Raw genomic sequence first — 144179 nt, 5'->3', positions numbered from 1 at the left:
TTTAGATAAACAAAGGATAAAAAAAAGAATTGCTTTACTAATTGAATTGAATGTTGGAGACCACAGTAGAAATATATGTGTAACATTTCAGCCAAATCGAATAAGAATTGGGCCTTGGCTCAGTTGGCAAAGTTGTTGGAAGTCATAACAAAACAACTCGTGCAAAATTTCAGCCAAATCGGATAGGAATTGCGCCCTCTAGTGGGTAAGGAAGACAAGATCCCTGATCGGTTTATATGACAGCTATATCAAAACATGGACCAATATGGCCCATTTACAATCCCAACCGACTAGCTTTACTACTTCGAAAGTTAGCGTACTTAGGACAGACAGACGGACGGAAGGACATGACTAGATCGACTTAAAATGTCACCAAAATTCACATTTACAGTAATTGGAATGTTCTCTATCAAATTGCATCTAAATTTACATTCCGAATATATTGACTTTGCCAAGGTCGTAACACTGTGTATCATTGCTTCGATTATGGTGCCCCCTATTCTCTCCTTCAATTCATAACAATCCGCTGTCATCGCCTTTATACCGATACCGATGCTCTTATCTGCAGTATGATGTCTGTTCAAGCCAGCGACAGCAAAGCGTTTGACTGCCTCAAGTCTAGATTGGGCCACATAATTTTGGAGTGTTCACAACCCGCACATTGTGATCATCGGTCATTCGAGACCCTTAGATGTTGCTAGGGACATACCCAAAAATTCCAAAATGTGTAAGGTAGTTCCTAGTCTCACAAGCTCGTAAACTGTATCTCTGTAACCCAGCACCCAGAACAGGTGAATTTTGATCTGTACTGCCAACTTTGCCCCTGTTCCTCAATGGAATGTTCATAGGCAAATATACATTACTGCCATCTCGTTGAGAGATCTGTGACAGTCGAGGGCGGTTTTTGAATTCAAAAACACGCTCCCTAGAGATGTAATAGCTGTCTTAGAAGATATTTATGTCAATCGTCTTTATGCCATTATATCTTTACCATATTTTGGATTCGGTTGAGTATTGAAGAGTAGGTAGAATTTTGAAGCGCCGTCTAACACAACACAACATCATATAGCATTATAGGTATGACAACTGCAGTATACAGCCAGTGCATGGCACGCGGTTTAAACCCCCAACTTTTGCCAATTATGTATAGGTCACGATTTGCCCTTTTTTGTCCTTTCCAAAACACCCAGGTATTTTGCGCATTTAGTAAATTGCCGCTATGGATAGCTTTTATCTCCTGCTGAAAAGAAAAACTTCTGTATTAGACCCGGTATGCAACTCAAGCGAAATTTTCGATAGGAAGCACATGGTCACAAAAAACTATGCATTCGTTTGGCCAATCTGCCATATGCTGATAAAGCACACAGTTATCAAAATCCCGGCGTGAACATCGCAAAATTTTTCAGCAAAGTGGTGTCGCTATGCGGCACGCCGTTCGGACTTGGCATAAAAAAGGAGGCCCTTTATCTTTGAGCTTAAACATTAATCGGACTTCTATTTAATACGAGAGAAATATACTCTGTTCCTAAATTCTAATGTTCATGGGAAATTTAGTAGTTAAGTAAATCCATTACGTGGTGCAAAAAATTATCAAAGCAATAGTTTTATTGCATTGAAACCAAAAGAATCCAAGGCTTCCAATATCACCCAATTGCACAAAGCAACGACAATTCCGTCTGAGGTGCATAGACGCGTTACGCTGTTGCACTTAAGCTGTCACTTTCTGTATTCATAAGACTTATCTTATGTACGTCAAATACAAATGAGCGTGCTCTTATCGGCATGTATTCTCATATGTATTGCACTTTTTGTTTGTAACTCCTCGAAATATTCGTCTAAGACCCCATAAAGTATATTTTCAGTCGATCTAGCCATGTCCGTTCCTCTGTCCCTCCGTCTGTCTGTCGAAAGCACGCTAACTTTCGAAGGAGTAATCCTAATATAACTGTAATATAAACCGATCTGGGGTCTTGACTTCTTTAGCCTCTACAGGGGGCAATTCCTATCCGATTTGGCTGAAATTTTGCATGATGTGTTTTTTATGATTTCCAACAACTGTGCTACGTATGATTCACATCGGTTCATATTCTGATATAGCTGCCATATAAACCGGATATAGCTGCCATATAAACCGTTCTCCCTATTTTACTTTTTGAAACCCTAAAGGGCGCAATTCTTATTCAAATCGGCTGAAATTTTGCACAATGACATCTACTCTAGTCTTCAACATTCAATTATGGTCCGAATCGGACCATACTTGGCATAGCTCCAATAGCAATTCTGTTTTTTTTTTCTTTCTAAAAAGAGATACTGGGAAAAGAACGTTACAAATGCGATCCATGGTGAAGGGTATATAAGATTCGGCCCGGCCGAACTTAGCACGCGTTTACTTGTTGAAAATTCATATGACATGTCTGATCGTGTAATATTAGTTTAAGGTCTTCCTGAAGTGTATATCTAAGAATGAGCGCGTTGAGCATTGTTTTTAAATTTTTTCAACACAACGCCCAAAATCAGTGCTCAACACTCAAAGAGTGCCGGAAAACTTTGCCTTAACCACAATAGAAACGTCATCTGCATAGGCGACCACTTTTACACATTTTTCTTCCAGAGATAATATTGTAATATGTTGTTAATGGCTATATATATTCCAAAGTAGAGGAGACAGTACACCTATTTGAGGTTTCCCTTTGCTGACCCATCTTTGTAGATCTACAGATACCAATCCTGCTGTAATGCAGCTTTTAGTAAGTAAGTTTATTTTAATCACCTCTAAGGGTGGTCTTGATGCCTGGAAGCTCCAATGGTTGAAACAAGAAGTGATTTCATTGTGTATTCCTTAACGGCGAGAGAACCCTCTATGCTATGACCTTCTTCATGGTCATAACTGTCTAGGCAGTGAAGGGCTGTTTCAGTGAACTTGGCCTTACTACATGCTGCTGTTCTTGTCCTTCTCTGAGGATGGCACAATCCGCATCGGTTGGATGCCTGGCCACAGCGTAGTAAGGGGGAATGAAAGGACAGATGATTTGGCAGTGAAGGCCAGACGACTGCCGTCAATAAATTTGGTTAACCCGAAGCCTTTCGGGTCGACGAAGTTCGAGTTAAGGGCATGGGCGACGAACGCGCATATAACGCTGTGGAACGGCAAAACAGTCGGTAGGACGGCGAAAATCCTATGGGATGATCCGCATCGTGAGAGGACTAGGCTATTACTGAAAGGAATCAAGCAGGTGGTCAGTAAAGCTTTCGGTATCATGACAGGGCACATAGAACTACGAGCTCACTTATGCAAAATCGGTAAACAATTAAGGAGTCTTTAAGTAGCACGAAATTCCTAACATTAAATTTTCTCTATCAAGGTTACTTTTTAGTATTTAGAGAGCACAACAAGTCGATTACGGGTTTAGATGTATGTCCGTAGTGGCATGGGGCGGATTAATATCCGCACCCTTTTTTCGACTTATCTGTTCATTTACTACCAGTGGAACTGCATGAAGTTCCTTTTAGTACCCTCATATACCTATAGCACGAATCTCCAAAAATCGGGCCTTATCTAACACCTTCGAACCAATAGTGATCCCTATGCGAAATCCAAGATCTTTACTTCAGCCGTTTTTCCTTGGCGTTGGTGACCAAATAGTCGATCAAATAGTGGGCTAATGCAGCCCAGAAATATTTGGCGTTTACACCGGAAGCTCGATTTTTACAATATAAAATATGGTCCCGACCTAAGGTATATATCAATCAGATGATGATTTGAAACTTCATATAGTAATCAGGAATCCGGAGCGGGTACTTTTTTCCGCTCCGCTTCTTTACATTTAAATTGACTTTTTTATTTTTAAATTTTCTTCTAATATTCACCGTGCCCTATGAAGTGATAAATTAGTTTTTTCATTACGTTTACAACATCAAGCAATCCTCACCTCCGATTATATGTATTCTTAATCACTGTCTATATCCGGCTATATGCTTATAAAGCCCACATATAAACCGATCTCCTAGATTGATTTCTTTAGCCTTCAAGAGAAATTCTTATTCGATTTGGCTGAAATTTTGCAAACAGGTTCTTTTATAACCTCCAACACTTTTGTAAAGTATAGTCTCAATTGGTCCATAACCGTTTATAGCCCCCATATAAATGGATTTCCCGATTGTACTTTTTGAGCCCCTAGAGGGCGCAAATCTTATCCGATTTGGGCGAAATTTTGTATAATTTCTCTTGCGACCTCCAACTCCCTATAATCCCCCCTCCGATTTTACTTCCTAAGCGTTTGAGGGGGCGAAATTATTATTTGATTTGACTGAAATGATGCATAATATTTTCTCCTATTACCTCCAACATCCAAGCCAAGTATGGTCATCCGACTTCACTTCAAAAGCATTTACCTCAAGCAATTCCTAACCAAATTTTAAAACACATGTAATAACGCATTAATTTCGGTTCATATCGCAGCTATATCCAAATATGGACCAACCGCGGTTCGGATTTCGGGTGGCATTGTGCAACTCCATGTTCCAAATGTATATCAATGTGCGGTCTGATAGGTCTGGACCAAATTTGGTTCGGACAAAAGGAAATCTAGTCCAACTCACTGTTTTAAATTTCAGCGAAATAGGAAAATACGGTCTTTTATGGGCTTAAGAATCTTAATCGGTTGGTCGGTCTATATGGTAGCTATATCTAATTATGGCCCAATATGGTTCGAATATCCGGGGCCTTAGTACAACTAGCGGTTTAAGATTTCAACGAAATCGGAAACTAAATGTGGCTTTTATGGGCTTAAGGCCCTAAACATGGATATTGGCCTATATGACAGCTATACGACAAAATATATACGACAAAATACGAATCTGTGCCAAACTTTAGCTCAATATCTCAATTTTTGAAGTCTGTAGCGTGATTACAACAGAAGGACAGACATACATCGTTAAATCATTTTAGAATTTAACGACGATTCAGGACAAATGTATTTCGATTTTTTGCAAACGGAATCACTAAATTTATATACATCCTTTCCTATGGTGGTGTGTATAAAAACCCATGGAGTTTGTTGGCTGATCCGTTTTACTTTCTGCCTTTAAAAAGAACTTGACAAATGCCACCAATGCCAATGGTATATGGTATTCAAGATTGGGCCCTACTCAGCTCTTTCTTATTTATTTCGACTTGACGAAACATTTTAAAATTGGTACAAATCTGTTCTCAAATATGTTTTCGTTAACGATTTAACTAAAGTTAACCCTTAAGTTATGTCATGTTAATGTAATAATTTTAGATGTTTGTTTTAATTCGCCAAAATAACAAGTTCGTAAAACAAAAATGCACTTGTCGGGCGGAGTGCATTTTGAGATTAGAAACCACTCCGGTTCGGCAAAAATAGGCCTGTTTCGCTCCGAATACCGGATAGTAACTACTCTTTACAATTTCATAAATTGGTTTAAGTTATACCTCTTTGGTGAAGGACACCGAAAGTGGGCTTTGCCCAACTTTATCCAAACATACATACGGAGACCACCGTGGCGCAGAGGCCTAGGACGCTGAAATGCACATATTAATATGTGAGAAGTTTCTCCCCTGTTCCATAATGGAATCTTAGTGGACTAATTTGCAATTTTTTTTAATTGTGTTCAACTTTATTTTTTATTTATTAAAATTTATAAATACTTATCAATAATATTTTAGAATTTTCTTTTGAACAATACACTTTTCTTTTCTCACAACACACTTCACTTGCTATATTTGCACAAAACCTATTTTTATTCAAAAAAAAAAGAACTAAACCAAGTATATGTAATTAAAAAATCAATTATGATTTCTCTATGTTTTTAAAAAGAAACAAACAAAGCTTCATACAATTTCAACTTGTGATGTGAAAATTAGAGTTAACATAACACTATAAATGATTTATAATAATATACATGCATACATATTTAATATAACCCAGTTCAATGGGATTAAATAGAAAAATAACATTTAAGCATATAAAAACAGAACAATTAAACTTGACATTTAATGTACTCTCATTAAGTTTAAACCTAAAAATAAATAAACAACTTAAAAATTGCTAAAATAACTGGAAAGCTAAAACAAAGACGCAGGCAGTTAAAAAATATATATACAAAAACACTGAATAAAAATATTTACAATTTCGTATTTATTCTATGTGTAGAGCAGCTATTTATTAATATTCAGTAAAAGCAAAAACCAAATACATAGATTGGTGTGATTGTCATTAAGCCAACATTAATAAAAAAAAAAATAATAATAATACGCATACTATAAACAGAAATAAAAACGATTTATATCACCTGTATCGTTTTAAAAGTTCTAAAACAAAAAAAAAAGATTGAAAAATATTTTATGGAAATTAGGAAGAAATTTCATTTAAACTCTAGAAATGTATAATAAGGTAATTCGAACCAATCTTTGATCAATAGACTTATTATCAGTTGCCAAACAAATACAATACCCGATTGCCGCATGTCTTGACTTCAACTAACATAATGAGTGTACTCAAACTTTTACACACTTTTTACTTAAAGTCGTTCGCGAACTTTATATACCAGCGGAAGGGAACGTGAAAGTGAGTCAGAAGATACAAATTTAGTTTGGTAAATAATTGTCTTCAGGAGTTTTTTTTTCAGTAGCAACTTGCAGCTTTTAACAAATGTTTTCGTGAACCAGCTGTTTTACTCATATAAATTACGAAAGGTCAAATGTTAGCGTATGTAAATAAATGCAATAACTAACAAGTAAAGGCGTGCGGAGTTCGACCGGGCCGAATCTTGGGAACCCACCACCATGGATTCCGCAAAAAAAATATACAAAATAAATTTAGTTGAAGGGCATAATTTTATTCTACATACCAAACTTCTGTCAAACCAACAAAAATTAAAGCATCTAGGAATCGAACAAGGATGATCGAGAGACCGCTTTACATGAGAGCTTTATCATGTTATAGACTGATTTGGACCGTATTTAGCAAACATAACAAAAGAATTCGTGTTAAAATCCAGCCAAATCCGACAAAAATTGAGGCTTGTATGGGCTCAAGAAGTCAAATCGGAAGAGATCGGTTTATAAGGTAGCTATATCAGGTAATAGAGCGATTAGGACCGTACTTGGCAGAGTTGTTGCAAGTCATAACGAAACACCACGTGCAAAATTTCAGCCAAATTGGACATAAATTGCGCCTTCCAGGGATTCAAGAAGTCAAATCGGGAGATCGGTTTATATGGGAGCTGTATTTAAATCTGAACCGATATAGCCCATTTGCAATCCCCAAAGACCTACAATGATATTAAGTATCTGTGCAAAATTTCAAGCGGCTAGCTTTACGCGCTATCGTGATTTAGACAGACAGACGGACGGACATGGCTACATCGACTCAGAGCGTCGAGACAATTAAGAATATGTATACTTTGACCGAAATTCCGAGATGTTACAAACGGAATGACTAGATTAGTATACCCCATTCTATGGTGGTGGGTATAAAAAAAGGTGGTTAGAATTTTTATACCCTCCACCATAAGATGGGGGGTATACTAATTTCGTCATTCTGTTTGTAACTACTCGAAATATTCGTCTGAGACCCCATAAAGTATATATATTCTTGATCGTCGTGACATTTTATGTCGATCTAGCCATGTCCGTCCGTCTGTCCGTCCGTCCGTCCGTCCGTCCGTCCGTCTGTCTGTCGAAAGCACGCTAACTTCCGAAGGAGTAAAGCTAGCCGCTTGAAATTTTGCACAAATACTTCTTATTAGTGTAGGTCGGTTGGTATTGTAAATGGGCCATATCGGTCCATGTTTTGATATAGCTGCCATATAAACCGATCTTGGCTCTTGACTTCTTGAGCCTGTAGAGTGCGCAATTCTTATCCGATTGGAACGAAATTTTGCATGACGTGTTTTGCTATGATATCCAACAACTGTGCCAAGTATGGTTCAAATCGGACCATAACCTGATATAGCTGCCATATAAACCGATCTTGGGTCTTGACTTCTTGAGCCTCTAGCGTGCGCAATTCTTATCCGATCAGAATGAAATTTTGCACAACGTGTTTTGTTATGATATCCAACAACTGTGCCACATATGGTTCAAATCGGTCCATAACCTGATATAGCTGCCATATAAACCGGTCTTGGGTCTTGACTTCTTGAGCCTCTAGAGTGCGCAATTCTTATCCGATTGGAATGAAATTTTGCACCACGTGTTTTCTTATTATATCCAACAACAGTGCCAAGTATGGTTCAAATCGGTCCATAACCTGATATAGCTACCATATAAACCGATCTTGGGTCTTGATTTCTTGAGCCTCTAGAGTGCGCAATTCTTATCCGATTGGAATGGAATTTCGCACGACGTGTTTTGTTATGATACCTAACAACTGTGCCAAGTATGGTTTAAATCGGTCCATAACCTGATATAGCTGCCATATAAACCGATCTTGGGTCTTGACTTTTTGAACCTCTAGAGGGCACAATTCTTATCCGATTTGAATGAATTTTTGCACGAAGTATTTCGTTATGATATCCAACAACTGTGCCAAGTATGGTTCAAATCGATTCATAAACTGATATAGCTGTCATATAAACAGTTCTGGGGATTTGATTTCTTGAGCTTCTAGAGGGCGCAATTCCTATCCGATTTGGCTGAAATTTTGCATGACGTATTTTATTTTTACTTTCAACAACTGGGTCAAATAAGGTTCAAATCGGTTCATAACCTGATATAGCTGCCATATAAACCGATCTGGGATCTTGACTTCTTGACCCCTAGAGGTCGCAATTATTATCCGATATGCCTGAAATTTTGTACGATGGATCCTCTCATGACCATCAACAAACGTGTTTATTATGGTCTGAATCGGTCTATAGCCCGATACAGATCCCATATAAATCGTTCTCTCTATTTTACTTCGTGAGCCCCAATGGGCGCAATTCTTAAACGAATTGGCTGAAATTTTACACAGGCCTCCAATAATAATTTAATTGTGGTCCGAACCGGACCATATCTTGATATCGTTTTAATAGCAGAGTAACTCTTTTCTTATATACTTTTTTGCCTAAGAAGAGATGCCGGGAAAAGAACTTGACAAATGCGATCCATGGTGGAGGGTATATAAGATTCGGCCCGGCCGAACTTAGCACGCTTTTACTTGTTATACCTACCACCGTAGGATAGGGGGTATATCCATTAAGTCATTCCATTTGCAACACATCGAAAATATCAATTTCCGACCCTATAAAGTATATATATTTCCGATCGTCGTAAATCGTATTGAGCTAAAATTTGGCAAAGATACTTCTTTTTGATGCACGCTGGTTAAATCCTTGAACGGGCCAGATTGGACCATATTTGGATATAGCTGCTATATAGACCGATTTTCCGATAAAGGGTCTAATGCCCAGAAAAACTTATTTTTCATCGGATTTTGCTGAAATTTAAAACATTGGGTAGTTTAAGGCTTCCCAACAACTGACCCTTATATGGTTCAAATCGGACTATATTTAGATACAGCTGTCATATAGACCGATCTGCCGATGAAGGGTCTGAAGCCCATAAACGCTTTATTTTGTAACCGATTTCGCTAAAATTTGAAACAGTGAGTTTTTCTGGGTCTCACGATATCCGTGAGACCAATATTTTGTTCTACAAAATGGAAAATACATATATATTAGACCACTCAATGTCCGTGCCGAATTTGGGTGCTTAAGTTATCCAATTTTCACCGAACTTAATGCCTTTTTACTTGTTTCTATTAAACAAGGATTGTCTTTATTGGTGTTTGATATTTCAACACTTAGGCGATATTTACCTTAAAGACAAAGAGTGAGAGATGCGCGAAGATATCTGCTGTATGAGTCTTAGAAAACGACTGATCTTGGAATATGAACTGAAGTTGCTGCGAGGGTCGTTTTAATATTGGAAATCTCGCTCTACATCCGACCTAGGCGAACAAGTTCCTAATATGGGTGAAGAAAGAGAAAGTGCTCATGAGAAAGCTTCCTACAGTCCGGCTGAGCGAACAAGACCAAGGAGTGGTTGTAGGGGAATTTCAGCGAATGGAAAGAATCCTCCTACGATCCGAGCTAATGAACTGAAGTTGCTGTGAGGCGTTTTTTTGATATTGGAAGTCTCTCTCTACATCCGAGCTAGGCGAACAAACTCCTAAGAGGAGTGTAAAAAGAGAAAGTGCTCTTGAGAAATCTTCCTACAGTCCGTCTGAGCGAACAAGACCAAGGAGAGGAGAGAGAATCCCCCTACGATCCGAGCTAGCGAACAAGTTCCATGGCAAGTTGTAGGAAAACTAAAAGAGCTACTCTTTCTACGTTTAGCTGTGTGAACAAGCGCAAAGGAGTGGGTAGAGAAAGAAACAAGCCAATCATTTGAACTTAAACACACCTACATATATTCATCTGTGGGTTTGTGGAAACGAACGACTTTCGTTCGTTTGACTCATTTAAGCAGTAGTCTCCCCCAGTCTCAGCTTATTTTGATGTATAAGGCGAACGATAGCCGTTCGATCAAGTGACAAAAGTCCAAAACAGAATGAGTGCGTTGAGCTTTGCTTTTGGGCGTCGCGTTGCAAAAATGCACACAAATCCCACAAAAGCAACGCGGAAAAGTAAAAAAATGTTCAACTATGACGCTTGAAAGCCAGCGTCATTCTAAGTTGTCACATGTAAAGTAATGTTTTTGATCGTTAAATATAAAAATTGTTTAACTTTTGCGAGTTGCTTTTTTAACATTTGTACGAAGAGTTGCAATTTTCAACGCGTCACTCCTCAACGCGCTCATTCTGTTTAGGCCTTAAGTCTTAGTGGCTTTGGGTGCTAACTTTCAAAAGCTAGTTATTGTTTTCATTGCCTTCGTTGTTTTGCTTTAAAGTTACCATTTTAAACATCTGAAGGCCCTGCATTCTATCCCCAATTAATAAGAACAGCTGACATGAAGTCACATAAAATTTGACTCTATTATAAGAAACAGAAGTTTTTAATCTGACTACTCGTAAGTATTACTACTAAATTTCCCAGGAACGAACGCCTGATTCCATTAAGGAACAGGGGGGTTCTTCTCTCAGAACAATGAGTGCAGTTTTAAGCTCAATGATATGGTGCTTCCTTTTTAATGTCGAGTCCGAACGGCGTGCCACATAGCGACACCATTTGGTAGAGAAGTTCTAATATGGCAGGATACTTCACAAATGTAGCCAGCATTAGTAAGGGGATAACCAAATCCCGTCTTGATGTTCAAGACGGGATTTGAGTCCTTGGGTTCGGCGTCATTTGCACGCTACGTTGTCCTCGAATATTAATACATACCAAAACAAACATTCTGGGTGTCAGAAATGGGAAAAAGGATTGTGGCAAAGATTTCGAGTCAAAAAAGTTTAAATAACGACGCTATTTTTCTTCGATTATTGACTGATTCTCATTTTACTCTACACAAAGTTAAAGATCTATTAATTTACCCTAAAAATTCGTTAATATCAAGTAAACAATCTTTCTCCAAAGGAAATGTTTTCTTACAAATTGGGAAAATTTTCATCTTTAAATTGAATTCGTCCTCTTTGTCTCAAATCTTTCAAGTTAGGATACAAATTGTTTCAGTGTGAGTTCGGCTAATGGATTTAACGGTTTTTAATAGCCAAATAAGAAAGGAACAAAGTAAACCAAGGTGAGCATTTTGTAAATGAAATTGAATGATGAATAAATATGCCAATTCTCCCGATGACTCTTAAATATCCTTAATATCTTTATTTTTTGGTATTCATAAAAAAAAAAAATATAACACTGTACCTTACTGTTGTTTCCAAATCCAACAAGCGAGAAACTCTAACGATTTACGATTTTAAACAGATTTTCCTTTTTTGGGCACTATTGTTTTATAGTTCTTTTTTATATGTATTGGAAAAAGGTGTCGTGTACATGAACCACATTGGTTTTGCTATATATTGGGTTGCCCAAAAAGTAATTGTCGGTAATATAGTAGTAATATAGTCGGCGTTGACAATTTTTTTTCAACGGCTTGTGACTCTGTAATTGCATTCTTTCTTCTGTCAGCTATCAGCTGTTACTTTTAGCTTGCTTTAGAAAAAAAATTCGCGCGAAATTTTGTTTACATTTGTTTGTTTGGCGTCAATTTTAATATGGGTACCACATGTATTGAAAAAAAATTCATTTAACAAACCGAATCAACGCTTGTGATATGCACCTTAAACTCAATGAATTCGATCCGTTTTTAAAACGAATCATAACTGGAGATGAAAAATGGATTGTTTACAACAACGTTAGTCGAAAACGATCATGGTCCAAGCATGGTGAATTAGCTCAAACCACTTCAAAGGCTGATATCCACCCAGAAGTAAATCGGGTGATCGGTTTATATGAGAGCTATATCAGGTTATGGACAGGATTAGACCATATTAGCACGTATGTTGAAGGCCTAGTAGAAGTCTTTGTGCAAAACTTCAGCCAAATCAGACAAGAACTGCGCCCTCTAGGGGCTCAAGAAGTACATTTGGGAGATCGGTTTATATGGGAGCTATATCAGGTTTTAAAGCGGTACGGGCCATACTAATCAGGTATATTTAAGGTCTTAGAAGAAGTGGTTGTGCAAAGTTTCAGGAAAATAAAAAAAATTGTGCCCTCTAGAGGCACAATACGTATGATCGGGAGGTCGGTTTATTTGGGAGCTATATCAAGTTATAGACCGATTCGGACTGTACTTGGCACAATTTGTGGAGTTATAACAAAACACTCTCTGCAAAATTTCAGCCAAATTGGACAAAAATTGCGGCTTGTAAGGACTCAAGAAGTCAAATCGGGAGATCGGTTTATATGAGAGCTATATCAGGTTTAAGACCGATTTGAACCGTACTTGGCGCAGCTGTTGAAAGTTATAACAGAACACAACATGCAAAATTTCAGCCCAATCGGACAAACATTGCGGCAGGTAAGGGCTCAAGAAATCAAATCGGGAGATCGGTTTATATGGGAGCTATATCTAAATATAAACCGATATGGCCCATTTGCAATCCCCAACGACCTACATCAAGCGGCTTATTTTACGGATTAGACCGCTATCGTGATTTCGACAGACGGACGGACATGGCTAGATCGACTCAGAACGTCGAGCCGATCACGAATATATATACTTTATGGGGTCTTAGACGAACATTGCGAGGTGTAACAAGCGGAATGGCTAGATTAGTATACCCCCATCCTATGGCTGTTGGTATAAAAATGTCAGCCAAACCTAATATGAGACTCAAGAACTGTAATCGGGAGATCTGTTTATATGAGAGCTATGTCAGGTTTTGTACCGATTCGGACCACATCTGTCGAATGTTATCGAAAACGTCATAGTACAAAATTTAGCCAAATCGGATAGGAATTGCGCTCTCAAGAGGCTCAAGGAGTATTATCGGGAGATCGGTTTATATGAAAGCTATGTAAATCTAAACATGGACCGATATGGTCCATTTAGAATTCCAACAGACCTACACTATTAGGAAGTATTTGTGCAAGATTTCAAGCGACTAGCTTGAGCGTGCTTTTTACAGACAGACCGACGGACATGGCTAGATCGACTTAAAATATAATGACGATATTTCGAGGTGCCACAAACGGAATGACGATGTTAGTATATCCCCATCCTATGGTGGAGGGTATGAAAATATAAAAAATCTACGGATCAAAATGCGGTTTAGCAGCACAAGCCATGTATTCCTCATAATGTACGCCAGAAATAGGTGGTATGTCTACGGTTATGTTTCGCTATAAAAATAGATCCCATAATGTTCGTAGTATCCATGATTCTTCACTATAATAATTTGCGAATAATTTTTTGCCAACTATTTTACATGCAAAATGAGTGGTCAAGGTGTCGTATGATGCATGGTTATCTGGGAATAGTTATTGAAATTTAATCATACACACCCATGTCCATTAAACTTGATAGAGAAATCATATTAAATGGTTGGTACTGTGTTTGAGGCTTTCGCCTTAAACTCCGGTACGCGGCTGTAGCGAAATTTTCGGTACCAAACACATGGTGGCAAAAAACGAAACATATGTTTTTGCTGATAGAGAGCATATTTTTATCAAAATAAGCGTCATAATGTGCAAAACTTCCATTTATTAATTTGCAGTTAAATCGGATAAAAGTTGCGGCTACCAGGAGCTCTATATGTCAAAACGGAAGGTGGGTTTTTATGGGCCCTATATCTGATTATAGACCGATTTGGACCGTACTTGGCACGATTTTGGCAGTCGTAACAGAACACTACGTCCAAAATTACAGCCAAATCGGATAACAATTGCGGCTCTCAGGTGTTCAATACGTCAAATTGGGAGTTAGGGGTATATATGAGCTATATCAGATTTTAGACCGATTTGGACCGTACTTGGCACGGTAGTTGGCACGGTAGTTGGAAGTCATAACAGACCACTACAGGCAAAATTTCATTTCATGCCAAATCGGAAAACAATTACAGCTTCCAAGGGCTGAGACGTCAAATCGGGCGGCAGGTTTATATGGAAAGTCTTAACAGAATACTAAGTCCACAATTACAGCCAAAGCGGATAACAATTTCGGTTTCCAGGTGCTCAAGACGTCAAATTGGGAGGTAGGTTTATTTGGGAGCTACATCAGATTTTAGACCGATTTCGACCGTACTTGGCGCGGTATTAGAAAGTCGTAATAAATTACTACGTGCAAAATTTTATAAATCAGATAACAATTGTGCCTTCTGAACCGATATAGCACATATGCAATCCCCAACAAACTACATCAATAAGAAGTCTCAGTGCAAAATTCTCAACAGACGGAAGGATGGTTAGGTCGACTTAGACTGTGAAGACAATCATATATATACTTTTGGGGTCGCCGATCAATATTTCGAGGTGTTACAAACGGAATGGCTAGATTACTATACCCCCTGTCGTATAATTGTGGCCATAAAAAAATGTGTACAACGTTTACAAGGTAATGAGTAGAGCAGTGTAATAATTTTCGCCTTAACTTACTGCCTAAAACCGTTATCTTTTTATCACTCGATTCGTTGGCCAATTCCTCAAAATCTGCTGTTTTCCCTTTTTAAATCAGCTGATTTTGAACAATTGGCGAACGAATAAAGAGACAAAAATTTACTGGCTTAAGCAGTCTCTCGCGTATTTTATTTGCCAGCAGAAGTGAGCGGGAGATTGTGAGAGAGCACGCTTATTTTTTATAGTTTGGTAATTGAGAGCTTACAAATTCTTGAACATCTGTTTTATGAAAATCATTGAACATCTGCTTTATGAAAATCAAATAAATAGTAAAAGAGAGTAAAGGCCATAGACAAAACGATAATCTGTTTTGTCAAGCCTCAGCACATACCTCTCTCGAGTAGTAACCATTCCCTGATGAACCAGAACCTAGCAAAGGCTGACTGTGCTGCCCATGGTGCGGAAATTATCTGTGCATATCTCAAAAAGATCGCCTGAATGCCCACATAGACCGTGGCAGTCTGACAGAACTGCGAGCGGACATCATCCAATAGATCAATAAAAAACGTAGTCTGTTGCTCCGCCCACGAATTATTGCGAGCAAAGTCTACATGTGTGTGAACTCCATCCGCAATAATTCGTTTAGTGAGATCCTTCGATATTAACGCACAATTCCAAACACATGTCTTGGAGATATTAATTGCCTCGATATTACTCTCACCAAACTGGTAGTTTATGTTCAATGCAATGCAAAATTTGCCCAAGAACATTCCATTAGGGAATAGGGCAAACTTCTCACATTTCAATGAGTGCTTTTCGGTTTAAGTTTTAAGCTCGATCATCAATGAAGGTACCTCCTTTTTATAGCCGAGTCCGAACGGCGCGTTGTGGAGAAGTTTTTACATGGCTTCCATGCCAAATGGTATGGTGCCTCACAAATGTCGCCAGCATTAAGAGGAAATAACCTCCGCTGAAAAATTTTCTGATGTTCTCGCCAGGATTCGAACCCGGGCTTTCAGCGTCATAGGCGGACATGCCAGCCTCTGCACTACGGTGGCCTCCAGTTTATGTTGAATACGGAATGAAAAAGATAAAGTGGCGAAAGACATCTTCAAACTTGGTGTCAGAGATTTTAGAAGCAGCGCAGAAGATCGAAGCGCTTGGAACTCTGTTCTTAGTTTGGCTAATGGGACAAATGTTCTGTAATAACCAAGTAAAGGTAAAAGTAAAAGTGGTAGGTATAAAAATAAGGAAGTATTTAAGATCGTTTAACCAATATGTCAAAGATTCACATTTGTGTAACAGAAACGATCAAATTGAAGAACTTACTTTCATTAGCTAGGACATAACATTTGTTCCGCTAGGCGAACTCAGAATATATTTACCAGCTCCTCGATTTTTTCGCTCCATTCCCAAAAAACTTCTTCGCTGAAACTTCTTCATTAATTCTGATAACATGACCTAGCCGACGCAATCGTTGTATTTTGATATGTTTGAATATTACCATCATCATACAGGTCGTGGTTCATACGACGCCGATATTTTCCATCAATACAGACTGCTTCATTAATTTTACGAAGAATCTTTCTCTCAAATACTCCAAGCACTGCCTCGTCTGCTTTCGCAAGTACCATGCTTCGGAAAGATATGACAACACGGGTAGTATCAGTGTCTTGTATAGTGTAATTCTCGCCAATTGAGAGGTGTTTTTTTCCTGAATTGTTTGCTTAATCCAAAGTCAATATTCAAAAGAAATATTACTTTTCATTCAATTCAAAACTGGTGTCATTCGTTTTGTTCACGGCTAAGCCAAGGTACACAGAAAAAAATAAAAATCGGTTTCGATCACGAAATTAATTGATCTAATTAATTTATAAATCAAACTGCTTCAATCACGAAAATGAAAATATCAATCATATCAAAATTTTAAAAAGGTGATTGGAAAAAATTTCAATAAAAAAATTCCATATTCAATTAAGAAAATGATTGAAAATTTTTGAAATTTCCAATTATTTTTTAATTAGTCCAATTAAAAAAAAATTATTAAATTTTTTAAATTTTCAATTAATTTTTTAATTGATCCAATTAAAAAAAATACGTAAAACTCCTGAAACACAAATTTGAGGTTTATGTTTGGATCCATCCTTAGAAACAAAACACCTCCGAGGGGTTTTCTAAAAATGGAACGGAAAGTATTGTTTCCCGAATTATAAAAGAAAGAGTAACGGGCAGTTATTTTATGAATAACATGCAATGTGGAAGTAAACCCAACAGAAAAACATTTATCTGGAGTATGTTTTAATTAGATCGATGCTAAAGAAGCAGAAGATGATCATTAATAAGGAATTACGTCTAAAAATTGAAAAAGGTAGTCGAAGGACTGTTTTTTGGGGAGTTTTATCTTCTATATATAAAGAGTATTTATCAAAATTTTGAGTGGCTGGACTTTTTCAAAAACGGAAAATCATAACAGTGCCGTTGGATCTAAAAAGTTTCAAATTCCATTAATAAATGATTGAAAGAACTTACTGGCTTACTTACTCTATTTGTCCGCCAATTCAATGAAAACAGCTGTTTCCCCTCTATAAAATCAGCTGTTTTCAATGAATTGGCGAAGGAATTGAGTGACAAAAAGAAAAAAAAAGTGAGGGGTCTTGGTCGTTATTATTTAATTGCAAAAAGATTAAATTTTAATTCACATTATATATATAAAAGTTTTTAAGATTCAATTAAAAAAATTATTAAATCAATTAATGCTTTAATTGAAAATTTCAATCATGAACGTAATTGAAAAAAGTTAAAATTCAATTAACAAAATGATAGAATCAATTATTTTTTTTTATAGGTTAACTGGCTGACCCAGGCCCGCTCCGCTGCGCCTTCTTTTACTTTATATGGAACAAAATTTTCCTTTGAATATTTATTTTCGACAATTAAAAAGCTTTTAGTGAAATACAATGCTATGAAAATAGTATATCGCTTGGCTAACAGTTTAACAATAAAAGTACCTTTATCTGAATCCCATATGATCTTTATTGATCTACGAATTAAAGTTTGGATGCAAGGTGTACTCCATTCTTAAAATACTTTATATCAGCACGATATTCTCATGATATCTGATTTAGGGGTGTTTTCGGGGGTGAGGGGGTCCCCCAGATACTCTTCTTTCAAATACCATTTAATTAAACCCCATATTGCCATTGGTTTAGGGGAGTTTACACGATGAGACGTCCCCCAAACACCTGGCCCCAAAAAAGGTTATTAAATTCGTTTTCTAATCTCAAATACCTTTCATTTGAGCCACATATTGGCATGGTCGAAAAATTTTTACCCTTTGAGGGTGTTTTAGGAAAGAGGTGATGCCCTAAATACATGGTCCTACATTTGGATATCAAATTCGTATTCTACTCCCAAATACCTTTATTTGAGGCCCATATTGCGATGGTCAGTAAAAAATTGCTGTTTGTGGGGTATTTTGGGAAAGGGATTGACCCCCGAAAATTGGTCCCGAAAGTGGGTATCAATTCTTCTATATATCCTTTATTTGAACTCCATTTTGCCATTGTCTCAAAATTGGATATCAAATTCGTTTTCTAATCTCATTTAAACTCCTTATTGCAAAAGTCAGCAAATATGTCCAGTTTGGGGTATTAGCCTATATTTATAAATATTTAGTTCCTCTCTCTTTAAGACCCAAATTGACTTGGTGAGCAAATTCGTCTTATTTGGGGTTGTTATGGTGGTGGGAGGTCCCCTAGACAGTTGGTCCCTAATGTTGATATCAGATACGTGGTCTACTCCCAAATTTCCATTGTCGGCAAAGATGACCGGCTTGGGGGGTGTTTTGGGGCATGGCCCGCCTTTCAGTGAGTTGGCTTTGAAAATATATATCGGATTCGTGTTCTACTTAAAAACCCTCTTATTTGAGCCTCATATTGCAATAGTCAGCAAATACTTACTTTTTGGGTGGTGTTGTGGAGGTGGGGTGGCCCATAGACACTTTTCCCGAATATTGATATCAGATTCGTGCTTTTCTCCCAAAGACCTTTTACTTAAGCCCCATATTGCTATGGTCGTAAATTTGTCCCCTTTGGGGGATGTTTTTGGGGAGAGGCCGCCCCCCCAAAACACTTGATCCCATATTTGGATGTCAGATTCGAATTCTACACTCAAATACCTTTTATTTAAGCCCCATATTCCCATGGTCAGTAAATAAGTCATGTTTGGGGGGTGTTTTGGGGAAGGGTTGGACCTCAAGAAACGTGGTCCACATTTGAATATTTGATTCGTATTCTACTCGCAAATAACTTTCATTTGAGTCCCATATTGCCATGGTCGATAAATATGTCCGATTTAGGGGTGTTTTGGTGGTTGGGGTGGTCCCCCTAACACTTGGACCGACAATTGGATATCAGATACGTTTTCCTATCGTTATGACCATTGGTTATTAAAAGACGCCAATGATCGCCTTGTCATGTCGAGTAAAACAGGCACTCAGTATTTAAGCAAGATCCGTTGCCGCCCAGCCTCTTACGGAGACTCTCCCTTCCATACCGCGGATTGTCGGCGACTTCAATAGAAGCTACTCCGTATACAAAGCCTTTCACTAATCGCAACCTGTGGACATGCCCAGTAGCTCTCAGCTGAGCTTCTCGTAATGACGAACACCAAACAAATTGGAGCTCAAAGTTTCAACTGATGTGGTGCTTATAATTATCGCGTGACGGGTCCAAATCAGTTTGTGTATATGGCGGGCCTTAAGGCGGTGGGCACGAGTACAGTGAGGTCAAAACGCGTGGAGGAGTGTGTGGAATCCCTGAATAGACCTCAATTTCACGACATAGTGATTACATGGATTAGCGGATACGACAGCCGTATTGGCGCTTACTCCTACTCTCTTCTTGTAATTTCTTGTTATCACATATGTCTCACTTTTTTCACAATAGGTCAGGCAGACGAGCTACCCAATTCACCTTTATAATTAACAATAAATTGTAATAAATGGCACAGAGAAATAGAATAGGAAAATAGCCGTTTTCTAAACATTCATTTTTGGTTTTGAAATTTCTTCAAACTTTATCACCTGACACGAAAACAGAACGTAAAATTTTGTTTTTACTGAATTCTACTTTCCGTTTACTGTCGACAGACGTTCGGCAATGCGTTTTCATAAAGCAAAACAAAACAGCTGACACTTTTTCCTACATTTACGGTATGTTTACGAGAGCATTACTAGGCCATAAGAATCAATAAATCAAAATTTGATTAAATTTAAAGATAACATCTTTATTTTAAATTTTTGGTTCTTTGACTCGTTTTCATAAAATCCTACGAATAAGGAAAAATCTTATATTTTGGGCCAACTTTTTTTTCAGTGCAAGCTCAGTTAAAAATATCTTAAAGGTCACTAGATAAAGAAATTAACACGTGTGGATATGTTGTACGGCAGGCAGCATTTGTCGGTTTGTTGTGGTGTACTAAGATTCCAAAGGAAATTCTCTTTGTAAGCTTAAAAGCTGAAGGCTCAGTGAACCCGATGACGATGTGCCCATTCCGCCTGTATATCTGGCTATTTCTTTTCTGTAATCAATAAAACCCTTTCATTCAAGTGATTCTTCTTTCTTATGGTCAACAACCTGTTTTCCTAGCCTTTGAGTGATTAATGAAGAAAGAGTATGGTCAGCATGGCATTCGGTATTATTACGGGACACAGAGAGGCGGTTAGTGATAGCGTGTGTAGGTTATTTGGGAAAGACAACGATACTTAATGTTAATTACTAGCTTTCACAGGCAACAGATCCGACACTTGGGAGTAGATAATTTAATCCAGAGACGAGTCATGACTTAAAACATCAAGCTAAAGTTGTCGAGGGTGACAAATCGAAAATGTATGGAATCCATCATCATCCATTAATCGGACAATTTTAAAACCCAATCTTTTAGTGGGCTTCCTTCTTATAGGTGTGCAACACTTTGTAAATTGAGAGATAACCTAAAAGGGCGTGGAGATGGGAGTCATTTCCCCACTTCTTGGATATCCAACGGTTATATTATTACTATATATATATATATCATCGGCAACATTACTGACACTGCGAGGTATATTTCTATCCAACATTTCAACTCTCAAGCGATCCATTCAAGAAGGCTAGAGCCCACCAATACATTATTCCCCCTTCTCTTTTGAGGCAATTCCGAACTTTCGAGGTTCATGACAATCTCAATAGTTTTTATGCGAGAACACATGCGCCTCAACGAGAAACTTTTGGGATTGTTTAAAAAATTATGGTGATGCTGACATTTGGCATACATTAAAATAAGGTATAGATGATGTTTTGGTACTAATTTCCATACATTAAAACAAACATAAAATTAAGTTTGCATCAGACATAGACTTCCCAATTATCTTCAAATGTCTGATTACAATTAAAACTACAAATAAATATTAACCAAAATAAATATTGGCAAATACCATTCCACCACCACCTACTAACAAACAAATGTATGTAGTAAGTATTGCAATACTTACATAAATTGTTAACAACTATAAAAACAAACATGCAGATGCGTTTAAGCATTCCTTAAACAAAGAAAAAACAATTAAAATGCAATAGTAAAACTTTAGGTGGTCAATGAAACATACATACATTACAGGACAATCATCTTGAAAGCCATTACACCAACAAACCACACTAAAACAAAAAAAAAAAACAAAACACAGACCTCATTTTTGTGTAAAAACAAAAACTGAACAAAATTTGTTAAATATTTGTTGTAATAGAATTACATCAAACCCGAAGGGAAAGAACCTTAAGAAAACCCAAATTTAATATTATAATTAAAAATAAAAAAATTAATAATAGCCCATGAAAGTTTAACAAAATATCACTCATACACAGAACAAAGAAAGTAAGAAAAACAAAACCAAAAAACAACAACAAGAATGGATGATACAACCAAATTAACTCAAAATATCCCACTGAATAATTATTAACTAAAAATTAACTATACATAATATACATATAATTATTTATATAAATGTCCTTAATATTTAAAATAGACTTAATGGTGAAGCTAAAAATGTGAAATGTTAGTTAAACATTAAATGTTATAAAAAAAAGAATGTCAAATAATTTAAAAGCAACAAATGCAACAATTAGTTTATTTAATTGTGTTTTAGACGATATAAAAGCAACAAACAGCAAAACACAAATGACTTACTAAGAAATTTGAATGTATATTTTTATTTCATTAAAAATGGCCTATTATCTATTAGAAGGAATAAAATTATGATTATTTGCAAAAATTTAATCTTAATTTGAAGTGGTATGTTTTTGTAAAGAATCAAAGGTAATATAGGGCTAAAAACATCTACCCATAATGAGGTGCAAATACAATAGTATAAGCAGGCTAAAGAATAATAAGGCAGCAGGAGCTGATGAGTTGCCAGCCGAACTATGTAAGACCGGAGGTGACACGCTGATAAGGTATATTTATTTGCGCAACCTGTCTAGAAGAACATGTGTTCCAACATCCAACAATATGATTTTAGCCATAATGCATCCAGTGGCTCAATTCTCTTTCTATGAAACACAACATAAAAAGTTTTGTAGGTTTGCATAGCATTTCGGATTCTTATTTTGGATAAACACAAAAACCCAAACTATAGATCCCACCACCAAGTAATCATTCTATTTTATTATAACTATATCCATACTACTATATCCATAGTTGTATTTAAATATGGGCTGGTCTCAATCATATTTTATTCAGGTCTCAAGAATTCATATGCAACAAACAGTTTCAGCGAAATTAGACAAGAAATCTGCTTTTTATGGGATTAAGACCCAAAATTAGAAGTTCGGTCTATATGACAGCTATATCTGCATAGTCTTATCTAATTCATATTTGGGTCTGATGTCGGGAGGCTTACATAACTCACTGTTTCAAATTTCAACGAAATCGGGCAATAAATGCAGCTTTTATGGGCTTCAGACCCTTAATCGACATATCGATCCATATTGCAGCTATATCTAAATATGGCGGGAGGCCGATTTCACTGATTCCCATTTCAGTGAAATCGGGAAAAAATTAAAGCTTTTATGGCCGTCAGACCCTTAATCGGCATATCGGTTTAAATGACAGCTATAACTAAATATAATACTATCTAAACCATATTCTGGTCGGAAGTCGGGAGGCTTGAAAAAACTCACTATTTCAAATTTCAGCGAAATCGGGCAATAAATGCAGCTTTAATGGGCTCAGACCCTTAACTGGCAGATCGCTCTATATGGTAGCTATATCTAAATATAGTTCGATCTGAAACATATTTTACTCAGATGTCGCGAGGCTTAACATAACTCACTGTTTCAAATTTCAGCGAAATCGGATAATAAATAAAGCTTATATGGGCTTTAGACCCTTTATCGGCAGATCGGTCTATATATTAAGGTGGAATGTCGGGAAGCTCAAAGCAATTCACTGTTTCAAATTACAATGAAATCGATAAATAAATAATGCTTTTCAGTTTCAGACCCTTTATCGGCAGATCGGTCAATATTGCAGCTTTGTCTAAATATAATCCGATCTGAACCATATTTAATTCGGAATTCGGGAGGCTTAAAATAACTCACTGTTTCAAATTTCGAAATCGAAATCGGGTTATAAATAAAGCTTTTATGGCCCTTTATCGGAGATCGGTCTATATTGCCGCTATATCTAAATATAGTCCGATCTGAACCATATTTGAGTCAGATATCGGGAGGCTTTTATGGCCTTCAAACCCTTTATCGGGAGATCGGTCTATATGGCAGCTATATCCAAATATAGCCCGATCTGAATCATATTAGAATCGGATATCGAGAGGTTGAAGATAACTCACTGTTTCAAATTTCAGCGAAATCGGGTAATAAATAAAGCTTTCATGGGCTTCAGACCCTTTATCGGCAGATCGGTCTATATGACAGCTATATCTAAATATAGTCCGATCTGAACCATATTTGGGTCAGATATCGGGAGGCCTTAAACTACTCAGCGAAATCGGAAAAATAATAAAGCTTTTATGGACTTCAGACCTTTTATCCCCAGGTCGGTCTATATAGCAGCAATATCCAAATATGGTGTGATTTGGCCCGTTCAAGAACTTAACCTGCCTGCATCAAAAAGACGTATCTGTGCCAAATTTCAGCTCAATATCTCAGTTTTTGAAGGCTCCAGAGTGATTGCAACAGACGGAAAGACACACGGACATTTCTAATTCGTTTTAGAATTTTACGACGATCCGACTTTGTTGGGTCGGAAATTAATATTTCCTATGGTGGTGGGTATAAACAGACATGTCAGCATGTTTTCATATAAAAACAAAAATGAAAATATTTTTTCCATTTCATTGTTTTCATAGAAAGAGAATTGAGCCCCAGATCTCAGAAGAGAGAAACAATAATTGCCGTATTTTATTTAATTCCTATCCAAAGATATTTTCCATAGAATTGCAGTGCAAATTTGTGCTGGATTTTATCGATATCATGCGATAATAGATAATAGCAGTACATTTGTCGTCTTTGCCTTGTATAGTACTAAAACAAGTAAAAGTGTGCCAAGATCGTCCGGGCCGAATCTTATATACCCTCCACCATGGATCGCATTTGTCAAGTTCTTTGAATGACTTTTTCAAATACATATGAGCTAAAGGGTGATTTTTTAAGAGCTATAGGAAAGTTTTTCCAAAAAAACAACATAAAATTTAGAAAAATGAACGAACTCTTTATTTGAATCAATAGTACGGTCCATATAAATTAATATTTGAAGATTATTTTACGCAAATGTTAACGGCGACTGCGCCTTAAATGGTCCATCCGCTTAGTCCAATTTTGGCATACTCTTTCCGACATTCGGCCGGTATCTCACGAATAAATGCTTCAATGGTGTCTTCCAATGCGTCAATTGAAGCGAGCTTGTCTGTATAGCTCCACAAAAAATAATCTAAATGCGTTAAATCACACGATCTAGGCGGCAAATTGCCCGGTCCCAAACGTGAAATAAAATGTTCACCGAACTCGCCTCTCAACAAGTCCATTGTTACAGGTGCTGTGTGGCATGTGACACCACCTTGTAGAAACCACATATCATGCAAGTCAAGCTCTTGCATTTTGGACAAAAAAAAAAATTGGATATCACCTAAAGCAGCGCTCACCTCTCACAGTTACGTTACAATTCGCATCACCTTTGAAGAAGTACGGCCCAATGATGCCATCAGCCCATAAACCGCACCAAACTGTGACTTATTTTCTGGATGCATTGGTAGCTCTTGCAATGCTTCTGGCTGATCTTCACTCCAAAATCGACAATTTCGCTTATTTGCGTACCCATTAAGCCAAAAATGAGCTTCGTCGTAAAATAGAAGAAGAATCTCGGGATAAACTTCCTTAACAGAGTACGCGTTTTGATAATAAAATTCAATAATTTGCAAACGTTGTTCGTTTGTAAGACGATTCATGATTCAATTATAGACCAAACTGAGGATGTTTGACAGTGAAACAAAACACGAAACGTATGTAAGCTGTTTAAACCAGTGTTGCCAAAAAAAAATAATAGCTAAAAAGTCATCCTTTATATCAAGTTAATGACCAATATGGACCCTACTTGTCATTGCTGTAAGAAGTCATTAAAAAATACCACCTCCAAAATTTCAGGCAAATCGAGTCTCCAGAGGGTCAAAAAGTCAAATAAGAAGATCGGTTTATATGGCAGCTATATTAAGTTATTAACCGGTTTAGACTATACGTGACACAGTTTTTGGAAATCATACCAAAGTTGTTGGCGAAGTTGTTTGAAGTGATACCATACACCACGTGCAAAATTTCAACAAAATCGGATGAGATTTGCGCCCTCTGGGAGCTCAAGAAGGCAAGTCCCAAGATCGGTTTACATGGCAGCCATAAGCGTAGAAATCTGAACCGATATAGACCATGTATAATCCCCCAAAATTTACCTCAACAAGAAGTCTCTGTGCAAAATTTCATTTCGTCATTTCCACAAACGGGCGGACGAACATGGCTACATAGACTCAGATTGTCAAGAGTATATATACTTTATAGGGTTTCAGATTAATATTTCGAGGTATTACAAATGGAATGATTAGATAAGTATACCACTATCATCATATGTTGGTGGGGATAAAAATGACAGAATACCGGGTTCAGTTTTTAAAAATAGGGGTCACAAAAGATGGATTTTCGGTAGTTTGGTGGACGGCGATAGAGTAGAAGTGCATCCTAAGGACATGTAAGTATGAGGCACCTCCGGTGGATATGAGACATAAGGCGATGGGAGAGTAGATAGAAAATAACTGCAGGTGATAGCATATGCGACGATGGGAAACCTCAATGGTTTGAAAGAGGGGTCGCATAGCTAATACGACACTTGGGATCGAGTGCGAGACACTGAAATACAGTTTTGGATTGATGGAACTCGGATACTGCCATCTGGTAGTTCATTCAACGCGGATGGAGCATAGCTAGATGGATCACATAAGACTCCAGGCGTTAGAAGGAAGACGGTGATACCTTGAAGTATTTCACATGTCAAAACCCAGTTGTGCGGGTAATAGACTCCGGCACTTAGGTGGCGATACGATACCAGACTTGAACCAACTTAGTGACATAGACCGTAGAAAGGTTAGAGGTTTTGTGATTGGCACGAAATTCCTGACGTATATTGATTTACCTTTCAATATTCGGAGCATACAACAAGCATATTATTGGCTTAGGTGTATGTCCATAGTTCCAAGGTATTTCAAATCATGACTGAGTTTGGTATGGAGGATGACGCTTGTTGATATGCATTCCTCAGTATGAATAGGAAAGAAACACCTCTCCGAACCATTCAATACCAAGGATGTTTCAGCATAGGAGAGAGTTTATCGTGTGCTCTCTTTGTAAATAAAACAATGATACGGGATTGTTTTGAATTTGTTTTCATTATTTATCGTTTATTAATATAAATAAACCTATATCACTACAACCGGCTGCCAATCCCATGGCAGCTGGATGTACGCAACGGATTGACCCGACGGAATCCTTCATTGACAAGGGCTGCCGCCTCAGTGTACGTGTTCATCCTTTTTTTTGTCATGGGAGAGGCACATCCCGGTGCCTTTTCCGCACGCTTCTGGTCCGTGCCGGGATTGAAAAGAATCCCGGACCCTGGTTCTGTTCGTTTTTGCAGAACCGCCTTTATGGTCGGTCGTTGTCGGTGAGGTGTAACCGGTGCATGAAGTGGGTGCATTTCCGATCTTGCTCTGGCCTTACATCACTACTGGAGTACAGTTGCACTTAATACGTTGCAAGGTGCTGTGCGAACATAGACAGCAGTGGTACACAAGCGTCTTCGTCCTCGTCGTCGGACTATGTGACCCCCAGACCTTTCCAGTGCGGCAATATACCCAACAGCAGCATTCCAGCCCCAATATTGCCAGGCCAGTGCCGGGAAGTGTATCTTTTTTATACCCTCCACCATAGGATGGGGGGTATACTTATTTCGTCATTCCGTTTGTAACATATCGAAATATGCCTCTAAGACCCCATAAAGTATATATATTTTTGATCATCATGATATTTTAAGTCGATGTAGCCAAGTCCTTCCGTCTGTCCATGCGTCCATCTGTCTGTCGAAAGTACGCTAACTTACGAAGAAGTAAAGCTAGATCCTTGAAATTTTGCACAAATATATCTAATTTGTGTAGGTCGGTTGTGATTGTAAATAGGCCAGATCGGTCCATGTTTTGATATAGCTGTCATATAAACCGATCTTGGGTTTTGACTTCTTGAGGCTCTAGTAGGCGCAATTCTTATCCGATTCAGCTAAAATTTTGCACGTGTGTTATGGTATCACTTCCAACAACTGTGCAAAGTATGGTTCAAATCAGTTCATAACCTAATAAAGCTGCCATATAAACCGATCTTGCGTCTTAACTTCTTGAGCTTCAAGAGGGTACAATTTCTATCCGATTTGGCTAAAAATTGCACAGTTGTTGGAATGACTTCCAACGGTCTGTGAGGCAAGATCGACAAGATAGTTAATTTTATGAGTCGGAAGAACATATTGGTTGCAGTGAACCAGGAGACAAAGCTGACCAACACCTGCAGCCTGCACAGTTGTCACGGATACAATGTTCTACGTAAGGATCGCTTAAGGATTGGAGGTGGGAGATAGGCCTTCGTGATACACCATGCCGTGCAGTTGTTGTTGTTGTAACAGTGTGTTGTACACCGAGACGGCAGCCCTTGCCGATGGCAGCAACCGGCTGCCATGGGATTGATGCCGTGCAGTATTGACACATTTTGCCTGCGCCTGGCGCTAGTGACCCCTACATGGAGTGCATGTAGACAGCTGTCAGGTCCGGTACTGCCAAGATAGACTTATACAACGCGTACATACCGCCGATAGATGTCTGTGTCCCAATTAATGGCCAGGCTTTAAAGCCCTTTATGTAGCCATAATCGTCTGATTCAAGGAGACTTTAATGCGCATCACATTTCATGGCATTCTCCCCTAGGGCATAGCTTTGGTAAAGCAGATTGAAAGAGAGTGCTCCAGGTGAATGAGAGTGCCCCAAATAGGATTACGAGGAGGTACAGCAGTTCGTCAGACATTAACATTATATCCCCCGATCTCCTGAGTGACGTAAGCAGGCGAGCCTTCATTTCATTGGGATCAGACCCCCTCCCCATAATTTTCACCATCGACCGACCACCCAAATTCATAATCTCTGAGCGCCGGCCGTTTATCAATCAAAAGAAGTCCGATTGGGCCGACTTTGGAGAGTACACCATTCGCCGCTTCAGTGAGCTAACACCCCCTACAGGTCAAGTGCAGAGCTAAGGGATCGATCTAAAAGTTGTCATCTTACCGAACAATGAAATAACCAGGAATTCTCGTTGCTGTTGTTGTTGTAGCCACATTTGCGTCAAGCTCTCATAGGTTAGCAAGCTCGTTCCGGTCTTACGGACCGATGGCCACGAGAACAATATAGCCATTGGCTATTTAAAGGCGCCAATAACTCGCCTTGTCGTATCGAGCATCATAGGCACTCAGTATTTAAGCAAGAGCCTGTGCCGCCCGGCCTCTCACTTAGACTCTGCACTCGATACCGCTTATAATGCACGACAACAGTTGCAGCTACTCCGTATGGAGCATTCCAATATCCGCAACCTATGGACGCTCACAGCTAAGCTTCTCGTAATAACGAAGAACACCACACAGATTGGAGTTCAAAGTTCTAGCCTGTGTAATGCTCATAGTTATCCCGTGCTTGGTCATTAATTATTTAAAGGCGCCAATAACCAGCCTTGTCATATCGAGCGTCATAGGTATTTAGGCAAGATCCGTTACCGCCTGGTTCTCGCTGAGACTTTCCACTCGATACCGCTTATTGTCAGCGACTGCAGTTGCGGACAATTGCAGTTCCGCAGCCTGATCGCAATAACGAAGAACAGCACACAGATTGAAGCTCAAAGTTCTAGCCTGTGTGGTGGTCATAGTTTTTTATACATCCCAAGAGATCAGGTGAGATTTAAGCTTGTAGAGATAGAGTCCGGTGAGAGGCAACGACCATCGCTAGATAGTCATTACAGTTTAATATAAAGAATCTTCAGGTATCTATATTTGGATCGTACATAATCTTTTGTCTCCCGCTGTATATCCGTTACTTACACCTACTGTCTAAGATTTTTGTGTATTTAAGGAATACCCTGTTATATTACTAGCCTTCGTGCCGATATCGATCCAGGATCATTTCTGACCAAATACTGCTACACCTCTGCAAATCCATTGCTACAACAACTAGCTTACATTTACTATTTTCACCATTAAAAAACAGGCATTTATTTATTATAGTTATTTCTTGGAATACTTTGTTTTATTCATTATGCCACACATTGACATGTAGTTTTAATATGATTTTCTTTTTTTCAAATATCAATTCTGAAAAGAGGAAAAAAGAACAAGAGGCTGAAAGAAATAAATACAACTACAATCTAATTAGAAGAGGACACATTAATGTAATGTTATATACGCATATTAGTTTAATTTTTAAATATATCTTCGGGGAGCGAAGAAAATACTCCCAAATTGCCGCTTAAAAATGTATTCTCAAACGATGTATTGAACAGAGTATTTTGAGACGAATTTGTAATACTAGAGTTTGCTGTAACATTCGTTACGTTTCGTTCATCCTTGGGCGTTTTCTTGTCGTCATCATTGTCATCAGATATTTCATAAGCTCTGCCGTCCGCATCATCTTCGCCATGTTTTTCATTGGGTGGTGGATCAAAGTTAGTCGACAACAAAGCGCGACATCATTTATCCCACAAACCTAATTCACGCATTTTGGTCTGAAAGTAACGTTCGAGATTGTTAGCACAACGATAGTATTCCGTTTCTGGTGAATTGTAAAAGCGACAATTAGTAAATATGCGGGCCATATCTGCCATAAATAGACGTCGTGTGACATAGTATCCTTTCTTCAGACGTTCTCCCATGGTCTTGAGGTCCATAGGATATTTTATGTGGTCATAATAATCGGGGACTTCGGCAGCAGTTACAGGTTTTAAGAAGGGCCAGGCCGAAGCATGGTGACGAACCGATTGTAGGACAGCGGCAAATGAGGCAGCCAACTTTTCCGGGTCAGATGATTCCTCCAATGGACGCCCTGCTCTATGGGCGCGCATTTGAGGTTTCCAACCAATTTCCCGTAATCCGGGTATAGATTCCACAGGTATTGAAGGCAATCCCTCTTTAAAGCAGGTTAACCCGGGTCGTACTTTTTGAACATCATTGTGACGCTGAGCAATGAGCTCCTTCAAAATTTCACTTTGTCGTCTAATAACTGAAAATGCAAACGCAAAAAACGTAATTAAAAATGCATTCAATTTTTAATGGAGTCTTTTTGGTATTTACAGCCCACAACAAGCCGATGTGTGGGTATGTCCATAGAGACATGGGGCGAATTAATATCCGCCACCTATTTTCAACCTCGTCTAACCTACCTGATATAAATTGCGTGTTAACAATACTAGGATGTAATTCGCAATGCATCAAAGTGGCACCATCATATTCTTTAATGTATCCTGCATATACTGGCCGAGCCAATTTTATATCCTTGGAAAACCCTTGCTTTTTGAAGTATCCAATTGCATCACAATCGGCATAAGTCAGTAAATGCAGAATACCCTTTTGGATACTATAATCTTTCAGATGGTTCATCAAGTGTGTACCATAACCCTTGACTTGCTCCGACATAGTAACGGCACAAAACACAATTTCCGTAAAGCCTTGACTTGCAAATGGCCTGAAGCATATGCCACCGATAGGCATATTCTCTTTGATCAGTGCGAGGGTCTTGTGCTTTGTATCGAAAACAAGTTGTGATATGTATTCGCGTGGCATCTCTGGCAGTTGATGGGAAAAAACACTCTGTAAACCCAATAGCCATAAAATGGTCTGCTTGTCGACAGCTTTCGTCAAAGAATTGCCCACCACATGAAATTCAATTGCTCGCTTTTGTTCCTCAGCTTTAACGTTTTCATCGCGCGATACATTTACTGGGAAAAGTATTTCGTTTTTATTAATGGCCTTTGATTCGGAAACCGCTTTCATGGCCCTTATGACTGTTTCATCCGAGAGATCTTCGTAGCTCGTTTCTCTGCAAGAAGAATGTAATATGTAAAATCATCGCACTGCAGCAAAGCTATTTATATGCGTATAGTAATAAAATATAAATTAGTATAATAATCCCTTTATCTATTACTTGATGTTATGTTAAGCTAAAAATTGGGAAGCCACTTAAAACCTGAAACATTTGAGTAATTCAGACCATATATTGGGGAATTGTTTAAAGTCTTAATTTCGCTGAGGCTTGAAAGTCTCATAATGCGATGCAAATGCAAATTTGCCCATGAACATTTCATTAGGGAAAAGGGGCACATAATGTGATCTACTTACGCATTTCGCAGAAAAAGGGGAATTTGTAGTCCAAATTTTCAATTATTTCCATTGTTCGAAAGTAATCCTGACATGCAAATTGCAAATGTTGCCTATGAACATTCCACTAAGGAACAGTGGTAAACTTCTCACATATCAATGAGTGCAGTCCGATTCAAATTTAAGCTCAATGATAAGGGGCCTCCTTTTTATAGCCGAGTCCGAACGGCGTGCCGCAGTGCGACACCTGTTTGAAGGGAAGTTTTACATGGCATAGTACCTCACAAATGTTGCCAGCATTAGAAGGGGAAAACCACCGCTAAAAATTTTTTCTGATGGTCTCGCCAGGATTCGAACCCAGGCGTTCAGCGTCATAGGCGGACATGCTAACCTCTGCGCTACGGTGGCTTACGTATATCCTGACATCAGACTTTTGGTCTTCCCGGTTTGCGTGTACCACCGTGTTTGCCTTCAAAAGACTTCTTTGCTGGAGCTTCTTCATCCATTCTGACAACATGACCTAGCCAACGCAGCCGTTGTATTTTGATGCGTGTAACTATGCTATCGTCGTCATACAGCTCATACAGCTCGTGGTTCATACGTCGCCTATATTCTCCGTTAACGCAAACTGGTCCATATATTTTACGAAGAATCTTTCTCTCAATACTCCAAGCACTGCCTCATCTGCTTTCACAAGTACCCATGCTTCAGAACCATATAACAGCACGGGTAGTATCAGTGTCTTGTAAAGTGTAGTTTTCGTCCATCGAGAGGTGACCTTGTTTCTAAACTGCTTACTTAGTCCAAAGTAGCATCTGTTTGCCAGTATTATTCTTCGCTTAATCTCAAAACTGGTGTCATTCGTTTCGGTTACATATGGCATATGACTGGGCTAGACCTAGAAGTCTCAATTTAGCCCAGAGAAGACTGAAATATGTGTCGTGAATAGCCTCCCTAAGTTTTATTCTTTATTATTACTCCTTTTCTTATATTTGATCTCTTTGTATGCGTGTGTAATATTTCGGTTTTGTTCCATTCTTATTGAATTCCATTTGTTTTGACACATTGAAGATGACGGTTTTTAAGAGAGAGTCTTGCTTTATCATTCAACCTGTTCGGTCGTAAAATTTTATTATTAAAAGCTTCACTTTAAATTTACAAGTCGGAGTTTTAATTTCGAAAGGCCATTCTAGTGACAATTTCAGAAGTGGGATCAACTCGTTTTATAAGGGTAAATTTAAAAAGGGGCCCTCGTGCGTGAAGTGATAGATGTAGTTAAGTTGTGCAAACGTGGAAGCACGACGAAAAAATAATTGAAAGTATCCACGACGGTGCTGGTGGACAAAGAACGAGTTATTCGAGAGGTTACACAAAACTCGGTGCAGAATAGCACATTTCAAAGCATGACTGAACAGGAGAATAATTTGCCATTAAGTGCTTCTTCGTCAGATTTTCTTGGTTTTAGCAACGACTCATCAGTTCGAGTAACATCAACAAACGACGTTGCAGTCACAGGAACAGTTACGACGGCGTGTAATGTTCGCAGTACTTCGGTTTGTGATGTTCGACTCAACAATTCAGCTTCAGTAACGTCCAGCGGTATGGGACGAAGCGTATATTGGACTGACGCAATGGCAAATTCAGATTTCCAACGGCTAGCGAGTAACACAAATTCTGTGTACACGAATTGCAACCCCATAGCGACAACAGAACAACAAATACACAAATTTTATTCCTTCTTCTTTTGCAAACGTTTCGCAGCAGAATACACACAGACATACGATGCAACAAAATGTTTTAAATTCCATTCCGTTTCAGCAATTTGCACAGGCCGATGATCAATTTGTCAACGTATTTTTGACAGAGTTTCCGTCTTTTGTGAATGTTGCCGAAATTCACCTGAAACGTTTTATTATAAAGTATTGGGTTGCCCAAAAAGTAATTGCGGATTTTTTAAAAGAAAGTAAATGCATTTTTAATAAAACTTGGAATGAACTTTAATCAAATATACTTTTTTCCACTTTTTTTCTAAAGCAAGCTAAAAGTAACAGCTGATAACTGACAGAAGAAAGAATGCAATTACAGAGTCACAAGCTGTGAAAAATTTTTTCAACGCCGACTATATGAAAAATCCGCAATTACTTTTTGGGCAACCCAATATTATCGATTGCAAGAAACGGGACGACCAATCAATAATTAAATACGTGATAAACGGTGTAAACGATAACGACTTAAAACGAGTTCTATCGGTAATGAACTTTGCGAATTGTTCTGAACTTTTGAGAACAATAATGAATTACAGTTACAACGAAAGTTATAAACCGAGATCGAATGGCACTAATCGGAGAAATAATGATAAGCCAAAAGTGAGTGTTTCACCCAGCAAAGTGACGACACCTAGACAAGAAGTGATGTGCTACAATTGCCGTAAACCAGGTCATATATCACATGAGTGCCCTGAGCCTCAGAAGCGTCTTCGTTGTGGAATATGTTCGAGTGTTGGACATAGCACTTGGGAATGTAAGGACAAGGCGACACCACAAAATGTAGTGTGCAATCAGATTAATGACACATCTGAGGAACCGTTCCATAAAATTGTGAAAATCGGAGACATTTCATTAGATGCATTGATAGACAGTGGTAGTGCATAGTGCGTAGCCGTTAGAATGAATATAAAGTTATCGACGGAAGTGCCCATTTGTATGAAACCTTACCGATCACCTTTCGCAAGACGACCAATAGTGCGCGAGATAATAAATGACATGTTGGCTGCTGAGATAATACGACCATCAACATCACCATATTCCTCGCCGATCGTACTAAACGAGAAAAAGAATGGAGAATTTCGCATGTGCATCGACTATCGACGTTTGAATGAAGTTACGGTAAGACAACCTTTCAGGATGCCTATAATAGAGGACATTATGGCACAACTCGCAAGTAATAGATATTTTATAATATTAGACATGAAAATGAGTTACCACCAAATTGAAGTTGATGAAACCTCGAAGTCTCTCACCGCATTTATCACTCAGGATGGACATTATGAATTCAATCGTATGCCCTTCGGGTTAGTTAACGCCGCCTCCGTGTTCCAGGAGATGATAAATAAGGTGATTGAGATGGCGGAACCCGACACAATAATAGCGTACCTCGACGATATTATTATACCCAGTAAGACGGCTGATGATGGAATTCGAATCTTGGAAAACTTCTTGCGAATATTGGAACAATGTGATTTTACTCTGCGGTATGATAAGTGTAATTTCCTTGCGAATGAGATTGATTTCCTTGGTCATAAGATAGACGAACGTGGAATTACACCTGGAAAAACGAAATTGAAGGCAATCGAAGGATATAGACAACCAGAGAACGCGACGGAAGTGTGTCGATTCATGGGATTATGCGGATTTTTCCGCAAATTCGTTAAAGATTTCCAGATTATCGCCAAACCACTCACCCACTTAACGACGAAAACCGGTAGTACGAATGTCATTTGGGGACCCGAACAAGTGACCGCATTTTAAACCTTGAGGAAGTGACGAGCCAGTATTAGCGTTATGTGATTTTGAAGCCATGCTTGAGGTTCACACAGATGCTAGCTGTGTGGGATTGGCACGAATACTTCTTCAATCGGCGGAGGAGGGACGTTCGTGGAGGGTAGTAATGTATTTCAGTCGAGTTTGTACTGAAACAGAATCTCGATATCACAGTTACGAGCAGGAGGTATTGGCCGTAGTCGAGTCATTGGCCAGATTTCGAATATACTTGCTAGGAAAGGGATTCCGAGTAGTTACTGACTGCTCTGCTATTTCAACCATTAAAGCCAAAACGCAGATAATCCCCAGAATTGCACGGTGGTGGATGGCTCTAATGGAATACGACTTCGAGTGCATACATCGAGCGGGTAGCAGAATGGCTCACGTTGACGCCATGAGCCGAGCACCTATTGAGGAACCAATTGCCCATGTCTCTATTGCAACCGACGACTGGTTGCTAACCATGCAATTGCAGGATGAGAAATTGTCGACTATCGTAAAAGTTTTACAAGGAGAGCTTAAATCCGATCAAGAACAACAAATTCGAACAGATTACCAGTTGGAGAATCAAAGGCTCTATAGGAAAGGCGATGGAAAATTGTTGTCCCTGAAGCGATTAGATGTCGCATCGTTAAGTATTACCATGATGATATGGGTCATTTTGGAGTAGAGAAGACAATCCAGCGATTATCTCAAAACTTTTGGTTTCCCCGCATTAGAAAGTACGTAAAGGACTACATAGCCGCCTGTGTGGAATGTTGTTTCAACAAAGGGAAAACTGGAAAGTCAAAAGCAGAAATGTACATCAGCGATCGTGACCCTGTACCGTTCCAGACATTGCACGTTGATCACCTAGGCCCCTTTGTGCGCAGTAAGAAAGGCTATGCTTACATATTGGCTATCAGCGACGCACTCACCAAGTTTTTAATTGTCCGACCAGTACGGAATACATCAACAACCCCCGTTATTCAAATTTTGAATGAAGTTTCTGGGTATTTTGGTTTGCCGGAACGTGTGATTTCGGACAGAGGTACGGCGTTTACCTCTAAAAAATTCGAGAATTTCTGCGCTGAATATGAAATTTATCATATCAAGACAGCTGTGAGAACTCCAAGGGTGAATAGCCAAGTGGAAAGGGAAAATAGCACGATTTTGAATTATTTTAGGACATCTACAACGGATCCAAGGGATTCGGATACTTTTTTGCTTCGTGTGCAGTGGACGGTAAACTCCCAACCTAACAATACCACCGGATTTAGTCCGCACGAGTTGATCTTTAACTTAAAACTGTGAGACGTCATACAAAATAAACGTTTAGCAGCTATTATCGAAACGGAAGGTAAAGTTCCAGTTGAAAGTAATCAGATCGAGGCCCAACAAAATATACGCCAATGCCGTGAACAGTGGAAAGCCAGATTTAATGAGGCACATAGCAAACCACAGCAGTATGAAGTTGACGATATTGTAGTCATACAGAACGAACTACCATCAAAGGGCGAATCTCGCAAATTGGAACCACGATTCAGAGGGCCATATGTGGTGGCGAAAGTTCTTGGTAAGAACAGATACCTATTGGAAGAGATTAAGGGGATGCAAGTCAGTCAGAAGCCATTTAGTTCAGTCTACACTGCTGAGAAAATGAAGAGATTTTCCGAAAGATGACGAAGATGACATCGGGACGATGTCTTGTCAGGAGAGGCTGAGCTGTCGTGAATAGCCCCCCTAAGTTTTATTCTTTATTATTACTCCTTTTCTTATATTCCATTCTTATTGAATTCCTTTTGTTTTGACACATTGAAGATGACAGTTTTTAAGAGAGAGTCTTGCTTTATCATTCAACCTGTTCGGTCGTAAAATTTAATTATTAAAAGCTTCACTTTAAATACACAAGTCGGAGTTTTAATTTCGAAAGGCCATTCAAGTGACATATGCTTGTTCACAAGGAAGGCGAAGGTGGGCCAATTTAATGCACCACGTTGCCTAAATAGGACGATTTCGATATCCGACAAGTTCAAATAGTTAGATATCTGACAAGTTATACTTATGTACGCCTAAGTAGTTTGGTAGACTGCTATGGAGGTTCAGAGAACATGTTGGCTTAGCATAGGTGGAGCGATGAGGACCACGCCCACTAGGGCACTGGAGACTGTTCTAGATATCCGACCCATTGACATACAGATTAAGTGTGAGGCTGCCACTGCGGCTATGAGACTTAAGGCGATGGGAGAATCGATTGAGGATGGGAGCAGCTCATATGATTGCGGGATAATCGAGGCGACTATAGGAAACCTGGCAGCAAGGGCAGGTATCCGAGCGGAAACCTGAGATTAACCGTGAGCGGGACAGTTTTGGATTGACGAAACCCTAGTATTGCCATCTGCAAAATCATGTTACACGGATGGATCAAAGCTAGAGAACAGTGTGGGCCTGGGGGTCTACATTGAGAACCTAGAGACTGAGATCTGTTTTAGACTGTCTTGCAGTCTTGCAGTGTAAGAAGGAGATTAACGCCTTCTCTGAGGATGGCAAAATCCGCATCGTTTGGGTGCAGGGCCATAACGGAGTAAGGGGGAATGAAAGGGCCTGGGGTCTACATTGAGAACCTAGTGACTGAGATCTGTTTTAGACTGTCTTGCAGTCTGGCAGTGTAAGAAGGAGATTAACGCCTTCTCTGAGGATGGCAATATCCGCATCGTTTGGGTGCAGGGCCATAACGGAGTAAGGGGGAATGAAAGGGCAGACGATTTGGCGGTGAAGTCCAGAGGACTGCGGTCAATAAACTTGATTATCCCGAAGCCTTTCGGGTCGACGCAGTAAGTGTTCTGCCATAGCCAACTAAAATAAAAAATCATAACTGGACACACAGGACTACGAGCTCACGTATGTAAAATCGGTGCGGCAAGTGATAGCAGGTGTAGGGCATGCAGGGGAGATGTTGAGACGTTGGAGCATTTCCTTCGCCATTGCCCGGCTTCCGTGTCTAACAGATACCTGCGCTTAGGTGGAGACACAATACCAGACATGAACCATCTTAGGGGCGTGGGATGGAAAACAATTAAGGATTTTATAAGTAGCACGGAATTCCTAATTTAGATTTTCTTTTTCGTTTTTCGAAGTTACTTTTTTTTAGTATTTAAAACGTACAACAAGCCGATTTCTGGTTTAGGTATATGTCCATAGTGACATGGGGCGGATTAATATCCTCACCCTCTTTTCAACCTAACCTAACCTTGGACAGGTTAGGTTAGGTTGAAAATGTTGAAAATATGTGGAAGAACTTTTAATATCAAAATCCATTCACATTTGCTCGATATGACCGCTTTTTGCTTTGACTACTGCTCTGATTCGGTCTATTGCAAGCTCAACAAACGAGCTTCAACAAGTAAAAGCGTGATAAGTACGGCCGGGCCGAATCTTGGGAACCCACCACCATGGATTCTGCTAAAATTTTATACAAAATAAATTTAGTTGAATGGCATAATTTTTTGGATTTTTGGACCGTACTTGGCACAGTTGTTGGAAGTCATAACAGAACGAATGTGCAACATTTTAACGAAATCAACGAAAATTGCGGTTTTCAGGGGTTAAATGTGTCAAATCGGGAGACCGGTTTGTATGGCAACTATATCAGCTTATAGAGTGATTTGGGCCGTATTTGGTACAGTAGCTGAAAGTTGTAATAGAACGCCGCATGGAAAATTTCAGTCAAATCGGACAAAAATTGCGGCTTGTAAGGACTCAAGAAGTCAAATCGGGAGATCGGTTTATATGGAAGCTATATCAGGTTATAGACCGATTTTTATGTATGGTTTATATGGGAGCTATATCAGGTTATGGACCGATTTTGGCCATACTTAGCACAGCTGTTGGAAGTCACAATTTCAGCCAAATCGGACAAAATTTAGAATGGCTAGATTAGTATACCCCCATCCTATGGTGGTGGGTATGAAAATGAAAACTTCAGCAAGAAAGTCATTTAAAGAGGATTACTTTAAAGGAAATTTAATTTAAAAAAGTTCGGCCGGGCCGAATCTTATATACCCCTCCACCATAGATCGCATTTGTCGAGTTCTTTGCGCGGTATCTTTTTTAGGCAAACAGAGAATATTGAATTAGAACTGTTATGGTATTGAAGCTATATCAAGTTATAGTCCGATTCGGACCATAAATGAATGCTGAACATTGTAGAAGTCTTTGTGTAATATTTCAGTTCATTCGGATAAAAATTGCGCCTTGTAGGGGCTCAAGAAGCAAAATCGGGAGATTGGTTTATATGAGATCTGTATCAAGCTATTGATCGATCATCAGAGAAGCCGTTGTACAAAATTTCTTCCAAAACGGATGAGAATTGCGCCCACTAGAGGCTTAAGAAGTCAAGATCCCAGATCGGTTTATATGGCAGCTATATCAGGTTATGTACCGATTTGCGCCATACTAAACACAGTTATTGGAAGTCATTACAAAACACCTCATGTAAAATTTCAGACAAATCGGACGAGAATTGCGCGCTCTATTGGCTCAAGAAGTCAAGATCCAAGATCGGTTTATATGACAGCTATACTAGGTTATGAACCGATTGGAACCATACTTTGCACAGTTATTAAAAGTGATACCAAAACACCACATGCAAAATTTCATGACGATCAAGAACATATATACTTATGGGGTCTCAGACGCATATTTCGAGGTGTTACAAACAGAATGACGAAATTAGTATACCCCCATCCTATGGTGGAGGGTATAAAAATGGCTTCATGGCTGTTAATGACGAATAAGAGTACCATCAAACAAAACCATCAGTACTAAGGATAATTAAACTTGGCCCGGCACGGGATAACTTTGAGCTGCGGGCTGTCGGGCGCGTCAACAGGTTGCGGATAGTGGAATGCTCTATATGTAGTAGCTGCAATTGCAGTCGCCGACAATCAGTGGCATCGAGCGGAAAGTCTCTGTGAGAGTCCGGGCGGCACCGGCTCTTGCATAAATTGTGAGTGTGTATGATGCTCGATATGGCAAGGCGAGTTATTGGCGCCTTTAAATAGCCAATGGCCAATCTGTTCCCGCGGCGATCAGTCCTTTGTACCCGAAAGAGTTTGCTCACCTATAGGAGCCAGACGAGGATCGCCACCTCCACATATAGACATGTGGCTACAACAACTTAATTTAATTTGGATTAAACTCATAATCAGAATGAATTAAGAAGCTCCAGCCAAGAAGTCTTTTGAAAGCAAGCACTGCAGTAGACGCAGACGGATCAAGACTCCGATGCAAAGATCAAGCGGTAAAATTTCGCATCTTGTTCTTGAGCGGTCGTATTTGGTTTGTGTGGCCAGGTTATAGAACTTGTTGCCTAATTACCTCAAAAATTTCTGCGCAAACCCATCTACTATCAGGCGCAATTTGCTAAATTATTTCGTTTTTTGTAGCGTAATCCCTTAAAGTTTATAAATTTTCTTTTATTGTTGTTGGCAACTTTAAAATCCTTTAATATATTTTAATTGAAGTGTGTTTTTTAGCTCATAAGTTTATTTGATTTGTTATAGAGTGAATTGTTTATTATACCCTCCACCATAAGATGAAATTTTGCACAAATACTTCTTATTAGTGTAGGTCGGTTGGTATTGTAAATGGGCCATATCGGTCCATGTTTTGATATAGCTGCCATATAAACCGATCTTGGGTCTTGACTTCTTGAGCCTCTAGAGTGCGCAATTCTTATCCGATTGGAATGAAATTTTGCACGACGTGTTTTGTTATTATATCCAACAAGTTTGCTAAGTATGGTTCAAATCGGTCCATAACCTGATATAGCTGCCATATAAACCGATCTTGGATCTTGACTTCTTGAGCCTCTAGAAGGCGCAATTCTTATCCGACCAGAATGAAATTTTGCACGACGTATTTTGTTATGATATCCAACAACTGTGCCAAGTATGGTTCAAATCGGTCCATAACCTGATATAGCTGTCATATAAACAGATCTGGGGATTTGACTTCTTGAGCTTCTAGAGGGCGCAATTCCTATCCGATTTGGCTGAAATTTTGCATGACGAATCCTCTCATGACCATCAACAAACGTGTTTATTATGGTCTAAATCGGTCTATAGCCCGATACATATCCCATATAAATCGTTCTCTCTATTTTACTTCGTGAGCCCCAATGGGCGCAATTCTTATACGAATTGGCTGAAATTTTACACAGGTCTCCAACATATAATTTAATTGTGGTCCGAACCGGACCATATCTTGACATCGTTTTAAAAGCAGAACAACTCTTTTCTTATATCCTTTTTTGCCTAAGAAGAGATGCCGGGAAAAGAACTCCACAAATGCGATCCATGGTGGAGGGTATATAAGATTCGGCCCGGCCGAACTTAGCACGCTTTTACTTGTTCATATTTTTTTTTTAATTCTATCAACGTGTTGTCCAGTAGGACGTTGGTTGATTAATAAATAATTGAATTAAATAAAAGAAATCCCGAAACTTGGTGTCAGAGATTGGCGAAGTTCGCAGACGATCGAGGCGCACGGAAATCTATTCTAAATTTGGGTAATGAGACAAATGTTCTGTTATAGCCAATTAATGACAGTAAGATTTGAATAACCACATTTAAAAGTTCGATACATGTGATTCTAAAAAAAAACATTCTTGCATTCGCGCATAAAGATTACCGCAGAAACTATCTTAGTTAGGATGAGAAGTGAACTATGGAGCATTTGCTTTGTTCGTGCCTGGGTCTGCAGGGGTCAAGACTCTCCATTTCGGGCAGGATGCATTTTTCCGACCTGCCAAATGTATACCGAAATAGATCGACTAGACGGAATGGTTTCATCGGTGGTTTTGTCGAGAAATTACTTTGTTCGTGCCCAGGTCTGTAGGGCCCAAGACTCTCCATTTGGGGGAGGCTGCATTTGACCGATCTTGAACGTATCCCGAAATAGATGAATGGAATGGTTCCGACAGGGGACTCTATAGAATCATTCGAAATTTTTGTTTGAAGGCCACCGTAGCGCAGAGGTTAGCATATCCGCCTATGACGCTGAACGCCTGGGTTCGAATGCTGGCGAGACCATCAGAAAAAAAATTTCAGCGGTGGTTTTCCCCTCCTAATGCTGGCAACATTTGTGAGGTACTATGCCATGTAAAACTTCTCTCCAAAGAGGTGTCGCATTGCGGCACGCCGTTCGGACTTAGCGGAGTCCCGGAGGAGGCCCCTTATCATTGAGCTTAAACTTGAATCGGACTGCACTCATTGATACGTGAGAGGTTTGCCTCTGTTCCTTAGTGGAATGTTCATGGGCAAAATTTGCAATTTTGGCCACACTGATATTATCCTTGATGTTTTATGGATTGAAAGCATAGGTACTTGCGAAGATAGACGAGAATGTTCTTGGTGTGTTTGACATGAAATGTTTCTCCTCTGAGTTAGTGGAGAATATTGGCGCCGTATAAACAGCAATATCTATGACCTGTATAACATCGATGTCATAGCTAAGCGTATCCTTTTGACATTCATGCGGATTATTCTGCATATCGGACCATATTTTGATGTAGTTGCCATATAGATCAATCTCCTATTAAACTTTTCGATCTTTTAACTTGTCTGTTAATAAAAAATTGCAATATAAAGAGAACCAAACATCACGAGACTTTGTATCAGAAGTTGAATATATTTTCTTATTTCACCTTATAATCCAAACATTTCATTATTTGCCTACTAAAAAACTCTCTTTAGCATAACAGAAGGTCGGTTAATTGCCGTTTTTACTTGGTTTCTCACCAACATACAATTGACATATTTATTCCTATCAAAATGTCAGTAATAAAATATGACCGCACCAAATTTATTAGTTCATTTTTGACAAATGTATTGTAATCATAACCTGATTTATGCTTAAGCCTCATGTGGGTAAATCTTTTCGACTTAACTTTTAATTATTCCCGCTGTTGCATGTCACTTATGTGAACATGTAAGTCCAATTGTGACAACATGAATAAATAAAACAGAAGGAAACGAAATCTAACCAAGGCAGTTAAATGGCCAAATATGAAAAGACTCTAAAGACACCAATGCAAATACCAACAGAAATTAATAAAATAAAAACGATAGGCAAGCAGCAAAACTTACGCAAAAAGCTAAAACAAAAAAGGACAAATTAAAGATATAAAGTTCGGGCAGGCCGAAATTTGGACACCCACCACCCACCCGTAGCAACTATATTAAAATATGATCCAATCAGCCATACCTAGCACAGACGTCGAGGATCTAACGATGCTCACTTTTCAAAAATTCCGCGAAAATGGGTAGTAAATCAGCCTTGATGCGTGAAAGAGCGTTAATGGGGAGATCGGTGTACATGGCAGCTATATCCCAATATGGTCCGATCAGCACCATATTTTAGAAGAATGTGTAGGAGTCTAATACAACTCACTATACTAATGTTGGGTTATAAATACGCAATTTATGGAAGGAAGACCTTAAATCGGGAAATCGATAAAGCTACATCGAAATATGGTCCGATGTGAACCATGAACTCCACATGGACGACGAAGTGTTTAACACAGCTCACTGTGTCAGCGAAATGTTCCTTAGACCTGAAATCGGGAGATCGGTATATATGGCAGCTATATAAAGATATTGTTCGATCTAGTCCATATTCGATACGGATTTAGAAAATCATCACCCACTGTGCTAAAATTCAGCGAAATCGGGTAATAAATGCGGCTTCTATGAACCAAAGAGCTAAAATCAGGAGTTCGCTATGAATGACAGCTATATCCAATCATGGCGACCACCGTGGCGCGTTGTTTAGCATGTCCGCCAATGACGCCGAACGCCTTCTTCAAATCCCGGCGTGAACTTCCGAAAATTTTTCAGCGGTGGTTATCCCCTTACTAATGTTGGCTACATTTTGAGTTTGAGGTTGACCGAAAAATTTTCAAGGAGTTTAGAATCAGTTTCTTCCTTCTACTCTTAAGACATCTACAGGTGCACATTTAACTAAACTGATTGCCCTTCTAGAGTTTTTTGTTTAATGACAGACTTCAGTATCATTAAACAATCGCACCATATGACACCATGGAGATAAGCGATTTGCATATGTTAATTGCTGTGCCAATGAGTGGACCTTTCATTTTTGAACAAAATGAATTTCTTTAAGTAAATTTTGCTCAATTTAGACATAAACTTTCTCACGTGCTCATCCCACTGATGATTTTTCGTTAATATCAACACCAAATTTCTCGTATTATTTGATATAGATATATGCAATTAGTTTTGCACAAACGTTTACGCCAAACATGAAGATTTTCGCCATCCCAATAAAAAATAACTGCTCTCTTTTAGCTGGCCAACTGCTGTAAACAATTGTTGACTTCATTAAAATTATTTATAACTGACAAGCATTTTGATTTCCTAAAGATACAGCAAATGAATTATCAGCAAATGTACCTATGAAGTGTATACCTGACTCATGTTTCAACTCTCTCCACAGTGAATTTGAATAAATGTTTTATAGGAGCCCTGTGGGAATGCGTTGCCTAGTGGATACGTGTTGGAAAGGTGTCTATCAACATTAACAGTTGTTGTTGTTGTTGTAGCAGTGTATTGTACACCGATGTGGCAGCCCTTGCCAATGAAGGATTACATGGGGTCAATCCGGTACGTACCACCGGCTGCCATGGGATTGAACATTAACAGTAATTCCTAGATTCATAAGAAAACAAATAGTTTTAGTTAATATTTGGGTACCTTCCATTTATTAAGTTCAGTAGTAATTCCTCTCAAAACAACTCGATGTCTATTGCAAATCTTGTGAAATTACTGGGCTAAGTTTACCACCAGCCATATCATTAGATATTAATGAATTACCGAGCATTCTGAAACATACTAAAATTCCCAAAGCTGTCCAAAATCTCATCTATCGGAAGGTGTAGACAAGTTTAATACAGATCTACAAGTAAGAAAGCATTAACCCTAAAAAATCAAAATTCTAACTGATAAATAGCCGAACCAATACAATTAGGTGTGAAAAATTGGTAGGTTAGATTAGGTTTAAGTGGCAGTATGCCATCAGACTCACTTAGACGGTTTCGTCCATTGTGATACCACAGGAACAGAAGAAGGAAGATGCCTTCTGGTTCCTACCGTTGAACCATCCATATCGCTTCAAAAAGCCCAATAACTTCAGAATGTTCACATTCGCTAAACCAGACAGATTCTCAAAGAAATAAGAAGCTAAGGTTAGGTTAGAGTGGCAGTCCTTTACAGACTCACTTAGACATTTTTAAGTCCATTGAGATACCACCGTAGCGACAGCCAAGGCTACTGGTGAGAATCGAACCCTGCACTGGTAATCCAAGCACGCTACTAACTCGGCTACCGCGGCGCCCAATGAGAACCTAAAGTGGAACTCCTTCTGACTGCAAGAGCAGGACACACACAAAAGGTGTTCTATAGTCTCTTCTTCTTCGATGTACTCACAGCTTCTGCAAGTCTTTACTGGCAATCTTCAGTCTGTCAGCATGTTTTCCGCTTACACAGTGACCTGTCATGACGGACACAGTGACTGGGACGACTATTCTAGCCAATGACAGAAAAGCAGTAGAGGCCACATAGTTTTGGAATGCCCACAGCCCCCACTTTGTGACCATCTATCATTCGTTGCCCTTCGAGCCTGGTCCTGAGAACTTAGCTTACATGTCGCTAGAGGCATAGGTAGTTCCTAGTCTCGCTAGCTTGTCTGCTTTAGAATTCCCTGGGATATTTCCGTGGCCCGGCACCCAGAACAGATGAATTTTGAAATGTTCAGCCATCTCGTTGAGAGATCTGCGACAGTCGAGGGCGGGTTTTTGTTTTCAGAAATACGTTCTCCAGGGATTTAATGGCTACCTGGCTGCCTGAGAAGATATTTATGCCAATCGTCGTAATGACATTATATCTTAACCATTCCACCACTTCCTTAATTACAAGGAATTAATGATACACATTGCAGTGGTCGAGTAACCTCTTCGATATGACCAGTTCTAGATCTTTAGAGTGCACCCCAAAATCTACCTGGTCGTTTAGTTTGGAACCATCCGTATAGAAGTCTATGTAACTTCTGTTACCAGGGATATCGTAGTTCCAATCGTTTCTATCAGGAATAGTGGTACAGTAATTTTTATCAAGAAGCGGCTCAGGTAGGGTGTAATCCACACTGCCTGAAACATCGGATATTGTATCAAGTATAACACAGTGTCCGTAGCCGCCACATGACTAATGAGAAATCTCCCTTAACCTATCGGCAGTGGTAACTGCAATTTGGGTAGCCACAATGTCCAGAGGCATAAGATGTAGCATTCAATTCAGTGCATCAGATGGTGTCGTCCTCAGCTCTCTTGCAGGTATATAGGGCAAGAGTGGCCTTTCTTGCCCTTTCCAAAATGTTGGATTTGAAGTCTCTTAGGCAAAAAATTGGGGTGTTTTGTTTAATCAATCACTAACATGGTGTGCCAAAGTTATTGCTGCTGCGGGTAAAATCTTTGGCATGCTGAGGACGTTATACCAGACCCAACATTTTACACCCATTCACATTCGCAAAAATTGCTAGAGTAATCAAAGAGCTCTAACATTTTGTATACACAGAGGTATATTTGAGTGTAATCGTTCTATAAGCTGATATAGCTTCCATATAAACTATCTCCCGATTTAACATCTTGAGCCTCCAGTGGGTGCAATTATGTTGTTGTTGTTGTAGCAGTTTATTGTGTACTATCTTTCGTCTGCTTGATTCTGTTGAGTGTCAAGACCCAGGAACTCCGCGACTAAGATGGGGTGCGTCCACAGGGATCTGGGTCTGAGTCGAGTGGGTCTGGATGGGCAGTTAAACAGGTGACGTGTATCGTGCGGTCCCTGGTTACAATCGGGACATACATCTTGCACGTCGGCATCAATCCTAGCTCTGTGGGAATTGAGGCGGCTGCATCTGCCGGAACGTAATTGAGCCAGAACCACTCTGGTTTGCCGGGGGAGGTCGATTTCTTCGGGTGCAATGGGTGGCGGTCATTCTCCAAGGACTACATTTACCCGGTAGCCAATTAACGCGTCTGCTACCGTGTCTGCATGAATGTTGTTCAGACCCGCTTGATATGCCGCTTGATCTAGAGGTTCTCTCTTGTAGCGCTGGACCTCACGCTCTAGATCGCGTAGATCTACCTTAAGGCTTCTGGGCGGTGGGTATCTATCCACAAGATGATGATTTGGATGATTTCTGCGATAACAGCCCAAAAGGTATTGCTTAGACAGCATGTAGTTATGTCTTCGCACTGGTAGGATCTTTGTCTCCTGATGGAGGTGGTCCACATGAGAACTGAGGAGACAGCCCGTCGCAGTTCGGAGGGCGGCATTCTGAAAGATCTGAATATTATTCCACTGCGTGTCACAAAGTTGACGTGACCACACTGGCGCTGCATAACTTACCACAGACCGGCCAATTGCTTTGTACGTGGTCAACAAGGTTTCTTTGTCTGCACCCCAAGTGCTGCCAGCGAGTGACTTGAGGACCTTGTTTCTACTTTTGACTTTATTGCAGATTGCTGTGGCATGTGAGGAGAAAGTGTAGGAGCTGTCAAATGTGACGCCAAGTATTTTGGGACACTTGATGGTCGGAATCATTTCTCCATCGACCATCACAGTCAGCTCAGTATTCACCTCTCGCGTATTTGTAGTGAACAGTGTGGCTGAAGATTTGGTGGCGGATATCTTCAGATTTCTTGCAGCGAAATATGAGGCAAGCTCGTTGAGGTAGACGTTCAACCTATCGCAGATGTCATCAATGGGAGGGGGGCCTGATGCCATGATCGTACAATCGTCCGCATATGATACGATCTCTATGCCGTCTGGAGGAGGTGGGATGGAGGATAGGTAGAGGTTAAACAGAGCCGGAGATATCACCCCACCTTGGGGAACTCCCTGTTTCACTCTACGGTGTTTTGACTTCTTATCCCTAAATTCCACAAATGACTGGCGGCCACACAGATAATTCGCGACCCAACGTTTCAGGCCTGGCTGGAGGGACGTGTTGGTGATGTCCTCAAATAAGTTGGCATGGCTGACCGTGTCGAATGCCTTCGACAGGTCCAGTGCCACGAGGACCGTCCTATCACATGGCCTGGGTTGATTGAAGCCACGGCAAGTGTGTGTGGTGATGGCAAGCAAAGCTGTTGTTGTGCTGTGCACACTCCGAAATCCGTGTTGATGCTCGGCGAATGGAAATTCTCCTACGAGGCTCGGGAGGAGTAATGCCTCAAGCGTCTTAGCCACTGGTGAGAGAAGGGAGATCGGTCTGTACGACTCCCCCAAATTCGGGTCTTTACCAGGCTTCAGTAGCGGGATCACTCTGCCCATTTTCCAGACATCGGGAACTATAAGAGTGTTCAATGACAGGTTAAGGACAGTGGTAAGGTGGAGTTGAGTAACTCCAGGTAAATCCAGATTCTTCAGCATCAATGTAGAGATTCCGTCGGGGCCCAACGCCTTGGAAGATTTGGCGCCACGGATGACATTCGTAACTTCGCCCACGGTAAATTGTGATGGGTGTTCATCGGCTCGGAGACCACGAATACGGCGAACGGCTGTCCTCCTTGCCCTGTCTCTCTCGGGATGCACAATAAATTGATGGTTGAACAACCTGGCGCATCTCTTTGGATCAGTCACGGTTATCTCGCCAAAAGTCACTGAGGTCCTGTCGTCCCGTCTACCGGGGTTCGAGAGAGACTTAACAGTGGCCCACAGTTTGCCTGCACCGGTGCCTAAGTTACATTGCTCCAAGTGTTCCAGCCACAAATTCTGCTTATGTTCGTTGACTAAACTGTTTATTTCCAGATTCAGCTCGCTGATTCTGGGGTTAGCGGGGTCCATAGCACGAATCCCATCACGCTCGTCTGCGAGTACCACTGCTTGCGCCGGGAAATTGGGTCGCACTTGCGGTATTCGACCGGCTGGAATAAAGCGAGCGGCTGCTGCGTTGATGATGTCTCGGAATTTCCTCTCGGCCACAAGCACATCAGAGGAGGGTGGCAGTTCATTGAAGCGGCGATTGGTATACTCTCTGAAGCCAGTCCAATTGGCCTTCTTGTAGTTGATGAACGTCCGGCGCTCAGAGGTTATGAAGTCGGGTGGTCGGTCGATGGTGAGGATTATGGGGAGGTGGTCTGACCCCAAAGAGATGACGGCTTGCCAGGATACGTCACTCAGGAGATCAGGGGATGCGATTGAGATGTCTGGCGAGCTGCTGCACCTCCTCGTAATCCTAGTGGGGGCATCCTCATTCACCGTGCAAAACGTCGAGCTATCTATCTGCTCTGCCAAAGCTATGCCACGCTGGTCGTTGCCTAGGGGAGAATGCCATGACGAGTGATGTGCATTAAAATTCCCCAGAACCAGACGACTATGGCCAGATAGCAACCCACTTATGTCGGGGCTGTAGGCCTGGCCATTAATCAGGACACAGCTGCCAACCGGCGGTATATACACGTTGTATATCTCTATCTCGGCAGTACCAGACCTGACTGCTACTCCCATACATTCCATGTATGGGTCACTAGCGTCAAGCGCAGGCGAGATAGGTCTATACTGCACGGAATGGTGTATAACGAAGGCCAATCCCCCACCTCCATTCCTTGAGCGATCCTTACGTAGCACATTGTAGCCGTGACAACTGTGCAAGCTGCAGGTGTTAGTCAGCTTTGTCTCCTGGATCGCTGCGACCGATATGCTCTTCCGACTCATAAAATCTACAATCTCATCAATCTTGCCTCGCAGTCCATTGCAGTTTAACTGCAAGAACGATACATTTCCCGACACTGGCCTGGCAATAGTAGGGCTAGGGTGCTGTATTTGCATAAATTGCCGTACGGGAGAGGTCGGGGGGGTCACATAGTCCGACGACGAGGACGCCGAAGGCGACGACGGCGACGCTTTTGACCCACTGCTGGCTATGTTCGCACAGCACCTAGCGACATAGCCAGTATGACTATACTCCCGTAGCGAAGTTAGGCCAGAGCAAGAACGGAAATGTTCCCACTCCAAGCACCGGTTACACCTCACCGACACTGACCGATGATGAAGGCGGTTCTGGCAAACCGAACAGAACCAGGGTCCGGGGTTCATTTCAATCCCGGCACGGACCAGAAGCGTATGGAGAAGGCACTCCGGGATGTGCCCCTCCCATGACGAAAAAAGACGAACACGTACACTGAGGCGGCAGCCCTTGCCGATGAGGATTCCATCGGGTCAATCCGGTGCGTACAACCGGCTGCCATGGGATTGGGGTGCAATTATTATCAGGCTTTGCTGAAATTTTACATGTTAACATCTGTTAAGAGTCCCAACAACTACCACAAGTATGGTCAACATCGGGTAAGAGCTAATATAGCTCCCATATAAACCGATCTCCCGATTTAATATCTCGAGAGGGTGCAATTATTATCCGATTTGGCTGAAATATTGCACAATGACTTCTGCTGAGACTCTCAAAAACTTCGCCGAGTATGGTACAAATCGGTATATAACCTGATATAGCTCCTATGTAAACCAATCTCTTGATTTGATTTCTTAAGCCCATAGAAGGCGTTTACTTTAACTTACGACTTTATTCCAGAATTGTGTTTTCCATTTTACAGATTTCCGGGGACTATAGTAGAATTTTCCAGCGAACATTTTTCTAGAATATTTTGATATACTGAATCCCAATTTAAATGAGTATTTAGCCCTGTTTCCAAAAAGGGGCCGAAAAATATTTTTTTACAAAATAATCCAAAATATTGAACTGGTGAATATTGGAGTTTGTGATGCTGAAATTTAGCTTTTTTGACTCAGGAAATTTCACTGAAGAATACTGAAAAAGAACTAGGGCGGCCAAGTAAGCGCCTTTTTAGATACACTCTGCAATTAAGGCAGTTATTGCTTCATTATTGCCTCTTATTTAAAATTAACGGTACTAACCATATGTTCATGTCGGTGACACCTTTCGCTGACTAATGTGCTTTTTGTTATGTCCTCTTTAAGATCTTATTCTATTTTGGTACCCCAGTCAAACAAAAAGTTTAATTTTTGGGGAAAATATGTACCTAGCATTCATTTGTTATAAAAACCTTTGTACGAAAACATCGATAAATTGAAGTGGGACCTCAAATATAAACATTTTCATTTTTCAAAAGATAAGTAAAAAAATTCCATAACAATTTTCATTTTCGACATTTGCATTTTTGTCCACCGGGCAACACTGGGCGTCGGTATGACTAGTTTATGATAAATCTGGCATAGTTTGTCGGTTATTTCCGCTCTTATGTCAGACAGCGCAAAGATCATACTAATCTGATACTTTTAGCCCCTTCTGTGTTGCTTGTAATATACAAGTGGATATACATTTTCCTGTTGTGCTTACCTCACAAGAAAGAAGACAAGACGGAATGTGCAATCTACAGAGGAATAAGTCTCCTCCTTATCGCATACAAGATACTCTCGAGTGTACTGTGTGAAAGATTAAAACCTAAAGTAAATGAGATAATTGGGCCCTATCAATGCGGCTTTAGACCTGATACTCCTTTACGTTCAAAGGTATTTCAAGCCATGTCTGAGTTTGGTATACCTGCAAAATTAATAAGACTGCAGGATGACACTCGCTGATACGCGTTCCTCAGTAAGAATAGGAAAGAATCTCTCTGAACCATTTAATACCAAACGAGGTTTCAGACAAGGAGACAGCCTATCGTGTGATCCCTTTAATATCCTGTTGGAGAAGATTATACGAGATGCAGATGTGAATAGATATGGCACACTAATCACAAGAGAACACATGCTACTCGCCTACGCCGACGACATCGATATCATAGGTCGGTCACCGGAGCCTTTGGAATAAACAAAAGAGAGTCAGTAAAAATGGGTCTGGCAGTAAATGGAGATAAGATGAAATGGATGGTTTCAACTCCCAAAAAGCCTTGCACAACCGAGCAGATAAAGAAAATGGAGAAAGTTGGGAACCACAACTTTGAGACAGTCAGTAACTTCATCTACCTCGGCATCGCCGTAACCGAAACGAATGACACCAGTTTTGAGATTAAGCGAAGAATAATACTGGCAAACAGGTGCTACTTTGGACAAAATAAGCAGTTTAGAAACAAGGTCACCTTTTGACAGACGAAGATTACACTATAAAAGACACTGATACTACTCGTGCTGTTATATAGTTCCAAAGCATGGGTACTTGTGAAAGCAGATGAGGCAGTGCTTGGAGTATTTGCGAGAAAGATTCTTCGTAAAATATATGAACCCGTTTGCGATAATGGAGATTGGAGAAAGGCGACGTATGAACCACTAGCTGTATAACGACGATAGCATAGTTACACGCATCAAAATACAACGGCTGGGTTGGCTAGGTCATGTTTTCAGAATGGATGAAGAAGCTCCAGCAAAGAAGTCTTTTGAAGGCAAACACGGTGGTACACGCAAACCGGGAAGACCAAAAGCCCGATGGAAAGATCAAGTGATAGGAGATACCTCGAAACTTGGTGTCAGAGATTTTAGAATGAGCGCAGAAGATCGACGCCCTTGGAACGTTATTCTACTTTCGGCTAGTGGAACAAATATTCTGTCATAGCCAATTAAAGTAAAGTAAGTAAAGCTTACCTCAAATATCTTGAAATACCCTTTAGCAATTTTTCTTGCACATACATATGTCTTCAATTTGTAACTTTTTTTCAAACTTCTATACATAGCTTCAGTAAATTCCTTAGGCTACTTTGTTTTGAATTTTTTTTTAGTCAGCTGAATTATTGTCCGAAATATAGGCTGGTACTATGTTTACTTTTCGCAACATTTTTTCGCTACTTATTGTTCGGGTATGTTCAGGGATTCACTTTCCCTTTAAAAACAAATTGTTATAATTTCGTAAACAAAAAGCTAAAATTAATAGGTACATTATGGAAAAAAGTTTCTTATATGGTATATTAACACCTTATTTGCGTGATAAAAACAAGTTGTTTCAATGGGTGATCCTAGAATAATTTAAGAAATATCCATTCGCAGACAAATAAATATGTGTGCAAGCAGCTATATGGAACTCTGGTTTATAACCGTCAAAATTTGCTTTGAGTCTGTCAAAAATCTTACTAGCCCCTGGGCTACTCAAAAATTATTCACCACACTTAACGTCATAATTTTACTATCCCTACAACTTTGCTACCATTCGACACAAAGCCATAGTATCAATCCCATAGCTACAAACGTTTGATTGTATCACAAAACTTTTGAATTATTTAAACCCCAGCTAGGAGCACCTTAAAATACGCCACAAAAGTGAGAGCACGTCAAATGAATTTGTAGCATATTTATAAGCGCCACCGCTAATTACTTTTATAGCAATTTCGAAGAACGTGACGCAATTACACTCCGCGACCAGCCTTTAAGTTTGAACTTGGAGCTTATTTCATAATATGGCTGAAGCGAATAAAATGTCATAGACACCAAAAAAAAACATCATAATTTATTTCATGTTACATAAAAAAATTGTAAAATACAGTCTTAAGTGATTCGTTTGTATTTACTTCCCTTGTATAGTTTGTTTATGAAAAAGGACAACATTTTATTATCAAACATTAGAGAATTTACTGTATGGGAGTGTAAACTTACCCACAAGAACGCTCACTAATCTCTTTTTTAACCCTTTTGTGAGCAGGCTCCCCACTTCCTACTTTTTTGGGAGCGGTTACGCCAACAATGCCTGCTGCTGTCCCAGCAGTATCCTGTTGTCGTTTACGTTGTTGCAGAAGAAATGCTGTGGGCGGCCGATACGATTGGTCCCATATGGGGGAGTCATCTTTAAGGAGTTCGCCTTTAAGCGCTTCCAGAAATTTTGGCATTTGAGTAATTATAGATCTTTTGTCGGCTGGGAAACGATCTCTCTCCGATATACACTTCTTTTTGAGCTGTTGAGCCATATATTGGAAAACTGTCCTGAGCAAGGTTCTTCCGAATACCAAAGACGTTTCAAAATGGCGCAGGGAATTGCAAAAGGCGGGAACGTGGCAGAACACCAACCAACGGGTGTAATTAATTTTGTACGTTGAAGCATCATCGTTCTTCAAGTCAGCCCTTCTCATAGATGGTGGTTCAAAATTATAGTGATTAAGAAAGTTCAGAAATGTTTTGGCTACCTCCGTCATGGTCTGCAATTCATATGGACTCAAATGGTTATATTTATAAAAGACAAATGAATAAACGGCCTTTGCAATGCAGGGTGACTCGAATGGTGGATCTCCTAGGGGGCCTCGGATAACCGCTTGTTGTCTCGTTATAACACACTGGCGTAGTAAACGAAACAGATACAAATAGACCTTTTTGGTGTCCTCGTCATCTACGCGCTGCATGGACATGAATAGATTTTCCATATCAATTATAGCTCCCAACAGATTATTCATTTCCGCTCCGGAAATACCATCCAAATGAGCAATATGGCTTTGCAAAGAATGACGGCAACTCGTGTTGCGACATTCTTCATTGAATTCTGGGCAATACAAGGACTCTACATCCCGGTGGCGATTTTCTTGTGGTGTCTTCCAGCCAGTGCATCGACATCCTTCGCTCTGACAGGCAGAGTACATGGAAAGCTTTGCTAGCTTTTGTCCAACAGGCAAGTTGAAAACTTTTTGTTTACGTTGTTGTATGCGCTGTAAACTGTTTTGACGACTCCCTTCAGCTGGAGCCGATCCGGCACCACTGCTCGAACTGCTCGTCTGCCTTCCCTCTGTGGGAGCCGATGCTCCGTTGTTTGCACTAACATTCTGCTGCTGATGCGTATTTGATTGATGTTGCATGCTATTGTTGGCAGCTGCACCTCCATCTTCTTCCTTTAACGTTATTAATGAGCCACCGGACATAATATGCAATGTAGAACGCGTATGCGTGTACAGAGAGTTGTTTTGTTTATAAAACTGCTGCGTATTTCTTTGCACCAAGACGAATGCAATTTCACAATACTCGTCCAGAAAATCACGTATTTTCTTACAAAGAAGAACAAATAAAGCCCTAATTTCACAATTTTATATCAGCAAACAGCTGTTCAACCACACCACAATATACATAAATATGAACGTATAACTGAAACTGTTTGTCGAAATGGGCAGAAAACGGCATTGCCGACTTCACAATTTTAAAGAAATCTTCATAAAAATTGGACAAACATTTTTTTCACTATTTTATTGAAACTGTCAATAAAATATCAAAATATACATATTTTCTTCTGCAGCCGATAATCTTAAATTGAATTGCACAAGCTTGTGATAACTCTAAATCATACGAAATATGAACTTTGCTACGAAAGAGCTGCCACATTTGTCAAATAGCATTGAAGAAAAAATGCAGTTGGCAAATAACAGCTGAACAGCAAATAAATAAAAAGAGTTTCGAAGTGTATTTTTTTGTTTTGCAACGAAATCAAGGCATTTTCGTTAATAAACTATAAACATAATCTATTTCCGTAACTTGGAAGCAGATATAAGCATACAGATTGATTCACTCTACGATTATTCTGACGGGGCTACCGTCTTCAGAAATTTGACCGCTTCAATAGGAGGGCCTATAGTGATTCTGCAATCAGATATGTTGGTTTCTCCAATCATGTACTTGGTGTAATGGGATCCTGTGTTGCATGCAGGGCAGATATTGGGGTTGGTTTAATCCGGATATTAATTGGGCCAGAAAACATTTCAGATTCAGGGATGTCGATAGGGTCAAAAATATTACCATCCATGCAACTTGAACGCAGATGTAAGTACGTATACAGATTGATTGATTCGAAGCCTATTCTGACCCGGCTACAATCTCCATAATTAGCTCCAAGAATTTAGCCGCTTCAATTGAAGGATCCTGGTCTTTCCGTGTCGATGTGTGATCGTGGTCAATGTTTGTCATTTGTAGCCAGCCCGTGATGTTCCTTATGTCAGTTTTGGGCGGTCTGTAGGTTTCTCCACTGCGTATTGCTTATCCTGCAATCCAAGATGGAGCTGCACAATTTACTACTGGTCGGTTTCAGTTTCTTTCGCATACTGCAGTAGCAAAAACTTACGACGAGGAGAGGCACCGGCACTGGATAACTTTAAGCACCACTAGACCAGTACTTTGAACTCCGATCTGTGCGATGGTTATCGTGATCATGAGAGCTCAGCTGAGAGCTATAGGGTGTGTCCACAGGTTGCGGATAGTGGAATGCTTCTTTCTGATTGACTGGAATTGCAGTCTCAGACAATCGGCGGCATCGAGTGGAGAGTCTCAGTGGGAGGCCGGGGCACTTCTCTTGCTTAAATACTGAGTGCCTATCATGCTCGATATGACAAGACAAGTTATTGGTGCCTATTAATAAAAACGTTCCCCCATGCGATCGGCCCGAAACGAGACCGATCGCCGCGGGAACAGGGTGGGCATTGGTTATTTAAAGGCAATAAGTATTTGTTTAAATGCCGGTGCCTACCGGCCTCTCACTGAGACTCTCCGCTCTGGTTGTAGCAGTGTGTTGTACACTGAGGCGGCAGCCCTTGCCGATGAAGAACTCCATCGGGTAAATCCGTTAAGTACAACCGGCTGCCAAGAAATTAAGATCAATAGTAAAACACTCATCTGAAGTCTTGATTTTTAAAAAATAAAGTTTACTAAATTACTTTGGAGATAAGTCCTTTAGCAAAGAATAATTAAAATCAGCACTATATTTTTATTTTCAGATGATCGTCTATCGCTCTTAGAAAGTTCTATATAATAATTTGTATAAACCCCATGTTTAAATGGATTTTGACGATGAATTAGAAAGCCACTACATCAGAAAGGATGAATTTCTTCGGCATCCACAATATGATAAAACTGCTAAGTACAACAGAGACAACCCCTACAAAGATGCATCAATTGTCCATGACTATATACCCGCAATGGTTATGCACTTAACGTCCTTAAATGAAAGTTGCTGGCTTGAGAATTCTATAATCAGCATCCTTGAAGGGCGTTTACGATTTAAGAATTGTTTGCTATATGGCAACGTGCTGGATAAGGCTAGAGAACAAAACGCCAGACATGTTTATACGTTCGATGACGGAACTGAATGCATTGAAATTTCTTTATTCACAAATGACAAGAATATAAATGCCGTAATAAAACTTCAAGGAAACTTGTATGACATCATAGGTTGCAGTGAGAAGAAAATTGCCACTAGCTTGAGTAACATCTTATCGGCAAGCAAGAAACAAATTAACACACCCAATATAAAAGCAGGAACGAAAGTTTTGTTATATGGGAAACCCTCATTCTATTGCAACAAAGTATCCTTGGATGTCTACAATGTTCTGCAAGATAATAGCACAGACCGCAGCGTAGAAATTGCATTCAATGATGAATTATTAGCCTGGCATAAAAAATACACTTTATCATAAATACACTACTTTCAGTAAAACAAATGCTTCCAAATAGTTTTTTTTTTACGTTTTATAAATCGCTTTATTTTTTCCGTTTGATCTAAAAAATATAAAATGAACGTCAAAAAACGATCCCGTCGTGTTTCTTTTGCGTATCCCATGCTTAAACAAATCTTTACGTTGACCCGGTTCTGCTCTTTGCATTGTTGTTTTTAGTATATGGAGAGCAACACGAAACATTTTTTTAAATCTACTTTGATGTTTACGTAGTCTTTGCTCTGATGGCGGCACGCTTGCCGGTGACAGCCTGGAATCCCGATTTAATACTAGCAACCGAACACCTAGAACCGCAGGATTCACATTGCAGGAAGAAAATACGCGTATCTTTTTGTAATATTGTTTCGGGAGAACGGCATGTGTGGCAGGTGACATATTCTTTAATATAACGACGTAGCACATTTTCAATTTGTTTAGGTTGGAAACGTCCTTTAATGATCAACTGTTGGTTGCCATCGAGTGAACCACTAGTACCCAATTCTGCCAAGAGAAAATCCAATAAATGCTTTGGCAAACGATGAAGAGTTCTTGCAATATCGAGGAAATTAGCAAAGGAAGTCTTTTTAGTGCCCACACGCAAAACTTGTGGTGGCCTCATAACAAATTTAGGTTTGCGTCCAGCAGCCATCTCAGGATTTTTGTCCAAAATTATCTCGAATATACGTTTTAATAGTTCATCGTATGTATAATCACGATAAGGGGCGTCGGCCTCTGCACTATCCTCAGCATCCATAGATTCGCCAGTTTTCTCCTCTCTAGGCGCTTCATCGCCTTCTACTTTCGGCAATGCTCCCTCCAAATCATCCAAATTAAGGGCCTTCTTCTTCTTTTTCTTCTTTTTGCCAAAACTTTCTAAATCGAGATTGTCATCAATTTCGTTGGCTGCTGTTTCATCGTTGGTGACTTCTTTAGTCTCTTCTTTTTTGGAGCCATCGTCCAGGCCCAATGCAGCATCTAAATCAAAGGTCTTCTTCTTCTTTTTCTTCTTCAAAAAAGTGGGATCAAACTGAAAGATAAAAGACACAAAATCGCTGTAGTCATTCGTCTAATCTTAATGTATATAAATCAACCCTTTGCGAACAAAGACATAACCTCAACTGGGGCTTGTCCAAGTGGACACCTTGCTATTGCAATGAATTCTTGTATGGTACAAAAAATTCACATATACTTACATCTTCTTCTTCCATATTTTAAGGTAGATGTGTTTTCTATTCTATTGTTGATATATAACAACTTATTTCGTACAATTTAGCTGATAAATGTCGCGTATTGCATCAGAAAATTAGCAAGGAAAGAAAATCGTGGCAAATGTTTTAGTAGTGTTGCCAGACGATGAAATCATACAGACACAACATGCGGTGCGCTACATGAAATAAATGTATCGAAAACATTTACACAGCATGTAACTTTGATACTTAAGTCGGATTGTTATCAAATAACTATTTTTATACACCATAGGATGGGGGTGTACTAATTTCGACATTCTGTTTGTAAATCCTCGAAATTTTCCTCTGAGGCCCCATAAAGAATATATATTCTTGATCGTCATGTCTTTTAAGTCGATTGAGCCATGTCCGTCCGTCCGTCTGTCTGTGGAATGCACGCTAACTATTGAAGGAGTAAAGCTAGCCGCTTGAAATTTTGCACAAATACTGTTTATTAGTGTAGGTGGGTTGGTATTGTAAATGGGCCATATCGGTCCATGTTTTGATATAGCTGTCCTATAAACCGATCTTGGATCTTAATTTCTTAATCGTCTAGAGGGCGCAATTCTTATCTCATTTGGCTGAAATTTTGCACGTGATTATGATTTCAAAAAACTGTGTTAAGTGTGGTCCAAATCGGTCCAAAACCTGATATAGCTGTTATATAAACCGATCTGGGGTCTTGACTTCTTTAGCCTCTACAGGGCGCAATTCTTATCCTACTTGGCTGAAATTTTGCAAGAAGTGTTTTGTTATGACTTCCAACAACTGTGCCAAATATTATTTTAATTGGTTCATAACCCGACATAGCTGTCGTATAAACCGATCTGGGATCTTGACTACTTGAGCACCTTGAGGTCGCAACTATTATCCGATTTTTTGGAATTTTGTGCAACGACTTCTCCCATGAACTTCAACATACGTGTCAATTATGGTCAGTCTATACCCTGATACAGCTCCAATGTAAACCGATCTCCCTATTTTACTTCTTCAGCCCCTTAAGGGCGCAATTTTTATTCGTATTGGGTGAAGTTTTATACTATGGTCTCTCCATAACTTATATTATAGCTCCAATATCATAACAATTCTTTCTCTTTATCATATGTTCGCCTAAAAAGAGATCCCGGGAAAAGAACTCGACAAATGCGATCCATGGTGGAAGGTATATAAAATTCGCCCGGCCGAACTTAGCACGCTTTTACTTGTTCTATATACATAGGTAGGTACATATATAGATGATTATCTTATAGAAAATACATAGACCATATTTGCGGTAGAAAGATTTGACATAAATTTGCATATTTAACAGTTAACAACCCTTAAAGCGTTCCGATTCCAATAGAACGATTTTTGTGCTATCAAATTTTAAAGGGTGTCTCAAATCGACCTAAACCGTACTAATATGTTTTTTGCTTATTTCAACTTTGCATTGTTTTGTGATGCCAGACTTTGAACTTATGTGGCACCTATTAAAAATTCGTGTTTACTGGTGTAATGTGAAATTCAAGATAAAACCGTTCCATTTATACTTCTATGTGCCGAACTCACGTGATGGAATATCTGCTGTTTTATTTTGTTGTGGCTGTAGCAGTGTTTTGTGTTATATCTTTCGTCTTTTTAGTTATACTGAAAATCAAGATCCAGGAAATCTGCGACTAAAGGTTGGTAGTATATTCGGTTTTCGTGGTGAAACTCCATATAAAAAAATAAGCGGAAAATATTGATGAAGTTTTCGTTTCGCTATAACTTGTTTTTTCATCTGGTTAAAAATTTACATTGCACAACGCCCAAGCACAATCACAGTTGCTGCGCAACAAGTAGTTTTCTTATGTAAAATAAACGCGATCGCCAAACTTCCAATTGTAACTAAGTGTTTGTTAGTGTTAGTGATCTTGCTCACATGTACTTACTCGGGGTGGAAAAAGTATTGTTTGTGGATGCATAAATTAGAAACTATTTATATAAATACATAATTTAATATACTTCTTAAATAAATAAAAAATAAATGTTTCTTTCATAACAAACTATTGTACGAAGTAATAACGATTGTGAAAGTGTTGTGTTTTTGGTTTTGCTATTTTTGTGATAGCAAGACCAAAAGCACAAGATGCTGGCAAAGGCTTTTGGAAAGTTGTGTTTATTTATTTACTTATACCAACAAAAATACTACAAAATCTAATTATTTTTACAAATAAAAGCAGAATTCGTTTCTTTTTAAGCAGTATTGTGTTTCATTATTTTTTAATTTCGAAGGGATGGGTTTTGGTTGAAATTGCAATAATATATATGAATTTCAATGCGGGCCACACACTCGCATTTGTATGTAAACATCTACATAGCAGCTGATAAATTGGTTGGTGCCAAGATGTATTAATTTTCAGGTAGTGGCAGTTGCCCAACAACAAAATATTGAGTGCACTATCTGTCAAAATCAATAATTAGTGCAACTCTGATTTGTGTATGTAACTAGTTCGCGCCATTTTTCGCTGTTTGTGTACTATGGTTCTTAACTATAATACACACACAACCAAAACACGTTGACACATAGTCCACTTCAAAAGAAAAAATTATACTCAGCTGTTTACGGTACGCTACCTGGTAATTATGTCACTACCTTTAAATGAAAATATCTTGGCTGGTACACATTTTTCACGGTTATTTTTTTTTTTTGAAACACTACAAAAATAAAAAAGAAAACATAATACTTTTATGTACAATAGATTTTTTCATAATGAGAAAATGTCCTAGAAATGTCTTCTAAATCTATTATCTAAAAAAATAATTGTTTCTGAATAGACTAACAAAGGCTGTTTGCTGTTTTTCGTTATCCTATCCCGTGCCTGAGAAAGAAACACACACACGTATAATCCGTTTAAGCTATTTATTACGACAGTGGACTGTAATGCTGTCTCTTTGAATTCATACGAGCAAATGATTAAGTGAATGTTTATTTGAGTCTTTTTCTATTCCGATTACATGAGTATATGATGAAGTGTTCGTTGCTTTAAAAACATAAAGAACTATTATTGTCTATTTCTTAAAGGCCGGTACTGTATTTGGTTTTTGCGTTGAAACACCATATAAAAAAAATAAACGAAAATTTTGCCGAAATGTGTTTGTTTCGTCATAACTTGTTTTTTCAACTAGGGAAAATTTACATTTCGGGACGCCCGTTGAGAGCACAACCACAGTCGCTGTGCAACAAGTCATTTTCTTACGCAAAATAAACGCGATCGTCAAACTTCTAATTGTAATTGGGTGTTTGTTAGTGTTAGTGATGTTGCTCACATGTATTTACTCTGGTTGGGAAAAAATAAACTGTTTGTGGATGCATAAAAGAGAAAGTTTTTTTTTTAATATAAGTAAATATACTCGAAAGAAAAATAAATATTTCTTTCACAACATGCAACTCAATCAATCTGTACGAAATAATAAGGTTTGTGAAAGAATGTGTTGCACTTTTGGTCTTGCAATTACAACAACAATATTTGGATAAGAGTGGAAGATGCTGACAAAGGCTTTTGGAAAGTTGTGCTTATTTAACTTATAACAGTGAAAATACTATAAAATCTTATTATTTTTACAAACAAATTCTGCATTTGTCTCTTTTTAAATTGTTTTGTGTTTCATTATATATTAATTACGAAGGGTTGGGTTTTGGTTGAAATTACAAAAACATACATGCTCGTAAGCAGCTGAGAAATTGTTTGATGCCATATTATTTTTTTATGTAAATGGCAACATTTTGGCCAAAGAAACCCAAAAAAAATCAACCTCGTCAAACCACCGAAAGAACGACTTTCGGAAATTTTTCCGTAAAAGAGAACGTAGTACCAGCCTTTATACACGATGGGTATGTTATAGGCTATATGCTTGAAAATAAAACTGACAACAACAAAGGCTTGTTCACGGCCTTTACTGTTACTTACTAAATAATACTTATAATAATAAAACTTACTTAATAAATAGCTTAAAACTAAATAACAACTACAACGAAAAAACAATTGTCTGTAAATAACTATATCCAACAAGTGTAAATAACTATATCTATATATCTTCCATCTTGCTATAACCAAACAATGAATGAAAATGTGTAAATATCACAGATGAGTTTGATTGTATGTAAATATGTAAATATATGTAAAGAAATGTTGATAAACGAATGACAGACCACTTTGTTCTGATTGTAACCTAACCTAACCTAACATAAAAAATTAAATGTAAAATAAAACGATATGAGCTGTGCTCGTTGTAAGTATTTAAAATACATGTAATTTATAAATAGTTATTATCTTTTTTTTCTTTCTTCTAGTTCTTCATCCACGGTGTGTTCCAGTCGTTGATTTAATGAAAAAAGCAGGCATGGCAAATGGGGCTGATTCGTTGTCGATTGTTTCATTAATAATGGCAACTGGAGAAAGGTATGTAGAATCAGTCCATGATAAATGCTCCTGTAATCCATAAATCTCTCTTATTACTTAATTTTCATGTGTAGGTAATTTTTGGGCAAATGTTTATTTAAGCTTGAGCCCATATGCACATAAGGGTTCAATGCCATAAATGTACGCATTGGAATACTTTTTAGTGCGACTTTCGTAGTATTTGCGTACACATTTCCTGAGGAATTTTCTCTCTTGAATTTCCAGTTCTTTGGCCACTGTCGGGGAGATAGTGAACCAGATTGGAAAGGCGTATGTCAACACTAGTCTCACAGCCACTTTATACACTAATAAGTTAGTAGACTGAGCTAAGTATTTGCTGTTAGGGATAAAGGAGAATTAACCCAAAATTGTTTTTGTCCTCTGTAGCATCTTTCCTGCATGTGTATTGAATCTCAACATTTTGTCAAATGCTACTCCAAGGTATTTGACTCTGGATTCTACAGGATTGCTGACTACATTGAGGGTAATTTTCAGTGTCTTGCTCTGGGGTACCACATACCTTGGACATTTACCAGAGGCATTCCGTATGCAGATTGCCCGGGATTTAGCGGCATTAATTGTAATACCTCAAGTTTCATAATACTGGTTAATTCGCCTTAGATGAGCTGCTAATCTCTCAAGAGCAATTTCGGAAGATTTTTCATGTACATATATTAAGCAATCATCTGCATAGAGAGTGGCCTACGAATCAACCGCTGTGTGAGAAAAGTCATGTAAGAATAAATTTAACAGATACGGCGCCAATACACTTCCCTGCTGCACTCCGCTGTTAACAGAACCAAAGGTTGATAATGTGCCCTGAATATCCACACAAAATCTTTGGTTTTGAAAGTAACTACGCAGAATGTTTACAAGAAATGGATCCGTTTCCCAGGCAATAAGCTATGAAATTTGAGATGCATCCAACCCACTGGTTTTTTATATTTGATACGCTCTATAATACCTTTAACATTTTCAGGGTTGACAAAGTGGTAATTATTTTGATTATGAACAGCACCAAAATCATCATCAAATGCGACGAGGAATGGCATTTGTGAAATTCTAAATTCTGGATTACAAATCTTCACCTTAATAATAGTCTTTATCAGTTTAATTTATTTGGATATAACAACATATTCACCACTTATCCGGTTCCCCGTTAGATGAAAAATCTTATTCAATTCCTTTTGCCATGTGTGTTTAATTTGCCTTTTCAGAAAGAGGAAATTTATTGCCTTGGATAAGGTTTTGTTTGGTATGGGCGTTGTTTATGGAATTGAAAGAGAATTTGAAATCGTCTTTTAAGGAATCGATCTCGTGATCTTCAAGATTTGATGAAGAAAGGGGCATACTGCAATGAGATGCCCATGAGAGTCCATATCTTGTACAAAATTAGACCAATTTGTATCTTTATAGGAGGAATATGTTCGGGCTGATCTCATTAAAAGTTCCGGTTGATCAACACGAAGAGTTAGTTTAATAGGAAAATGATCAGAGAAAGACGATAATGTTGAGATTTGAATGTTTGGCACGGTTCCGTTCAATAGTTGTGGGCTTAACAAAACGTGATCTAAAAATTATGAACCATTTGGATATGAAGGCGATGCGTCACAATGGCGACTCACGTCGAGTCTATTAGCCTTACGCCATTTCCGTAGTCTTTCCATTCATATTCTCAAGTTGATCACCCCAAAAATGACTTTGAGAATTCAAATCCCCTTCAAAAATAAATTCGTCGAAATTGCCACAGAGCTGTAAGAGTTTTGACCAATTCACCCCAAATCTCTGAGGGTGATAATTGCATATACATATATTGATCCAATTAAACATTTTTTCCGTGTATCATTATTCAGGAATTCTATTTGCAGGAGTGCCGTATTAAAGCCAACGTCATTTAAAAAGACACTATTAAATTGAATTGAATCCCTTTTAACAACGGCAACGCCGACCGTTGTATTATCGTAGACAAAATTGTTACCATCGTATTTAACCCTTATTTTTCCTTCAGGTGGCATTGCTGAATAAAGCCAATGTCGATTCGATTGCGATGGAAAGTATCCTTTAGGTCTATTTGTCGACTGGTATCGACAAGAGATCTTACATTGTAAGTTAGAAATTTCATGATCCCATCGTCCATAATTAATCCTTACTTTGTTCAACTGGCGCAAAAATTCTTCTTTGGTCTCGGGTTTTGGCATGTCTGAATATTCAGAAAGAAAAATGTTGACCTCTTGCTCCAAGGTCCATTCTTCCAGATCCAGGAAAAGTCATCCCAATTTTAAAAATTGGTCAATCAGTGGTGGTTTATGTTGTGGCCCCTTTGTTGCGTGATACGAGGTTGGAATAAGTTGGAGAATTTCTGGCCTGGTATTACCAAGGACATATTTACAGCTCTATTTACATTGGCTTTGGCAAGCTCCTTCTCCTTAATGGTCATAGATATTCATTGCATGCGGCAGCAACGTATTTCCTGTAAGTTGGGCATCCCCGCCAGTTTGCCGGATGGCCCGTCTCACCACAATTGTTGCCGAAGGGATCACTTGAGTCATCCTTTGTACGCTGACATCCACTGGACCATGCTGTTTATCACATTTTACACAATTATAACTGAACTGCAATTCTTTGAGATGTTTCCCCACCGTTGGCCCTTCTACATTGAATTTCGGAATCTTTTTTTTTCTTGGTTTTTCCCACGAAACAATTTGGTATTATATAGCCCTTACATTACAGATATCAGAAAGCTTTTTCGCAGCAATAGCGAAACTAAAAACAGACCTGCATCTGTATTCCTTTGAGTTTTATAATTTATAACCTTTGCAATTGTATTCGGGACAACTTCATCTAACTCTGCCTTTATATCTTCCGTTTCAGTGCTGGAAGCCAGATCTCTCAGTATGAAAAATGGCTGTTTTAATTCCTTGGGTGTAAACGAGTAAGAGTGGATGCTTTTTTCTCGCAGAAGTGCCATCATTGAAGAATGGACAGATGGACCAAAAAAAAATAATTTACTTTTATTCTTATTAATATTTTTTACCTTAAAAGAAAATTTCGATATATTTTCCTTCAAGGTGTCAACAAGAGCCATGATGTTGACGTTGTAAATAAAAATTGGTCAGCACCATTTCGATTTTGTCTCACCATTGTTGTTTTTGCTGCTTTGTTACTATTGCTAGATTGGGTTCCTTGGGACGCTGCTGTGGAAGTTGAGGCAAAGTCAACTTGTATGAAAACACTCAGAATTCCAAATGCGTTGTCATCACTCTGTTTGTGTTTCTTCAGTCTTTCCCAAATGATGCTGCGAAGTTGAAGTATCCTCCTCAGCGACATCACAGTCCATGTAGTGGGGTATAGAGCCAGGCATTTTATTTGCAAATTAGCAAGTGAGATGCTTGATATACAGTTTATTTGCAAAGAAATTTATGGATTTGTTGAGTTTATTTTCGTGATATAAAAAAGTACGTCTGGTTGTTTTCAGAGTTACCGTGTTTTTCCCACTCAAGCAACTCACTTTGAAAATACAAACATAACAAAAAAAGGAATAATTTAGAGTTATAAATTAAAGTAAAAAAAGTGATGATAAAAAAGTAAAAAGGTTCGTTCCTCAACATCCCGGGCGACCCTGAAACATCGTTTCAGCATATAGGTAACTTCACAAGCTTCGTTACAAGTCTGGTCAATTCGCCCTTGGCTGTGCAAAGTTCAGCCGCTCTCACAAGACCATCTTTTCCAGGAAAAGCTTCGATCACTCGTCCCGTGACCCATACTGCCGATGGAGCGTTGTCCTCCTTAATAAGAACAATATCATTAATAGCTACGTTCTGATTTACATTGGTTCATTAAGGACGTTGTTGGAGGGAAGTCAAATACTTCCTACTCCATCATCGCCAAAAGCCCTGATACATGGCTGTGATGGGGACAGGTAATCCACCTCTGTGATGGGGACAGGTAATCCACCTCTGCGTCGGATGCTATTCCCAAGGGCCGTAAATTAATGACTGCCTCAATCTGCGCCAAGAGCGTGCGCATCTGCTCAATATCGTGTCACCAATCACCCGCTTCACTGTTCGAAAAGCCGACATACAAATGCCTCCCCAATGAGGCGAGTACGGTGGTATAAAAACCCATTTGATACGTTCCTTAGCTAGAGCTGTAACTACTGCCACGTTGTGTTCCTCGGATTGTAGATGTTCGTACAATTCTTCTAACTTGCGTTTGCCTCCAAGAAAATTTCGGCCGTTGTCACTAAAGATGACAGAGCACCTGCCTTTTCGAGCCATAAATATGCGTTGTGCTGCCAAAAATGAATCTGTGCTCATATCTGTGATCAGTTCCAGATGGATCGCCGATGTGACCATGCACACATAGAGGCAGATGTACCCTTTCGATGTCCTCGAATTTCTGCCCCTGTGCAACTTCAGTGTGAAAGGTCCTGTGTAGTCACAACCTGAGTTCTCGAAGGGAAATCCCTTCCTTATTGTTGCGGAAGATCTATCATTCGTTGTGCGCTACTATGACGTGAGTAATGAAAGCACTGCAAACATTCATGTGTAACCTTACGTATCAGCTCCTATGATCCAGTACTGTTGTCGGATAATCACAAACATAGCTGATACTCCAGGGTGTAAATTCGCCACCAGGATTCGAGTAACATGATGATTCTTATCCAGAATTATTGAACGTCTTGTCTCCTCAGAGAGTAGTTCGTTGTCTATGCGACCTCCAACATGAATCAGTCCTTTATCGCCAATAAAAGGTGCGAGTTTACATAGCTTTGATTTAGTGCTATTAGGCTCTCCTCGTTGCAAACACATCCTTTCCTCTGAAAAGACTTCTTGCGCCAAAAAAAGCTTTGCCGCTTAACGTCGCTAAGTTCTTCGAACTTCAAATGTGAATGCTCCGCCTTTCGACCTGTACATGCAACCTTGATGAAACGAAGTACGTATACCATATTTCGACCTAATATATAAATTTACAGGTAGTGGCAGTTGCCCAACAACAATATATTGTCAAGTTTTAAGAGATCATTCCTATACTTGTGCCATACTTCAGCCAATCGTTCAGGCAGGATTTCATCCCATCCCAGATTCTGAAGCCATAATTCTTGAAAAAGGTTTTTAAATTTAATCGTGATCGTGATTTTAAATTTGATCATGAAACCAATCCCAGGGGATCGAAGACTCACGCAATATCCGATAAAACGTCGGTTAAGTTGCCTGATTGGACCTTTCCAGTTGAACCTTATAGAGTATACAGTCTTTCGAGTTCCAATGAATTTCAAGAACCTTTTTCAAATCCAAATCGTGTCTTAAAAAATCGATGTTGTCATGATTGTCTTGTTCTGCAATTTCCAATGAGTTGGATTCCATTTGCCCAGCTTCAACTCGCATTTCGAGAATAAATCCATTAGCTCATCTCGATATTCTAGCAACGTAGCTTCTGATGATGCACCAGTGAGTACATCGCCGACGTAGAACTCTTTCATAAGAATTCTCAATGCGTTCGGATGTGTATCCTTGTAGTCTTCAACAATCTGTTGCAGAATCCGGACAGCCAAAAAAGGTGCGCCTGCCGTACCATATTCCGCGGTGCACAGCTGAAAATGCCGTATTTGCTCAGTTGAATCTTCTCGCCATAGAATCCTCTGGAAATTGCGATGTCTTTCTAACGCAAATTTTCGGAACATTTTGACTATATCCGCGGTAAAAACAAATCGATGGAACCGAAATCTTAAGCAGACTGCAAAAAGATTACTTTGTATCGGTGAACCAATATGCAACTTGCTGTTCAATGAATGACCTGCAGTGTCCTTAAAGGAGTCGTCAAATACCACTCTGAGCTTCTTTCCGATAATAGGATGGTGAGGTAGATAGAATATCCTTCCGTCTGTAACATCGATCTCATTAGATGATAATTCTCTCATGTTACCAAGATTCTCGTACTCTCGCATGAAATTCACATATTGATCTTTAACTCCTTATTCTTGTCGAGTCGTCTCTCGTTTGTCTTGAAGCGAGCCATAGCGCCAGTGTCTGAAAAGTTGGATTCACTTCGATAACTTAAAGCTCCATGGTTTACCTTCCATTTGAATCTCTGCTATGACTTTTCCTAAAATGTTCTTCCATGACGTGGAATGATTCATCCGCCGACGGCGAACTGAAATTCTCTCCAATTTCCCAAAAAGAGCGTAATAGTTCGTCAACATCTATCAATGAAAGCTATGTTGTAGCAGTTGTCTTTTGTTCCGCAGAAACCACGCCAGTCACAACCCAGCCAAATATTGAAGACACTGCCACTGTATTGTCGTACTGGTCACGAATTCTATCTATAGTGAAAATATCCCATACACAGCCGGGTCAAGTGCAAATCTAGGCATTATCGTCGTGTATCCATTGTCTTATCCATGACTCTTGACCGCATTTTAATAAAGGTATGCCCATTCGTCGTATCAGCTTTAATCGATGCACTGCCAGATAAAGATATTCTAGATGGCTCTCTGCCTATTCCAATTCGTTTCAAGTAGCTCTCAGTAATATACGAAAGTTCAGATCCTGTATCTAGTAGCACTCGACATGGTACATGATCACTCTTATGATTTCTAAAGTCAATTAATCCTGTTGGTAAAATATGAATCAATCCGTTGACTGTTCGTGCATCTTTGACTTAGACATTTCCGAAACTGAACTAAGTGACACTGGTCTCTCTGGAATAGCATTTTCCACGGCAGGTGAGGTTGAGGCTACTGCATCCTTATGAATCAAGGCAGTTCACCTCTCGAATGCGATGACACTTCAGCTACTCGTTCAAGTATCGAAGACTGTTGTTCAACAAAACGTGAGAATGCGTCAAACGCTGTAGATTCTCTAGGACCTAGAAGCCTCAAGCTTTCCTTTCGTCGAAAGGTATTTCGCTTTATATGAAATAAGGTCTTGTTATGGATCAACAAATCCCTCTTGGTCTTCGAATTCATAAAGTTTCGTAGTCCAATCTTCAAATTTTACTCACGAATTCTCCAATCGTGCGATCCGGACCTCTTGGGTTGTGTTGAGAACAATTTTATTTTTGAAATGACATCTTGATGACGAGATGGCGGATTGCACCACATGATTTGTAGTTTTTGTACAAATAAGACCACCTTTAATTGTATCGCCATGTATTGAAATCACCAAGTTTCTTTCCCTACAAATCTATAATCTGAAAATAAGTAAATCGCAAATTTTTCCCATGAACATTCTACAGGAACAGGGACAAACTTCTCACATATCAATGAGTGCAGTCAGTTTAAACTCAATGAAACATCTTTGGAGAGAAGTTTTTACTTGGCATAGTACCTCACAAATAATGCCAGCATGAAAATAAATAATCGCATAAAATATTGGGTTGCCCAAAAAGTAATTGCGGATTTTTTAAAAGAAAGTAAATGCATTTTTAATAAAACTTAGAATGAACTTTAATCAAATATACTTTTTTACACTTTTTTCAAAAGTAAGCTAAAAGTAACAGCTGATAACTGACAGAAGAAAGAATGCAATTACAGAGTCACAAGCTGTGAAAAAATTTGTCAACGCCGACTATATGAAAAATCCGCAATTACTTTTTGGGCAACCCAATAATTAGTTTTTGTTGTGAAAGCGAACATAGTACCAGACTTTATGAATGTATGAAATTGTATACAATACATATGCACACAGGATTCACTCAATAAGGTCAAGGCGGATTTAGAAAGGTGGTCTCACGCTACCAGCCGTTAACATCTGACCAGGTGTGAAGGTATCAAGATGACATGCCTTCTCTTTTTTATCTTATTTCTCGCATTTTCTCTGCTCATGTACATATACGCACACAAATTTCTTTGCGTGTGTTGGCAAAAGTACGAGCAGCTTGATGACAAGATGGCAGATTGCACCATATGATTTGTGGTTGTTATACAAATGAGTTTAATTGTTTCGCCATGGAATAAGGTTAGGCCAAGCGATCAGCAGCAAACAATTTTTTTTTTATTTTTGGCAGAACTTGGCATTGAGGATGTCAACTAGTTCTCTTTTTACACTAATCCTTTTTTTATGTTTTCTCCTATTTGATGACATTTGCAATCTGCGGATTTGACATCCTTAATGAGGTTCATGGGTCCTATCCACTTTTTTTTTCGCAAGTGACTTAACCTTCTATTAGTGAATCCTGATATGCACATAATCAATATCTTTGCAAAAAATTAAAATTCTTTTTGATGGGATTGAATTCTCCAAATCTTTGTTCGAATTACTTTTTTATATTCCTATAATTTTTACGCTTCGATAATTGTTATTGTGGTTAATTTAAATAGTTCCCACTTATTATTTTTAAGCAATACATCAAATAGTTTTGAGTACGAAATTGGAACTCTTTCTGATTTGTGATTCATGCATAAAAATTGCATAATTTGTATATTTCCCATGTCAAGAGAGCACAATCTCTGAATTAGCGGTTTGATATTGTAGATATGGTAACTCCTACTACAGTTATCTCGCTGTCTGGCATTATTGTTTTTTTCTTGTGTCTTGTTTATTCATCATTATTTATTGGGCGTGCCTTAAATATTTAGTTTTTCGATTTAATTTTGTTTATAAAAATATGTTTTAGTTTAGCAATTTTTAGAACTTAACGTAAATATGTTTGAAAAATTGACGTTTGTTGTTCTTGTGGGACTTTTAGGTTTCATAAAAGGTAAGAGCATATTATGAAGTTAATGAAATAAGGGCGTTGTATTACAATTAAGTACTTGGGGATTTGGCCTAAAATTGTGGCAATAGAATATCATATTTAAGTCTAAAAATTCGTTTCTCCAAAATCACAGCAATGCTAGATAGAGTTAATATAACATAATGGAATTTATTTTGTTTCCTTTAAGCTCAATACGATTTCAGCGAACAGAAAGTTAACCATGTCATCTGGTGCACAAAAAGTCAAGCGGAACAATACAAATGTCAAAATTTAACAGTTGCAATTGAACGAGATCGTGCCTTGTTTGATGACGCTTTACTCAATCTAACATGTTTTATGGCTTACAGCGCCGATGAGTGTATTCATCATATTGATCATGAAAATGCCCACATAACCACATTGGATGCTGGAGATGTTTTCACGGCCGGCCGTTACAATTCCCTGATACCGCTGATGCAAGAAAAATTCGAAGGTGGATTTACAAACTATCATTCGGTGGCCGTTGTTAAGGCTGGCACTTTGCCAGATGTAACAAGTTTAAGAGAACTGCGGAAAAAGCGAGCATGTTTTCCCTGGGTAGGAAGTATGGCTGGATGGATTGTCCCCATTTATACGGTATGATAATAGGAGTCCATATATTGTTGATCGTTCAAATAAGTTGTTGATCGTTTTTTTATTTTTAGCTACAACGAGAAGGTGGTATGGAAGTTGTGGATTGTAATAATCAGGTAAAAACCGCGGCGAACTACTTTAACGATTCCTGTGCTGTTTACTCTTTGAGAGATAAATACAATCCAATTGGTGACAACTCAGATAAGTAAGATTCTTGTGTAGATGTACTTGGGGTATCGTTTTGACTAGTGGTTCGATTTTTCAGATTGTGCACGTTGTGCACTGGGAAAGTTCCAATAGGACGCTGCTCTGCTTCAGATCCCTACTTTGGATACGATGGAGCCTTCCGTTGTTTACTCGAGGCTGGCGATATTGCATTTTTACGTGATTCAACGGTTTTTGAAATGTTACAGAGTCCTGAATTTAGTAATACTATACATTGGTTTGCTTAAAAATTTCTCTTATTCAAGAGACTTGTTTTATTTCAGAAACCTTGTCACCAGAACGATTTCAATTGCTATGTCGCGATGGACGCCGTGTACCTGTTTCTGAATTCCGGCAATGTAACTGGGGTCTTATACCCTCCGATGCAATTGTCACTTCTTCAGCCCGCAATGCTTTGGAACGAAAAAAATATCAGCAATTTCTGAAGAAAATTATGGAGCTTTATTCTGATGGCTTGAAGGAAGAGCCTCAAAACCAAGGGTTGACAGGAAATCGGGGCATCAACTACAACAACGATAATAACAATAATTATGGTCGCAACAATCCCTACGAGCCCTACGACAACAACTATAATTACAATTCGAATTCCTACGACCCCTATAACCGTAATCGAAATCCAAACAGTGGACGCAATGATCGTTTAGATAGCAGTTTCTCTACTGAACGCACGGAAGTTTTTAATGAATCCGTAACATATGAAAAGTTCCGTATTTTTGAATCTAAGCGTTATGGAAAAACGAACTTGTTGTTTCAAGTGAGTACAAATTTTAAAATTAAAGCATTGCATAAATGAGTCTATCCATCTCCTTACAGGATGTAGCTAAATCATTGGCCGTTATAAACGAAGATGATCAATCATTTAGTAAATATTTGCATAGTTCTATTGATTATATATACGGCCTACGCGAGTGTCCTGTGTCTGCTATGACATTATGTGTAACATCAGACCCGGAAATGGATAAATGCATTAAAATGAGGGTGAGTATGAAAATGTTGTAAACAATCTATACGAGTGGAGTAACATGGTTTTTTTCAGACTGCTTTGAGGGCACAAATTTTAAAGCCGGAGTTGATCTGCAAGAAAATGCATTCCCACATAAATTGCATGCAATGGATACAATCGGGCAAAGCCGATATAGCAGTTTTTGATGCCGGCGATGTATACACCGGAGGATTAAAATTTGATTTGATTCCTTTTATGTCTGAAGTCTATAATCTTGGGGAACCCGAATACTATGTGGTAGCTGTGGCCAAAGAGGAAGATCGTGATACCGAATTGACGTATTTAAAGGGTAAATATACTTGTCATACAGGTATAAATACTGCTGCTGGGTGGACCTACCCAATGGCATACATGATTTCCAATGGTTGGATTAGACCCTATGGTTGCGATTCGGTAAGAGCTGCAGCTGAATACTTTACCAAATCTTGTATTCCCGGTGCCATAAGTAATGAATATAATACTGGAGTTCCTTATGACAGTATGTGCGATCTCTGTCATGGGACCAGCTACCGATATTGCCGTCGAGATGCTTCCGAAGACTATTATGGGCACACTGGAGCATTCCGTTGCTTAGTAGAGGGTGGAGGTCAAGTGGCCTTCATGAAACATACAACAGTTATGGAAAGTACAGGTGGAAAACGTAAAGAGTGGTGGGCACGAAACACCTTAAATGACGATTTTGAACTGCTATGTACTGACGGCAAGCGTGCCGAACTACAAGACTATAAGAGATGTAATTTGGGCAAAGTTAAAGCAAATGCAATAGTAACACGTGGTGGCATGCAATATAATGAAACGCAAATTAATGCCTACATAAACCTTCTAACATATGCTCAGCAACTTTATGGTCGTAAGAATGTCGATGCATTTAGTTTTAGTATGTTCACCTCCCCAATCAATTACTACGACCTTATCTTCCAAGATGCAACTCGTCAATTGAAAATTATTCCCCCTAATCAACGGCGCTATGACATTTATTTAGGCAGCGATTTTATGAGAGCCAGACGTATAACCGATTGTAATGCTGGTTCCATGAAAATCTCGGCGTCTCTTTCGATATTATTGGTTTTGATAATACCGTTATTAACATTAAGAATCTCTTTTTAAATCGAAATTTTTTATCTTCTAGTTTGAAACGAAACATTCCAAAACAGTTTTAAAGATCTATGACGATAAGTTAAGCATATGCATACAAAATGCTGGGAAAAGCATGTATCATAGTTGAATAGCTTTAGGTACAAAGTCGTTCACTCTACACAGCACAAAATATTTTTTACCTTTTATTGAATAAGAGACAGTTTAATACAATTGACATATTTAAGAAAATTATTAGGAATGAAGTTTCAATAGCGATACGTCTACCTTGTATCAGTTCATTGTAGGACTTATTAACTACTATAGAATTGTCAATTATAAAAGTGCCTTTTAAAAATATTTTACACTATTTACAAATTCCGTCCCATAGATTATGTTTTATTGTTTTAGTATAATTGATAATCCGTCCAATAAATTGTATTTTACAGCACATTTGTATAATTGATATTTTTCAAAATATATAAATGAATATACATCATCAAAAAATACGCTGAATTTTTGATTGCAAATCGTGTCATCAATGGACAAAACTGCACTTTATAAGGCGCATCTTCGATTTCGTTGAAATTGGGTATGCAGACGTGGTATGTTTTGGAGCAAAGGCCCTGGGCCCCCTGGAGTCCAAAAACCCCATCTTGAGGATTTCGAACCTTGTTACCATAGGTAATATGGGTATCAAATAAAAGGTTTTAGTAAGTAAATTACCAATATGCAAAAAAAAATTTTTAAGAATTGGAACCAGGGTACCCCTAGGGTACTGAATACAAAGGTATGAAGGAGTAGGTAAAGATCTAATAAATTTTATTTGATACCATAATTGCCTATATTAACAGGTTTCAAAATTCCCAAGACCCCGAGTGTTTTTCCCGGGTCCAATTTTTAGACATATGTTTGCAGATTCATAAACTACTTGCTAAAAACTTCTCATTTGATACTCGTATTGCTTAAGGGGGAGCACTTCCCCCAAGAGGGGGTTTTGGTCCCTAGGTGAGTTGAGGGGCCTTTGCCGAAAAACGGACTTCAGATTCGTGTTCCTTAAACCTACAGTCAGTTTGCATAATTCATTGTCACTTTATATTTATTTTTATTTTAGACAGATATTTGAGTTAGTCGAGTAATCCAATCTAGTGACACAGAACTAGAAAAACTAAAGGCCGAAACAGAATGACCGCTTTGAGCTTTGTTTTGAGAGGCGTGTTGCAGAAATGCAACTCTGCACGCAAAAGCAGAGCGGAAAAGTTAGCAAATTTTCAACTTCAACGTGTGAAGTAGTATTTATAGTCGTCAAAATTGAAAATTGTTTGTTGTCGTTGTAGCCACATTTCAATGTGGAGGTGGCGATCCTCGTCAAGCTCCTGTAGGTGAGCAAGCTCGGTCTGGAACCGATCGCCGCGGAAACATGATGGCCATTGGTTATTTAAAGGCGCCAATAACTCGCCTAGGGCATCAAAGGCATGACATAATTACCAGGTAAAGTACCGTAAACAGCTGAGTACAATTTTTTCTCACGAAGTGCACTATCTGTCAACGAGTTTTGGTTGGATGTATATATTATAGTTAAGAAACATTACACAAACAAACTAAACGAAACGAAAAATGGCGCGAACTAGTAACGTATTCAAAATCAGAGTTGCACTTGTCACTGATTTTGACAGATAGTGCACTCAATATTTTGTTTTTGGACAACTGTCACTACCTGTAAATGAATATATCTTGATCATAGGCACTCAGTATTTGTGCGAGAGCCGGTGCCGCCCGGCCTCTCACTGAGACTCTCCGCTCGATACCGCTGATTGACCGTCACTGCCATTGCAGCTACTCCATTTGGAGCATTCCACTATCCGCAACCTGTGGACGCGCCAGGTAGCTGAATTGTTTAATTTAAACGATTTAATTTTTTTGGAGGGCTATATTAGCTGTGTTTATTTACCCATTAAGCGGATTTTTTCGCTAAAGCCTAGCACTGACTTAACTCACAGCGAAAATGCCTTTTAAATTATTGCGAAATCCGACGGACTATTGTCTTTGTCAGAACGCATACAAAAGTCAAATAACAACAAAGAAAACAGTATTGAAGCAGAGTTGTTTCGGCCCATTTCGTGAGTATTTATTTACATTTGCAATTAAAACTGTGCGTAATGCAGCGACATGTCGCTACTATTTTGCTCACAGAACTCAGTACCACTTCTGCGGAATGTTTTTGCATTATCTTCGTCACCATTTTTTAATGCGTTTTGACAGTTGTTCGTGTGAAAGGTCGATGTCAGTCACGAAAAGTGGAAAAAAAGTTTTATTCGAGCTGCGTACCTACAAACAAAATTTTCGGTAACGATAATTTCGTTTGGGATATGACAGTGCATTTCTTATGTTAGCGAATCCGCTAGACTGTATGGTTCTTAACTATAATACACACATGCAGCCAAAACTCGTTGACAGATAGTGCACTTCCCGAGAAAAAATTGTACTCAGTTGCTTACGGTACACTACCTGGTAATTATGTCATGATTAGGCCCATTTCGTGAGCATTTAATTACATATGCAATTAAAACTGTGCGTAATGCAGCGACATGTCGCTACTATTTTGCTCACAGAACTTAGTACCACTTGTACGGAATGTGTTTGCATTATCTTCGTCACCATTTTTTTATAGTGCGTTTTGACAGTTATTCGTGTGAAAAGTCGAAGTCAGTCGCAAAAAGTGGCAAAAAAATTATTTGAGCTGCGTACCTACAAACAAAATTTGCGGTAACGAAAATTTCGTTTGGGATATTTCAGTGCATTTCTTATGCTAACGAATATTTTGCCAGAGTGCATACTGCGCTGAAGCTAGCGAATCCGCTAGACTGGTAAATAAAACGACCCAATTAATTGAATTCAATTTCGGTTTTTTTTTTTTAAAGAGCAACACTGCGGCAAAAGCACTATTACGCTGTCAACGTCGCCTTTTAGGCAAGTCCACGCTCTTTGTACTTGGCTGTCAACTTCTTACATATGTGTCAGTTTATATCGACCAATTAGATGCATTTGTTTAGTTTGTCGGGGTCGGGTCGGAAGTTACGAAAAAATCATAAAGAGGAAATCTTCACACGATATCCTCTATAAAACTTTAGTTTTGTTGTATCATACATTAATCTAAAAATAATGTCTATAAATTTAAGAACTGTTTATGCATTTGCTCGGGAAATGTACCCGAAGAAATCAAATGATCCCATACAATATGGAACAGCCGGATTTCGTGGCAAGTAAGTAAAATATGTTTAATGAAAAAATCTTCGTCATCTATGTAGGTGTTTCCCCAATTGGGAAATATATAACCGGCTAATTGTCAAAATCTATTTATAGAAGTTTATTTACATTAGTTACATATGAAGGCGCAGCGATTAAAAAATTTACTACACTTATGTGTATATATAAAAGAGAAAATCAATTTAATCAATCTGTTCCATAAAATTCCAACTACACATTAAATAACTACAATGTACAAAGAAGCAAGAAAATCAACCAATACATCCATGAATTCAAAAATAATATTCATGAACTGAATAAAATGCCAAGTGGTCTGGTTTCTGTTGTTGCTGCTGCAACAACAACACGACAACAACTGGAATGTGTTCATAGCACTTTTACTTTTCTCAGATATAAGCTGTTTTACCACCTCAACCCGCCACAATGGAAACAAAAAACACAAGAAATGTAAATGATAAACACCGACCGCTGGGTGCAGCATGTTACAGTGTGGCACCTATCAAGTGTGATCTTAGCACAACCATATTAGCCTCGTTTTTATTGAACCAATAGTACTTTCCAATAGTTATCACAAGACCTGAAGTGGTCAAAATGGCTATAGAAATGCAGGGATGCAGGTGATTTGGAACATTGTTGACTTATGCAAAATAACCTTTACTTACTTTACTTTAATTGGCTATGACAGAATATTTGTTCCACTAGCCGAACGTAGAAAGCGTTTCAAGCGCCTCGATCTTCTGCGGTCATTCTAAAATCTCTGACACCAAGTTTCGAGGTGTCTCCCACAACTTGATCTTTCCATCGGTCTTTTGGTCTTCCCGGTTTGCGTGTACCACCGTGTTGCCTTCAAAAGACTTCTTTGCTGGAGCTTCTTCATCCATTCTGACAACATGACCTAGCCAACGCAGCCGTTGTATTTTGATGCGTGTAACTATGCTATCGTCGTCATACAGCTCGTGGTTCATACGTCGCCTATATTCTCCGTTAACCCAAACTGGTCCATATATTTTACGAAGAATCTTTCTCTCATCTGCTTTTACAAGTACCTATGCTTCAGAACCATATAACAGCACGGGTAGTATCAGTGTCTTGTAAAGTGTAGTCTTCATCTGTCGAGAGGTAGCCTTGTTTCTAAACTGCTTACTTAGTCTAAAGTAGCATCTGTTTGCCAGTATTATTCTTCGCTTTATCTCAAAACTGGTGTCATTCGTTTCGGTTACGGCGGTGCCGAGGTAGATAAAGTTACTGACTACCTCAAAGTTGTGGTTCCCAACTTTCTCAATTTTTTTTATCTGCTCGGTTGTGCAAGGCTTTTTGGGAGTTGAAACCACCCATTTCGTCTTATCTCCATTTACTGCCATACCCATTTTCACTGACTCTCTTTCGATTCTTTCAAAGGCTGCAGGTACTACTTCCGGTGACCCACCTATGATATCGATATTGTCGACATAGGCGAGTAGCATGTGCTCTCTTGTGATTGTTGTTGTTGTTGTAGCAGTTTATTGTGTTCTATCTTTCGTCTGCTTGATTCTGTTGAGTGTCAAGACCCAGGAACTCTGCGACTAAGATGGGGTGCGTCTGAGTCGAGTGGGTTTGGCTGGGCAGTTAAACAGGTGACGTGTATCGTGCGGTCCCTGGTTACAATCGGGACATACATCTTGAACGTCGGCATCAATCCTGGCTCTGTGGGAATTGAGGCGGCTGCATCTGCCGGAACGTAATTGAGCCAGAACTACTCTGGTTTGCCGGGGGAGGTCGATTTCTTCGGGTGCAATGGGAGGCGGTCGTTCTCCAAGGACTACATTCACCCGGTAGCCATTTACTGCATCTGCTACCGTGTCTGCATGAATGTTGTTTAGACCCGCTTGATATGCCGCTTGATCTAACGGTTCTCTCTTGTAGCGCTGAACCTCACGCTCTAGATCGTGTAGATCTACCTTAAGGCTTCTGGGCGGTGCAAATCTATCCACAAGATGATGATTTGGATGGTTTCTGCGATAACAGCCCAAAAGGTATTGCTTGGACAGCATGTAGTTATGTCTTCGCACTGGTAGGATCTTTGTCTCCTGATGGAGGTGGTCCACATGAGAACTGAGGAGACAGCTCATCGCAGTTCGGAGGGCGGCATTCTGACAGATCTGAATATTATTCCATTGCGTGTCACAAAGTTGACGAGACCACACTGGCGCTGCATAACTTACCACAGACCGGCCAATTGCTTTGTACGTGGTCAACAAGGTTTCTTTGTCTGTACTCCAAGTGCTGCCAGCAAGTGACTTGAGGACCTTGTTTCTACTTTTGACTTTATCGCAGATTGCTGTGGCATGTGGGGAGAATGTGTAAGAGCTGTCAAATGTGATGCCAAGTATTTTGGGACACTTGATGGTCGGAATCATTTCTCCATAGACCATCACAGTCAACTCAGTATTCACCTCACGCGTATTTGTAGTGAACAATGTGGCTGAAGATTTGGTGGCGGATATCTTCAGATTTCTTGCAGCGAAATATGAGGCAAGCTCGTTGAGGTAGACGTTCAACCTATCGCAGATGTCATCAATGGGTGGGGGCCTGATGCCATGAACGTACAATCGTCCGCATATGATACGATCTCTATGCCGTCTGGAGGTGGCGGAATGGAGGATAGGTGGAGGTTAACAGTACCTCAACCTGGGGAACCCCCTGTTTCACTCTACGGTGTTTCGACTTCTTATCTCTAAATTCCTGGCTCGAGGGACGTGTTGGCGATGTCTTCAAAGAATGTGGCATGGCTGACCGTGTGGAATGCATTCGATAGGTCCAGTGCCACGAGGACCGTCCTATCACATGACCTGGGCTGATTTAAGCCACGGTAAATGTGTGCGGTGATGGCATGCAAAGCTGTTGTTGTGCTGTGCAGTCTCCGAAATCCATGTTGATGATCGGCGAATGGAAATTCTCCTACGAGGCTCGGGAGGAGTAGTGCCTCAATCGTCTTTGCCACTGGTGAGAGAAGGGAGATCGGTCTGTACGACTCCTCAAAACTCGGGTCTTTTCCAGGCTTCAGTAGCGGGGTCACTGCCCATTTTCCAGACATCGGATACTATCAGAGTGTTCAATGACAGGTTGAGGACAGTGGTAAGGTACTCAACTCCAGGTGAATCCAGATTCTTCAACATCAATGTAGAGATTCCGTCGGGGCCCAACGCCTTAGATTTGGCTCCACGGATGACATTCGTAACTTTGCCCATGGTAAATTGTGATGGCTGTTCATCGGCTCGGAGACCACGAATACGGCGAATGGCTCTCCTCCTTGCCCTGTCTTCTCGGGATGCACAATAAATTGACGGTTGAAGAACCTGGCGCAACTTTTCGGATCAGTCACGGTTATTTCAAAGAGATCACACGATAGGCTGTCTCCTTGTCTGAAACCTCGTTTGGTATTAAATGGTTCGGAGAGATTCTTTCCTATTCTTACTGAGGAACGCGTATCAGCAAGTGTCATCCTGAACGTAAAGGAGTATTGAAGACGGCTTTGTAGTCAACAAGGAGATGGTAGGTGTTAATTTGTCCTTCTCGGGTCTTTTCCAGGATTTGGCGCATTGTGAATATCTGATCTAGGGTGGATGTGCCTGGTCTAAAGCCGCATTGATAGGGCCCAATTATCTCATTTACTTTGGGTTTTAATCTTTCACACAGTACGCTCGAGAGTATCTTGTAGGCGATGGGGAGGAGACTTATTCCTCTGTAGTTGGCACATTCCGTCTTGTCTCCTTTCTTGTGTACGGGACATAGTATGCTGAGGCTCCAATCATCGGGTATGCGTTCTTCTAGCCAGATTGCGCAGATAAGCTGATGCATACGCCTTATCAGCGCGTCGCCTCCAGTCTTAAATAGTTCAGCGGGTAACCCGTCGGTTCCTGCTGCCTTGTTGTTCTTTAATCGGGTTACTGCTACTTGGACCTCATTCTATACCATCATCAGGGATTGGTTCTGGGGTATCCTCTTCGCTGCCAACATCGGACACCAGCAGTTGGGTAAAATATTCTTTCCATATCCTCAGCATGTTGTGTGTTTAAGTTACCAGATTTCCTTCTTTGTCTCTGCAGGAGGATATGCCTGCACCCAAGCCATGGGTTTGGTGTTTAATTCTTTGGTAGAATTTCCGGACTTAATTCTGACTGCTGTACATCTCAATTCGCTCGCACTCACGTCTTTCCATTTCCTTTTTCTTTCTGCGGAATAGACGTTTCTCCTCTCTCCTTTTCTCCCGATTCCTCTCCTTCATCTGGCGCGTTGCTACTGATTTCAGGGTTGCTCTATATGCCGCATTCTTGGCTTCAGTAGCATCTCGACACTCTTGGTCGTACCATGGATTTTTTGGAGGAGGCTTCCGGTATACAAGTACGGATTTCGCGGCATTTTCCATGGAGCGGGCAATAGTTTGCCACTGCGCCATTATATCATAGGAACAAGGAGTGCTTTCATGAAGCAGTTGGGTCAGTCGAGTGGAGTATGCCGCTGCCATTTATTGTGTTTGCAGCTTTTTAATGTCCATCTTCCGTGCAGTGTCAGATCGTACTTTCCTCGCCATGTACCCGTTTGAACACCTTTGCTGCAACAAGGTAATGATCCGAATCTATATTCGCTCCACGGATCGATAGTACATCTAATACGCTGGGTGAATGCCTTCCATCTATCACAACGTGATCAATTTGGTTTCTTGTGATTTGATCGGGTGACAGCCATGTGGCTTTGTGAATATTTTTATGTTGAAATCTGGTGCTACTAACTACCATGCTTTTTGCCGCTCCGAAATCTATCAGTCTCAACCCATTACTGGACATTATCTCGTGGAGGGTAAACTTTCCGACTGTTGGACCAAAAATGTCTTCCTTCCTTATTTTCGCATTAAAATCTCCCAGAACGATTTTAATACCATGGGCGGGGCAGCGGTCATATGGTGCTACTAACTACCATGCTTTTTGCCGCTGCGAAATCTATCAGCCTCAACCCATTACTGGACATTATCTTGTGGAGGCTAAACTTTCAGACTGTTGGACCAAAAATGTCTTCCTTCCTTATTTTCGCATTAAAATCTCCCAGAACGATTTTAATATCATGGGCGGGGCAGCGGTCATATTCTCTCTCTAGGCGCTCGTAGAAAATATCCTTGGTCTGTTCGTCGTTGTCTCCTGTGGGGGCATGGGCACAAATGAGGCTGATGTTGAAGAATTTGGCTTTTATGCGGATTGTGGCTAGCCTCTCATCCATCGAAGTAAAGCTGGGGACAAGGTGTTTCAGTCTCCGACTAACCACAAATCCGCATCCAAATTCATGCCTCGTTTTATGGCAGCTATAGTATAGTTCGTTGTTGTTGTTGTTGTAGCAGCGTATTATATACTGAGGCGGCAGCCCTTGCCGATGAAGAACTCCATCGGGTCAATCCGGTACGTACAACCGGGTGCCAAGTATAGTTCGTCACCGTTTGGTGTTCTAGTGACGCCATTGCCAGTCCATCGCACTTCCTGTAAGGCAGTTATATCTGCCTTGTACTTCTCTAATACATCCGCAAGCGCGTATACTGCACCTTCTCTATAAAGAGTGCGGACATTCCTGGTGCAGATGCGCAAATCATGGTCCTTTTTTCGTTTGCGTGGGTCGTCAACGTTGGGGGATCCGTTTTTACTATTCCTTTGTTTTTCATAGTACTTCTATGTTTTCCGGGGGTGGGTTACTGTCCCAGCGCCCCAACCGCATGGGTTTTGTGGGATTGCATGCATCCCTCGTTGTGGCGAGCCGATGGCTCCAAGATCCAATGTTGGCCAATGGTTATTTGAAGGCGCGAATAACTCGCCTTGTCATCTCGAGTATCATTGGCACTCAGTATTTAAATAATAGCCAGTGCCACCTTACTCCTCACTGAGACTCTCCTCTCGAAAACCGCTGACTGCCCGCGGCCGCATTTGCAGCTACTCCGCATAGAAACGAAGCTTTCCACCATCCGCAACCTGTGGACGCGCCCGGTAGCTTTCAGCTAAGCTTCACGTGATAACGATGGGCACCACACAAGTCGGAGCTCAAAGTTCCAGCCTGTGTGGTGCTCTTAGTCATCCCGTATCGGCCGGGATGCAAAATAACCATGAAATGGCATGGTCTTGGAAATATAACATCAGCCCTTCATACTGCAATTTGCCAATACAAATGAAAAAAATTTCCAAAGTCGTTCAATAATTAGATTGCGTATCATTTGGAACGAGTAACGTAAAGTAATTGAAACCCCTTTTTTTGTAATATGTTTATGAATTATGAGTGGTTAATGTCACGTAATGGAAAGTAAAATTAAACCAAGGCTATTGATCTTTGCCACAAGAATGAGGACGACCTCAACCGAACTTTTGTTAAGATACCCACGGCACCGGCTGATTTTTCTTTCTATGCATGTTGTTGTTGTTGTTGTTGTAGCAGTTTATTGTGTACTATCTTTCGTCTGCTTGATTCTGTTGAGCGTCAAGACCCAGGAACTCCGCGACTTAGATGGGATGCGTCCACAGGGATCTGGGTCTGAGTCGAGTGGGTCTGGCCGGGCAGTTAAACAGGTGACGTGTATCGTGCGGTCCTTGGTTACAATCGGGACATACATCTTGCACGTCGGCATCAATCCTAGCTCTGTGGGAATTGAGGCGGCTGCATCTGCCGGAACGTAATTGAGCCAGAACCACTCTGGTTTGCCGGGGGAGGTCGATTTCTTCGGGTGCAATGGGTGGCGGTCGTTCTCCAAGGACTACATTCACTCGGTAGCCAATTAACGCGTCTGCTACCGTGTCTGCATGAATGTTGTTCAGACCCGCTTGATATGCCGCTTGATCTAGAGGTTCTCTCTTGTAGCGCTCGACCTCACGCTCCAGATCGTGTAGATCAACCTTAAGGCTTCTGGGCGGTGGGTATCTATCCATAAGATGATGATTTGGATGATTTCTGCGATAACAGCCCAAAAGGTATTGCTTAGACAGCATGTAGTTATGTCTTCGCACTGGTAGGATCTTTGTCTCCTGATGGAGGTGGTCCACATGAGAACTAAGGAGACAGCCCGTCGCAGTTCGGAGGGCGGCATTCTGACAGATCTGAATATTATTCCATTGCGTGTCACAAAGTTGACGTGACCACACTGGCGCTGCATAACTTACCACAGACTGGCCAATTGCTTTGTACGTGGTCAACAAGGTTTCTTTGTCTGCACCCCAAGTGCTGCCAGCGAGTGACTTGAGGACCTTGTTTCTACTTTTGACTTTATTGCAGATTGCTGTGGCATGTGGGGAGAAAGTGTAGGAGCTGTCAAATGTGACGCCAAGTATTTTGGGACACTTGATGGTCGGAATCATTTCTCCATCGACCATCACAGTCAGCTCAGAATTCACCTCACGCGTATTTGTAGTGAACAGTGTGGCTGAAGATTTGGTGGCGGATATCTTCAGATTTCTTGCAGCGAAATATGAGGCAAGCTCGTTGAGGTAGACGTTCAACCTATCGCAGATGTCATCAATGGGTGGGGGGCCTGATGCCATGATCGTACAGTCGTCCGCATATGATACGATCTCTATGCCGTCTGGAGGAGGTGGGATGGAGGATAGGTAGAGGTTAAACAGAGCCGGAGATATCACCCCACCTTGGGGAACTCCCTGTTTCACTCTACGGTGTTTTGATAATTCGCGACCCAACGTTTCAGGCCTGGCTGGAGGGACGTGTTGGCGATGTCCTCAAATAATTTGGCATGGCTGACCGTGTCGAATGCCTTCGATAGGTCCAGTGCCACGAGGACCGTCCTATCACATGGCCTGGGTTGATTGAAGCCACGGCAAATGTGTGTGGTGATGGCATGCAAAGCTGTTGTTGTGCTGTGCAGTCTCCGAAATCCGTGTTGATGCTCGGCGAATGGAAATTCTCCTACGAGGCTCGGGAGGAGTAATGCCTCAATCGTCTTAGCCACTGGTGAGAGAAGGGAGATCGGTCTGTACGACTCCCCCAAACTCGGGTCTTTACCAGGCTTCAGTAGCGGGATCACTCTGCCCATTTTCCAGACATCGGGAACTATAAGAGTGTTCAATGACAGGTTAAGGACAGTGGTAAGGTACTCAACTCCAGGTAAATCCAGATTCTTCAGCATCAATGTAGAGATTCCGTCGGGGCCCAACGCCTTGGAAGGTTTGGCGCCACGGATGACATTCGTAACTTCGCCCACGGTAAATTGTGATGGCTGTTCATCGGCTCGGAGACCACGAATACGGCGAATGGCTTTCCTCCTTGCCCTGTCTCTCTCGGGATGCACAATAAATTGACGGTTGAACAACCTGGCGCATCTCTTCGGATCAGTCACGGTTAACTCGCCAAAAGTGACTGAGGTCCTGTCGTCCCGTCTACCGGGGTTCGAGAGAGACTTAACAGTGGCCCACAATTTGCCTGCGTGTTCGTCTTTCTATGCATCTAACTGCGTGGTGAATGACTAGGTGACGGTAAATTCGAATTCAGATGTGCTAGTCCTATCGAACTACAAAATTAAGTCTTATGCGATTGGTCTAGACAAAATTTATCCGGTGATGTGTAACCGGTGCATGGAGTGGGTGCATTTCCGATCTTGCTCTGGCCTTACGTCATCAGTCTATTTACTAATCATATTTCAAAAATAAATCAATTCTTGCCTTCTTGTTCTATAAAAATAGTCGAATAAATATCATTCTTGCTGTGAAGAAATATACACACTTTGGTTGTACCATTTACCATTGGTTAGTGATAAGGTTTCTTTTTTCTAAAGAGATAACATTCAAAGCAAACATATAATTTGATATACGATCGGAAATTGTAGTCTGTAAAGCTGAAACCTTACGTAGTATTGGAGAGGGAGGAGCCCATTTTCTATTTGTCAATACTTATATTCACAAACTTCCTCTTTAAGGTATACCATCAAATACTCATATTTTCTATATGCATCCCATTAATAATGTGAAGTTAGAATTGTATCATACCAATGAGTGGTATGAACCAAATATTTAAAGAGAAGTTCAAAAAGGCTACATGAATCATAGATAACAAATTTTAAATTCGCTCGTAGAATAGTTGGTGGCGCTTGTGAATATAGATATTCTAAGAACATGCCGCAAGCAGAATTCTGCTCTCAATGGCATGCAGTTTGCGTCGTTTGCATATTCTAAATATGCATTATTTTCTTTCCCGTACATGAAACTATGGCATAATGCACGTAAATAGGGGTTCGGCAGTCGTAGATTTCAATGTGTGTATCTTTCTTTCTTTTATTTCTTTTCTTTTTGTTGTAAATTTGATTTTTTTTAATTTTTTCGGCAGAGCTGCTTGCTTTGAAGAAAAATAAAATATTTACCGACACCTATAAGCTTGACATTTCTTGTAAAATTTTGAGAGCACAAAAAATTCTCTGTAATTTCAATCCTCTTTGTTAGTATTGCATGAATCATGGCTTCAAATACTTTTAGGGACCGTCATAATTAGACTTGTTGCCGACAAACAGATGAAAATTGTCGATATATTTCCCTTGGGGTCTTTACCAGAATCAGGTATATTCTGAATAACTGGTTGATCTTGAATTTTCCAGTTCCAAAAACACAGTGATAAGGCCATATTGATTTATTGACTTTAGACCTCTTGCACTACACGTTAGATCACTTAAACTGCCCCTGTGATATAAAGGAATATTCATGGGCAAATTTCCTTTTGTTGTGTTGCTGTTATTGTAGCCACATTTGCATGTGGGGATGGGGATCCTCGTCAAGCCCTTTTAGGCGAGCAAGATTGTTCCGATCTATACGACCAATCGCCGCGGGAACGTGTTACTGTTTTTTTTCCCTGACTTAGCCACATGTCTATATGTGGAGGTGGCGATCATCGTCTAGCTCCTATAGGTGAGTAAGCTTGTTCCGGTCCAAAGCACCGATCGCTGCGGGAACATGATGGCCATTTGATTATTTAAAGGCGCAAATAATTCGCCTTGTATCGAGCATAATGCGGGAACATAATGGTCATTGGTTATTTAAAGGCTCCAATAACTCGCCTTGTCGTATCGATCATCATAGGCACTCAGTATTTAAGCAAGAGCCGGTGCCACCAGGCCTCTCGCTGAGATTCTCCACTCGATCGCTGATTGTCCGCGACTGCAGTTGCAGCTACTCCGTTTGAACACTATCCGCAACATGTGGAAGCGCATGATAGCTCCCAGCTGAGCTTCTCGCGATAACGAAGAACACCACACAGATTAAAGCTCAAAGTTCCAGCCTGTGTAATGCTCATAGTTATCCCTGCTCATAGTTTGTTTGTCTTCCTCTTTACTTAATTCTGTTCAGATTATACAATCAAGATTACGCATACGCCTTTATTAGCCAAGCCGACAACTCATGGGTTCCTGCTGCCTTATTATATTTTTAGTCGGCTAAGCTGCATCGAGTCAATAGCATCATCAGGAGTTCCTTCCAACGTGTATACTTCTTATAATCAGATACCGATGTTATTAATGCTAAAATTTTCACAATTGCTTTCTATTTTACAGGGCCGAAAACTTGGACAGTACTATGTTTCGGATGGGCGTATTAGCCACACTAAGATCCCGTATACTTGGCGGTTCGGTTATTGGTGTTATGATCACTGCATCTCACAATCCTGAACCGGATAACGGTGTTAAACTCATTGATCCGAAAGGTGAAATGTTGGATCCAAGTTGGGAAGTCATTGCGACGGAATTAGCCAATGTAACAGACCAAGAGCTGGAAGCACAGGTTGGAAAAATTATTCGAGAAAACAACATAGATGTTAGTTCTTCGTCAAATGTTTATGTCGGCATGGATAATCGCTATCATAGCCCAAGGCTCTTAAAGGCAGTTGCCGATGGCGTTATAGCGTTAAAGGGGAATGTGAAAGAGTTCGGTATTGTCACAACACCAATGGTGCATTATTTTGTTGTTGCAGCTAATACCAAATGCGCCTATGGACAACCCACTGAGGAAGGCTACTATTCCAAGCTCATAACTGCATTTAATTCCCTAAGAGAAGATAAACTGGAAAATGGCAATTATAAGAATCGTTTGTTGTTTGATGGTGCTAATGGCGTAGGGGCACGAAAGATGTTGCAGTTTATAAAGAGAATGAATAGCACATTGAATGTTGAAGTTTTCAACAAGGGCGATGGTAAAATAAATCACGAATGTGGAGCAGATCATGTTAAAGTTCTTCAAAAGCCTCCTATCTATATGCCCATTGCTGAACCGTTCACGCGATGCGTCAGCGTCGATGGGGACGCGGACCGTGTGGTTTACTTCTTTACCGATGACAAAGGGGTCTTCCATTTATTGGATGGTGATCGCATTGCAACGCTGGTAGCTGATTTTCTAATGGATACGGTTAAACGATGTAGTCTAGAGTTAAAATTGGGATTGGTTCAAACAGCCTATGCAAATGGTGCTTCTACAGATTACATTGTCAATAAATTAAAAGTGCCTGTAGCATGTGTGCCAACCGGAGTAAAACATTTACATCACAAAGCCTTAGAATTCGATATAGGTGTGTATTTTGAAGCAAACGGCCACGGTACGGTAATATTTAGTGATGATGCCAAAAACTTAATCAAAAAAGCAGCCGAAGATGGGAACGAAGAAGCGAAAAAGTTTTTACTGATAATCGATGTAATAAATGAAACTGTTGGCGATGCCATTTCCGATATGTTATTGGTGGAAACCATACTCAATCACAAAGGTTGGGATGTAGCTGATTGGCTAGCCTGTTATGATGATTTGCCTAATTTACAATTGAAGATAAAGGTACAAGATCGTAATGTTATAACAACCTCTGATTCGGAACGCGTCTGTGTTACACCTGTGGGTCTGCAGGAAGCCATAAACCAAGCAGTGTCCAATTACAAACGAGGTCGCTCGTTTGTACGACCATCAGGAACAGAAGATGTTGTCAGAGTATATGCTGAGGCAGCCACAAAAGAGGTAAGTTACATTGACCAGTTTAGACTGCAACATTTTATTGAAATCTCTTTCCCTTAATTCAGGATTGCGAAAGTCTGGCGTATGATGTTGGCATTTTAGTGCATAAGATGGCCGGTGGCGTGGGCCCCGAACTTGTCCATCCCAATAACACGGTTAAAGCTCATTTTTAAATATTTCTATGTAACAAAACTTTGCCTGCCTTTAAGGAAAATTAAGATATATGTTCTTTTAAGAGCCCAGTGTTATCTCACGTATTTTTATATGCATATATATAGAAACTGTTTTTGTTTTACCTATCTATTTTATTCAACTCACCACATGTGGTCATTTTGTATTATTGTAGAGCAACAAATGTTTAATGGAGATTATTAATACTTAATACAAGTTTAACTTTTGTCAAACCAATTTTTATTTTGTTCATTCGAATTCTTTGGGAAAATATACTTTCAAACTCATTTTTACAAAATTCCAAAATTGTATTAATTATATATCTGCGTGCAGTAGTAGTTTTTCTTATTAGTCTAATCAAAGTGCGTTCAAACTTAAAAAAAAGAAGGCTTCCGTCCCCATTTTTGTGCTCCTACAGTTACTTTAAATAGTTTCTTTTTTCTTGCAAATTTTCCCATGAACTTCAATTTAGCCAGAAAACCATACGACAAACAAGTAAAAGCGTGAAAAGTTCGTCTGAAAGGAAACTCTTATACCCTCCACATTGGGTCGGATATGAAAAGTTCTTTGAATGACTTTCAAAGAAGGAGATCGATCAATTTATTTTCTTTGTATATATATATATATATATATATATATATATATATATATATATATATATATATATATATATATATATATATATATATATACAAAGAAAATAAATTGATCGATCTCCTTCTTTGAAAGTCATTCAAACAACTTTTCATATCCGACCCAATGTGGAGGGTATAAGAGTTTCCTTTCAGACGAACTTTTCACGCTTTTACTTGTTTGTCGTATGGTTTTCTGGCTAAATTGAAGTTCATGGGAAAATTTGCAAGAAAAAAGAAACTATTTAAAGTAACTGTAGGAGCACAAAAATGGGGACGGAAGCCTTCTTTTTTTTAAGTTTGAACGCACTTTGATTAGACTAATAAGAAAAACTACTACTGCACGCAGATATATATATATATATATATATATATATATATATATATATATATATATATATATATATATATATATGTATACATATCTATAAGAGCTATACCTATAGAAGTTATTGCTGAAAGTCGTTCATATACTTTATTTAAGTGTCTTCATGTGCTCAAAAATTTCATGGCGAAACAATTTCAAGTAGTCACATTTGTATAAACAATCCGCCTTCTCGCCATCAAGCTGTCATTTCAAAAATTACAATGGGGCCGAAATACCGCATACGTGATCGAGTGCGCTTTCGTATCGAATGAAATTTCGACTTGTATTTTTTTGTCAAAGTTCTCAAAAAGAACGATCGATTTAAACATTCGCGTTATTACAATTCAAAAAGTCCCATTCTACAAAAAGATGAGATAAGAGATTTTGAATGATTTTACTCGTTCACGTATTCACGATAATTCGGCGCATTTTCTTAAACAACCAAAGAAACTTGTGCCTGTTTATGCAGATGTGCTGGTACAATGAGAGAAAGAGAAGCACATGTGAAGGCTCTATCACACTACACGTTCTTGTCTTATGACACGACACTTTTTATGTATCATTTGTATTTCATTGTGTGTCAAAATTGCCAATTTACATGCGCTTCATCATTTTTGCTATCACACTAATATGTTACTTTTGTATAAAATAACCTAAAAATGTGAGCAAAAGCTCATTTTTTATGGCTACAAATTGTTCAAGTTGTGAAAACAATTCAATTTGGGGTTGCTTTCATTCAACTTACAACAAAAACAGCAGATTTCTTTATGTTTTTGTCAGAAGGAATAGAGCAACGCTCTAATCGAAAAAAATTACAATGCTATTTTGAAAAATGATTTTCATGCGTTTTTTTTATTTGCATCACACTATGTGTGCAACTTTAGCAATTGCAAAATTTGACATGTCATAAGACAAGAACATGAGAGCGCCTTTAGTTTGTATGGAGAAAAATGCTATTCCCGTTTTCCTAAGCGGCTAATCTTATTCCCGCTTACTAATGCCGTTAATTAAAAGATATGATGTCAACAGTCAATTTGAATGATAAAACTAAAAGAGGAAGAACGCAATTGGACATCGCTTAAGTAAGTACAGAATTGACAGCTTAAGGTGCTATTACACGACATGTAGATGTCTTATGGCATGTCACTTTTTGTATTCACATGTAATTGAAAATGTTTGTCAAAATTGTCAATTTACATACGATTCATCATTTTTGCTATCACATCTGTATGTTATTTTCGTATGACATAACCTAAAAATTTGAGCAAAATCAGATTTTTTTATGCATAATAATTGTTAAAGCTGTGAGAAAACTTGTTAAATCATAAATTTGTGAAAACAATTTAATTTGGGGTTGATTTCATTCGACTGGCAACAAAAACAGCTGATTTCCTTATGTTTTTGTCAGAACAATTAGAGCACGCTCTAATCGAAAAAAATATGTGCTATTTTGAAAAGTGATTTTCATATGTTAGTTTCGTTTGTATCACACGACATGTGCTTGATATGACATGTCATAAAACAACTACATGCCGTGCAATAGATCCTATAATACCGCCAAACTTGGCTGCTAATGATCGTCTGTTTTCAGCTGTTCGCGTGAGACCACCTATGATACAATTAGGAGGTAGTGTCATTAGCACAACAATAAAACTCTACCCCCGACGAAGCAACCTTGAGTGGCAAGTGCCGTAAATTGAAATGGGAAAGTGGTATTAGAAATAAACTGTGTTTTACAACTAATTTCCTTCAAATGTGTTTTATATATGTATTTTCATCATTATAACACTGTCTTGTTGCTAATGCGTGTAATATCCGATCATATAGAACAAATTTTTAAGATTTTAGAAAAAAAATCACTGCTGTGTTATCAAGCCTTTGACATTTAGATTTCCTTCAAAATCAAAACAAATATAAAAAAATTTTACAGGTGTTTGCATGACCTCAACTTATAAGTGCATCCTGGAGTCCACCTGTTTAAATCCGCTTTGCAAAAATGTTTGCAAATACTATGGTACAATTAAGAGGTAGTGTAATTAGCACAAAACAAAATACTACCCCCAACAACCATGGTTCAATTAAAAAGGTTAGCTTACTTGCCCAGCTGATGAAATTATCCATGACATAATTACCAGGTAGTTTACAGTAAACAGCTGAGTACAACGTTTTCTCGCAAAGTGCACTATCTGTCAACGAGTTTTGGTTGTGTGTGTGTATTATAGTTGAGAACCATAATACACACAAACAACGAAAAACGGCGCGAACTAGTAGCATACACAACATCAGTGTTGCACTTATCACTGGTATTGACAGATAGTGCACTCAACATTTTGTTGTTGGGCAACTAAATGAATATATCTTGGAATTGTCCAACTCCAGAGTTGTATCCAAATCCCACTAGAATGCCAAAAGCTTGGTCTGGATTTTAAAATTTTTCCACATTTGGTTCCATTCTCACATTTTAATTGTTATAATTTTTAATTTACACGTTTATAATCATAAATCTTTTGATCTTGTAGCTGCTACACATGATAAATAAAAACTAGAATGTCAATTAGGAAGTGTCAAGAAATTTGATAATCTAGTGGGAATTTGCGCCACCATTTAGTGGGAAGAGCGTTTAATTTATCCATCCGCCCGACTGTCCCAAAGGGCTTTAAACGGTGAAAAACGAACAAAGTACCAGCCATTATGTGCTTGAACAAAATCACTTTCGGTTGCAAAGACCCATATGCGCCAAATTTGTTTGCCGCAATGGCTTCTACTCATTTCGTGCAGTGAAAACTGCTTGTGAGTTGCGCACCTGAGAAACATCTGTTACCGGCTAATGAATTTGACAGCAGCATCAGCAATTGTCCTCAGGGTTGTATTTGGGCAATCACCTACTCAGTCTAGACATTCTGAACAATTCGTTTACGTGGTGTTGGTCATATCGACCAGAAAGAAAGATAATTTTTGAACAAAATTATTCACCAGTTCACCAGAACTAAATCATTCCATTGATTAATTTCATCAGCCAACATGACGTCATTGAAGAAAGAGGAAATTCTTTTGCTGTTTGATGTCGATGGAACACTAACTCTACCACGTTCCAATATCACTCCGGAATTTGAAGAATTCGTGTACACCCAAGTTCAGCCTAGAGCAACCATTGGTATTGTGGGCGGCTCGGACTTAGAGAAAATGTTTGAACAACTGAATGGCCGTAAAATTCTTGAAAAGTTCGACTTTGTATTTCCTGAAAACGGCCTGGTGCAAATAGAAAAGGGGCAAGAAATGGGTAAACAAAATATTGTTAAACACTTGGGAGAGGATACACTACAACGTTTCATCAATTTCGTATTGCGATATCTGTCGGAACTAAAGTTGCCCTTTAAGAGAGGAACATTTTTGGAGTTTCGTAATGGCATGATGAACGTTTGCCCAATTGGAAGGCAATGCTCAAGGGAGGAGCGTAATACATTTGCAGCTTATGACAAAGAACATCAAATTCGCAGCAAAATGATTGCAATTCTTAAAAAAGAGTTTGCCGATGTGGATTTGACCTACAGTATAGGAGGACAAATAAGTTTTGATGTCTTCCCCAAGGGCTGGGACAAGACATATTCATTACGTTACATCGAGGCTAATCACAAGTTCAAAGAAATTCATTTCTTTGGAGACAAAACGGAACCCGGTGGCAATGATTACGAGATATTTATTGACCCACGTACAATATCCCACAAGGTAGAATCACCAAATGATACCATGCGCATTTTGCAAGAGTTGTTAGGAATAAGTTAGTACCAAACGTTCCTTAAAAAATTCATGTAAAATATTTGTTTTTCTGTTTTAATAAAAATTGTTTTCCTATTGCCTAATCTGTGTCCATTTCTGAAGAGCCATCATCATCGTTGTCATCATCATCCTCATCACTTTCCTCAGAATCGCTGCTGTCACTGTCACTATCTATCCAGTCATGAGCATTCATATCGTTTGGTATGATAGCCCTCCACTCTTCCAGTTTGTGCAAATCTAAGGCATAGAAATCGTTGAATGTATATTGTTTACTATCCTCTTCGTAAAGGCCACCATAAATATACAATGTGCCCTTGCACACACAGATGCCAGGGTTCATTCGAGGCGAGGGCACGTTTTTGGGTCTCCTATTGGGGAAAAGACTGGGTACTTTTGGTAATGCCGGACTCGATGTGGTGGGACCTGCCACAGTAACAGTGAATATGCCATCAGATGTAGTAGTAGTTTGTGGTTTGGAGGCATCCTCCTCGTTCATTTCAATGTCGTTTGCCCCAGCTTTACTATCTTTTTTGTCTGATTTTGTTTTTTTGTGGATTTCCATTAAACGCCATGTCATGGCTGTTAGATCAAGTGCCAGCAGATCATCGCCAAATTGACCTTTAACATCCTCTTCATCTTCATCAATATCCATGACACCTCCAAAACAATAGGCCTTGCCATTAGGGGCAGTACAACAACCAACACTGCTGCGTGGCAATGGTTTGTAACCTCCACATTTGCTACTAACCCATTTAAATTTATTCGAGTCAGGAGTATTTTCTATATAAAATTTAGGATATATACTATTAATTAGCGAAAAAATGTCTATCAATTGAATACCTACTGTCGGGGGTTAAAGTATACATATCCGTATGGGTTATTCCTCGGTCGACATCCTTTTTCATTTGGGACTTTGAATAGCCGCCCCATACTAAGATTTTACCATCTGGAGTGGCAGCCATACAACATGCAGATCTAGGTGGAGGCAATATGGCAGCTGCTATTTCCACTTGTAGCCAAGTGTAGGATTCTAAGGAAAATATATGCATATCATTGAAATAACGATAGGTTTGATTGTTGTCGTGAAAGCCGCCGAAAACAAATAGCTTCTTCTTTGCAACGACCATGCGGTGACCACTACGAGCACTTGGACTATTGGATGCATTGATTTTTTCCCATTTACGCGTCTTCAGGTTCATCATCCACAAATCTTTGTAATGGTAAAATTGCATTTGAGAAGGGCTAGCATGTTCGCCACCAAAAAGCTACAATGGTTTATTTTAATTAATTGCAAACATTATATGGTTCTTTACAACGACAAACTTACCCATAGCTGACCCCCGTCAGTAGCAACAGTAACCATTTGATGGCCACTTCTGGGCGTTGGCCCACTTGGAGATTTAACTTGCTTCCATTCACTTTTATTTATGTTGTAGAAAAATAAATCATTGTACACGCACACCTTTTGGCCGTTGAAGAATTCTCCGCCGAATAATATCAATTCCTCTTTCTCGGGATGAGCAACTAGAGAAAAGCTTGACCTTGGACTGGGAGGAGTGGCACAAAATTCCTCAATTACGGTTTTCAATCTGGCTTCTTCAGATTCCAATTTGGCCACAAATTCTGCAATATCAGCCTTGGAATGCAATAGAAATATGTGTTACTCCCCTTAAGTTTTTTTCTGGCCCACTTCGACATATTTACCTCACCCAACTTTTCCAACATTTTCTTTTGTTTAGCTGCTAACTTTTTGTCGGTTTTCATGGCTGTTTTTTCGGCTCCCTTGCCTTTTTTCTTATTTTTATCCTTTTTGCCCATTTTTTTCCACACACTTGTTGGCTTTTGGAAAATCAAATGGCATATAATTATACCGGCTGTGCTGTTTGCAACTAAAAATTCATGAAAACAAAACCATATGTAAACATAGCACGTGTTCGTTTGACAATTCGTAGCAATGAGAGCGTCGGGAGAGCATGGTACAATTAAGAGGTAGTGTCACTAGCACAGCAACAAAAATCTACCCCCAACGAAACTACCTTAAGCGGTTAATGCCGAAAATTTAAATGTCAAAGTGATTTTAGAAATAAACTTGGACCATCCGATCATCTGTTTTACCTTTATGAATTCAGCTGTCGAAAGCCTTAAATATGGACTTAATGAGCAGTCTAAACGGGGTTTTGGTTTTACAAGTTATCTTCTTCAAATGTGTTTTATATTTGTTTATCATTATAACTCTGTTTTTATGTTTATGTGTGGAATATCGGATCAAATGGAATATGTTTTTAAGATTTAAAAAAAAAAATCAAACACAAAACCAAAACCAAAACAAAAATTAAAATTAAAAACTATACTCAGCTGTTCGCATCACAACATTTGATAAGTGCATCCTGGAGTCTACCCTAGGTTGATTTAAGATGATAAAATTTTCTAATTTCAGAGTTGTATCCAAATACACTCTCAAGCCCCTCGTACTGACTTCATTCGTAGCGAAAATACCTATTAAGTTATTGCGGAATCAAAGCAAGAAATGGGTAAACAAAATATTGTTAAACACTTGGGAAAAGATACACTACAGCGTTTCATCAATTTCGTATTGCGATATCTATCGGAACTAAAGTTGCCCTTTAAAGTTGAGTATACTGTTCAGCTTTTCTGGCGGAATGTTGTCAAACTCCATATAACTTAAAATTAATTCACTTTTTGTCGTTTCTGAGTATTCTTTAAGAGTGCAGAACAAAACTATGGATGTCGAGGGACCAAATAATTCTATTAGGGTTGTCCCTGAGTTAATTCTGATTCTGTGTTTTCAATGCCTAGAATCGGAACACAGGGCTATGTGGCAGCTGACTACAAATATAGTTAGATCTGTTCCATACTCAGACGTTGAGGGGTCCATGCACTCACTGTAAAGGTTGGTACTATTGTATATTAATTTTCGCAGTGAAACTTCATATAAAAAAAATAAGCGGAAAATATTGATGAAAAGTGTTCGTTTCGTTATAACTTTTTTTCATCTAGTGAAAATTTACTTTTCACGACGCCCAAGAAGTGCACAATCAAAGTTGCTGCGCAACAAGTCGTTTTCTTATGTAAAATAAACGCGATTGTTAAACTTCTAATTGTAACTTAGTTACAAGTTAGCAAGACCACTAACTTGCTCGGGGTGAAAAAAAATATTATTTGTGGATGCATAAATTAGAAACTATTTGTATATAAATATAAAAATATGAATAAATACAATTCTAAAATAAATAATAAAAAATAAATCTTTCTTTCATAACAAACCATGACATAATTACCAGCTAGTGTACCGTAAACAGCTTAGTATAATATTTCTCGCGAAGTGCACTATGTGTCAACGAGTTTTGGTTGTGTGAGTGCATTATAGTTAAGAACCATAACTCATACAAACAACGAAAAATGGCGCGAACTAGTAACATACTCAAAATCAGAGTTTCACTAATCCCTGACTTTGACAAATAGTGCAATCAATATTTTGTTACTGTGCAACTGCCACTACCTGTAAACGAATATATCTTGTAACAAACTGTTGTCCGAAGTAACAACGATTGTGAAAATGTTTTGCTGTTGGTCTTACTATTACAACAACATTATTTTTATAGATGTTATTTGAAAGAAAACAAGAAAATAATAGATAGATCTTTCTATTAATTGACATATTATCCCGATCGAGCTACACGTCCTATTGAAGGGTTTTTTGTGGGTGGGACGGTTTCAGACTCTGTCCTAATTGTGCATGCCAGATTCGTAGTCAACTCCCAAAGGCCTTTATTTGATACCCATTCTGTGACCTTGGGCATTTATGCCTCAGACAAAAAAAAAAAAAAAAAAAATTTGTGTCATATTAGTATTCTACTTTTGAATACCTTTCATTTAATACCCATGTTGCTCAAAGCGGTTAAAGTGTCCTGTTGGACGGTGTTTTTGGGCTTGGGGGCCCTCCGACACTTAGGGCAACATTTTAATGCCAAGTCCGTACTCTACTCTTAAATACCTTTCATTGGATACCCATATTGCCCAAAGCGATGAAAATGTCCTCTCGGGGCTTTTTTTGGGGTGGGGGACCAACCCGAAAATTAAGAGTGCAATTTTTATACCAAATTCGTACTCTACTCTTAAATACCATTAATTTAATACCCATATTGTCAATCTCGGTACACTCGGGTGGGCTTTGGAATGGGGGCGTTTTTCAATTTAATGTTTTTGGGGCTCCATAAGGTGGCATACAAAATTTCGCTTAAATCGGTGCACGCATCTTCGAGATCTAGCTTTTTTGAAAATATTGGGTTGCCCAAAAAGTAATTGCGGATTTTGCATATAGTCGGCGTTGACAAATTTTTTCACAGCTTGTGACTCTGTAATTGCATTCTTTCTTCTGTCAGTTATCAGCTGTTGCTTTTAGCTTGCTTTAGAAAAAATGTGTAAAAAAGTATATTTGATTAAAGTTTATTCTAAGCTTTATTAAAAATGCATTTACTTTCTTTTAAAAAATCCGCAATTACTTTTTGGGCAACCCAATAAATTGGGGAAAGGGGAGGATTCGGATTTCAACAAATGTCGTACCCTATTTTTACCGAGGGCCCAAACTACCATCTGTGAAAATTTCATGAAAACCGGTTCAGCCGTTTTTGAGTCTATACGGAACAGATAAACAAACTAGCAAACAAATAAACAAACAAACAAATAAACAAACAAGGCGCAACAATTTCATGTTTATATAATAGATTAATTTAGATTTAATTTTATGCCTAAATTATACGTATTTAATTTAATTAATTGCCATTCACAATAGAGGATTTCTGCGAGTAGTCACGCATATTTGTGAAAAACATAGCATGGCAATCCTGACGACAGATGTTCTATTGGGTTGCCCAAAAAGTAATTGTCGGTAATATAGTAGTAATATAGTCGGCGTTGACAAATTTTGTTTACATTTGTTTGTTTGGCGTAAATTTTAATATGGGTACCACATGTATTGAAAGAAATTCATTTAACAAACCGAATCAACGCTTGTGATATGCACCTTAAACGCAATGAATTCGATCCGTTTTTAAAACGAATCATAACTTGAGATGAAAAATTGATTGTTTACAACAACGTTAGTCGAAAACGATCATGGTCCAAGCATGGTGAACCAGCTCAAACCACTTCAAAGGCTGATATCCACCAAAAGAAGGTTATGCTGTCTGTTTGGTGGGATTGGAAGGGTGTGGTATATTTTGAGCTGCTTCCAAGGAACCAAACGATTAATTCGGATGTTTACTGTCAACAATTGGACAAATTGAATACAGCCATCAAGGAGAAGCGACCAAAATTGTTCAATCGTAAAGGTGTCATATTCCACCAGGACAACGCTAGACCGCACACATCTTTGGTCACTCGCCAAAAACTGAGTGAGCTTGGCTGGGAACTTTTGATGCATCCACCATATAGCCCTGACCTTGCACCATCAGACTACCATTTATTTCGATCTTTGCAGAACTCCTTAAATGGTAAAACTTTCGGCAATGATGAGGCTATAAAATCGCACTTGGTTCAGTTTTTTGCAGATAAAGGCCAGAAGTTCTATGAGCATGGAATACTAAATTTGCCAGGAAGATGGCAAAAGATTTGATTAAAGTTCATTCTAAGTTTTATTAAAAATGCATTTAATTTTTTTTAAAAAATCCGCAATTACTTTTTGGGCAACCCAATACATAAGGTTTCACAAAAAGAAATGATAGCTTATGTTTCTTATATCAGATTTCCTTGTACGTCTCTGCAGGAAGTTGTGCCTGTACCAAAGCCATCGATGTGATGTTAAGTTGTTTGGTAGAATTCCGGACTTTGTACCGACTCCTGAACTCCCCAATCTTGCCAGAAATGAGACATCAAACCCTGCTATCTATTTTAAAAGTTAACTTTAAAATATTTGTATCGCTTATTAATTGTTTTAAGAAGAAGGTAAATTAAAAATGTATTATACCTTATATAGAAAAAAAAAAAAAAAAAATAAATGACACTATGTTGATTAATAAACATATTGTAATGCTAAATTTGTTAGCAGCACTTTGTAGTTTCGTTAACATCAATCACTAAAAAACTAATACAAAATGTGTTGAGATTGTTTAAAAATAGTCAATAATAATTGAAGGTTAAAAAAAGTATGTAGCGTGTATATCAAAGGTTAGGTGTATTGCATTCTGAAGCTTTATAGTATCTAGGCTCATGCTTCTACTTGGGGAATTCGCGACCATTGATTGACCAATTCGAGTCAAAACCACATGCTGAGTCAGAATCGGAATCACCATTCAGATTATGTGCCACACCAACTAAACCCAGGGGTGATCTCAATTGATTTGGAGTTGTCGGCATGCTGCTGTAACCAGAATTAAAATTCGAACTTGCGGTCGACGATAAGGAGTCTCGGGGCGAATCTGTAGCATTCGAGGATATTGAAGAGCGTTTGGCATTCTTTTGACGTTTCTTAACCGAATCAAGATCCTTTGGTGGTGGCATCAAGGATTCATCATCATTGTCGTGATGGTGGTGGCGTACTGAATTGGAAGAGCCATTCCGTGTGATATTATCAGCAGAACCCCAAGATTTATGCAACATATCAAATTGTTTGCTATTAATGGGGGCACTCGCCCGGGAGCCCGGCTGTAGGTGGTGCATGTTCTTTTTGGTTATCATGGTTGTTGACGATTTTTTCATCATCATCGGATGCAGATGATGCTGATTCCGCGTCGTACCAACGTGATGAAGATGATGTGGATAGTGATGGTGACGATGGGGGCGCTGGTGAGGGAGACTTGCTGTTGATACTGCGTGTGGAGGATGATGATGCGACGGCATTGAGCTCCCATTGCCATTGCCCACACCCAAGAAGTTGCTGAACGCTTCGGTCGTTTTCTTCACTCGGACATTCAAAGAGCCAATCCGTAGGAATCCCAAATCTTTTTCGACTACAAAAGAAAATGACAAAAAGAAAAAGTTAATATGTAATTAAAAAGTAAAAATGAGTTATGTACGAACGGACCGAATTTTATATACCCCAAGCCTGGATTTCCTTTTTATAGCCTCCTTTTTATAGCCGAGTCCGAACGGCGTACCTCAGTGCGACACCTCTTTGCAGAGAAGTTTTACATGGCATAGGACCTCACAAATGTTGCCAGCATTAGGAGGGGAAAACCACCGCTGAAATTTTTTTCTGATGGTCTCCCCAGGATTCGAACCCAGGCGTTTAGCGTCATAGGCGGACATGCTAACCTCTGCGCTACGGTGGCCTCCAACTTAATTAAGTTTGTATAAATTTTAAGTAGAATTCGTGGTGGCGGGCTCCCAAGATTCGGTCCGGTCGAACTTAGTATGCTTTTAGTTGTTTATATATTCCAAAAAGAATTCAAATTGTAAGATCGATTTATACTATTTGCGAGTATCGAAAACATCAAATTTTCACCTACAAGTGATTAAAAGACAAATCGTGCCCTAGAGGACTCCAAGAAGGTAAGTAGCAAGATCCGTTTATATAAGAGTAAAGTCTTAACGCGATTTGACCAATAAACATTTCTCAGTGGCCTTAACTTGGCCAAGTCCAGGCCAATCGACATCCCCTTTCATAAGAACCGTGGACACTGAGCTCCTAGTGGTCTCATTCGGTTAGCTATTTGTAATATCCAGTATAGGGAATGAGCTAAAAAGTGCCGAAAGTTCCGCATAAGAACTATAAACTCTTGGGTTGAGTCGTTCGCCCAGTAATCCAACCGTGTAGAAAATAGAAAAAACATTTAACAGCGTGCGAAGTTCGGCCGGGCCGAATCTTATATACCCTCCTCCATGGATCGCATTTGTCGACTTCTTTGCGTGGTATCTTTTTTTAGGCAAACAGAATAATAATTAAGAACTGTTATGTTATTCGGACCATAAATGAATTGAATGCTGAACATTGTAGAAGTCACTGTGTCGGATAAGAATTGCGCCTTGTCTCAAGAAGCAAAATCGGGTCGGTGGGAGAAACCGTTGTACAAAATTTCTGCCAAATCGGATGAGAATTGAGCTCTCTTGAGGCTCATGAAGTTAAGATCCCAGATTGGTTTATATGGCAGTTTTATCAGGTTATGTACCGATTTGAGCCATACTTAGCACAGTTGTTGAAAGTCATAACAAAACACCTCATGCAAAATCGGATGATGACTCAAGAGTCAAGACCCAAGATCGGTTTATATGGCAGCTAAAGCAGGTAAGGAACCGATTTAGACCATACTTCGCACAATTGGTGGAAGTCAAAACTTCTTCATGCAAAATTTCAGCCCAATAGGATAAGAATTGCGCCCCCTACAGGATCACGAAGTCAAAATCCCAGATGGGTTTATATGGGAGCTATTGTATATCAGGTAATGAACCGAATTCAACCATACCTTTCACAGTTATTAGAAGTAATACCAAAACACCACGTGCAAAATTACAGCCAAATCGGATAAGAATTGCGCCCTGCAAAAGCTCCAGGAGCCAAGACCCAAGATCGGTTTATATGGCAGCTATATCAAAACATGGACCGATTTGGCCCATTTACAATCCCAACCGACCAACACTAATAAAAAGCATTTGTGCAAAATTTCAAGTGCCTAGCTTTACTCCTTCAAAAGTTAGCGTGCTTTCGACAGACAGATGGACGGACGGACATGGCTCGATCGACCTAAAATGTTATGACGATTAAGAATATATATACTTTATGGGTCTGAGACGCATATTTCGAGGTGTTACAAACATAATAACGAAATTAGTATACCCCCACCCTATGGTGGAGGGTATAAAAACGAACCTTCTAATATTAAAAGACCATAATCCAAATTCTCTACAGAGAAGGAGCAGTGATGTGATAGACAAGTAAAAGGCTGATATTACAGGCAGTGCAATGGATTGGGAGGCCACCATAGCGCAGAGGTTAGCATTTCCGCCTATGTTGCTGAACACCTGAGTTCGAATGCTGGCGAGAACATCAGACGTTCAGAAGGTAATTCGTTCGGAAGGTCCCCTATCATTGAGCCTAAACTTGAATCGGGCAGTACTCATTGATATGCGAGAAATTTGCCCTTGTTCTTTACTGGAATGTTTATGGACAAATTTGTAAATTTTGTAATGGATTGGGAGAGGCGTTAGAATCGCATCGAAAGGTGACGCCTTTTATGAAATTAAGTCGTGATAGGAGATTTTGTGCAAGAATGGGAAAGAGGATTATGTTTGGAAAATTATGCTTTTAAGATTGAACATCTGATAATGGATTCAGATTAATACTTTGGGCTACACAGTGGCTGGAAGTCAGAAAGCCGCAAATGTAGTAGATGGTAACGGCATGATACACTCGACTGACCCAAGTACTTGAAGAAAGAGAGCACCCCTTGGTCCGATTATGTTGCAGCGCAATGGCCAACTCCACGGAAAATGCTCCAAAATCCTTACTTATGTACCAAACGCTTCCCTCAAAGAACTTGTGGTAGGACTAGAATTGTCAAAATGCTACTGAAACCAAGAACGCGGCACAAAGAACAACCCTAGAGTCTGTAACAATGAGCCAAGTAAAGGAGAGGTATCAGGATAAAAGGAGACAAGGCAAACGTCTCTTCTGAGCAAAGAAGGAAGAAATTGAAAGTCAAGGCTGTAAGCGAATGGATAGGTGTAGGAGTCAGAATGAAGTCCAGAAATTCTATCAAATAATTAAACATCAAACCGATGGTTTTGGCACATCCTCCTTTATGTTACCAGAAGGAAATCTGGTAATATATATAGATAATGAGGTTAGAATATGCAAGGAAACATTTTTCTTAGCTGCTGGTATCCGACCACTTGTTTCCCTGTTTGCCCCTGTTTCTTAGTGGAATGTTCATGGGCAAAATTTGCATTTGCTGGTATCCGACAGTGATGGGAGCGAGGATGCTACAGAACCAGACAGAATAGGGTCATCGTAGCGGTAAACCGGCTCATTACAACAAGGCAGCGGGATCCGCCGTGTTACTAGCAGAATTTCTTAATATAGGTATGTAATGCAGACCACTAAGCCAGAAAGCCAGAAGCAGCAGGAGCCGATAGTTGCCAGTTGTTATTTTAAAACCAAAGACGACACGCTAATGTACGTTTGGAAGAATGTTTGAAATCTCAGCATACTACGGGGTAGCTGACTCGAAGTGTTACCAACTCAAACGACCACTTTTTTTTGTCTGGCAATATTTTAATTTCGGAATCCATTCACATTTGCTCGATATAAACACTTTTTGCCTTGACTATTGCTCTGAGTCGGTTAAAAAAATGAGTTGCAAGCTGCACAAATGGCACTTGCCTTGACTATTGCTCTGAGTCGGGTCGAAAATCGAGTTGCAAGCTGCTTGTTGGCTTGTTGTGCGCTCTCAGTACTAAAAAGCAACCTCGAAAAAGAAAATCTAAATAAGGAATCCCGTTCTACTTACAAAATCCTTAATTGTTTTCCATACCATGCCTCTAAGTTGGTTTTTACCCGTATTGTGTTCCCACCTAAGTACTGGAGTCTGTTAACCGCGGTGTCTGCGACACTCGACGTCCTCGCGTGAACACCACCAGACCTCACGCATTCCGTGATCGCCTTGAATTCTGTTGTATTATCCTTACGTTCCACTTTTTCTCCATCGCATTCCACCCAACTATTGAGGCGTAAGTAGTATTGGTCTACTACCACTCCTAAGTTTTTGACCTTGTCAGATATCGAAATCGTTTTATTGAGGAAACGTGGTGCGTCAAATTGGGCCACGTTCGTCTTCCTCGTGAGCAGGCAGATTTCAATCTTCTCTGGGTTAACATTGTCTATCCCAGTAGTATACGATTTGCAAGCTGATTCTGATACTTACTTCTTAGAAGTATAATAACATTGTCTGCGTAGCAGAAGGGTTCAAATACCTCCTCATTTAGCCAGGGGGCAATCGCAGACCCCCCTCCTACCCAAAAAAAGGAATTAAAAATAATAAATGAAGGCCGATCAGGATAGAACAGGACAATGATAGGAGAGTACACTTTATACCTTCAAATTGGGATAGACACAGGAGGACCTACGGATCTCTGTATGTGGTATCCCAAGCTGTAGTTTTGAAATATGATTTTGAATGTTGTGTTGTTGCAATGCATTATACACTGAGGCGGCAGTGCGTGCGTGGGTGGCCGCCCCAATAACACATAACCCTCAAACTGGATATATTTGTGGATTATGGCAAAATGGGGCTCAAATATGATGTTGTAGCAGATTGTGTTGTGTTCTATCTTTCGTCTGCCTGATTCTGTTGAATGTCAAGACCTAGGAACTCTGCGACTAACAGGTACGTCCACAGGAAGCTGGGTCTGAGTCGAGTGGGTCTGGCTGGACAGTTAAACAAGTGACGTGTATCGTGCGGTCCCTGGTTACATCTTGCACGTTGGCATCAATCCTTGCTCTGTAGGAGTTGAAGTGGCTGCATCTGCCGGAACGTAATTGAGCCAGACCTACTCTGGTTTGCCGGGGGAGGTCAATTTCTTCAGGTGCAATGGGAGGCGGTCGTTCTCCAAGAACTACATTTACCCGGTAGCCATTTACCGCATCTGCTACCGTGTCTGCATGCATGTTGTCTAGACCTGCTTGATATGCCGCTTGATCTAGAGGTTCTCTCTTGTAGCGCTGAACCTCATACTCTAGATCATGTAGATCGGCCTAAAGGGTTCTGGGCCGCGCATATCTATCCGCAAGATGATGATTTGGATGGTCTCTGCGATAACAGCCCAAAAGGTATTGTTTAGACAGCATGTAGTAATGTCTTCGCACTGGTAGGATCTTTGTCTCCTGATGGAAGTGGTCCACATGAGAACTGAGGAGACAGCCCGTCGCAGTTCGGAGGGCGGCATTCTAACAGATCTGAATATTATTCCACTACGTGTCAAAAAGCTGACGAGACCACACTGGCGCTGCATAACTTACCGCAGACCGGCCAATTGCTTTGTACGTGGTCAACAAGGTTTCTTTGTCTGCAAGTGCTGCCAGCAAGTGACTTGATGACCTTGTTTTTACTTTCGACATTATCACAAATTGCTGTGGCATGTGGGGAGAATATGTAAGAGCTGTCAAATGTGACGCCAAATATTTTGGGACACTTGATGGTCGGAATCATTTCTCCATCGACCATCACAGTCAGCTCAGTATTCACCTCACGCGTATTTGTAGTGAACATTGTGGCTGAAGATGTGGTGACAGATATCTTCTGATTTCTTGCAGCGAAATACGAGGCAAGTTCGTTGAGGCAGACGTTCAACGTATCGCAGATGTCAACAACCGTCCGCATATGATACGATTTCTATGCCGCCTGGAGGGGGTGGAATGGAGGATAGGTAGAGGTTAAACAGTGCCGGAGATATCACCCCACCTTGGGGAACTCCCTGTTTCACTCTACGGTGCTTCGACTTCTTATACCTAAATTCCACAAATGACAGGCGATCACACAGATAATTCGCGACCCAGCGTTTCAGGAATAGCTGGAAGGACGTGTTGGCGTGGCTGACAGTGTATAATGCCTTCGATAGGTCCAGTGCCACGAGGACCGTCCTAAAGGGTGATTTTTTGAGGTTAGGATTTTCATGCATTAGTATTTGACAGATCACGTGGGATTTCAGACATGGTGTCAAAGAGAAAGATGCTCAGTATGCTTTGACATTTCATCATGAATAGACTTACTAACGAGCAACGCTTGCAAATCATTGAATTTTATTACCAAAATCAGTGTTCGGTTCGAAATGTGTTCATTCCCCGTTCAGCGATGAGGCTCATTTCTGGTTGAATGACTACGTAAATAAGCAAAATTGCCGCATTTGGAGTGAAGAGCAACCAGAAGCCGTTCAAGAACTGCTCATGCATCCCGAAAAATGCACTGTTTGGTGTGGTTTGTACGCTGGTGGAATCATTGGACCGTATTTTTTCAAAGATGCTGTTGGACGCAACGTTACGGTGAATGAACACATTTCGAACCGAACACTGATTTTGGTAATAAAATTCAATGATTTGCAAGCGTTGCTCGTTAGTAAGTCTATTCATGATGAAATGTCAAAGCATACTGAGCATCTTTCTCTTTGACACCATGTCTGAAATCCCACGTGATCTGTCAAATACTAATGCATGAAAATCCTAACCTCAAAAAAATCACCCTTTATTACATGGCCTAGGCTGGTTGAAGCCACGGCAAAAGTGTGCGGTGATGGCATACAAAGTTGTTGTTGTCATATGCAGTCTTCGAAATTCATGTTCATACTCGGCGAATGGAAATTCTCCTACGTGGCTCGGGAGGAGTAATGCCTCAAGCGTCTTTGCTACTGGTGAGGGAATGGAGATCGGTCTGTACGATTCCCCAAACGGTCCTTTCCAGGCTTCAGCAGCGGGTTCACTCTGCCCATTCTCCAGACATGGGGAACTATAAGGGTGTTCAAAGACAGGTTGATAACAGTAGTAAGGTACTCAACTCCAGGTAAATCAAGATTCTTCAACAACAATGTAGAGATTCCGTCGGGGCCCAATGCCTTGGATTATTTGGCGCCACGGATGACACTCGTAACTTCGCCCACGGTAAATTGTGAAGGCTGCCCTGGGTTCGAATCCTGGCGAGACCATCGGAAAAAAATTTCAGCGGTGGTTTTCCCCTCCTAATGCTGGCAACATTTGTGAGGTACTATGCCATGTAAAACTTCTCTTCAAAGAGGTGTCGCACTGCGGCACGCCGTTCGGACTCGGCTATAAAAAGGAGGCTCCTTATCATTGAGCTTAGACTGCACTCATTGATACGTGAGAAGTTTGCCCCTGCTCCTTAGTGGAATGTCCATTGACAAAATTTGCATTTGCATACAACAAATCCCATCACGCTCGTCTCCGAGTACCATTGCCTGCGTCGGGAAATTGGGCCGCACTTGGGGTATCCGACCAGCTGGTATAAAGCGAGCGGCTGTTGCGTTAATGATGTCTCGGAATTTCCTCTCGGCCACTAGCACATCCGAGGGGGGTGGCAGTTCACTGAAGCAGCGATTGGTATACTCTCTGAAGCCAGCCCAATCGGCCTTCTTCCGATTGATAAACGCCCGGCGCTCAGAGGTCATGAAGTCGGGAGATCGGTCGATGGTGAGAATTATGGGGAGGTGCTCTGAACCCAAAGAGATGACGGTTTGCCAGTATACGTCACTCCAGAGATCAGGGGATGCAATGGAAATGTCTGGCGAGCTGCTGCACCTCCTCGTAATCCTAGTAGGGGCATCCTCATTCACCGTGCAAAACGTGGAGCCTTCGATCTGCTCTGCCACGCTGGTCGTTACTTAGGGGAATATGCCATGAAGTGTGATGCACATTAAAGTCCCCTAGAACCAGTCGATTACGGCCAGATAGTAATCCACTTATGTCGGGGTTGTAAGCTTGGCCATTAATCGGGACACAGCTACCAACCGGCGGTATGTACACGTTGTATACATCTATCTCGGCAGTACCGGACCTGACTGCTATTCCCATGCACTCCATGTATCCACTTTCGGGCCAAAACCTAGAGAATGAAGTAGATCAAACATCCAAACTTTTATGAGCGGACCCTCCCCTTACGCTATTTTTATAATCGCCAGATCTCGGAGATGGGTGGGGCGATTTACGCGAAATTTAGTTTGTTTATATTAATAATACAAAAAGAGAATTTTGCTATATTTATTTAAGTTGGGATGTCCTAAGCCCGAAAATTGGAAATTTAAACCAATAATGACATATTTGGCTCAAATTAAAGGTATTTGAGACTAGAGCACGAATTTGATACATGGGGTCCACCTAACCCCATTCCGGACATATTTATCGACCAAAGCAATATAAGGCCCAAGTGAAAGAAATTTGGGAGTAGAGCACCAATATGATATCCACACTGGGGCGAAATATTTGAAAGACCGCAAACAGGACTTTTTTCCTGACGGTGCGACCATAGAGCTCTGATAAAATAAGAGAGTGAAGGCGCAGCGGAGCGGGCCCTGTACAGCTAGTAGACCTAAGACCAAATTTTCAAGGTGTTATCCTATGGTAAGTGGCATAAAAATTAAATTCGAACGTATAAATCGTAGCTCATCTTACCTGTAGGTTTTCTCTTTGCCTTGATTTCTGTAAAAAGTGAAGAAGAAAAAAAAAACAAAATTTATTATGTTATACAAAATTCTTAATTAAAAACATTTATTAGTACGTCAGGCATAAATGAAATATGAAAAAAGAAGCATGTATCAAAAAGAAAAAAAAAAATAATAATAAAAAAAGAAGAAAAACAGTGCATGCGACGTGAGCATAAACAAAAACATACGAGTATATGGAAAAAACAGATCGAAGCAAAGTAAACTTACCCTGATTATCAATAACAGAAACCCTTTTGCATTACCAACAAAATGCAAGCAAAAATTCAATATGCAATAGTAACAATCAAAATTGCTCGCATGATCTTAGAAAACACAGTTTTGTTTTAAACAAAAAACAAACCAAATGATGGCTAACTAGGATATGATGGCAAAATATTAGAAGCAAACGATTATGTCAAAAAAAATCCCTCCCTTGTTGTGTATATATCTATCAATATTTGTAATTAATAATAAAAATGTTATGAAAAGCAAATCCAAGAAATTCATTTCGAAATTAACAAAAAAAAAAAAACAGAATGATTCAAAATCATTAGGCAAAATCAAATGCAATTGTTTGAGACAGTAAGCTTTCGATAACCGAGTTGCGTTGGTTGCCAGCAACAACATGATTGCTTGAATTATCCACTTGCCTACAGCTACCGTATCCGTTGTTGATCAAGTTTTGACGCATAGCCTGGATCTCTGGGGGCCGGACAGCCATTAAAAGGTGCATCCATCCATCGAACCCCACGACAAGGGATGATGACGTAGGAGAAGTGCATTTACAGATGAGTGATGTCACAAAGTTTTGAGGATGACACACAAATAGGTGCAGGAGGCGGAGTTGTTGGTGTGCATTTGGAAAATAAAAGTTTGCATTAAATTTAGTTTTAACTACATAAATTGAATTTAAGTGTTTAATGAGATTACTTGGAAATTCATCATTGTTGATCTTTGATGGTTGAATTTCAATTTGTTTTTAAAATGATTAGAGCGTGTGTGTGTGTGTTGTTATTAATCCGCCATGTAAATGTGTTTGGTTATCACTTTGTTATTTTTTTCTTTCTAAATTTTAGTATTTGGTTATGAAACTTAAGAAATTTGTTTTTTTTCTTTAATAAAATTTGCTCGTCGTTTATTGTTTAACACATAAACATACACACACTATTTTCAAAAACACGCAGGGACCATGCAAAATTAGTTTTTAAGTTTTTATTAGAATACAATGGGCGATTATACACGGAAAAAAATACAAATCGGTTTCAATCACGAAATTACTTGATCCAATTAATTTTTAATTGGAACTGCTTCAATCATGAAAATGATAATATCAATCAATGTTTTTGCAAGAGGTGACCGAAAAAAATTTCAACTAAAAATAATGCATTTTCAATAAAAAAAATTATTGAATATTTTTGAAAATTTCAATCAATATTTAACTGATCCAATTAAAATATTATTGAATTTTTTAAAATTTTTAATTATTTTTTTAATTGATCCAATTAAAAATATGTTTGAAAATTTTGAAATATTTTATGAATTTTTTAATTGGATCAAATCAAAATTTAATTGAAAATATTCAATTTGGGGGAGTCGTACAGATACCACCGTATCTGTACGACTCCCCCAACCGTAGAGTGGGGAGTTCCCCAGGGTGGTATGATATCTTAGGCACTGTTTAATCCCTACCTATCCTCCATTCCACCCTCTTCAAACGGCATAGAGATCGTATCATATGCGGACGATTGTACGATCATGGTACGATCATCAGGCCCCCCACCCATTGTTGACCTCTGCGATAGGTTGAACGTCTACCTCAACAAACTTGCCTCGTATTTGGTTGCAAGAAATCTGAAGATATCTGTCACCAAATCTTCAGCCACATTGTTCACTACAAATACGCGTGAGGTGAATACTGAGCTGACTGTGATGGTCGATGGAGAAATGATTCTGACCATCAAGTGTCCCAAAATACTTGGCGGCAGATTTGACAGCTCTTACACATTATCCCCACAAGCCACAGCAATTTGATATAAACTCAAAAGTAGAAACAAGGCCCTGAAGTCACTTGCTGGCAGCACTTGGGGTGCAGACAAAGAAACCTTGTTGACCACGTACAAAGCAATTGGTCGGTCTGTGGTAAGTTATGCAGTGCCAGTGTGGTCTCTTCAGCTTTGTGACACGCAGTGGAATAATATTCAGACTTGTCAGAATGCCGCCCTCCGAACTGCGACGGGCTGTCACCTCAGTTCTCATGTGGACCACCTCCATCAGGAGACAAAGATCCTGCCAGTGCGAAGACATAACTACATGCTGTCTAAGCAATACCTTTTGGGCTGCTATCGCAGAAACCATTAAAATCATCATCTTGTGGATAGATATGCACCGCCCAGAAGCCTTAAGGCAGATCTACATGATCTCGAGCGTGAGGTTCAGCGCTGCAAGAGAAAACCTCTAGATCAAGCGGCATATCAAGCAGGTCTAGACAACATTCATGCAGACACGGTAGCAGATGCGGTAAATGGCTACCGGGGGAATGTAGTCCTTGGAGTACGCCTTCCATTGCACCTGAAGAAATTGACCACCCCCAGCAAACCAGAGTAGTTCTGGTCTGGTATGTCCCGATTGTAATCAGGGACCGCACGTTACACGTCACCTGTTTAACTGCCCAGCCAGACCCACTCGACTCAGACCCAGATCCCTGTGAACGAACCCCATCTTAGTCGCAGAGTTCCTGGGTCTTGACATTCAACAGAATCAGGCAGACGAAAGATAGAACACTGCTATAACAACAACAACAACATGTTTAAGGTTTAACCGTTGAAGTGGTATTTGCCTAACTATCTGCCAACTGGGCTATTGCGGGAAATTTTATATAAATGTTGGTTTTCATGTCTTTTTTTGGAAAACTTAAAATTTTGAGTAATCTTTTTTGAAATGTAAATCCTTGCAACACCCAGAAGGAGGAGAGCTGGACTCATTGATAAGTATACCGATCGACTCAGAATCACTTTCTGATTTAATTTAGCTATGTCCGTCTGTATGTCTTCTCATGTAAATTTGTGTATCTTCTATTATCTATTAACTAAAAATGAAATTGCTGCGCTTTGTTTGTTTGAAATGAAATTGCTGCGCTTTGTTTGTTTGTTTGTTTGTCTATTCCGTATAGACTCAAAAACGGCTAAACCTATTTTCATGAGATAGAGCTTGACCCTCGGTAAAAATAGGCTACTTAATTTTTTTTATATCCGAAGGGGGGCGGACTCTCCCCATTACCCCAATTTTTAAAAACGCCATATCTCGATGTTGGGTGCATCGACTTAAGCGAAATTTGTATGGCACCTTATGGTACCCCAAAAACACGAAATTGGTTTAAAATTTTGGGGTCAACTAACCTGGGGGGACGCCCCTCCCAAAACCCACCCAAACGAACATGTTTACACACTAGGACAATATGGATATCAATTGAATCAAATATCGGGGGTCCCCCATCCTTTTACCGCTTTGGGCAATATGGGTATCAAATGAGAGGAATTTAAGAGAAGAGTCCGTACGTGGTATAAAAATGCCCAAAACGGGCATGAATGCCCAACGTCACCAAAATGGGTATAAAATGAAAGTTATTTGAGAGTTGACTACGATTCTGATACACAATTTTGGGACAGATTCTGGACCGGCCCACCCACCTAAAACGCTTCAATAAGACGTGTAGCTCGATCGGGATATGGGAATTAAACGAAAGGTCTATGATAATAGAGTTCAAATGTTATATTGCTATAAGGATTTAAATATCTGGATCACGTCCTGCCGTTCAGCCGGACATGCAGATCTCGACATTAAACGACTTAAATAAATTATCTTTTGGATCTTAGGCCAAGTGTGTCGCCTCACCGCACAAACTCTCCCTAAACCAATGGCAATTGGGGCTCAAATGAAAGAAATTGGAGAGTAGAGCACGACGCTCATATTTTTTCAGGGCTAAGTGCGTGGGTGGTTGCCCCACTCTACATACCCTCCAAACTGGACATATTTGTGGATTATGGCAAAATGGGGCTCAAATCTGATATCTGTTTTATTGTCAAGTGTTTCTGGGACGCCTCACCTCAAAACTCCCCCTGAACTACACATATATTTATAACAACTATAGCAATATGTAGTTCAAGTGTGGTTTTTGGGAGTAGATTATGAATCTGATATCCACTTTCGGGGCAAAGGGTTTGGCTACACCTATCCACCAACAAAACCAGGAGAATGAAGTAGATCTGACATCCAAACTTTAATAGGCGGATCCTCCCCCTACCCTATTTAAAAAAAACGCCTGATCTCGGAGATGGGTGGGGCGATTTAAGCGTAATTTAGTTTGTTTATAATAGCTCAAGAACAGAAATTTGGCCTCCTCATTTAGGGTGGGATATCTAGAGGAACCGCCTCACTTCCAAAGGCCGCCAAATGGAAATACAAACCAATAGGAAGAAAGCGGTCCAGATTTGGATAAAGGTCCCGTATATATGTTCATCCGATTTTGAGTAATATAGAAATATTATGATTTGTTATACGATCCTCACGACATTCGGCTTGGAGGATTCCCTTATGTCTCTCGACATACTGAAATCGATTCAGATTTAGATATAGCTACCATACATATGTATTGTCCGACATTCACTTCTGGAGTCTTTGCAAGCACATTTATTATTCGATCTTCTCAAAATTTTGAATTGAAAAACGCTTTCCTCTGCAACTACGGTTTGTATGGTCGAAATCGGTTCAGATTTAAATATGCAATTGCAAATTTGCCCATTAACATTCATTAAAGAATGGGGGCAAACTTCTCATATATCAATGAGTGCTGTCCGATTCAGGATTAAGCTTAAGAGAACTCCTTTTTATAGCCGTGACCAAACGGCGTGGCGCAGTGCGACATCTCCTTGACGAGAAGTTTTTACATGGCTGCCATACCATTTTTATACCCTACACCACTACTGTGGTACAGGGTATTATAACTTGGTGAATTAGTTTGTAACACCCAAAAGGAAGAGAGATAGACCCATTGATAGTATACTGATCGACTCAGAATCACTTTCGGATTCGATTTAGCTATGCCCGACTGTCTCTCTGTCTGTCCGTCCGTCTGTCTGACCATGTTAATTTGTGCACAAAGTACAGGTCGCAGTTTTCATCCAATCGTACAGGCATGTTTTTCGGCCTAGAGACGAAGCCTATAGAAATTGGGAAAAATCGGTTCAGATCTGAGGAGTTTGCTCGAAATCGGTTCAGATTTTGATATAGCTCTCATATATATGTTACTCTGATTTTGAGAAATATTGCAAAAAAGTGAGCATTTGTTATCCGTTTCTATCGACATTGTAGGAAGGATTCTCTTATGACTCTCAATATTACTGGTGAATTTCATAGAAATTGTCCCTGATTTAGATATAGCTGTCATATATGTATATCGGCCGATTTTACCTTTAAGAGCCACTGCAAGCGCATTTATTGACCAATCTTGCTAAAATTTTGCACAACGCTTTCCTCGACGACTACCACATTATCTGAGAAGTTTGACCGGAATCGGTTCAGAATTAGATATAGCTCCCATATATACGTTCGTCAGATTTTGGGTTATTTGCCATAATGTTGTCAATTGTCAACCGTAGTTTTTAATTTGAACATATCTGCTCGCCGAGGTCAATCAAAATTGGTTCAGAATTGGATATAGGTCCCACATTGTACTTATAGGGTAGGTGTATTATACAGTCGGCACCGCCCGACTTTTGCCCTTCCTTCCTGGTTTCAAATGGCATAGTTTTTCACAACTACTTACGCCTCAGTAGTTTGGCGGACTGCTATGGAGAAAAAGTGCAAAATAAGGACCATACAATAGGTTCGGAGAACATGTTGTCTTGGCATAGGAGGAGCGATGAGGACCACGCCCAATACGGCACTATTATTAGGAGACTATTCTAGATATCCGACCCATTTACATACAGATTAAGTGTGAGGGAGCCACTGCGGCTATGAGACTTAATGCGGTGGGAGCAGCTCATACCGTCACGGTATAATCGAGGCGACGATAGGAAATCTGGAAGGAAGGGAAGAGGATTCCGATCGAATACTTGGATGAACCTTGAGGTCGAGTGCGAGACATTGCTGCCTGCGGCACAGTCTTGGATTGATGGAACCATAGTAATGCCATCTGGCAGATCATGTTACACGAATGGATCAATGCTAGAGGACAGAGTGAGCCTGGGGGTCTACATTGAGAACCCAGGGACTGAGATCTGTTTAAGACTGCCTGACCTGCAGGCGGAGATCGGGGCGATCACGGAATGCCTGAGGTGTTGTGGTGCTTACGCGAGGACGTCGAGTGCGAACATCTTTACGGACAGTAAAAATGCCATAACCAGGACGGTAAGGTCACGAACAGAAGTGTAAGAAGGATAATAGCACCTTCTCTGAGGATGGCAAAATCCGCATCGTTTGGGTGGCGGGCCATAACGGAGTAAAAGGGAATGAAAGGCCAGAGGATTTGGCGGTGAAGGCCAGATAATTGCCGTCAATAAACTTGGTTAACCCGAAGCCTTTCGGGTCGACGCAGTCCGAGTTAAGGGCTTGGGTGACGAATGCGCATGCAACCCTCTGGAACAGCGAAAAGGTCGGTAGGACGGCGAAAATCCTATGGGGGGATCCAGATCGTGAGAAGACGATGCTATTACTGAAAGGAATTAAGAAGGAGGTCAGTATAGCTATTGGTATCATGACGGGATACATAGGACTACGAGTTCACTTATGTAAAATCTGTGCGGCATGTGATAGCAAGTGTAGGGCATGCGAGGAAAATGATGAGATGTTGGAGTATTTCCTATGTCATTGCCCGGCTTTCGCGACCAACAGATACCGGCACATAGGTGGGGACACTATACCAGACATGAACCAATTTGGGGGGGTGGCATGGAAAACAATTAAGGATTTTGTAAGTAGCTCGGAATTCCTAACATGTATTTTCTTTTTCGAGTTTACTTTTTTTTGTATTAAGAGCGCACAACAAGCCGATTACTGGCGTAGGTGTATGTCCATAGTGGCATGGGACGGATTAATATATGCACCCTCTTTTCAACCTTACCTAACCTTGTTCTTCACAAATGTGGCCACCATTAGGCGATAACCACCGCTGAAAATATGTTTCTGATGTTCTCGCCAGGATTCGAACCCAGACGTTGAACATCATAGGCGGACACGCTAACCTCTGCGCTGCGCTGGCCTCCAGATTTAAATATTGCTCCCGTATATATGTCTTGCCCGATTTTGACTCATAGAGCCACTGCCAGCGCATGTATTGAGCAATTCTTAGGAAATTTTTGCACAATGTCTTTTCCTATGCCTTCAACTATGTGTACAGATTTTTGTCGATATTGGTTTAGATTTATATATAGCTCCCGTATATGTGTTTTGGCCGATTTTAACTTCCAGAGGCTTTGCCAGCGCATTTATCAATCGATCTTCTCAAAACTTTGCACTATTACTATTCTATGATTTCATGTATGAGAACAGATTTTGTTTGCAATCGGTTCAGATTTATATATAACTCCTATACAGATATTTGTCCGATTTTGCGGGACATAGTGTGATTTTTTAGTTATTATCTTTTGGCATCATTGGTTTAAACTGCTCACGCACATTTCGTGTTTTGTTTCATTGTAAAACATCTTCAGTCTGGTCTATAATTTAACCACGAATCGTCTTACAAACGAACAACGCTTGCAAATTATGGGTGCTCTGTTAAGAAATGCGTGCCCTGTTAAGAAAGCTCATCGCGCGCTTCTTGTATGTAAACAAGCAGAATTATCGATTTTAGAGTGAAGATCAGCCAGAAGCATTGCAAGAGCTTCTAATGCATCCAGAAAAGTTTGGTGCGGTTTATGGGCTGGTGGCATCATTGGACCGTACTTCTTCAAAGTTGGTGCGAATCGTAACGTAAAAGTGAATGGTGCGCGCTACTGTGAGATGATATCCAACCAACTTAGCTTGCATGACATGTGATATCGACAATACGGTGCCACATGCCACACAGTACGCGTAACAATGGAATTATTGAGAGGCGAGTTCGGTGAACATTTTATTTCAGGTTCAATATTTGCATGCAATAATCTTCAAACATGAAGTTATATGGACCGTACGATCGATTCAAATAAGGATTTCATGCATTTTTCAGAATGGTTTTTTGTAAAGTTTTTCTATAGCTTTTAAAAAAATCAATCTTTATATTAAAATTATGAAAGTTTTAGATACAAGTGGTCAAATAAATAAAAATGATGGAAATTAAATTAAACGATTAACTCATAGATATGTTTAAATTTTGGGTATAATTTTGAATTTTTTCTTTTGAAAAATCCATATACGGCGGGCTGGTTAACTCACACTATTGCACATATTTGTGTACATGCACAAGAACATAAGCCCATGGGCTTGGAAATAGTTTGCACACTAGCACATGTGCTCAACACAGGTTTAAAACAAAAACGAACCTATATGATAGATTTAAGGCCTCAACAAAACATTTAATTTATAACCACCGACAGGGGTCAACAAATAAAGTTCCAATCAAAGTAACAGTAAAAAGAAAAAAATTGTTAGAGTTGGTAAGTTGGATTAATTCAATTGTTATATATATTAATTCAGGAATAAACATAATAATATTATAAATAACAAGATAATTTTTTTTTTAATTTCATTTAAACACACTTAACCCAGTGAAGTTGAAAGAGATTTGTTAAGATATGTGTAGCATGCGTTCGTTATGAGTGTAGTTAGCAAATAGCCAGATAGGATTTGATTTAAAAAATAAAATAATATAATAATAAAAAAAAAACAAAAAAAAGTAATAAAAAAAAGGGAAAAACAAAATGTTTTAACATTGTTGAATAAACATTTAAGGAATTTGGAGGAAATATGCCAATTAGTGGTACATATAAAACAGAGACCATAAGTGCCAGTTATAATCTACCCGGGAGTTGGGAAAGCCATGGGATTTCTATATTTTGGTGGTTAAGCACAATCGGATTATGAGAAGATCTTATGTCCAATTATTCCTTAAGGATTTTGTTAGTAACATTGTCGGGATTGTTGTTGTAGTTGCTGTTGTAGCGATTGGAGGCGGTAGCAGCACGTAGTGTTTTACGCAGAAAGCTCTCTTTGCGGCGAGCCACAATACCATCGCTAACATTGTTGGCCCTACCATCACTTGGCGACATGCTACGCGGCGTCGATTCTGGGGAGCTTTGGGGTGAGCTCATTATGTCGCAAGTCATAAGGGATGCCTCATCGGTGTTGTTGTTGTTATTGAATTTCATCGATTGTATGGAATGTTTCTTTTCACGACGCCTCGATGATGTTGTCAATAGAGATTGGGTGCGCGATAACGGATTGCTGCCACCGCTAATTGTAGCATACGTTAGCTGAGAGCGTTTCTTACCACGTGTCAAAGCACTACCCACTGTACCACCTCCAGTGTTTTTCATATTAGGTGGCAGTTCAAAGTGATAGTTGTTGTTAAGTTCGTTGAGTAGAAACTTTGAACAATACTCACTGCTGTAGGTGGAGGCCGAGACACTGGTCTGTTGCTTGCTATAGTCCAAGGCCTTGTTGCCTGCCCAATCTAGAAGATCACGATTTGCCTCTGAAAAGTCAAAAAACATGAGTTTTGTATTTTAGAAAAAAATAGATCAGAAATGTGAATAATTTATTGGAGAGATAGAAAAAAAAGTTAGATGTAGATTCTATATGATTTTTGTCTTGCGACAGAAACCATATGATAAATAACTATTATTACTTTGCATTTCTAAAAACCGGGTACGGTAGGCTTGTTACACCTCGGGTATATATGTAAACTCCCTTCAGTCGCAATCCGGTCAAAATTGGATAACTTATGCACCCAAATTTGACACGGGCTTTGAGTGGTCTACTAAATATAAATCACTGTTGAATTTTGTATTTCAAATTTCAACAAAATCGGGTAATGACAGCTATATCTAAATAGAGTCGGATCTGAACCATATTTGGGATGGATGGCGGGAGACTTAAAGCTACCCACTGTTTCAAATTTCAGCGAAATTGGATAAAAAATAAAGCTTTTATGGGCTTCAGACCCTTTATCGGAAGATCGGTCTGTATGGCAGTTACATCAAACTATAGTTCGACCTCAACCATATTAAGCTCAGATGTCGGGAGGCCTAAAACGGCTCACTGTTTCAAATTTCAGCGAAATCGGATGAAATATAAAGCATTTATGGGCATTCGACTCTTTATCGAAAAATCGGTCTATATAGCAGCTATATCCAAATATAGTCCGATTTGGCCCGTTCAAGAACTTAACCAGCGTGCATCAAAAAGACGTATCTGTGCCAATTTTCAGCTCAATATCTAAATTTTTGAAGGCTGTAGAGTGATTAAAACAGACGGACGAACAGACGCACAGACACATGGACATCGTTAAATCGCCTTAGAATTTTACGACGATCCGAAATATATATACTTTGTAGGGTCGAAAATTGATATTTCGATGTGTTGCAAACGTAATGACTAAATGAGTATACCCCCCAACCTACGGTGGTGGATATAAAAATAAATGTTTCTTTCAATATTATGAAGTCGGTACCCAGAGTATCGAGACTATCCAAGGCCATGGGTGCCTCTTTAGTCTGTATAACTTAATTTGTTTATCTGTTTGTGTTTTCTTTTTTGGTCTTAAAATCTTATTTATATTCCATTGCAGGATATTGTCTGGCTACAGATCATTTCGTTCAATGCTTTCTATTCAAAGAATAGCACAGCAAAGAACTTTCAAAAGTAAGGCAAAATGTGTAATGTTACAAAAAACAATTGGCCGGCTATCCGTATCGCGATTTCTGACTCGCCAGAATCTTCATCAGCGGAATTTGTCAAATGGATCATGGTGCTTTACATACCAATCCAACAAAAGTAGGTTGTAAAGCACAAATGTGGATTTGAACAGGACCCTTAAAGACGACTTGATTCACAATCGCAATAGATTAGAGCCCTGTTCAAATTCAGATGTGTGCTTTACAATTTACTTTAGTTGGTATGGCATGTAAAGCACCAAGATCAATTTGACAAATTCCCCTGTCGAAGATTCATGGCGAATCAGAAATCGCGATACAGATAGGCGGCCAAATGTCGATCAAAAATTAATTAGTATAATAATATACTAGAACTCATACAAAACAAGTAAAAAGGCATTTAGTTCGGCCGGGCCGAACTTTGGATACTCACCACCTCGGGTATATATGAAAACTCCCTTTCGTTACAATTCGCTGAAAATTGGATAACTTATGCACCCAAATTTGACACGGATATTGAGTAGGTTAATAAATATAAGTCACTGTTGAATTTTGTATTTCATATTTCAAAAAAATCGGGTAATAAATAAAACTTTTATGAGCTTCAGACCTTTAATCGGCACATCGGTATATATGACAGCTATATCTAAATACAGTCGGATCTTTCCCATATTTGGGTGGGTAGCGGGTTGCCTAAAACTACTTACTGTTCCAAATTTCAGCGAAATCGGGTAATAAATAAAGCTTTTATGGGTTTCAGGCCCTTTATCGGTTGATCGGTCTATATGACAGCTATATCTGTCGGTCTATATGACAGCTATATCTAAATTTAGTCCGATATATTTAAATATAGTCCGAAGCATATTTGGGTTCTATGTTAGGAGGCGTAAAACTATTTACTGTTTCAAATTTCAGCGAAATCGGATAATTAATAAAGCTTTTATGGGCTTCAGACCCTTTATCGGCAGATCGGTCTATATGGCAGCTATATCTAAATATAGTCCGATCTGAACCATATTTGGGTCCTATGTTAGGAGGCGTAAAACTACCCAATGTTTAAAATTTCAGCGAAATCGGTTAAAATATAAAGCTTTAATGGGCTTTAGACCCTTTATTTGGAGATCGGTTTATATGGTATCGGTATATATTACAGCTTTATATAAAAATAGTCCGATATAACCCATTTTGGGTCAGATGTTGGGAGGCCTAAAACTACTCACTGTTTCAAATTTCAGCTCAATATCTCAATTTTTTAAGGCTGTAGAGTGATTACAACAGACGGACGGACAGGCACACGGACATCGTGAAATCGTCTTAGAATTTTACGACGATTCCAAATATATATAATTTGTAGGGTCGGAAATTGATATTTCGATGTGTTGCAAACGTAATGACTAAATGAGTATACCCCCCATCCTACGGTGGTGGGTATAATAATCGGTATTGAGATCAATAGTTATTTAAAATTGGATACTAATGAAAATTTTTTGTTTGCTAATGTTTACAAGAATAGAACGCGAAAACTGCTATTTTTATGTTTACAGACATCACGGCAATAAATTGAACAAGCACTACAATCGGTTTATTCGCGTAATTTTGCAAGTTATTTGATAAATAAGTCTAAATGATTTTTTGGACACTATCGGGAGATCGGTTTATAAGGAAGCTATATAATGTTATTGTCCGATTTGGACCGTGTTTGGCGCAGTTGTTGAGAGAATAACAGAACACTATGTGCAAAATTTCAGCCAAATCGGACAAAAATTGCGGCTTATAAGGGCTCAAGAAGTCAAATCGGGAGATCGGTTTATATGGGAGCTATATTCAAATCTGAACCGATATGGCCCACTTGCAATCCCCGACGACCTACATCAATAGGTCGCAAAATTTCAAGTGCCTAGCTTTACGCGTTCGACCGCTATCGTGATTTCGACAGACGGATGGACGGACATGGCTAGATTGACTCAGAATGTCGAGATGATCAAGAATATATATACCTTATGGGGTTTTAGATCAATATTTCGAGATGTTACAAACGAAAGGGCTAAATAAGTATTATCCTATGGTGGTGGTATAAAAATCAGTTAACAAAGCCCTGTTAATCACTTGACATAGCTCTGTTAAATTATATTCAAATTTATCTGCACGGAATGCACAACAGACAATTTATAGGGATGAAATTTAAGGTCGTGATGGAGAATTCGTCGAATAGTGGTACCATTTGATACCCATATTGTCCTCATCGGTGAATATGTATTTTGGGGGTGGGCCGACCCTTGATACTAGGGACCAAAGGTGGGTATCAAAATCTTACTCTACTTTCATATACCTTTCATTCGATACCCATATTGCCTTTATCGGTAAAAATGGGATTAGGACAGTATTATTGGGGGTGGGGTGACCTCCCTGACACTTGCAACCAAACTTTTATATCAAAATCTTACTCGACTTTTACCTACCTTTCATTTGATGCCCATATTGCCCTAATTAGCAAAAATTTATTTTGGGGGTGGAGCGACCCCCTGATACTAGGCGCCAAATCTAAATCTTACTCTACTTTCACATGCCTTTCATTCGATACTCATATTGCCGTAATCGATAAAATTGGCTTAGGGGAGTATTTTTGGGGGTGGTGTGACCCCCCAGACACTTGGAATCAAATTTTGTACCAAAATTTTACTCGACTTTTACATACCTTTCATTTGATGCCAATATTGCCCTAATCCGTAAAAATTTATTTTTGGGGGTGGGGCGACCCCCTGATACTAGGGGCCAAAGTTAGGTATCATAATCTTACTCTACTTTCACACACATCGAATAAAAGATTCGATACTCATATTGCCCTAATCGGTAAAAATGTGATTAGGGGAGTATTTTTGGGGATGGGGTGACCCCCCTGATACTAGGGACCAAAGGTGGGTATCAAAATCTTACTCTACTTTCATATACCTTTCATTCGATACCCATATTGCCTTTATCGGTAAAAATGGGATTAGGGCAGTATTATTGGGGGTGGGGTGACCTCCCTGACACTTGCAACCAAACTTTTGTATCAAAATCTTACTCGACTTTTACCTACCTTTCATTTGACGCCCATATTGCCGTAATGGTAAAAATGTATTTTGGGGTGGGGCGACCCCCCTGATACTAGGGGTCAAAGGTGGGTGTCAAAATCTTACTCTACTTTCACATACCATTCATTCGATACCCATATTGCCCTAATCGGTAAAAATAGGATTAGGGGAGTATTATTGGGAGTGAGGTGACTCCCATGACACGTCGGGCCAAACTTTTGTATCAAAATCCTAACTTTGAAACCCTTTGTCTCACCTTGTATATAGTTAGGCAATTCTGAAAGCATTTGTCCTCCTATAAAAATTCCTAGAACATTTTAAGAGGCAATGCCTTATAGTTTAAAAGTTGCATATATATTTCCAGTTGTTTTCCAGTTTAATTTTTTTACCATTTGGTATTTTCTCACCCCAAGTATTGCTGTTTGTTAAATACACCGCGCTGTTACGGTGCGCAGCCGTTGTCTGGTAGCCAGCCTATGACGCTGAACGCCTGGGTTCGAATCCTGGCGAGAACATCACTAAATTTTTCAGCGGTGGTTACTCCTTCCTGATGCTGGCGACATTTGTGAGGTACTGTACCATTTGGTATGGCAGCCATGTAAAAACTTCTTTACAAAGAGGTGTCGCACCGCGGCATGCCTTTCGGACTTGGCTATAAAAAGGAGGCCCCTTAAACTTGAATCGGACAGCATTCATTGATATGCGAGAAGTTTACCACTTTTAATGGGCAAATTTACATTTGCATTTGCAAGTTGTAGGGCTTTCTAAAGCGATGTGGATGGTTCAACGGTAAGAACTAGAAGAAAATTTTGGGTTCGGGTCGGAGAACTGCATGATACCCAAAATTTGACACTCAATAGCCACTTTGGCCAAAGCAATTGTTTGTATCGCATGCCACATAAAAACAAAGTTAGCCAGAAACACACGCACAAATACAATAGAGTGAGAGATGCGCGAATGTTTTAGTAATCGTTAAGTGTATGTGATTTGTAATTAGGTCGACGGACATTTGTTTTGTTTGCAAATGAACACCACTCAGGTGAGTGCCATTTAAAGCCAAAACAAGCAGAGGATCAAGTTTTGTTGAGCGCCATAGATATACGCCGTTGTTTTTTTGCTCATGCTTTTTTATTTCAGGATCTGAATTGCTTTTATCAGTAACGTACGTTCTGCCCGCCCCCGTCTGTTCAAAAGTGACAGACTTACTTCCATTTTTTTCTTTATCCAAGCCAGTACAAAGCACACAAATTAATTTCAGCTCTCATAACTTTGAACGGTAGCTGTGTACTTACCCAGCAAACCAAATGTCGAATGTCAGACAATCTGAACAAATTTGTAGTCTTCCGACAATTCGTTCCGAATTCTGTTTGACATCCTGGGGGAATTTTTGTTCCAACAGTTCTGAAAGAGTTCTGAAAGAGTTCTGAACGATTTCTGACAGTCTTTTCGTAAAGGATTTTTTTAATTTTTCTTCCGACAGTTGGGAAGGAATTCTGAACGATTTCTGCACTGTTTGTCGCAAGGAATTTTTGTTCCGACAGTTCTAAAAGAATTTTTAACGATTTCTGACCGTCTTTTCGTATGGGTATTTTTGAATTTTTCTTCCGGCAGTTCGGAAGGAATTCTGAACGATTTCTGCACTGTTTGTCTGAAGAAATTTTTATAAATCTCATAGGTAAAATATTATAATATTTTCAATAAAAACTTTTTTTATGTCAAACTATTTTTTTTTTTATTTTAATTCTCGGTTAATTGGAAATCCTTAGAATTGGAACGAATTCGTTCCGATTTCTCTCCGAAACTTCGACGTTTTGTTCCGAAATCATGTCAACCATTCCATATAACTTTCGTAAAGATTTCGGATCCGATGTCGGAAGAATCATCCAAAGTCTATACAGATTTCGTAACGATTGGTTTGCAGGACAGTTACGGTCAATGTAAATCCTCTTGAGTATTGCTCAAAATGTGAAATACGGCCAGCAATCATTTTATGCTCATCAGCAAAAACACTTACAATTGCTCAACGAATTTAAAGGAGTATTTTATGTTTTGGTCGTAGAGAGTCCTAAGCGCCAACAATGATTGCTAGTATAAGGTGTGAGCTTGCCATTCGCTGCATGTTTATCATGTGCACTTATTTTTAAGGTGGCTTGCTCTTGTGCTCTGGTGCGGGTATTTAGAGGCATACCCCACTCGAGCACCATTTTAGCTAATTCTTCGGGATAAAGCCCAAGGGCAACCAGTAGCAGATGGTCATAAATCGGGGGCTATGCGAGCCAGATTGTGTGTCCCCCTATCATTTACCTTTTCTCGGCAGTTCTCATGATCCAAGCCAAATAAAGTCATTAAACACTCCCACAGTAATCAGTACAACTCAAATAAAATTTAATCAGTCCAACATAGTTTGTACTTAATTACAAAACTCATAAAAGCATAATTATATTGACAGATAATGGGACAATTACTGCTTATCTGTGTGGAATCCGCTTCCGAAGCTTATCAGTAATACACAGTGTCATATTGGCTCCATACAGTCTGGCAATCAGTATGAAAGTTAAATAAAAGCGTGCTAAGTTCGGCCGTGCCGAATCCTATATACCCTCCACCATGGATCGCATTTGTCGAGTTCTTTTCCCGGCATCTGTTCTTAGGCAAAACAAGAAGTAAAATAGAGAGATCGATTTATATGGGAGCTGTATCGGGCTATATACCGATTCAGATCATAATAAACACGTATGTTAATGGTCATGAGAGAATCCGTCGTACAAAATTTCAGGCAAATCGGATAATAATTGCGACCCCTAGAGGCTCAAGAAGTCAAGATGCCAGATCGGTTTATGAGGCAGTTATATCAGGTTATAGACTGATTTGAACCATACTTGGCACAGTTGTTGGATATCATAACAAAATACTACGTGCCAAAATTCATTCAAATTGGATAAGAATTGCGCCCTCTAGAGGCTCAAGACCCAAGATCGGTTTATATGACAGCTATATAAGGTTATGAACCGATTTGAACCATACTTAGCACAGTTGTTGGATATCGTAACAAAACACGTCGTGCAAAATTTCATTCCAATCGGATAAGAATTGCGCACTCTAGAGGCTCAAGAAGTCAAGACCCAAGATCGGTTTATATGGCAGCTATATCAGGTTATAGACCGATTTGAACCATACTTGGCACAGTTGTTGGATGTCATAACAAAACACGTCGTGCAAAATTTCATCCCAATCGGATAAGAATTGCGCACTCTAGAGGCTGAAGAAGTCAAGACCCAAGATCGGTTTATATGGCAGCTATATCAAAACATGGACCGATATGGCCCATTTACAATACCAACCGACCTACACTAATAAGAAGTATTTGTGAAAATTTCAAGCGACTAGCTTTACTCCTTCGGAAGTTAGCGTGCTTTCGACAGACAGACGGACGGACAGACGGACGGACATGGCTAGATCGGCATAAAATTTCACGACGATCAAGAATATATATACTTTATGGGGTCTCAGACGAATATTTCGAGTAGTTACAATCAGAATGACGAAATTAGTATACCCCCCATCTTATGGTGGAGGGTATAAAAATAAGTTAATGGGTAAATGAGAAGTAGTTTCACCTTAAACATTCAATTTCGTTATTTTAGAAGCACAGTGGGCTGCCATTAAAAAAGGAAACAAATTAAATTGTGAAATTTTAACCTGCTCAATTTTATATGATGATGTCGATGCTAACAAGGAATATATCTTCAAGCTAAAATGAAGAGTGTATAGGCATGTTCAGTAAATATACCCGGTTTCGGTGAGCGGGGCCACCAGACACATGGCCCCGAAAGTGAATGTCAGATACGTGCTCTACTTCAAAATATCTTTCATTTGAGCCCCGTATTATCATGGTCTATTCCATGATCAGATTCGTTTTCTATTATCAAACATCCTTCACTTGAATCTCATATTGTGCTGATCGGTTAATATCACCACTTTTAGAGTTTGTTGCGTGTGGGTCCTCCCCCTTCAGACCACAAATGAAGATTTTGCACTTTTGGGGCTGGGCAATTGGTGTCAGGACCATCTGGCAAAGACCTCAGCACTTATCATTAAAAATTTCAAAGAGTTATCTCTACCTGTTCTCAAACGGCAGATTTTTTACTGTTTTCTTTTTTTTATTCTTTCCTATCCTATACTATGTGTGAAGGGACTTTCCCATCCCTTTACTATGTTCAGTAGTTTGACATTTAGCAAGACTGGAAACGGGTTCGCACCCCGTGGATAAGCCCTTGCTAGAACGTTCGACCGCCTTCGCATTTCTAAGTCAGGAATTCTGTGCTACTTACAAAATTCCTAAATGGTTTCCATACCACGCCCCTAAGATGTATGGTATTGTGTCCCCACCTAAGTGTCGATGCCTGTTAGCCGCGAAAGCAGGGCAATGAAAATCGAAAAAAAACTAGTGAAAAATATGCCGTGTGAGAACGGGTGGAGATATCTCTTTGAAATTTGAAATGGTTAGAGTTGACGTGCTAGCTACATTGCAAAATTTCAGGGCCCTATGTTGTACGAGCGCCTTTTGGTCACCTTGGTATTCCGAAAAATTGTTCGGGCTGCCAAATGCTCAGAAACCCCTACAAAAAAGTTCGCTTGAGGTATACAATATCTCCACTAGTTTCAAGAACATTCGACCTTTAATTTTTTCTTTGTTGAATTTGTGGCCGAGATATTTTGTATTTGCATTTTATGAATGTATTTGTGGTTCGATTTTCATTTTTTTGCATGATTTGGATTTGTGACAAAACTTACAACAAAACTTTGCCGCACCATGTGTCCACATTTGATTATTCAGTTAAAAGTTCTACAATTTGGAAGTCAAAAAATTTGAAAAGTGTATTTTTTGAATTTTTTGCTCCAAAAATATATTGTTTATTGATTAGTCTTTATTGAAAAACTTGTTAACATTTTAATGTTTTTTCTATTTCTATTGTAAAGGAAACATATTGTAGATGTGTTTTTAGTGAAATTAGAATAAGATGTGTCAACTTAAACGGTTACTATGTGTATCTCAAAATAGGCAATTTTTTTAAAACATTGGAAAAACCCCTCGAGTTCAAAAATTCCAAAGCCCAGTGAGCCCTAAATGAGCACATCCAACGTCTCATCATCTTACTATGCCTTGCCATGTGTTCCGTTATGATACCGAAAGCTATACTGACCTTCTTCTTACTTCCTTTCAGTAATAGACTCTTCTTCTCACGATCCGGATCTCTCCATGGGATTTTTGTCATCTTACCGACTGTTTCGTTGTTCCGAAAGGTTTCAGTATAACCAAGTTTATTGACAGAAGTTTTCTGGCCTTCATTGCCAAATCGTCTGCCCTTTCATTCCCCTTACTGCGTTATGGCCCGGGAGTCAAACGTTGCGTATCGTGCCATCTTCAGAGAAGGCAATAATCTCCTTCTAACACTCCTGCAGGCGGAGATCCGGGCGATCACGGAATGCGTGAAGTGGTGTGGTGCTAACGCGAGGAAGTCGAGTGTGGACATGTTTACGGGCAGTAAAATTGCCATAAGGGCAATAACAACTAGAATGGTAAGGTCACGTGACCTTACCATTCTAGTTGTTATTGCTCAATCTGTTTGTCAATGGGCGTGGTCCTTATCGCCCCGCTTATGCCAAAACAATATGTTCTCTGAATCTGTTGAATAGTCCTTATGTTGCACTTTTTCTCCATAGAAGTCCACCAAACTACTGAGCCGTAAGTAAGTAATGGTCTAATCACGCTCCTGTAGAGCCAGTGGACTATCCTCGGATTCAGGCCCCATTTCGAGCATACCAACATCTGTAAGCCTTCTCTGTACGCTCCTGAATGTGACACTTCTAATTCAGTTTCCTTCCCAAGATCACGCCTAAGTATTTGACCTTGTCAGATATTGAAATCGTTTCGTTGAGGAAACATGGTGCGTCAAATTGGCCCACCTCGTGAACAGGCATATTTCAGTCTGCTCTGGGTTAATATTGAGAACCCTAGGTATAGCCCAGTGGTATGATATCTGTCAGACCCTTTCGTCACTTCTACATATCTGATTCGGATCCTTCGAGTCCCTCCTCAGTCAGCATCCGTATTAGATTGTTGTTGTTGTAGCCACAATTGCATGTGGAGGTGGCTATTCTCTTCAAGCTCTTATAGGTGAGCAAGCTTGTTTCGGTCTATACCACCGATCGCCGTGGGAACATGATGGCCATTGATAATTTAAAGACGCCAATATTTCGCCTTGTTGTAACTAGCATCTTTGGCACTCGGTATTTAAGCAACAGCCGATGCTACCCGGCCGCTCACTGAGACTCTCCACTCGATACCGCTCCACCTGGCCGCTCACTGAGACCTTCCACTCGATACCGCTGAATTTCCGCGACTGCAGTTGCAGCTACTCCGTATGAAGCATTCCACTATCCGCAACCTGTGGACGCGCCCGGTAGCTCCCAGTTAAGCTTCTCGTAATAACGAAGATCACCACACAGATTGGAGCTCAAAGTTCATCCCGTGGCAATTAAATACGCACTGTAACGTGTCCTGTTCTACTATCTCCTTTATATTTATGACAAAAGACCCACAATTTATTCACCAGTTCCTTAGCATATGGTTAATCGAGCCTCTAAGGACCCGGTGCTGACTTAAGGATTGGTCGGAATTTATGGTACAGAATGCTCCTCAAAGCTTTTTTTACCATAAATTCCGTAATGATAAGCCTTCGACCAACCTCATTATTCCAAGATTCCGGTGTCTGCGTGAGCCCTGTCGTATCCTAGGAAGAATGCGTTTTTATTAATGTCTCAAGATGTTCACCGTTGTATCTGCTCTAACTGCCATGTCGTCTACTAACGTTTCAGTTTCGATATGGGTTTTTGAGAGAAACTTTTTCATTTTGGCAGCGTCATTAACGCTATAGATTTGTTCGCAGAAAAGCGTCCAGGAGGCACGTTTTGCCACTCTGATAATCTTATTGTATTCCTTGAGCCGTGTGTATTATACACATCCCAATAACCTGCCGTTTTTTACTACATACTCTGTTATAAAGTCTGCGGACTTCTTTCCCAATGTTGCGAATCTTCCCGGTTATCCAGGGTTATTCTTGGGCTGATTTCCTTTCTCGAAGAGGACCACTATCTTCGTAAGTCCCCACTATTGCAGCGGTAATCCTATTTACATTGTCGTTTATGCTCTAGACTTGTTCGCAGAAAAACGTCCAGGGGGCACGTTTTGCCGCTCTGATAATCTTATTGTATTCCTTGAGCCGTGTGTATTATACACATTGTAATAACCTGCCGTTTTTTTATTACGTACTCTGTTATAAAGTCTGCGGACTTCTTTCCCAATGTTGCGAATCTTCCCGGTTATCCAGGGCTATTCTTGGGCTGATTTCCTTTCTCGAAGAGAACCACTATTTTTGTAAGTCCCTACTATTGCAGCGGTAATCCTATTTACATTGTCGTAGTCTTTCGAATTTTGTCCAGTTGGTTATCAACTGATTACGGAAGCTTATTGGATTCGGCCCCGGACTTCGGCCCCGGCCGTTCTATTTTAAATCTAATGTAGTGATGGCCAGAAAAGGAGAACCTTCAATCCTGAACCTCATCTATTAGATTTTCCAAACATATTGTCAAATCTAAAACCTTCTCCCAAATCTTATTAACAAAGATAGGTGGTAACACACCATTTAAAGTGTTTAGTATTCAAGAATTCTGTCACACGAAATGTGCTGAGAGTTCACACCGACACCCTCACCAGCCGTTGCAGGTCCGATGTGGATGGCGGTGTCGGAGAGTCGAAAGACAGATAAAGTGATGTCAGGTCTGCCCCACCGTCTCCCTGTCTCATCGCTGCTGCATCCGACGTGGACAACTCTTGGAAAAATATGAAATATATAACAAATAAATTTATATGGCACATAACGCAGGTCCAAGGCCGAGTGCCAGTGTAATAGAGTAATTGGTAGTTGATGTGGTTCAATCCAGAAACTTTGTCTGTCGTCCATGGTTCCTAAATTAGCGCAATGTGAATCTTACCCTTGCTGATTTTCTCCATCAGAGCGTGAGTAGCTGTCTCACGCCGATAGAGGTTTATCTGGATGACCTCAATCATTGGTTCTCCAGTTCTCTTCTTGGGGGTGAGTGGTGGTCTCATTGTCTGCTCCCTGTTCTTTAGGTTAAATTGAGTTTCCTGTCACATTGCACCGCCTGATATATCAATATTAGGATCTTTGCCTAATATTGATATATCGGTAATGGTTCCATCGTCGGATCTTTGTTCGTTAGGCTGTATCGAGTCTCCCGTCCCTGCTCTGCATATGTTCCAATATTAGATTTCTTTCTTTTCCTATCCTAGTCTTCCAAAACTTGACTAAATGGGCTTCATGGGAATGGGTGAAGGTCTCATCGTCGACTTCCTGTTCGTTGGGCTTCATTGAGTTTCCTGTGACTGCACTGACTGATGGGTTATTATTAGGATCTTTGCTCATATAAGGATCGTTGCCTATCCTAATCTTTCGAATCTTGAGAAGGTCGGTGATGGTTCCATCGTAGGGTTCCTGTTCATTAGGTTATGTTGAGTCTCTCGTCCCTGCAATGCCTGATGTTTTATTATCAAGAGCTTTGCTTATCCTAGTCTATCAATTATTGAGAAAATAGGTGATGGTCTCGTCGTCGGCCCTGATCGTTAGACGGTATTATGTCTCCAGTCACTGCACAGCCTTATGTCTTCATATGAGAATCTTTGGCTATCCTAGTCTTTTTATCTTAAAAAAGACTTGGTCTCGTATTACGCCATGCCTATAGTCTTAGCCAAACTTGTCACGGAGACACGGATTAATGCCCACCACAAGGAGAGTTCGTTCCTCCTTCTCCTTTCTGCGGAATACCAACCATTTATCCGCGACCAAACCTTGATTTTGCTTGCCTAAAAATCCCACCATGCGTTCCGTCGCGAATTTGCTGACCCATCCGTTGATGAAACCCGTCTTCTTTGTGAGCTGGGGGATGTCCATATTTCTCACCAGGTCGAGCTTTGCGCCCCTGGAAGGGTGGATACTTCCAATTTGCTTTTTGACGGCATCAATCATTCAATACATTGTGCTGACGCAAAGTGCAGCCTCAAGATGTCCGACTCGCAGCTCATAATTTGAATGGGTGGACCCTCTACAGAGTTCCGCTCGTTAAGCAGCTCCTCTACTTGAGACCGATGAACTGGTGGAATCCTACCGAATACACTGCGGATATCAATGACTGCATACGTCAGGTCATCTCTGTTATGTTTCCTTGCCACTCTGGTTTAAGAAGGCGGCTCCTTACCTTTTTAAGCGATCATATCCCCCTTTCGTGATGGTTGTGGCGTCCTTTTGAAAGTCATAATCCTCCATGAAGGTTCAGGGGCCGTGCGGGCTTTCTTCTTTCCTGTTCTTGTCTCCTTTCCTGTTCTTGTCTCCGCAGGACATTGTCTGGAGTTTCCATTGCGGGAGGGCTGGCTTGGTCTTCCCAGAGTACTTGAAAGCATGGAGCTCGGGAGACCTGATTCTTTTTCCAGCTTCCGTAGAAGGGTTTGGAATGTCGGGTTTATCCCTTCCAGCCTCTAGTACTTTCACCCGATTGCGCTGCATATTCTACTTACTACTGCAGTTATCCCGCTGTCCTCATATCTCGATTCGGCTGCGATGACTGATTCATTGACACTGAATCGGAAACACCACTTTTACTCAAAGGCTGGGAACGAACTGCGCATCCCTCTGGTTTATCGGCCTCTTCCTCATTCGTTAGCCTGACGACAGGTTGTGCGCTTGAAGCATTACTCTCGACTACATGTGCCAAGGCATTCACACCTATAGAAGGGGCGGAGAATATGCTGTTAGGTGGTCCGAGTCCATTTTAAGCCTTCTCCTGAAAGGCTTTAACATTTTTGCATATTAGGTAGAACCTATTCAGAGATACAGATATTTTTTCTTTGAGGAGCGAAATGAAGAATAAATCCTCCGCTCCAATCAACGGTTATTGCAGAAGGCAAAACGAGTTTCACCATCTAATGTCTATAGATGTCTTCAGAGCAATCTTGGGCCTGTCCCTGTAAACGTTTGTGTTTTCTTATACTAGAATGAAGCTTTCAGCGTTCGCTACTTTTATCTGGTCAAAGAAGTCACTTAACCTTTCTGCGACTGATTTTTATTGTTGAAGAAGGGGGTTTATAATACGAATTATAACAGTTTATGGAGGTAGTTGCTGTAGTGATAGCATTTGTAGAGAAGGACATAGGCTTTAAGGGAAATATTGTTGTTGATCCATATATTTAATACATGGTGAGATACAACGTTACCCACTTTCGAATTCTCCAACCCCGTTGGGGCTATAACATATGATCTACTGAACCGATTTACATGATGTTTTTTTCTGAAGAAAGTTCTTGGCATGATCTATACAGTTCAATAAGGCTACTTGATTATGCTATAAGGTAACGTTAACGAGATATGAATAGTTTCATTTGGAAATGTAAACATTTTGCTTTGGTTTTTATACCCTCCACCATAAGATAGGGGGTATACTAATTTCGTCATTCTCATTGTAACTACTCGAAATATTCGTCTGAGACCCCATTAAGTATATATATTCTTGATCGTCGCGACATTTTATGTCGATCTAGCCATGTCCGTCCGTCTGTCCGTCCGTCCGTCTGTCTGTCGAAAGCACGCTAACTTCCGAAGGAGTAAAGCTAGCCGCTTGAAATTTTGCACAAATACTTCTTATTAGTGTAGGTCGGTTGGTATTGTAAATGGGCCATATCGGTCCATGTTTTGATATAGCTGCCATATAAACTGATCTAGGGTCTTGACTTCTTGAGCCTCTAGAGTGCGCAATTCTTATCTAATTGGAATGAAATTTTTCACGACGTGTTTTCTTATGATATCCAACAACTGTGCCAAGTATGGTTCAAATCGGTCCATAACCTGATATAGCTGCCATATAAACCGATCTTGGGTCTTGACTTCTTGAGCCTCTAGAGTGCGCAATTCTTATCCGATTGGAATGAAATCTTGCACGACGTGTTTTGTTATTATATCCAATAACTGTGCCAAGTATGGTTCAAATCGGTCCATAACCTGATATAGCTGCCATATAAACCGATTTTGGGTCTTGACTTCTTGAGCCTCTAGAGGGCGCAATTCTTATCCGATTGGAATGGAATTTCGCACGACGTGTTTTGTTATGATACCCAAAAACTGTGCCAAGTATGGTTTAAATCGGTTCATAACCTGATATAGCTGCCATATAAACCGATCTTGGGTCTTGACTTCTTGAGCCTCTAGAGGGCACAATCCTTATCCGATTTGAATGAAATTTTGCATGACGTATTTTATTTTTACTTTCAACAAATTTGTCAAATAAGGTTCAAATCGGTTCATAACCTGATATAGCTGCCATATAAACCGATCTGGGATCTTGACTTCTTGACCCCTAGAGGTCGCAATTATTATCCGATATGCCTGAAATTTTGTACGACGGATCCTCTCATGACCATCAACAAACGTGTTTATTATGTTCTGAATCGGTCTATAGCCCGATACAGATCCCATATAAATCGTTCTCTCTATTTTACTTCGTGAGCCCCAATGGGCGCAATTCTTATACGAATTGGCTGAAATTTTACACAGGTCTCCAACATATAATTTAATTGTGGTCCGAACCGGACCATATCTTGATATCGTTTTAATAGCAGAGCAACTCTTTTCTTATATCCTTTTTAGCCTAAGAAGAGATGCCGGGAAAACAACTCGACAAATGCGATCCATGGTGGAGGGTATATAAGATTCGGCCCGGCCGAACTTAGCACGCTTTTACTTGTTTAGTGTTTTCTTAATGCTAAATATGATCCAGATCAGCCAATATTTAGGTATAGCTGCCTTGTTGTTCGATTTTCAGATTAAATGCCTTAAGCATATAAAAATGTATTTTCCATCCAATGTCGCTGAAAGTTGGAATGAGGAGTTTTGTTAGATCTACAAACAACCATGCCGAATTCGGCCCAGATCAGTCAAAGTTCAGGTTCACCTATCTCTTCAACACATTTCGTTTAATTTCTATAATACAAAATAATAAAGAATTGCAAGTTCCAAAATTAACAGGGGTCCACATTTTCCTATACTTTTGTTATGAACTCTTAAATACTATTCCATTAGGTAAGGTTAGGTTTAAGTGATGCCTAGGGAGATGCCTAGTTCCTACCGTTGAACCTCCCAGATCGCTTTAAAAAGCCCAGTAACTTGCGAATGTTTACATCCGCTAAATCAGACAGGTTCTCAAAGAAATGAGAACCTAAAGTGGAACTCCTTCTAACTGCTAGTGCGGGACACACACACAGAAGGTGTTCTATAGTCTCTTCTTCCTCGATGTCCCTACAGCTCCTGCAAAAGTCGTTGATGGCAACCTTCAGTCTGTCAGCATGTTTTCCGATTAGACAGTGACCTGTCATGACGAACACAATGATTGAGACTTCTGTTCTAGCTAATGAGTCCACATAGTTTTGGAATGCTCACAGCCCCCTCTTTGTGACCATCTACCATTCGTTGCCCTTCGGGCCTGGTCCTGAATACTTAGCTTACATGTCGCTAGAGGCATACCCACAGATTCCAGTATCCATGGAGTGTGTATGGTAGTTCCTAGTCTCGCAAGCTCGTCTGCTTTAGAATTCTCTTGGATATCCCTGTGGCCCGGCACCCAGAACAGGTGAATTTTGAACTGTTCAGCCATCACGTTGAGATATCTGCGACAGTCGAGGGCGGTTGTTGTATTCAGAAATACGTTCTCCAGAGATTAAATGGCTGCCTGGTTGTCGGAGAAGATATTTATGCCAATCGTCGTAACGACATTATATCTTAGCCATTCCACCACTTCCTAAATTGCAAGGATCTCTGCTTGATACACACTGCAGCGGTCGGGTAACCTCTTCGATGTGACCAGTTCTAGATCTTAAGAGTACATTCCAAAGCCCACCTGGTCGTTTAGTTTGGAACCATCTGTATAGAAGTCTATGTAACATCTGTTACCAGGGATATCGTAGTTCCAATCGTTCTATTAGGAATAGTGGTACAGTAATTTTTATCAAAAAGCGGTTCAGGTAGGGTGTAATCCACACTGCTTGGGACATCGGATATTGTATCAAGTATAACACAGTGTCCGTGGCCGCCACATGACCAATGAGAAAGATCCCTCAACCTCCCGGCAGTGGTCGCTACAATTTGGGTAGCCACAATGTCCAGAGGCATAAGATGTAGCATTAAATTCAGTGCATCAGATGGTGTCGTCCTCAGTGCGGCTGTGATGCACAAACAAGCCATCCTTTGAATCCGGTTAAGTATTGAGCAGTAGGTGGATTTTTGAAGCGCCGTCCACCAGACCACATCACCATATAGCATAATAGGTCTGACAACTGCAGTATATACAAGCGGTCTAAATCACCAACTTTTGCCAATGGCTCTCTTGCAGGTGTATAGGGCAAGAGTGGCCTTTCATGCCCTTTCCAAAATGTTTGAATTTCCTGTCCAGCAAAACACCCAGGTATTTTTGCGCTGTCTGTAAATGGAACAATCTCTCTACCCAAGGAGACAGGTACCACTGTAGGCAACTTGTACCTCCTGCTGAAAATAGCTACTTCTGTCTTGCACGGATTTATACCCAGACCACTTTCGGTAACCCACTTTGCTGCTGCACGAAGAGCTTCCTTAAGTATCTCTTAGAGAGCTGGGAAACTTTCCCCTAACCTCAATTGCCACGTCATCAGCATACGCGACCACTTTTACGACTTTTTCTTCCAGAGAAGTAGAGGAGACAGTACACCTCCTTGAGGTGTTCCTCTGCTAACCCATCTTTTTAGATCCACAGATCCCAAGCCTGCCGTAGCGCATCTTTTAGTATGTAAGTTATTAATAAACTTTCTTACGGTAGAGTTGATGCCTAGAAACTCCAACTTCTTTATGATCGACATCGGTTTTACATTATTAAAAACACCTTCAATGTCCAGAAATGCTACCATTGCATATTCCTTGATAGCGAGAGAACCCTCTATGCAGCCGAATAGGTCGTGAAGGGCTGTTTTAGTGGATTTGCCATTACTATATGCATGCTGCTGCCGCGACAGGCGATCTCCAGGGATCCTTGCCCTAGAGAGTTTTGGGTGCAAGGAGTCAAATTTTCATTGTTCTTATCGGTTATATAAAACAAATGTGTGTCCGGCTAAACTCCAAATGGACATATGGACCATATTCGAACGCTTGAAACCCCACTCTTTCACACCCACAAAATCAAATGTCAAGTAATAGTAGTAGTGGTAAAATAAAAAGATTTGCCGCCTTTTTATCAACAAAGGGCATAGATCCTATCTCTTTTCCCCCATTTAATGTCAAGCAGGCTACTCAATGACTCTATTAGTCAATATTGAATTTGAAAATTAGGTGATAGCTCTCGACGGCGTAGGCGCAAGATCAAAGACTCCTCAAAGTGTTGTGGGGAGCTGTTGGATGGTTATTGAACATGTAATGATAACCAAACGATTTGATTGACAGTCAATGAGATAAGGGCCGCGGCAATTTGAATTCATATTCCGAATACATTCTTCTTATCAATTATTAATAATGGAAAAAAGTAATAATCAAAATAATATACTTATTATATAATAATAATGTGGGAAAATTTCACTACTTACTGTAGGTGTTGCAAAGTAAGGCAAATACATTAACCCGTCCAAATTGCATGGCTATGTGCAAAGGAGTGTAGCCCTGTTGAGAAAATTAAAAATAATAGGTAAACATTTTTTTTCATATTTTTTTTTTTTAATAGTAAAGCCAAACCAATACAAATGGATTTGGCGTAAAATTAATATTCTTTTGTTTGTAACTGTAAGGCGTAACCATTTTAAAATCCAAAGAGTTAAGAATGACTAGAACAAAAAAAAAAAAAAACAACAACAACGTGAGCAACCATATCTAATAGATCCCTTTGTGTTAACCCACCAAAGTGTCAATCATTCCACATTTGATGGTGATAGAGGTGTTCAGATATCACTGCCTTACACACAAAAACTGATTAAATTGAAGATGTACCCGGAGATGGATGAGTGACTGACTGAACGAATCAGCGGCAATGACAACGACAAATCATTTCATTTCGTTTGTTGCTTCTACAAATGTGTTGCCAATTTCAATTTTATCCCTACTATTGTAGTAGAAGTGTTGTATGTGTGTGCACTACCATATGTATACGAGAGTAAAAAAATATTTAAATTTTTAAAATTTCTCATTTGACAGTTACCAAATTGAAATAGCAAACTTGCTCAATGTTATGTTCATTTCATTTGCCTTCCATGTAGCAATGCTGCTGCTGATGAAGATGGGAGTGACTCAACCCTTTTGGCAATCATCCATCCAACACTATACGCATAGCACATTGTTGCGAGATTCGTTATGGTTTCTTTATTGAATTGAAATTGTTTTATATTTGCTGGAATCTTTGGAAGCTAGTATAAAGAATGGGGAAAACGGCATGCTGAAAATGTTGAGCCTTACTGTTATTGCCACATCTGACTGTTGCTGTATCTGACTAAAAGGGGTGTTGGGTTAGGTTCGTGTCCATACGTTTGAAATAGGTATGGAGGATTTTATCGTGTCCCCTGTCGGAACCATACCGTTCTCTCGATATATTACAGAAGAGGTAAGTGATACATTTGCAAAGTCTTCCAGATTGCTGAAGAACCGACTTCCCAAGGTTGCAGCACTTGAGATCATTTAAACTCGTACATAAACAAAATTAGTGAGCGATGGTTTTATCGCCATCTGCACCAAGGGTCTATTACGCAGTGCCCAGTTAGTAACATTTCATTCTTTCATCATGTTAATCAAGCAGTTTTTCCGATATGCCCAACTCAACTCCATTCCGTATTGTGAATTTGGTTGCTGGTTCCGTACACTGCACGATGGGCCCAGTTTCAGAGGCAAAAGTCCATTTTGGAACTTTGCATACTTCATAAAGTGAAGACGCTGTTGTATGCCTATGAGTTTGGAAAGCCCAAAACAAAACATTGAACCTAGGTGGCAGCTTTGTATTTCGAAATGATCTGGTAACGATGTCGGTAGTTATTATGATAATTGTTATGTTTTTTTAAACCAAATTTTGAAAAATAAACATTTGCGTTTCAAAAAAAAAAAAAGTTTATATTTAGTGCACTATAACTATATCTATGTATAATGCTCCTAAAGAGATGTGTAGCAGCGCCACTTAACAACGTTATTGGCAATTTATAAATTTTATGTTAAATTTATCTATGTTTTATGTATTTCGCGGTATCAAATTACATTGTAATAAACTATTATACAACAACGTAAATAACAGCGGGAGATGCATATCTCACTCTATCGTTTAAGCTCTCTATCTCACAAATAGAGAATCCAGCTAACAAATTTTTCCGATTGCGGTCCGACAATCGGATGAAGCATCCTATATCGGATCTGATGTCTTACCGACATCGTTACTAAAAACGAGAGAAGTGGTTGTCATGTTATCGGAACGACACGGCTGATGTCGGATGTCCGATATCGGACCGATGTCGGAGTAAAATTGCGAAAATTTCGGAGGGGAAATTTTTGGGCAGTACAGAATCGGGACCGAATTCATAGACGATTTTCGACCGATTTCTTGACTAATGTCTTACAAAATCCGGACGATTTCAGAATGAATCGGTTCGAAATCGTTAGGATTTTGTTCCTAAATGTTGAAACAATAAAAAAACATCCCTCATGCTCTGTTCTTACTTATACGTTTTAATGTTAGGCACGTAATGCATTGGCTTCTATGTATGCATTTTTGTATTAGGCAGATAATTTGTTGTTATCAAATACGAATGCGGATCGATCTTGTGACTCTTGTAAAAACCTATTTAAATGACAACACCTAATGTAAAATTTTCATTCCTGCGCCAACTCATTGTTAATAAAAACATTTAGTGGAACATTGATCTGGTTTTCATTTTTGGAAGACACTGATATAAAATTAAGCGAAATATACATTAAAATAAACAAGTAAAAGCGTGCCGGGCCGAAACTTGGGAACCCACCTCCATGGATGTTGCTCTAAAAATATAAACCAACTAAATTTAGTTGAAGGGCATAATTTTATTCTACATAAAAAACTTCTGTCAAACCAGCAAAATTAAAGCTTCTAGGAACCGAACGAGGATAAGCTTGTTATCGGCTTGTTGTGCGCTCTAAAAACTATAAAGTAACTTTAAAAATAAAATTTTAAGTTAGGAATTCCGTGCTACTTACAAAAACCTTAATTGTTTTCAATACCACTCCCCTAAGTTGGTTCATGTCTGGTATTGTGTCTTTACCTAAGTGCCGGTTGTTGTTGCTGTTGTAGCAGTGTGTAATACACTGAGGCGGCAGCCCTTGCCGATGAAGAACTCTATCGGGTCAATCCGGTACGTACAACCGGCTGCCGGTATCTGTTAGACGCGAAAGCCGGGCAATGACAAAGGAAATGCTCCAACGTCTCATCATTTTCCCCGCATACCCTACACATGCTACCACTTGCCGTACCAATTTTACATAAGTGAGCTCGTAGTCCTATGTGTACCGTTATGATTTCAGTAATAGCCTCATCTTCTCACAATCTGGATCACCCCATAGGATTTTCGCCGTCCTATCGACCGTTTCGCTGTTCCACAATGTTGCAAGCGATCGTTGCCCACTCCCTTAACTCGGAATGCGTCGACCCGAAAGGCTTCGGGTTAACCAAGTTTATTGACGGCAATTATCTGGCCTTCACCGCCAAATCGTCTGCCCTTTCATTTCCCCTTACACCGTTATGGCCCGGCACCCAAGCGATGCGGATTTTCCATCCTCAGAGAAGGCGTTAATCTCCTTCTTACACTACAAGACTGTTCGTGACCTTGCCATACGGGTTGTTATTGCCCTTATGGCAATTTTACTGTCGGTAAAGATGTTCACACCCGACGTCCTCGCGTTAGCAACACACCACTTCACGCATTCCGTGATCGCCCGGATCTCCGCCTGCGGGACTGTATAATGATCAGGCAGTCTATAACAGATCTCAGTCCCTGGGTTCTCAATGTAAACCCCCAGGCCCACTCTGTCCTCTAGCTTTGATCCATCCGTGTAACATGATCTTCCAGATGGCAATACTAGAGTTCCGTCAATCCAAGACTGTGCCGATGGCAGCGGTGCATCGCACTCGACTTCAAGATTCATCTCAGATATCCGATCGGAAACCTCTTCCTTTCCTTCCAGGTTTCCTATCGTCGCTTCGATTATACCACGATAGTATGAGCTATTCCCATCCTCTCTCCATTCTCCCATCGCCTTAAGTCTCATAGCCGCAGTAGCTGCCTCACACTTAATCTGCATGTCAATGGGTCGGATATCTAGTATAGTCTCCAGTGCCCTAGTGGGCGTGGTACTCATCGTTCCACCTATGCCAAGACAACATGTTCTCTGAAGCTGTTGTATGGTCCTTATGTTGCCTTTTTTTCAAGCAGTCCACCAAACAACTGAGGCGTAAGTAAGTATTGGTCTAATCACGCTCCTGTAGAGCCAGTGGACTATCCTCGGATTCAGGTCGCATTTCGGGCCTACGGCCCGTCTACATAGCACCCAACATCTGTGAGCCTTCTCAGTACGCTCCTGAATGTGACACTTCCAATTAAGTTTCCTGTCCAAGATCACACCTAAGTATTTGACCTTCTCAGATATCGAAATCGTCTTATTGAGGAAACGTTGTGCGTCAAATTGGCCCACCTTCGTCTTACTCGTGAGCAGGTCTTCAGTCTTCTCTGGGTTAACATTGAGACCTCTGTGTCTAGCCCAGTCATATGCCATCTGCAAGACCCTTTCGGCCCTTCTGCATAGCTCGTTCGGATCCTTACCCCTAAGAAGTATTATAACATCGTCTGCGTAGCAGATGGGTTCAAATTCCTCCCCAGTCAGCATCCGTAATAGGTCATATATGATGTCTCTCATAGGAGTGGCGATAAAATGGATCCCTCTGTGGCGTGTCAATTGCTACTTTCTCCCTTATATTTACGCCCTGGGACACGCAATTTATCCACCTGTTCCATCAGGTACGGATGACTTAAATGGTTTGAAACTCCTCAAGGATTCCTTCACCATTAATTCCGTAATTATAAACCATCGATCAATATCATTATTCCCACATTCCAGTGTCTCCGTGAGTCCCTTCGTATCCTGTAAATGGGCAAATGGGTTTGCATCAAAAGCCTCAACATGTCCTCCGTTGTCTTTGCTCTCACTCCGTCATTAACGCTATCGACCTGTTCGCAGAAAAGCTTCCAGGAGGCACGTTTTGTTGCTCGGGTAATCTTATTGTATTCCTTGAGCAGTGTGTAATACACATCCCAATAAACTTCCGCTTTTTTATGACGTGCTCTGTTAAAAAGTCTGCGGACCTATTTCCCAATATTGCGGATCTCGCCGGTCACCCAGGGTTTTACTTGGGCTGATTTCCTTTCCCGAAGAGAACAAGGTGTTACAAACGGCATGACTAGATTAGTATACCCCATCCTATGGTAGTGGGTATAAAAATAAAAAA

General features: G+C 39.8%; 9 protein-coding genes across 21 annotated transcripts in view; 5 read left to right on the top strand and 4 right to left on the bottom strand.

Moving 5' to 3' along the window:
* Nucleotides 1–30063: 30063 nt before the first annotated feature.
* On the bottom strand, nt 30064–55640 carry LOC106086431 (histone acetyltransferase KAT2A). The gene is made up of 3 exons (XM_013251113.2): nt 54194–55640; nt 31050–31705; nt 30064–30889 (listed from the first exon to the last, which is right to left on the bottom strand). Exons 1-3 carry the CDS (start codon nt 55438–55440, stop codon nt 30360–30362), a joined length of 2433 nt encoding a protein of 810 aa, XP_013106567.1. The 5' UTR covers nt 55441–55640; the 3' UTR covers nt 30064–30359.
* Nucleotides 55641–55906: 266 nt separating this feature from the next.
* On the top strand, nt 55907–57999 carry LOC131994160 (uncharacterized). 8 transcript variants are annotated; one of them, XM_059360570.1, is made up of 2 exons: nt 55907–55972; nt 57277–57999. In XM_059360570.1, the coding sequence occupies exon 2, from the start codon at nt 57337–57339 to the stop codon at nt 57973–57975; it is 639 nt and encodes a 212-aa protein (XP_059216553.1). In that variant the 5' UTR covers nt 55907–55972; nt 57277–57336; the 3' UTR covers nt 57976–57999. The 8 variants fall into 8 exon arrangements, 6 of the variants coding, with proteins under 6 accessions (XP_059216553.1, XP_059216552.1, XP_059216551.1 ...); XR_009396496.1 differs by lacking the exon at nt 57277–57999 and adding an exon at nt 56396–56740 and having other exon boundaries at nt 55917–56329; XR_009396497.1 differs by lacking the exon at nt 57277–57999 and adding an exon at nt 56396–56740 and having other exon boundaries at nt 55917–56333.
* A 10-nt stretch (nt 58000–58009) lies between these two features.
* LOC106086439 (eukaryotic translation initiation factor 2 subunit 2) lies at nt 58010–59346 on the bottom strand. Its single transcript, XM_013251122.2, has 2 exons — nt 59187–59346; nt 58010–59020 (listed from the first exon to the last, which is right to left on the bottom strand). The coding sequence occupies exons 1-2, from the start codon at nt 59199–59201 to the stop codon at nt 58220–58222; spliced, it is 816 nt and encodes a 271-aa protein (XP_013106576.1). The 5' UTR covers nt 59202–59346; the 3' UTR covers nt 58010–58219.
* Nucleotides 59347–62804: 3458 nt separating this feature from the next.
* On the top strand, nt 62805–66777 carry LOC131995190 (uncharacterized). Of its 6 annotated transcripts, none has more exons than XR_009397243.1 (5): nt 62805–63072; nt 63532–63640; nt 63866–63952; nt 64028–64374; nt 64620–66777. XR_009397243.1 is itself a non-coding variant. In XM_059363395.1 (5 exons), the coding sequence occupies exons 1-5, from the start codon at nt 63455–63457 to the stop codon at nt 64623–64625; spliced, it is 315 nt and encodes a 104-aa protein (XP_059219378.1). In that variant the 5' UTR covers nt 63088–63454; the 3' UTR covers nt 64626–66777. The 6 variants fall into 6 exon arrangements, 2 of the variants coding, with proteins under 2 accessions (XP_059219378.1, XP_059219374.1); XM_059363395.1 differs by lacking the exon at nt 62805–63072 and adding an exon at nt 63088–63470 and having other exon boundaries at nt 64028–64124; XR_009397242.1 differs by lacking the exon at nt 62805–63072 and adding an exon at nt 63089–63470 and having other exon boundaries at nt 66512–66777.
* Nucleotides 66778–72153: 5376 nt separating this feature from the next.
* Nucleotides 72154–75731, top strand: LOC106086435 (transferrin 2). Its single transcript, XM_013251116.2, has 7 exons — nt 72154–72340; nt 72525–72952; nt 73021–73154; nt 73215–73375; nt 73438–73928; nt 73988–74152; nt 74211–75731. Exons 1-7 carry the CDS (start codon nt 72286–72288, stop codon nt 75282–75284), a joined length of 2508 nt encoding a protein of 835 aa, XP_013106570.2. The 5' UTR covers nt 72154–72285; the 3' UTR covers nt 75285–75731.
* A 2548-nt stretch (nt 75732–78279) lies between these two features.
* On the top strand, nt 78280–90910 carry LOC106093546 (phosphoacetylglucosamine mutase). Its single transcript, XM_059360412.1, has 3 exons — nt 78280–78514; nt 89065–90505; nt 90568–90910. Exons 1-3 carry the CDS (start codon nt 78414–78416, stop codon nt 90673–90675), a joined length of 1650 nt encoding a protein of 549 aa, XP_059216395.1. The 5' UTR covers nt 78280–78413; the 3' UTR covers nt 90676–90910.
* A 3628-nt stretch (nt 90911–94538) lies between these two features.
* On the top strand, nt 94539–95532 carry LOC106093549 (phosphomannomutase). Its single transcript, XM_013260615.2, has one exon. The coding sequence runs from the start codon at nt 94694–94696 to the stop codon at nt 95453–95455; it is 762 nt and encodes a 253-aa protein (XP_013116069.1). The 5' UTR covers nt 94539–94693; the 3' UTR covers nt 95456–95532.
* LOC106093548 (kelch domain-containing protein 4) lies at nt 95477–98651 on the bottom strand. Its single transcript, XM_013260614.2, has 4 exons — nt 97154–98651; nt 96777–97085; nt 96294–96714; nt 95477–96229 (listed from the first exon to the last, which is right to left on the bottom strand). Exons 1-4 carry the CDS (start codon nt 97265–97267, stop codon nt 95529–95531), a joined length of 1545 nt encoding a protein of 514 aa, XP_013116068.2. The 5' UTR covers nt 97268–98651; the 3' UTR covers nt 95477–95528.
* Nucleotides 98652–101476: 2825 nt separating this feature from the next.
* Nucleotides 101477–144179, bottom strand: part of LOC106091120 (uncharacterized) — a gene marked incomplete in the record, with an annotated part of 385355 nt that continues 342652 nt past the window's right edge. Inside the window, 6 exon segments of the mRNA XM_059367987.1 lie at nt 101477–102417; nt 110577–110603; nt 110837–110859; nt 110970–110983; nt 119692–120281; nt 139264–139336. Of these exon segments, the coding sequence (XP_059223970.1) occupies nt 101684–102417; nt 110577–110603; nt 110837–110859; nt 110970–110983; nt 119692–120281; nt 139264–139336 (1461 nt within the window).

Source organism: Stomoxys calcitrans, chromosome 1 (assembly GCF_963082655.1).
Source record: "Stomoxys calcitrans chromosome 1, idStoCalc2.1, whole genome shotgun sequence".
Classification (NCBI taxonomy): domain Eukaryota; kingdom Metazoa; phylum Arthropoda; class Insecta; order Diptera; family Muscidae; genus Stomoxys; species Stomoxys calcitrans.
Note: the sequence above shows the minus strand (reverse complement) of the source record. Positions and strands in the feature narration are given on the sequence as shown.

What these genes read in the sequence shown, in the direction of transcription:
- LOC106093546 (XM_059360412.1), top strand. Translation starts at nt 78,414, where the DNA reads ATGTCTATAAATTTAAGAACTGTTTATGCATTTGCTCGGGAAATGTAC. An exon ending in ACAGCCGGATTTCGTGGCAA is followed by an intron (nt 78,515 to 89,064) that starts GTAAGTAAAATA and finishes TCTATTTTACAG; the next exon opens with GGCCGAAAACTTGGACAGTA. An exon ending in CTGAGGCAGCCACAAAAGAG is followed by an intron (nt 90,506 to 90,567) that starts GTAAGTTACATT and finishes CCCTTAATTCAG; the next exon opens with GATTGCGAAAGTCTGGCGTA.
- LOC106086435 (XM_013251116.2), top strand. Translation starts at nt 72,286, where the DNA reads ATGTTTGAAAAATTGACGTTTGTTGTTCTTGTGGGACTTTTAGGTTTC. An exon ending in GTTACAGAGTCCTGAATTTA is followed by an intron (nt 73,376 to 73,437) that starts GTAATACTATAC and finishes GTTTTATTTCAG; the next exon opens with AAACCTTGTCACCAGAACGA. An exon ending in ATAAATGCATTAAAATGAGG is followed by an intron (nt 74,153 to 74,210) that starts GTGAGTATGAAA and finishes GGTTTTTTTCAG; the next exon opens with ACTGCTTTGAGGGCACAAAT.
- LOC106093549 (XM_013260615.2), top strand. Translation starts at nt 94,694, where the DNA reads ATGACGTCATTGAAGAAAGAGGAAATTCTTTTGCTGTTTGATGTCGAT.
- LOC131995190 (XM_059363391.1), top strand. An exon ending in GCCACTTTATACACTAATAA is followed by an intron (nt 63,953 to 64,027) that starts GTTAGTAGACTG and finishes TGTCCTCTGTAG; the next exon opens with CATCTTTCCTGCATGTGTAT. An exon ending in GATTGCTGACTACATTGAGG is followed by an intron (nt 64,125 to 66,511) that starts GTAATTTTCAGT and finishes CTTCCGTTTCAG; the next exon opens with TGCTGGAAGCCAGATCTCTC.
- LOC106086431 (XM_013251113.2), bottom strand. Translation starts at nt 55,440, where the DNA reads ATGTCCGGTGGCTCATTAATAACGTTAAAGGAAGAAGATGGAGGTGCA. An exon ending in ATTAGTGAGCGTTCTTGTGG is followed by an intron (nt 31,706 to 54,193) that starts GTAAGTTTACAC and finishes TTCTTCTTGCAG; the next exon opens with AGAAACGAGCTACGAAGATC. An exon ending in TAACACGCAATTTATATCAG is followed by an intron (nt 30,890 to 31,049) that starts GTAGGTTAGACG and finishes TTGCATTTTCAG; the next exon opens with TTATTAGACGACAAAGTGAA.
- LOC131994160 (XM_059360570.1), top strand. Translation starts at nt 57,337, where the DNA reads ATGGATTTTGACGATGAATTAGAAAGCCACTACATCAGAAAGGATGAA.
- LOC106093548 (XM_013260614.2), bottom strand. Translation starts at nt 97,267, where the DNA reads ATGGGCAAAAAGGATAAAAATAAGAAAAAAGGCAAGGGAGCCGAAAAA. An exon ending in CTGACGGGGGTCAGCTATGG is followed by an intron (nt 96,715 to 96,776) that starts GTAAGTTTGTCG and finishes AAACCATTGTAG; the next exon opens with CTTTTTGGTGGCGAACATGC. An exon ending in GTATACTTTAACCCCCGACA is followed by an intron (nt 96,230 to 96,293) that starts GTAGGTATTCAA and finishes AATTTTATATAG; the next exon opens with AAAATACTCCTGACTCGAAT.